The sequence below is a fragment of the Diceros bicornis genome, chromosome 7, assembly GCF_020826845.1.
Source record: "Diceros bicornis minor isolate mBicDic1 chromosome 7, mDicBic1.mat.cur, whole genome shotgun sequence".
Taxonomy (NCBI): domain Eukaryota; kingdom Metazoa; phylum Chordata; class Mammalia; order Perissodactyla; family Rhinocerotidae; genus Diceros; species Diceros bicornis.
In genome coordinates, this window is record NC_080746.1 from 42,998,089 (window position 1) to 43,142,267 (window position 144,179).

General features: G+C 36.3%; 2 protein-coding genes across 4 annotated transcripts; one reads left to right on the top strand and one right to left on the bottom strand.

The window, feature by feature from the left end:
- Window positions 1-10,084: 10,084 nt before the first annotated feature.
- On the bottom strand, window positions 10,085-72,254 carry NAALAD2 (N-acetylated alpha-linked acidic dipeptidase 2). 3 transcript variants are annotated; one of them, XM_058545423.1, is made up of 21 exons: window positions 72,145-72,254; window positions 71,448-71,581; window positions 70,612-70,723; window positions 66,131-66,187; window positions 60,802-60,988; window positions 59,155-59,256; window positions 58,345-58,470; window positions 56,240-56,426; window positions 52,670-52,763; window positions 51,225-51,323; window positions 47,538-47,623; window positions 47,142-47,261; window positions 46,955-47,037; window positions 44,446-44,509; window positions 43,601-43,668; window positions 39,242-39,333; window positions 37,599-37,689; window positions 35,733-35,997; window positions 32,951-33,032; window positions 31,377-31,469; window positions 10,085-11,056 (listed from the first exon to the last, which is right to left on the bottom strand). In XM_058545423.1, exons 2-21 carry the CDS (start codon window positions 71,527-71,529, stop codon window positions 10,867-10,869), a joined length of 2,280 nt encoding a protein of 759 aa, XP_058401406.1. In that variant the 5' UTR covers window positions 71,530-71,581; window positions 72,145-72,254; the 3' UTR covers window positions 10,085-10,866. The 3 variants fall into 3 exon arrangements, with proteins under 3 accessions (XP_058401406.1, XP_058401405.1, XP_058401407.1); XM_058545422.1 differs by lacking the exon at window positions 72,145-72,254 and having other exon boundaries at window positions 71,448-71,708; XM_058545424.1 differs by lacking the exons at window positions 66,131-66,187; window positions 72,145-72,254 and having other exon boundaries at window positions 71,448-71,708.
- Window positions 72,255-124,108: 51,854 nt separating this feature from the next.
- Window positions 124,109-131,753, top strand: LOC131408989 (tripartite motif-containing protein 43-like). The gene is made up of 6 exons (XM_058546210.1): window positions 124,109-124,510; window positions 125,209-125,292; window positions 128,427-128,657; window positions 129,145-129,167; window positions 130,033-130,130; window positions 131,173-131,753. Exons 1-6 carry the CDS (start codon window positions 124,109-124,111, stop codon window positions 131,664-131,666), a joined length of 1,332 nt encoding a protein of 443 aa, XP_058402193.1. The 3' UTR covers window positions 131,667-131,753.
- The last annotated feature ends 12,426 nt before the right edge of the window (window positions 131,754-144,179 follow it).

The window sequence follows — 144,179 nt, forward strand, 5'->3', positions numbered from 1 at the left end:
ACACTTGTGTGTAAAACTTGAAAAGGCTCTCGACTGAAAGCTGGGTTCCGGTAACAAACTGATCCCAGATTGTGGACTTCGTGTTAGAGGCCAACTTGCACTGGTTTTGATGCCTTAAGGATTCCTTCCAGTCCCACTCCCCCTTTGCCTGTAAAGCTGCATAAATTATCAGCAGGAAAAGACTGAGTTGGAGGCAGAGGAGGGGAACAATTTAAGGGAGTAGAAAGCCAATGTCAGGATAATGAAAATCAGAATTGGAAAATAGGTGGAATTCAAGTCCCCTTTTTCAGGCAGATAATTTAAAACCTTCAGGAAAAGTAGGTGTCCGATAACAGGACTTTATAATTCACCTGATTAGATTTAAATTGTGATTTAGGCTTAAGAATTTAGGTATTAGTTACAAGTAATTCAAAACTCTAGACATAATGATCGCTAATTTTTTGTTAAAAACTTGGCAGAGTGTGCCAAGCACTTGCCTAAGTGCTTTTGATAGCTTTTCATTTAATCTTCAGAACACTCCCATGATTATATACTGTTATCCCTATTTTACTGGTAGAGAAACAGGCAAAGGAAAGCTACATAACTTGCCTCTGGTCATATAAGTAGCAAATGATGAAATTAGATTTTAAAATTAAGGACTTAAGACTCCAAAGTCCTTAAACTCTTCACCATGACACTGAAGACATCTGAGTCGCCATGCAAAACCTAAAATTGGAACTGCCATTTGGTTATTAGTATTCAGTCTTTTCTTCCTTAGTATTAAATGACTGAATTATCGTGAAAAGATAATGTGCTTTCAATTTTTGCAGTAGTCAGTTGAGCCACTGACTCTTCTTGATAAGGACCCCTAAAGAGCTGATGTGCACTTGACAAGAATTAGGGAGTCTGCGGGACTGAATGAAAGTAAAAGGAACGTAGCAATGAATTTGTCCTGTGCTAGCAGTTTGTTCTAAAGTTTTGTGCATATAAATAACCTTGGCCTTATCATCTGGAATCTCAAACAGTGTTCTGCATCTCTGTATTCTTAGATGTGGATGGTTGGAAGGCCATGTACATTGGCGATAACATGTCACTGTAATGGAGTGAAAGAAGCGATGCATTAAAATTAAGTATTACTGCCTTAGGCAAATTCACTCTTACTTCAATTATGTAAAACTAGCTAGGTTCTCTTTTGTGAAAAGTTAGGGAAGATGTCCCATCAGTTGATGAGGGAAAGACTTTTTTAAACCTGAACCTTAGAATGTTTTAATGAATCAAGAATCACACGTAAAATTATGTTATAAATTATAGGACACTTCTTCCAAAGAGAGTTCCCTAGCATACATGGGTGATCTACTTGTCATATTATACTCTGCCAGATAATCTTGAGACTAGTTGAGGTTTAGGTTTCTAATAGTTTTTTCTCCCAAAGGAATTGTACTGAGTTGGAAGGTAAGAAATTTAGATATTATTAATGTTTTTAATAAGATATAAAAGTTTGTGAGCATCTTCAATATTGTAGACGTCCTTTTGTTTAATTATTTCATTCAACAAAACACTTTTCAATCAGTTTCTGTGTGCTGGGAATAATTGACCAAACACCAAAAACACTCTGCTTCCGAGGAAAGTTCCAGCAAGGAAAATAAGAGGTCATTAAATAGAAACTATGCTCAAGATAAACCTGTAAAAAGTTGCTGTTGGAGTATATTTGGTAGATTTTATGGATGAATTTCTGGATACCAGAGTCCTGAAAAAAATGGGTAGGAGTTAACAAGACAGATAGGAGAGTGGAGGGGTTGGGGGCGGGGCACGGAACAGGTGGGGCCGGTTCCGTGAAGAAGGACTAGGATGTGAAAATGCCTGGAGTTGAGAGATTGCAACGGCCTGTTCGGAAAACTCTTGTTAGTTTGCACAGCCTCCAAGCTTTCCATCTTGCCCTAGCCCCTAAGCAAATGTCTCAGCCTTGGTTTTAGGCTTGTCTAGATTCTAGTAATAGTGTTAGTTCATACAGTCAGCAGAAGCTCTGCTGATTTTTCCCCAGTAAAGTAAATGCCTTAGTCCATGCCAAGTCTGATCCTTAGCCCCCACCTAGAATTGGCAAATGCCATCTGGAAGTCAACAGTTGGTGCTCTCAGCTATCTAGAGATTTTTAGTATGTCAAGTCTTCATTGCTTCCACAGATTTTTGATATCTCTAAAAACATTTTGCATTTAATTCATTTTTTTTTTCTAGTTGTTGCACCTGTAATGATTGACTGCCAGTACCTGCTACATCCTTCCTGGGAGTGGAAGTCCCTATTGATGGGTTTTTAAATAGAGTGTAGCACGGTCACATTTAGGAAGATCTTTCTGGTTGAAGTTAGTATAATTGTGATATAACAGAGGAGAGGAAGTGGAGTGATTTGAAAGGAAGTTTTTGCATCGTTTAAGTGAAAGATATTGTTGGCCTGTATTTATAATAATCGCATTGGAGATTGGAAGAAATGGATGAATATAGGAGTTGTCAAAAAGATAGAGAGAAAAAAGAGCAACTGACTCACTAAAGTTAAAAAGCAATGACAAGACAAAGGCTAAAATCTATTACAGTATTGTAATTATTTCTAAGGTTACTGTTTTACGCCAAACTCATTATTTCTATACTTAAAAAGTCAAAGTTGGAGGAGAAGTGATTATTTTCTTGTCTCTCATCTCTGTGTATAAACTTGAAAGTTTGAGGGTCAATTACTATTTATGAAACTGTGAGCTAAATATGAAAAATATTAAAATAAGCTATGTATGCATATGTAAATGAGTGTTATTTATATCCTCAGAATAGAAAAATAGTAAATTACAAAGATACAAAAAGAGGTATCTATTTGTAAACTTGATTGCATTCCAGAACTTTGTGTACTTTTTTCTGTTCAAAATTAAAACATCCTTATTATAGTTTTTATTATAAAAGGAATATATTCTGAAGTAAGAAGTTCAAGCAATACAGAAAAATACAAAGAGTAAAAGTCCACCACCCCAGTGTAAGCACTGTTAACATTTTGTGTAATATTGTACATTCAATTTTATTACCAGTTTTTCCCAACTCAGCAATAACTCACAGGCAACTTACCATAAAAATGGAAAGTATTTATATCAGTTTTATGATTTTTGATTATATATTATACTGTAAGTTAATCAGTTCCCCAATGATGAAAATTTAGTTTGTTACTTTTTTTAACTATGGTGAAAAATGCTGCAATAAACACCCTTGTCACATATATTGGCATTCTTTCCAATTTTCTCTAGAATAAATTTTTAGAATTTCTGAATTAAAGATATATTGCATTTCACATGCTTTTCGTTTACTAGTTTCCTTTTGTATTAGACAAGTTATATTAAGCATCATGTTTAGATTTTTTTAATGACTAAATTATTGCATTATAATAGAAATTTATGGCTTATTTAAATTTGATTTTAAAAGTCAGTAATAAAACAGACAGTACACTGTGACTAGCAAAATATTTCTTTGCTATTTCCCAAGTAGCCTTATGAGAAATAATCTCACTCAGGTCGTGGACCAAGGAATGGGATGAAAGGGGAATAATGATTATCAGTTTAACAACTGATCTCTAATGCATAGGGGAAAAAAGTTTGGGTTTTTTTTGTTTGTTTTGAGAGATGATTTTTGGAGCTGGGTGATGGGTACATGGGAGTTTATTGTATGTTCTCTCTGCATTTGTGTATGTTTGAAACTTAAGGAGGTGCTGGGCTGGGTGTAAAGGACTCTAAGATAAAGCAGGCACCATCCCTCTTCTAGAGTGTCTTTTTTATTGAAACATATTTGACATATAACATTGTGTAAATTTAAGGTATACAACATGTTAATTAGATACATTTATATATTGTAATATGATTGCTATTATAGTGATAATTAGCACCTCTATCATTTTACATAATTTTCCTTTCTTTTGGTAGTAGGAGTACTTAAGTTCTAGTGTCTTAGCAAGTTTGATGATTATAATAGAATATTGTTCTCTGTATTCACTGTACTGTGCATTATATCTGTAGGGCTTAACTACTTGTTGTAAATTTGTACCCTTAAACAGCATATGTCTTGTCCCCCTCACACCCTATCCCGTTAACCACCATTTTATTCTCCGTATCCACAAGTTTGGCTTTTTTAAATTCCACATATAAGTGATATCATACAGTACTTGTCTTTCTCTATCTGACTTATCTCACTTAGCATAATGTGCTCAAGGTCCACCCATGTTGTCATAAATGGCAGGATGTCCTCCTTTCTCATGGCTGAATGATATTCCCTTGTATATATGTACCACATTGCTTTATCCATTTTTCTATTGATGGACACTTAGGTTGTTTCCATATTTTGGCTATTGTAAATAATGCTGAAATGAACGTGAGGGGTGCATATATCTTTTTGAGTTACTGTTTTTATTTTCTTCAGATTAAATACCCAGAAGTGGAATTGCTGGATCATACAGTAGTTCTATTTTTAATTTTTTGAGGAACCTCTATACTGTTTTCTATAGTGGCTGCACCAATTTACATTACCACGAACAAGCGTTCTCATTTCTGCATATCCTCACCAGTGTTTGTTAAATCTCTTGTCTTTTTGATGATAGCCATTCTAACAGGTGTGAGGTGATCTCTCATTGTGGTTTTAATTTGCACTCCCTGATGATTAGTGATGTTGAGCATCTTTTCATGTACCTGTTGGCCATTTGGATGTCTTTGGAAAAATGTCTGTTTAGTTCTTCTGTCCCATTTTTCAATCAAATTGTTTCTTTTTTTGTTACTGAGTTATATGAGTTCTTTATATATTTCATATGAGTTTTTTATCTATATATGGTTTGCAAAAATTTTCTCTCATTCTGTAGCTTGCCTTTTCGTTGTTGTTTCTTTTGCTATGAAAAGTTTTTACGTTTGATAATAGTCCCATTTGTTGTTTGTTTTTTTTTCTCCCCAAAGCCCCAGTACATAGTCGTATATCCTAGTTGTAGGTCCTTCTAGTTCTTCTATGTGGGACGCCGCCTCAGCATGGCTTGATGAGCGGTGAGTAGGTCTGTGCCCAGGATCCGACCAGCGAACCCTGGGCTGCTGAAGTGGAACGCGCGAACTTAACCACTACGCCACCACACCGGCACCTGATACAGTCCTATTTGTAGATTTTTGCTTTTGTTGTTTGTTCTTTGGTGTTATATCCAAAAAATGATTGCTGAGACCAATGTTAAGGAGCTTCATCCCTATGTTTTCTTCTAGGGGTTTTACAGTATCAGGTCTTATGTTTAAGTCTTTGATCCATTTCAAGTTAATTTTTGTGAGTGGTGTAAGATAGGGGTCCAATTTCATTGCTCTGCGTGTATTTATCCAGTTTTCCCAACACCATTTGTTGAAGCCTGTCCTTTCCCCATTGGGTGCTCTTGGCTCTCTTGCCAAGTATTAGCTGACCATATAAGCAGGGGTTTAATTCTGGGTTCTATATTCTGTTTCATTGTTCTCTGTGTCTATTTTTGTGCCAGTACCATACTGTTTTTATTACTGTAGCTTTGTAGTATAGTTTGAAATCAGGAAGTGTGATACCTCCAGCTTTCTTCTTTTTCCTCAGGATTGCTTTGGCTACTCAGTGTCTTTTGTGGTTCCATGCAAATTTTAGGGTTTTTTTTTCTATGTATGTGAAGAATGCCATTGGCATTTTGATGGAGATTGTCTTGAATCCATAGCTGGCTTTGGGTAGTATGGATGTTTTAACAATATTAATTCTTCTGATCCATGAACATGGGATATCTTTCTATTTGTTTGCATCTTTGATTTCTTTCAGCAAAGTCTTGTAGTTTTTGTTGTACAGATCTTACACTTCCATGGTTAAATTTATTTCTAAGTATTTTATTTTTTCATGCTATCATGAATGAGATAGTTCCCTTTATTTCTTTTTCAGATATTTCATCCTTAGTGTATAGAAATGTAACTGATTTCTGTATGTTGATTTTGTGTCCTGCAACTTGACTGAAATCATTCATTAGTTCTAACAGATTTTGACTGAGTCTTTGGGATTTTTTATATACAAAATCATATTATCTGCAAATAACGACAGTTTTACTTCTTCCTTCGCAATTGGATATATTTTCTTTCTTTCTTGCCTAATTGCTCTAGTTAGTACTTACAGTACTACATTGAATAAGAGTGGTGAGAGTGAGAATCCTTGTCTTGTTCCTGATCTTAAAGGAAAAGCTTTCAGTTTTTCTCCATTGAGTGTCATGGTTCACTGTGAGTATGTCAAAATGGCCTTTATTATATTGAGATATGTTCCTTCTATTCCCAGTCTGCTGAGGGTTTTTATCATGAAAGCATGCTGTATTTTACGTCCTTTTTCTACAGCTGTTGAGATGATCATGTGATTTTTATCTTTCATTTTATTAATGTGATGTATTACATTTATTGATTTACATATGTTGAACTATCCTTGCATCCCAGGGATAAATCCCACTTGGTCATGGTGTATAATCCTTTTTATTTGTTCTTGAATTTGGTTTGTTAATATTTTGTTGAGAATTTTTGTATCTGTATTCATGGGGGATTTTGGTCTCTAGTTTTCTTTTCTTGTGTCCTTACCTGACTTTGGTGTCAGGTTAATGGCTTTGTAGAATGAGTTTGGAAGTGTTCCCTCCTCCTTAATGTTTTGGAAGAGTTTGAGAAGGATTGGTGTTAATTCTTCTTTGGATGTTTGGTAGAATTCACCAGTGAAGTTGTCTGGTCCTGGGGTTTTCTGTTTTGGGAGGTTTTTGATGACTGACTCAATCTCTTTGTTTCTTATTGGTGTGTTCAGATTTTCTATTTCTTCTTCCTGATTCAACCTTGGTAGGTTGTGTTTCTAGAAATTTATCCATTTCTTCTAGGTTATCTAATTTGTTGGCATGTAATTGTTAATAGTCTCTTATGGTCATATGTATTTCTGTATTGTCAGTTATAATGTCTCTTTTTCATTTTATTTATTTGAGTCTTCTCTTTTTTTCTTAGTCTGACTACAGGTTTGTCAATTTTATCTTCTTGAAGAACCAACTTTTAATTTTGTTGGTTCTTTTTTTTTTTTCTGGTCTCTATTTCATTTATTTCTGCTCTGATCTTTATTATTTCCTTCTTTCTGCTAATTCTGCCTTAATCTGTTCTTCTTTTTCTAATTCCTTGAGGTGTAAAGTTAGGTTGTTTGAGATCTTTCTAATGTCTTAATATATGCATTTATCACTATAAACTTTCAGAACTGCTTTTGCTGCATCCCACAAGATATGAGGTGTTGTATAGTAGTCCCCCCTTATCTGTGGGGAATACATTTGAATACCCCAAGTGGATGGCTGAAACTGTGGATAGTACCAAACCCTATATATTGTTTTTTCCTATACATACCTGTGATACAGTTTAATTTATAAATTAGGCACAATACGAGGTTAATGGTGCTTTGGGGCCATTATTAAGTAAAATAAGTTACTTGAACACAAGCACTGTGATACCACAACAGCTGATCTGATAATTCAAACAGTTAAATGACTAACAGGCAGGTAGCGTATACAGGCTGGATATGCTGGACAAAGGGATGATTCACATCTTGGGTGGGGTGAAATGGGACAGCACAAGATTCCGTCATGCTACCCAGAATGGTGTGCAATTTAAAATGTATAAATTATTTCTGGAATTTTCCATTTAATATTTTTAGACCACAGTTGACCGTGGGTAACTGAAACTGTGGACAGTAAAACCAAGGATGAGAGGGGGACTACTGTATTTCCATTTTTATTTGTTTGAAGATAATTTTTTATTTCCTTTTGATTTTTTCTTTGACCCATTGATTGTTCAGAAGTGTGTGGTTTAGTTTCCACATATTTGTAGATTTTCCGCTTTCCTCTTGTTGATTTCTAATTTCATACCACTGTGACCAGAAAAGATAGTTGGTATGATTTCAGTCTTCTTAAATTTGCTGAGATTTGTTTTGTGCCATATCATATGATCTATCCTGGAAAATGTTCCATGTGCACTTGAGAAGAATGTGCATTCTGCTCTTGTTGGATGTAATGTTCTATATATGTCTGTTAAGTCCATTTGTTTAGAGTATGGTTCAATTCCAACATTTCCTATTGATTTTGTTTGGATAATCTATCCATTGCTGATAGTGGAATATTGAAGTCTCCTACTGTTATTGTATTGTCTATTTCGGCCTTAGATTCTGTTAGTATTTGCTTAATATATTTTGGTGCTCCAATGTTAGGTATGTATATATTTATGATTGTTACATCTTCTTGATGTATTGACCCTTTTATTACTATATAATGACCTTCTTTGTCTCTTATCATCATATCCTCTTCCTTCACTTTGAGCTTATGTGTTTCTTTAGAGCTGAAATGACTTTCCTATAGGCAGCATATAGTTAAGTCTTGTTTTTTAAAATCTGTTCAGCCACTCTGTGCCTTTTGATTGGTGAATTTAATCCATTTATATTTAAAGTGATTATTGATATGTAAGGACTTCCTACTGCCATCTTACCATTCGCCTTCTGATTGTTTTCTATCTCCTTTGTTTCTTTTTCCCTCTGTTTCTGTCTACCTTTTAAAGTGGTGCTTTTCCATGGTGATTTGCTCAGTCTCTCCCTTTCTTTGTTTTGTGATTCTAGATTTTTGCTTTATGGTTACCAGGTGGCTTACATAAAACATCTCATAGATAAAATAGTCCTAGGGGAAAAAGTTTTTAAAAAGCAGTTCAAACACATGTTCTGTGTGTTGAACATATGGTAGCAGATATCCTATATCTAATGTCCTAGACTGATTACAGTGCATGACATATAATCACTTGTTCTGTTCTAATGATCAGCTATTGATTAAAGGTGACAAAAACAAAATAACTTACCAATTAAAGGGAACAATAATTTGCAAGGGTTACTGTTTTCCTCCCAACTCATACTTCCAACCACACTTGCTGTTTTAGCAACCCATGTCTTTCTTCAGAAAAGCTACCAGCAGGAAGAACACAAAAGAGATTTATAAACTTTTGTGTTTTGTCCCCTTTAGAAATGATATAATGGAGTTGGAGAATGAGGAATTTCTGATGCCTAGAAATATGTAATAATTTACTCAGTTGGATAGTGGAAAAGTGTGACTTATGAGTCTTAACCTAATATCCTGTCTACAACACAATGCTTTAAGGTAAAAATTAAAATACAGTTACTCCTCTTTATACTCCAAAATAAACTGTCATACTAAGGTAATATAGTATGGTAGAGAAGTTAAATCCCTAGATTTGCTAAAACAAATTATTTTTACAAAAGTCCAATTTTATATGCTTTATAAATTTATACATTATAAATAACAAACTTTACTGTCTTGTTAAGCAGAATACTCATATTGCCTCTTTAACCAGAATGAATAGATCTTATTTAAAATTTATCACAATGACTTAGGGCATTTCTATGCATGCTGCTTATTTTATTGTGGAGAATCAGTGAGATACCTTCTGGTAATATTGAGATATATAGGAAAATTTTGTCCCTAAACTAAATACTCCACTGTTTTATTAAATTAAATTGTATTGTTTGTCAGCCAGCAAGTGTAGCAGGGGTAGTTTCTCCTTGCAGTCAGACTTTGAGCTATCACTCCTTATTGTAGTTAGTGTGCCTACCTATAAAGGGTCTTTTAATTGTTGATTCTCAACTCTTTTTAAAAGGCAAAGTAACTGAACAATCAAGCTTCTTGAAGGTTTCATCATAGCTTACGCATAATTCTGAGTCATTAGGCTTTGCATAAAACTTTGCCAATGCTGATATACTTTTTTTTTTAGGAGTCAGAGTATGAAGATTGGTGGCAAGTATTTTCTTTACCTATCAGATATATATTATATAGTAGAGTTGAAGTTATCAAAAGTATGGATATTATTCACTTTTTTCCTTACCATTTGGCATTCCACCATGATTTCACAAGAGAAAATGTTATTCTGGTTTCCTTGCCAGACTTTTTTTTTTGGTAATCAAATTTATTGAGGTATAATTTTCATACATTTTAAGTTTACGTTTGATGAGGTTTGACAAATGTATATGCCTGCATAACCATCACCCAGATCAAGATACAGCGTCATCCCAGAAAGTATCCTTCTGCCTCTTTGCAGCCCGTCTCCTCCCTGCTCCTTACTTGCCTCAGGCAATCACTGATCTAATTTCTAACACCATAGATTAGTTTTGCCTTTTCTTCATATAAATAGAATCATATACTAGGTATTCTCTTGTGTCTGGCTTCTTTCCCTCAACAATGTCTGCCAATAATATTACATGTATTGGCAGTTATTGCATTTTTATTGCTGAGTAGTATTCCATTGTGGGTATACCACAATTTTTCCATCCATCCATTGATGGACATTTGAGTTGTTCTCATTTTAAGCTTCTATGAACATGCATGGAAGAGTCGTCTGCTTATTATGTTTTTGCTTCTCTTTAGTAAATACTTACAAGTGGAATTTTGGAGTCATAAAGTAAATATATATGTTTAACATTATAAGAAACTACCAAACTGTTTTCCAAAGTGGGTTGTACCATTTTACGTTCCTACCAGAAATGTCTGAGAATTCAAGTTCCTTGCCATATTTTACTTTAGGGAATTTTCAGTTGCTTTATCTCTTTCTGCCACATGACTGGAGATTTTTGTTTTCTTTTATTAGATTAACACTTTGGTGATGAAGTTATGAATGTTTAAAGAGCCAAAAAACTCCTTGCAGATGAACAAGATGAAAGTCTAAAATCAAAACGTGACATGAACACCAAGATTTTAGAATACTCTGGCTTCAAGAGTTATCAGAAAGAAAGATGGATTTTATCCTCAGACTTTCAGTAACACTTTTAATGGCTAGTCACTTGGCTGAGACCTTATTATAACACTTCTTTCAGAGTTCCTGCTGCTGCTTGAATTGTGAAGGCTGCAATAGAAATGTGTTTCTTTACTTCTCTCCAGGCTGAACGAGGGTCTGCTTTATTTTCAATATCAAACATAGCATCGTATATCCCAGGAAATGATTCTCCAGCATATTTGTTGTGGCTACTTGGAGCAAAGATGATATGCCTAGAAGAAAAAACATAAATAAGGCAGGTTGAGCTAAAGAGTATACATATATGACATTTTATATGCTTTTTCTTTATTCACTCCTTTTTGATAGACTACGTTTTATTAAGCATTCTGTGTCTCCTCCTGGCATTCACGTTTGTTGCTCCTAAAGACATGTACAGTCATGCATCACTTAATGACAGGGATACATTCTGAGAAACGTGTTATTGGGTGATTTCAATGTGCAAACATCATAGAGTGTACTTATACAAACTTAGATGGTATAGCCTGCTACACATCTCTAGGCTATGAGGTACTAATCTTATGGGACCACCGTTGTATATTTGGTCTGTCCTTGACTGAAATGTCATTATGTGGCATGTGACTGTATAATTTATTTGCAATACTTATGTAATGGTATAATTTTAAGCAAAGAAAGGAGCTGGCAATATGCTTTTGCTAAGACGTATCCCATGAATCATATCATGTTGCTAACCCATATAGTTAGAAGAAAGTAGGTTCTTTCTTAAAAGTTGTGTGCATTAGTTGTCTGACTGCCTGGACATCCACAAACAGTGATAACATGTATGCTTTATGGACATAGTTAATGGGAGAGGAGATTGAAAAAAAATTTAGCTTTGTGTTGACGTTTTTTAGAGATTCAACAAGAATGACAGTTGTTCCCAATAATACTCTTCAGATATTAAAAAAGAAGTAAGTAAAGAATCTTGTATCTCCAAAATATCATAAATGGAAAGGATAATGAAGCCCATCCCACAAAGGTAAAATGGTTATATATGGGTTGCCAACAAAGACACACTTAATTTCTGATCTAGAGGGAAAGTTTTTCAGTTGACTTCCTACTTCATCTCATAAGTAGCTCAAGAGATCAGTCTACATCTCTTCTCAATAAGTGTGTGGAATTCTGCCTTCCAGAAGAGGACATATTTTATTAAACACTGTTTTTAGGAATTAGATCCAACAGTCAAACACTAGAGCTTCTTCAAGATGTAAATCCATTGTATGAGACAATATGGAATTCTATATAAGTCAATATTAATGATCAAAGAGAAATTTATAATGCTAATCATTTAGATTTCCCAAAGATCATTAAGAATTTTTGCTCTTGGCTTTTAAATCTTAATATGGCCTCAAATAAATCTTTTTATTAAAACAGGTATATGTGCTAAACTGTTTATAAGCGTTGATATTCTGACCTGTATACAAGTTGAGATATGAGAGATACAGGTCACAGATATTACTTGCCCTCTTCTGGAGAATTGTAAAGGGAGACTATAGTAAAAAGTTATTGATATAGGACTCAAACAAACCTTGTTTGAATCATTGACCCGGCATCTAATAACTCTGTGGCCTTTGGCAAATTTTGTAATTTCTCTAAACTTGTCCCATATGTGTGAAAGAACTGAAATAATTTAGGTTCTGCCTGGAGTAGTGACTAAGTGGGTTGTGGAATCAGACTGTCAGAAATGCTATCACATTTACCTTGTGACGTCACACTGGTTATTTAACCTCCCTGTGCCTATTTCTTCATCACTGAAATGGGAGTAGTAATAATACTGTCCTCAAAGGATTGTTGTGAGAATCCAGTGCTGGGTGGAAGCCACTCAGTATAGGTTGACATTTAGTAAATGCTCAATAAATATTGGCTATTATTCTGAGGATAAATCCTTCCCATAATTCTCTCAGATAAGAAGCAGGCAGTTAGCTAAAAGAGATGATCACACAATGGACAATGTTTAACCAATTCGAATACCATTTCATGAATGGCAGACCCAAAAAACTATTCTAGCCCCATAACAATCCAAACCCTGGACTGATTCTCAAGGTTTCAAGTATATCATGATAATCTGTCACCCTTCACGACGAGCATTTCTGAATTGTCAAGAAGTATCAAGAACTATAGCAGACTGTAGACTACAGTCTACATTTAGACTATTTATAGTCCTCTTTTTTCTCTCAACTTTTCTCTCAGTACATAGTAATTATTCAGTGATGAGTTACAATAATGCAAATGTTTTTATATTTTTATAATCAAATGCCTTTAAAGACTTTTGCATACCTTATTTCATTTGATGTTTGGAAGAAAAGTAAGCTTTCTTTAATACTCTACACACATTACCAAGTATGTTAGTTTTCTATTGCTCTTGTAACAAATTGCAACAAACTTAATGGCCTAAAACAACACGATTTTATTATCTTATAGTTCTGTAAGTTAGAAGTCTGACATAGGTCTCACTGGGCTAAAATCAAGTTATCAGCAGGGCCACATTCTTTTCTGGAGGCTCTAGGGGAGAATCCATTTACTTGCTGTTTTCTATCTTCTAGAGGCCTCCCTCATTCCTCCATCTGCAAAACCAGCAACAGCAGGTCAGAGTGAGTCCTCTTCACATGGCGTCACTCTAACTTTATGTCATGCCTCTCTCTTCCACTTTTAAGGACCCTTTTAATTACATCATTGGGCCTACTTGGATAATCCAGGAAAATTTCCTTATCATAAGGTCAGCTGATTAGCAACCTGAATTCTATCTGCTACCTTAATTTTTCTTTACCATGTAACCTGTCATATTCATAGGTTCTGGGTATTAGGAAATGGACATCTTTTGGAGACCATCATTTTGCCTGCTGCACAGAGCAATTAAGTTTACGGAAATTTCCTTAGAGAAAAAATGACAAAAGTATTAGAATGTGTAAAATATGCTCAATGAAAGATATTTGCCTTTCTTGTGACAGTTTCAATGTATTACCCATAACTCAATTAAGTTTGCAGAAATTAATGTCAATCATGCTTTTTATTCTGTGGTAAACATTTACACTTCTGAATTTTAAGATGTTTTAAATATATTCCACAGTAAAAATATTTAAAAATATGTACAATTTTTACTGATTCATTCATTACTAATCACAACATTATTTATGATTTTATAATACATACATAATATATATACCTAATAATACATGTATACGTACACATTGGGTTACTCTAATTTTTTAATCCAATATTTATCAATTGTAAGTGGTAGAAAAATTTTATTTCACTATAAATCTGGTAATCTACTATCCTTCCTTGAAGTTCATGAAATAACTTAAAAATGGCATTGAGGGCCGGCCCGATGGCTTAGTGGTTAAGTGCGCGCGCTCCGCTACTGGCGGCCTGGGTTCGGATCCCGGGCGTGCACCGATGCACCGCCTCTCCAGCCATGCTGGGGCCGCGTCCCACATACAGCAGCTAGAAGGATGTGCAGCTATGACATACAACTATCTACTGGGGCTTTGGGGGGAAGAAGGGAGGAAGATTGGCAATAGATGTTAGCTCCGAGCCGGTCTTCCTCAGCAAAAAAAGAAAAAAAAGAGGAGGATTAGCACGGATGTTAGCTCAGGGCTGATCTTCCTCACCAAAAAAAAAAAAAAAATGGCATTGATGCAGTACATATACTGAAAATTTTTAACCTCACTCAAGTTTTAAAAAATTTACAAAGGCACATGAAAAGATGTTCAACAGCAATAATTATTAGGGAAATGCAAATCAAAACTACAATGAGATATCACCTCACATGCGTCAGAATGGCTATAATTAACATGACAAGAAATAACAAGTATTGGAGAGGATGTGGAGAAAAGGAAACCCTCATACACTGCTGGTGGGAATGTACTGGTGCAGTGACTATGGAAAACAGTATGGAGATTCCTCAAAAAATTAAGAATAGAACTACCATACAATCCAGCTATTCTACTTCTGGGTATTCATCCAAAGATCATGAAAACACAAATGCATAAAGATATTTGCACCCCTATGTTCATTGCAGCATTACTCACAATAGCCAAGACTTGGAAACAACCTAAGTGCGATCAGTGGATGGATGATTAAAGAAGATGTGGTATATATACACAATGGAATACTACTCAGCTATAAAAGAGGATGGAATCTTACCATTTGTGACAATATGGATGGACCTTGAGGGTATTATGCTAAGTGAAATAAATCAAAGTCAAATACTGTTTGATTTCACTCATAAATAGAAGATAACAACAACAACAACAACAAATGAATACATAGACACAGACATTAGATTGGTGGTTACCACGGGTCGGGGGTGGGGAGGAGGACGAGAGAGGTGATAGGGCACATGTGTACAGTGATGAATAGTAATTAATCTTTGGGTGGTGAACATGCTGTAGTCTACACAGAATTCGAAATATGATGTACACCTGAAATTTATATAATATTATAAACCAATGTTACCTCAATAAAAAAAATTTACAAGCTTGTTTTTAACCTGATCTACCAGATGAGGAAAAAAAGTTTTGAAATAAATTATTTAAAAAATGAAAAATTCTGGGTAGCTGGTATTAATATTATAGCTACATTTCTTTTTGGAGTTACTGGAAAAAGTGGAAGTGGAAGGAATATATATTCAACTCATAAAGTAATCCTTACAATCAGGAAGGGAAAAATTATTTCCATACCACTGCAGACTGAAACATAGCAATATGATCTGGCTTTTTAAATTTTTTTATTTAGGTATAATTGACATATAACATTAGGTAAGTTTCAGGTGTACAACATAATGATTTGATATTTGTATATATTGCCAAGTGATCACCACAGTAAGTCTAGTTAACGTTCGTCACCTTATGTAACTACAAAAAAGTTTTTTTTTCTTGTGATGAGGACTATTAAGATTTACTCTCTTAGTAACTTTCAAATATAAGATACATTATTATTAACTATAGTCACCATGCTGTCCATTAAATCTCCATGACTTATTTTATAACTGGAAGTTTGTACCTTTTCACCCCCTTCACCCATTTCTCCCAACCCCACCTCTGGCAACCACTAATCTATTTTCTCTGTGAGCTTGTTTTTTTTCCTTTATCTTTCTTTATGTTGCACATATAACTGAAATTACACAGTATTTATTTTTCTCTCACTTATTTCACTGAGCATAACACCCTCAAATTCCATCCATGTAGTCACAAATGGCAAGATTTCATTCTTTTTTATTGCTGAATAATATTCCATTGCATATATATATGTATATATACATATACAATTTCTTTATCCATTCATCCAACAATGGACACTTTGGTTGTTTCTGTATTTTGGCTGTTATAAATAATGCTGCAGCGAACACAGGAGTGCAGATTATCTTTTTGAATTAGTGTTTCCATTTTCTTCAGATACATACCCAGAAGTGGAATTGCTAGATCATATCGTAGTTCTATTTTTAATTTTTTGAGGAACTTCCATATTGTTTTCCATAGTTGGCTGCACCAATTTACATTCCCACCAACAGTATGCAAGGGTTCCCTTTTTTCCATATCCTCACCAGCACTTGTTGTTTGTTATCTTATTGATAAATAGCCATTCTGATGGCTGTGAGGTGATATCTCATTGTGGTTTTGATTTGCATTTCCCTGATGATGAGTGATGTTGAGCATCGTTTCATGTACCTGTTGGCCATCTGTATGTATTCTTAGGAAAAATGTCTATTCAGATCTTCGGCCCATTTTTTTGACTGGATTTTTTTTTTTTTGCTATGGAGTTGGATAAGTTATTTACCTATTTTGGATATTAAACCCTTATCCAGATATATGATATGCAAAACTTTTCTCTTATTCTGTAGGTTGCATTTTCATTTCATTGATGAAACTTCTTTTAGTTTGATGTAGTCCCCCTTGTTTATTTTGGCTTTTGTTGCCTTTGCTTTTGGATTTAGGTCCAAAAAATCATTGCAAGACTGTTGTCAAGGAGCTTACCACCTATGTTTTCTTCTAGGACTTTTATGGTTTCAGGTCTTAATGTTCAAGCCTTTAATCCATTTCCAGTTAGTTTTTGTGTATAGTATGAGATAGTGGACCAGTTTTATTCTTTTACATGTGGCTGTCCAGTTTTCCCAGCACCATTTATTGAAGAGACGGTTCTTTCCCCATTATATATTCTTGGCTCCTTTGTCATAAATTAATTGAACATATATGTGGACATATCAAATACATGGATTTATTTCTGGACTTTCTGTTCTGCCCCATTGTCTTTTTTATGCCAATACCATACTGTTTGGATTACTATAGCTTTATAATATGGTTTGAAATCAGAGAGTGTGACGCCTCCAGCTTTGTTCTTCATTTACAAGATTGCTTTGGCTATTCGGGGTCTTTTGTGGTTCCATACAAATTTTAGGATTGTTTGTTCTAATTCTGTGAAAAATTCCATTGGAATTTTGATAGAGAGTGCATTGAATCTGTAGATGCTTTGGGTAGTATGGATTTTTTAACAATATTAACTTTTAACAATATTTTAACAATATTAATTAATGTTAATTAACTAATTAATATTAATTAACTTACTTAATCATCTCATATTAATGATAATTTTAACAATATTAATTTTTTAAATCCATGAGCATGGAATATCTTTCCATTTATTTGTGTCGTCTTCAGTTTTTTTCATCAGTGTCATACTTTTCAGTATACAGGTCTTTCACCTCCTTGGTTAAATTTATTCCTAGGTTTTTTATTCCTTTTGATGCAGTTGTAAATGGGATTGTTTTCTTAGTTTGTCTTTTTGATAGTTTGTTATTAGTGTATAGAAATGCAGCAGATTTCTGTATACTGATTTTGTATCCTGCAACTTGACTGAATTCATTTACTAGTTCTAACAGTTTTTTGGTGGAGTCCTTAGGCTTATCTATATATAATGTGCCATCTGCAACATTGACAGTTTTATTTCTTCTTTCCAATTTGGATGCCTTTTATCTCTTTTTCTTGCCTAATTGCTCTGGCTAGGACTTCCAATACTATGTTGAGTAAAAGTGGGGAGAGTGGGCATCCTTGTCTTTTCCCTAATCTTAGATGAAAAGCTTTCAGCTTTTCACTACTGAGGATGATATTAGCTGTGGTGGCTTGTCAGGTATGGCCTTTATTATTTTGAAGTACATTCCCTATATATCCACTTTGTTGACAATTTTTGTCATAAATGGATGTTGAATTTTGTCAAATGCTTTTTCTGCATCTACTGAGATATGATTTTTATCCTTCTTTGTTTTTAATAACTAAACACTTCTGTATTTCTTTCCACTTTGTGTAAATGACGGGAGTTTTTTTAAAAGCCTGTTACAACAACTAAATGCACTTTTTTTCTTCTTAAGGTAACATTGGTGTATAACATTATATTGTTTCAGGTGTACAATATTATAATTCAACATCTCTATATACTACAGTGTGCTCATGACCGAAAGCAATTCTACTTCCTGTCCCTCACCATCCAGTTGGCCCCCTTGATCCATTTTGCCCTCCGCCACCCTTCTTCCCCTCTGGTAACAACCAATCTATTGTATGCTTCTATGCGTTTCTTTTGGTTTTGTTTTGTTTTTGGATTCCACATGTAAGTGAAATCATATGGTATTTGTCTTTCTCTGAGGTATTTCACTTAACATAATACCCACAAGGAACATCTATGTTGTCAGAAATGGCAAGATTTCATCTATTTTATGGCTGAGTAGTATTCCACTGTGTATGTGTATATATGTATAATCTTCTTTATCCATTCATCCATCATTGGGCACTTAGGTTGTTTCTATACCTTGGCTATTGTAAATAATGCTGCAGTGAACATAGGGGTGCATATATCTTTTCAAATTAGTTTTTGTATTCTTTGGATAAATATCCAGAAGTAGAATAGCTGAATCATATGATAGTTTTCTTCTTAATTTTTCGAGGAATCTCCATACTGTTTTCTGTAATGGATGCTCCCATTTACATTCCCACCAATAGTGTATGAGGGTTCCTTTTTCTCCACATCCTCTCCAACTCTTGTTATTTCTTGTCTTTTTGATAATAGCCATTCTAATGGATGTGAAATGATATCTCCTTATGGTTTTGATTTGCATTTCCCTAATAATTATTGATGTTGACATCTTTTCATGTGCCTGTTGGCCATCTGTATGTCTTCTTAGGAAAAATGTCTTTTCAGATTCTCTGCCCAGTTTTTAATCAGGTTGTTCTGTTGTTGTTGAGTTGTATGAGTTCTTTATATATGTTCAATATTAACCCCGTATTGGATATATGATTTGCAAATATCTTCTCTCATTCAGTAGGTTGTCTTTTCATTTTATTGATGGTTTCCTTTGCTGGGCAGAAACTTTTTGGTTTGATGTAGTCCTATCTGTTTATTTTTGCTTTTGTTCTCCTTGCTTGAGAAGACATATCCAAGAAGATATTGCTAAGACATATGTCAAAGAGGATACTGCCTATGTTTTCTTCTAGCAGTTATGGTTTCAGGTCTTACATTTAAGTCTGTAATTCATTTTGAGTTCATTTTTGTGTATAGTGTTAAAATAGTGGTCCACTTTTATTCTTTTGCATGCGGCTGTCCACTTTTCCCAACACCATTTATTGAAGAGACTTTCCTTTCTCCATTGTATCTTCTTGGCTCCTTTGTCGTAAATTAGTTGTCTGTATATATGGGGGTTTATTTCTGGGCTCTTGTTCCGGTTGCATTTATCTATGTGTCTGGGTTTCTGCCAATGCCATACTATTTTGGTTACTATAGCTCTGTAGTGTAGTTTGAAATCAGGGAGTGTGATACCTTCTGCTTTGTTCTTTTTTATCAGGATTGCTTTGATTCTTTCAGGGTGTTTTGTGGTTCCACACAAATTTTAGGATTTTTTTTGTTCTATTTCTTTGAAAAATGCCATTGGGATGTTGATAGGGATTGTGCTGAATCTGTAGCTTGCTTTAGATAAATGGACATTTTAACAATGTTAATTCTTCCAATCCATGAGCATGGAATATCTTTCCATTTCTTTGTGTCTACTTCAATTTCTTTCAGCAATGTCTCATAGTTTTCAGCATACAAATCTTTCACCTCCTTGGTTTAATTTATTAGTAGGTATTTTATTCTTTTTTTAATTTATTCTTTTTTTAATAGTGGGATTGTTTTCTTAATTTCTCTCTCTGATGGTTTGTTGTTGGCATATAGAAATGCAATAGATTTTTGTATATTAATTTTGTACCCTGCAACTTTACTATATTCCTTTATTATTTCAAATAGTTTTTGGTGGAGTCTTTAGGGTTTTCTATATATGTAAAATCATGTAGTCTGCAAATAGTGACAGCTTTACTTCTTCCTTTTCAACTTGGATCCCTTTTATTTCTTTTTTTTTTTTTTTTGCCTAATTGCTATGGCTAGGACTTCCAGTATGTTGAATAAAAGTGGTGAGAGTGGACATTCTTGTATTGTTCCTGATTGTAGAGGAAAAGCTTCCAGTTTTTCACCATTGAGTATGATTTACCTGTGGGTTTGTCATATATGGCCTTTATTATGTTGAGGTACTTTCCTTCTATACCCATTTTATTAAGAGTTATCATAAATGGATGCTGAATTTTGTCAAATGCTTTTTCTGCATCCATTGAGATGATCATATGATTTTTATCCTTTAATTTCTTAATGCGGTGTATCATTGATTAATTTGCGGATGTTGAACTATCCTTGCATCCCTAGAATAAAGCCCACTTGATCATGGTGTTATGATCCTTTTTAATGTATGGTATTTGGTTTGCTAATATTTTGTTGAGGATTTTTGCATCTAAGTTGATCAGAGATATTGGCCTGTAATTTTCTTTTTTTGTATTATCCTTCTCTGCTTTTGGTATCAGGGTAATGTTGGCCTCATAGAATGAATTAGGAAGTGTTCCTTCCTTTTCAGTTTTTTGGAACAGTTTGAGAAGGATAAATATTAAATCTTCTTCGAAGTTTGGTAGAATTCACCATTGAAGCTGTCTGGTCACGGACTGTTGTTTGTTGGGAAGTTTTTGATTACTGTTTCAATCTCTATACTAGAGATTGATCTAAAAGATTTTCTATTTTTTCATGGTTTAGTCTTGGAAGGGTGTATGATTCTAAGAATTTATCCATTTTTTTCTAGATTTTCTAATTTCTTAGTGTATAGCTGTTTGTAGTAGTCTTCTGTGATCCTTTGTATTTCTGGGGTATCCATTGTAATTTCTTTTTCATTTCTGATATCTATTTGAGCCCTCTCTTTTTTCTTGGTGAGTTTAGCTAAAGGTTTTCAATTTTGTTTATTTTTTCAAGGAACCAGGTCTTAGTGTTTTTTTTTTTTTTTTTTGTGAGGAAGATCAGCCCTGAGCTAACATCCGTGCTAATCCTCCTCTTTTTGCTGAGGAAGACCGGCTCTGAGCTAACATCCATTGCCAATCCTCCTCCTTTTTTTCTTCCCCAAAGCCCCAGTAGACAGTTGTATGTCATAGTTGCACATCCTTCTCGTTGCTGTATGTGGGACGCAGCCTCAGCATGGCCGGAGAAGCGGTGCGTCAGTGCGCGCCCGGGATCCGAACCCGGGCCGCCAGTAGCGGAATGCACGCCATTAACCGCTAAGCCACTGGGCCGGCCCGGTCTTAGTTTTATTGATCTTTTCTATTGTCTTTAGTTTCTATTCCATTTAATCCCTCCCCAATTTCTATTATTTCCTTACTTCAACTGTCTTTGAGTTAATTTGTTCTTTTTCTGATTCCTTTAGGTATAAGGTTAGATTGTTTGAAATTTTTTTGTTTCTTGAGGTAGGCCTATATTGCTGTAAACTTCCCTCTTAGTACCACTTTTGCTGTATCCCAAAGATTTTGGTATGTCGTATTTTCATTTTTATTTATCTCTATGTATTTTTTGATTTCTCCTTTGATTTCTTCATTGACCCAAAAGCTTTTCAGTAGCATGTTGTTTAATCTCCACATATTTGTGATTTTTCCAGTCTTCTTGTAGTTGATTTCTAGTTTTGTACCATTTTCATTGGAAAATATGCTTGATGTTATTTCAGTCTTCTTAAATTGATTGAGACTTGTTTTGTTTCCCAATGTGTGGTCTATCCTTGAGAATGTTCCATGTGTAGTTGAGAAGAATGTGTATTCAGCTTTTGGATATAATGTTCTGTATATATCTATTAAGTCCATCTGGTTTAATGTGTCATTCAAGGCCAATTTTTCCTTGTTGACTTTCTCTCTGGATGATCTATCCATTGATGTAAGTGGGGTGTTAAAGTCCCCTACCTTTGTTGTATTGCTGTCAGTTTCTCCCTTTAGGTCTGTTAGCAGTTGCTTTATATATTTTGGTGCTCCCATGTTGGGTGCATATATATTTAATAAGTGTTATGTTGTCTTGATGAATTGTCACCTTTATCATTATATAATGTGCATCTTTGTCTCTTGTTGCCTTATTTGGCTTGAAGTCTAATTTGTCTGATATAAGTATGGCTACACCTGCTTTCTTTTGGTTGCCATTTGCTTGGAGCATCATCTTTCACCCCTTCACTTTGAGCCTATGTTTTTCTTTAGAGCTGAGATGAATCCCCTGAAGGCAGCATATTGTTTGGTCTTGTTTTTTAATCCATCTAACCACTCAGTGGCTTTTGATTAGTGAGTTCAATCCATTTACATTTAGGGTGTTTATTGATATATGAGGACTTACTACTGCCATTTTATCTTTTGTTTCCTGGTTGCTCTATCTCTCTATTGGTTCCCTTGTGTTTCTGCATGCCTTTTTTTTGGTGGTTTTCTATGATATTTTTCTCAGTTTTTTCATTTTTCACGTTTCATGTCTCTACTCTCAATTTTTGTTTTGTGGTTACAACAAAGTTTGTACACAACATCTCATAGATAAAATAGTCTTTTTTCTGCTGATAGTGTCTTATGTTCATTTGTCTATACAGGTTTCATCCTTTTCCTCCTTCCCTTTCATGTTTTTGTTGTCACACATTATCTCATTTTATGTTGTAAGTTCATTACCATATTGAAGTAGCTTTAGTTATTTTTAATGCTTTCTTTTCCCTTTAACTTTTATGTTACAATTAAATGTTTAACACTCTATTCTGTAATAGCTTTCCAATTTTCTGGTTCTGTTTATTTATTACCTTACTCAAAGTAGTGTGTACTTTTTCATTTTCGTTTCTGATAGAAGAGCTCCTTTCAACATTTCTTGTAATGCAAGTCTACTGGTGGTGAAATCCCTCAGCTTTTATCTGGGAAAGTCATTATTTCTTTTTCATATCTGAAGGATAACTTTGCTGAATAGAGTATTCTTGGCTGGCAGTCTTCTACCTTTCAGTATTTTGAATATGTCATTCTACTCTCCTGGCCTGTAGAGTTTCTGCTGAGAAATCTGCTGATAGCCTAATGAGGGTTCCTTTGACGGTTACTGTCTTTACTCCCTGGCTGCATTTCAAATTCTTTCTTTGTAATTGACTTCTGACAGTTTCAACAAAATGTATCTTGGAGAAGGTCTTTTTGTGTTGAGATAATTAGGTGTTCGATTAGCTTCATGGAATTGTGTATCCAGTTCCTTCCCCAAGATTGGGTAGTTCTCAGCTATTATTTTGTTAAATAAGCTCTCTGCTCCCTTCTCCCTGTCTTCTTCTTCTGGGGTACCCATTATCCTTATGTTGCTTTTTGTAATGGAGTCATATATTTTTCGTAGAGTTTCTTAACTTTTAAAAAATTTTAGTTCTCTCTCTTCCACCTGAATCATTTCTAGATTTCTATATTTGAGCTCACTAATTTTCTTTTCCATATGTTCTGCTCTATTTCCAATGCTTTCTACTGTATTCTTCATCTGATTTATGGAGTTCTGCAGCTCCAGAATTTCTTTTTTTTTTTTTTTTTTTTTTTTTGGTGAGGAAGATTATCCCTGAGCTAACATCTGTTGCCAATCCTCCTCTTTTTGCTGAGGCAGATTGGCCCTGGGCTAACATCTGTGCCCATCTTCCTCTACTTTTTTTATATGTGGGACACTGCCACAGCATGGCTTGATAAACGGTGCATAGGTCCGTGCCTGGGATCCGAACCTGCGAACCCTGGGCCTCCGAAGTGGAGTGTGTGAACTTAACCACTGTGCCACCGGGCCCACCCCTATTTGTTTCTTTTTTAGAGTTTCAATCTCTTCAGTAAAGTACTTCTTCCAATCATTAATTTTATTCTTGAGCTCATTGAACTTTCTGAGTTTTCTTATAGCTCGTTGATTTTCTTTATGACAGCTATCTTGAATTCTCTATCAGATTGCAATCTTCCATGACTTCAAGTTTGGTTTCTGGAGAACTGTCATCTTCTTTTTGTGATACTATGTAACCATAATTTTTCGTGGTGCTTGAGGAGTTTTCCTTTGCTGGTGCATTTGTAATAGTGAATACTTTTCTTATTTTGGTAAGGCTTTGTTTACTTTGATTCTGAGCTGCCTCTGGTTATATTTGAGAGACAGCTCTTTCCATTCTCTACTGCTTCTGCCAGAGGTGTTCTCAGTGCCCCTGTTGCTGCTGCTTGTGCCGCTGAGGTTGCTGGTGCCTTACTGCTTCTGGGGTTGTGGACTCCACCATCACAGTGGGGGAAGAGGGAGGGTGGGGCAGGAGCCAGGGTCATGGATGCCTCTGCCTCAGGGGTTGTCAGGTTTGTAGGTGCTGCCACCAAAAGTGGAGGGGCTGGGGTTGTAGGTGCCACTGTGGCTTAGGGGTCCAGGATTGTGGGTGCTGCCACTGGTGCTACAGGGTTTTCTGGGGGTGCTGGCACCATCACTGCTGAGGGCATTGGGTTTGCAGGTATTGCCACCGCTGCCAGGCAGACTGGGGTCATCAGCACCCCTGCTGGGCAGAGGGTCTTTGGATTGTGAGTGCTACTGCAGTTCCTGGAGCCCCTGGTTGCGGGTGCTGCTCCAGTTTCTGGAGCCTCGGTTCATGGCCACTGCTGCTGTGGGCACCAAGATCTAAAATGCAGCCTCCACTGCTGGGAGGGCCAGGGTCACAGGTGTTGCTGTTGCTACTGGGTAGGGGGTGCTGGTTTCATGAGTGCCACTGCAGTTCCTGAAGCCTCTGATCCTAGGTGCTACCTTGGTTGCTGTAACCTCAGGTTGAGGGTGCTGTCACTGCTGCCAGGGGTACCATGGTCTTGGATGCAACCACCACTGCCAGGGGAGGAGCTGTGTTGTGGGCACTGCTGCAGTTCCTGGAGCCTTCAGTTGTGTGCACCATAGGGGTTTCTGGAGCCTCCAGTCCCAGGAGAAGCTGCCACCACTCCCCTGGTTTTGCCGCCTCCACAAGGTGCATTCTGTTGTGGATCTCTCAGGCATTCTGTTGTGCTGTGCAGAGAATCTTTTGTTGGTCTATGGATGTTCTACTGGTTGTAACTTAGAGGGGATAGATAAAGGGAATGACTCATACCACCAAGATGCTGAGGTCACTTCTTCATTTTGTTAATGTAGTGTATCACACTGATTAATTTGTGGATGTTGAACCATCATTGCATCCCTGGAATGAATCTCTCTTGGTCATGGTGTACAATAGTTTTAATGTATCGTTGAATTTGGTTTGCTAATATTTTGTGGAGGATTTTTGCGTCTATGTTCATCAGGGATATTGTAATTTTCTTTTCTTTTCTTTTCCAGAAAAGAAAATTACAATATTCCTTGTCTGGTTTTGGTATCAGAGTAATGCAGGCCTCATAGAAAGTGTTTTGAAGTGTTCCCTCCTCATAAGTTTTCTGCATAAGTTTGAGAAGGATTTGTGTTAATTCTTCTTTGCATGTCTGTTAGAATTCACCAGTGAAGCCGTCTAGCCTTGGACTTTTGTTTGTTGGGATGTTTTTGATTACCGATTCAATCTCCTTACTAGTAATTTCTCTATTCAGATTTTCTATTCATGATCAATCCTCAAAGGTTGTATGTTTCTAGGAATTTATCCATATCTTCTAGGTTGTCCAATTTGTTGGCATATAATTATTCATAGTATTTTCTTATGGTCTTTGTATTTCTTTGGCTTTAGTTATAATGTCACCACTGTCACTTCTGGTTTTATTTATATGAGTCCTCTTTTTTCTTGGTAAGTGAGTTTAGCTAAAGATCTGTCAATTTTGTTTATTTTTTCAAAGAACCAGGTCTTGCTCTTTTCTATTGTCTTTTTAGTCTCTATTCATTTCCACTCTGATCTTTATTTGCTTCCTTCTACTATCTTTGGACTTCATTTCTTCTTATTTTTCTAGTTCCTGGGGGTGCAACATTAGGTTGTTTATCTGAAATTATTCCTGTTTCATGAGGCGTAGGCATTTATCACTATGAACTTTCCTCTTAGAACTGCTTTTGCTGCATCTCATAAATTTTGGCATGTTATATTTCCATTTTTGTTTCTGTCAAGATATTTTTTGATTTCTCTTTTGATTTCTTTGTTGACTTGTTGGTTGTTCAGTAGCATGTTGTTTAATCTCTACATATTTGTGAATTTTCCAGTTTTCTCTTTGTAATTGATTTCTAGTTTCATACCATTGTGGTCAGAAAAGATGTTTGACATGATTTCAGGCTTCTTAAATTTGTTAAGACTTTTTTTGTGACCTAACACATGATCTATCCTGGAGAATATTCCATGTGCACTTGAGAAGAATGTGTGTTCTACTGTTTTTGGATGGAATGTTCTGTATATATCTTTTAAGTCCGTCTGGTCTAACGTGTTGTTTAAAGCTGCTGTTTCCTTCTTGATTTTCTTTCTGAATGATCTATCCATTGTTATAAGTATGGTATTGTTACTATCTAGTTCTCCTATTAGGTCTGTTAATACTTGTTTTACATATTTACTTGCTGCTATGTTGTGTTCATAAATATTTACATATGTTATATCCTCTTGTTGGATTGACTCCTTTATCGTTATGTAATGCCTTCTTTGTCTCTTATTACAGTGTTTATTTTTAAAGTATTTATTTTTTTGATACAAGTATAGATACCCTCCCTTTCTTTTGGTTTCATTTGCATAGAATGTCTTTTTCCATCCCTTCATTTTTAGTTTGTGTCTGTCCTTACATCTGAAGTGAATCTCTTGTAGGCAGCATGTAGATGGGTCTTGTTTTTTAATCCATTCAGCCATTCTGTGTCTTCTGATTTGGAAACTTAGTCCATTTACATTTAAAGTAATTATCAATAGATAGTACTTATTGCCATTTTGTTCATGGTTTTCTGGCTGTTTTGTGGTTCCTCTTTGTTCCTTTCTTCTCTTGGTCTCTGCCTTTGTCATTTGATGACTTTCTTTAGTGGTACCTTAGATTCCTTTCTCATTATCCTCTGTGTATCTACTATAGGTTTTTGCTTTTTGGTTACTATGAGGCTAACATATAACAACATGTATCTATAACAGTCTATTTTAGTTTGATAACAACTTAAGTTTGAACACATCCTAAAGCTCTGCATTTTTACTCTCCCCATGTTTTATGTTTTTGATGTCACATTTTATTTCTTTTTATCTTGTGTGTTGCTTAATTATTGTAGTTATAGTTATTTGTACTACTTTTGTCTTTTAGCCTTCATACTAGCTTTATAAATGATTAATCCTCTACCTTTACTATATATTTACCTTTACCAGAGAGATTTATACTTTCATATATTTTCTTGTTACTAATTAGTGCCCTTTCTTTTCAGCGTAAAGAACTCCCTTTAACACTTCCTGTAAGGCCAGTTTAGTGGTGATGAACTCCTTTAGCTTTTGTTTGTCTGGAAAACTTTCCCCTTCAATTCTGGATGATAACATTGCTGGACAGAGTATTCTTGGTTGGAAGGTTTTTTTCTTTCAGCGCTTTGAACATATCATGCCACTCCCTTCTGGCCTGCAAAGTTTGTGCTGAAAAATCTGTTCATATTCTTATGGGGGCTCCCTTGTACATAACAATTTATTTTTCTCTTGCTGCTTTTAAGATTCTCTCCTTGTCTTTAACTTTTACCGTTTTAATTATAATGTGTCTTGGTGTGGGTCTCTTTGGGTTCATCTTATTTGGAACTGTCTGGGCTTCCTGGATCTGGATGTCCCTTTCCTTCCCCAGGTTAGGGAAGTTTTCAGCCCCTTTCTCTTTCTTTTCTCCTTCTGGGACCCCTGTAATATGAATGTTAGTAGGTTTGATGTTTTCCCATAAGTCCCTTAAGCTAACTTCACTTTTTTTTCCTTCTTTTTTCTTTTTGCTGCTCTGATTGGGTGAGTTCCATTGCCCTCTATTTGAATTCACTGATCCTTTCTTCCACTTCATCTAATCTGCTGTTGAACCCCTCTAGTGTATTTTTCAGTTCAATTATTGTATTCTTCAGCTCTGTGACTTTTATTTCGTACTTTTTAATATTTTCTCTTTGTTGATGTTTTCAGTGTGTTTAATTCACTTCTTTCTCCCAAGTTCAGTAAGCATCTTTATGACTGTTACTTTGAACTCTTTATCAGGTAGATTACCTATCTCCATTACATTAAGGTTTTTTTCTAAGGTTTTATCTTGTTCTTTCATTTGGAACATATTTCTGTGTTTCCTCATTTTGCTTTAAACTCTATGTTTGTTTCTATGCATTATATGAAAAGCCACCTCTGTTAGTCTTGAAGGAGTGGCTTCGTGTAGGAGATGAATCTGTTAACATTGTCCTAGCTCTAGCTGTCTCTCATACCTTTGTGATTGCCCAACCAGCCTATTTTACTTTTAATAGCTCCCGGTAGTTTAGGGTATGCCAAGACCTATCAGTGTACCAAAGGGGAACATCTCAATCAGCACTTAGATTCAGGTTGATTGGAAGCCAGACCCTCAGGCAGCAGCTTTTAAGGTATGGAAATATATACCATCCTGTGGGACCACAAGTGTAAGCCTTGGTGGCCACCAGAGCCAGGTGATATGGAGGTGTCCCCTGGGCAACATTTGTAAAACTGTATAAGCTCCTTTCTGGGATATACCAGTGACTTGTAGCAAAGCAGAGGGAGAGCACAAAGATGGCATTCCCCCAGGCTGTGTCCCCTGAGAACATCTCTGTGGTCTCTAGATTTGTGCCAAACCTCAAGCCTGCTCCTCAGGCTGAAGCTCCAGGACAAGCAAATAAGCCTCTTAAAGATTGGTGGTGTGTTTCAGCCTGTCTGTGCTATACCCTGGGGGTGGTAGCCTGCCAAGCACTGTCTCTCCTATTGTTAACAGTTCCATGGGACCCAGGAACACAAGCACCTCTGGCCGCCAGAGCCAGGCAATCAAGCACATCCCCTGGGTGGCAGCTGCAAAAACTGGGTCCAGATGTGGAAAAAAGTTCCCCTCCAGGACATACTGGCGCTTTGGAGCTCTGCAGAATGAGAGCGTGAAGATGGCGCCCACCAGCCTTGTCCCAGAGAGTATCCCTACAGGCCTCTGCCCCTCCAGCTGATGCTTTGAGATTAGCAGTTGAATCTCTCTCACATAAAATCTGGGTGCTTTTCAAAGGGCTGTTTCCTGAGGTAAGTCCATATGAGCCCATTAAGAGATGTTTCTCAGTTTGCTACAGCTCTTTGGGTCTCATGGACATGAACCCCATTGGTTTTCAAGGCCAGATGTTTTGGGGACTCCTCTCAGGTGCAATTCTTAAAAGTTAGGGTGCCCAAATTGGGGTATGAACCCTTTGCTCCTCAGTGAGAAGCTCCAGGTTTGTGAGTTCCCTCCTGATTGTGGGTCACCATGCCAGTGGTGGGGTTTATGGTGAGACTGGGTCTCAGCCTCTTCTACCTGCTTTGATGAACCTTTTTCTCCTTTGCCCAATGTGAAGGAGTTGCCCAGCTAGTTTTCAGGTCTTTTTCAGAGGAAATTGTTACATATGTAGCTGTAGATTCAATGTATTCATAGGATGAGGTGAGTTCAGGATCTTCCTACATTGACATCTTGAGCCACTGGCTTTAGAATATAGTCTTAATATTCAGTTGATAGTTCCCAATATAGTTTTAAAATATAGTACAGTATTTTTAGAGGATTGTTTGGCAGTTACTTAATCAAATTTCAAATATGTTTACCTTTTGACCGTGAAATCCTAGGTACTGATTATAGAGATACTAATACAAATGTTCCAGTAGGACATAGTGACATCCTATGGCAGTACTTTTTATAATAGTAAATAATTAGGGAAAAAACAAATCTAATTAAAAACTCAGGACTAAAAAAATTATACATGTAAGCCTTACAATTTATTCTATATGCTTCTATAGAGTTTGAATTTATTTTGACAAAATAGAGATGTTTTGCTTTAAATATAAATAAATAAATATATAACGATAGACTAAGATAGACTAGGCAAGAGAGGATTAACATATAGATTTGCTTTCAACTTATTTGATTTGTGTAAATACTTAACTGATGGCTGCTATTTCAGTTGTGTCAATAAACATTTATGTTCATATTATTTATGATTTTATAAAAATAGCATCATTTACTGAGTGCATCCATCTGAGCTAAATCTTCTGCATGCCTTAAATCTATAAACCTATGAGGTGAAAGCAATTATAATCTCCATTTACAGCTGAGGAACCTGAGGCTTGGAGAAGTAATTTGCCCAGGTCACACACTTAGTATGTGGCAGAGCTGCGCTCTAAAAGCCTGTGTTTATAGTTAGTTAAATGTTAATACTAATCACTAATATTTCTAAGAAAGGTAATATGTAGAACTATTTTTCACATAAACAGCCTTGTAAAATAGTTATTTTACAGCCATGTAAAATAGTTATCACCATCTTAATTCATATGAGAAGACCCTAGAAGTGACTTGCTCTAAATCACAAATGCGTTAAGTGAACTAGACCACAGATTTTCTGACTCTAAATGCTAGGAACTTTCTGATTTTTACCAAGGAACCATAGTTTAAGAGCTGCCTTGAAAAACTGGAGACTATCCAAAAGAATGCAGCTAAGACATTGAAAGAAAACATAACATAGAGCTATAGATACAAAAGAGGATATTTCTTTAGGGGAAACATGGCAGCCATGCTCAAAAACCTAAAATGTTATATGGAAATAAATCTAGACTTACTCTGTTTGACTCTGGAGAGCAGAACAGGATCAGAGGGAGAAAATTACAGGGAAATAGATCTTTATGAAGAAAACTTTCTATTAAGTAGAACTTTCCTGAAATGGAATGGACTTCCTCATGAGATAGTAAGCTTCCCATCACTGGAAGATTCAAACAGAGGCTGGATAACTACTTATCTGAGATCCTATAGAAAAGATTCATGTAGAAGTTTAAACAACATGAGCTCTAAGATCCCTTTTAAGATTCCACAGCTTTTAGATTTTCTTACAGAGTTCTTTTTCAACTATTATTTACCATTTACATCTGCAGCAAAGCAATAAACAATATGAAATTAATTTTTCTAATATTACAAATTATACTGTTATATTTAATCTTACCCATGTTTCTATTAGTATACATGTTCACCTTCCATTCATCTGATGGAAATAGTTTAAAGCCAACTTCGGGTATGCTGCTTCTGGTCATAGTGACGTATTTGGTGTCCTTTAGTGGAACACCTGTTGTTTCCTTACCTATAGAACCGCCTCCCTGGTAAACCAAGGGGATCAATGAACGCTCTTTCCAGGAGCATCAACTGGTCATTCATGATTCTCACTGCAATGGGACTTTGAGAATAAAAAATAATTATAACCCTTACCATGCAACATATTTTAAAATAATATTAAATAAAGATAAAGCACAGGAAGATAAAAATATATTGATTTTAGAAGGTTAAGAAAATGGATATTGACAGAGTATTGCTTTACATGGTAAGCTACATACAACAGCAGGGGCATCTTTCTAATATTTATAAGCAGACAGACCTATTGTATGGTTTGTTTTGTTTTTCAAGACCACAGATCTATCAGAAAGAACTGAAAGACATTTTTAATTCTTTCTAGGAGGATAGCCAGGCCTCCTGCAAAGGGAGACAAAGGTGTATTATCAAGTTCTTGGTAAGCCATTCAGTCCTACTGTGGAAGAAAGGAGCAGAATAAAGGCTGAGCAACAAAGAATGAAGGAAAGTTGCAGTAGTCTGCAAGAAGGGTGGAGAGAGCTGCACAGAGTGGGCAGAGAATCCCTTTTCACACTTGGAATCTGCCAACTCTCTTTTTGGGGTGCTGTGTAAGTTCTCTGGGCTCTCTCACAACCCAAGGGAGAGAGAGCACCCTCAAAATGACTGATAAAACTTTCTGCCAATATGGGAGGTGGGAAAGCTTATTCTGATTGAATCTGAAAAAACTAAAGAAATGTGACATGGACTATACCATGGAAAAATTTATGCTTGCTAAATAATGCTTTGAGTGTAACTTTTATTTTTCAACCTAAAAGTTAAAAAAGAATTTCTACACTGGTCATAAGAGTATTGGGACTGTAGTGAAATATACTACAAATGCATTTAAAGCCACAGAACGTGAATTACCAGCTATAGTCAGAATTCTTTTTTTTTTGTGTGTGTGTGTGTGTGTGTGTGTGTGTGTGTGTGTGTGTGAAGAAGATCAGCCCTGAGCTAACATCTGATGCCAATCCTTCTCTTTTTGCTGAGGAAGATTGGCCTGGGCTAACATCCATGCCCACCTTCCTCTACTTTATATGGGACGTCGCCACAGCATGGCTTGACAAGCGGTGCATCGGTGCGCACCCGGGATCCGAACCTGCGAACCCTTGGGCCACCAAAGCAGAGCACCTGCACTTAACCGCTATGCCACCAGGCCGGCGACCTCCCACTTTATTTTTTTTTCCTCTTTTTTTTTATAGTCAGAATTCTTATCATGTAAACTCCTAAAGACATGTCTCTTGCGGCCTTGTCTTGGGATGAGATTTTAGTCTACTATTTAGAGCAATGCTCCTCAAACTTTAATGTGAATACAAATCACCTGGAGAGTCTTTTTAAATTGCAGAATTCTAATTCAGTATTTCTTGGGTGAGGTCTGATATTCTGCCTTTCTGACAAGCTCCCAGGTGATGCTGATATTGCTGGTTTGCAGACCTCGACTTGAGTAGCAGTGATTTAGAGCTGACTGAATGCTTATGTGAGTGTACACAGTTCATTCAAGTAACCGGATTGCTTTTCAGAACGGTAGGGAGCTCTACATTTGAAACTTACTTGTTAAGATCAACTTGTGTAAGTCTTCTATGAAAATCTGAAGCAGCCTCTGAGAAATTTTTCACAGCAGAAAATAAGGAATCTTTTTTAAAAATAGAAAAGTAGAAGGGATATTTGTAAGCACAAGTGCTTCATATTTCAGAGATTCACTTTCCTTCCCTCCCCCTTCCAGGCTGATATGACTGAGAGATACTGAAACCATTTTTCTACCCAGGCTTCTTGCAGATCCATGGAAATTATTATAAAATATTGCAACAAAGAAATAACGTCGAAAATGGCTAAATTGGTTCTTAAGGAAATAACTTTCAAGAGTCTAGAATATAAATAATTATTTTAACTCATAATTTACCAAAAACCCAGCATTCATTTATTTATTCATTCAATGCATATTTATTGGGACAACTACCATACGCTAGATACTGGATACAGCTATAAATGAGTGATGTTCCTGTAATTATTATACAATAAAACAATGCTAATCCTTGTTTTTAAGTAGTGCATTTAAGATCTTGTTTAAAGGCAACTTGTGACAAGCTGATGTATCTAGACTCTGAGAAATAGGATCAGGTTTGGTCTGGTCAAGCTTTTTAGTTTACAAGGTTTCTAAGGAAAGGGATTAGGGTCTCAGTATATTATTTTTTATTACAACAACCTACTTATCATTTTCCATCTTTTCTAAACTAGACATTAATATACATTATTGATTTGCTTCTTGCATTAATCCTGTGATGCAGGGAGTACAATATTCATTTTACAGATAAAGCACTTACAGCCCCAGACACGAGATTTCTATTTGGTCACACAGCTAGTAAGGAGTACATTCAGTATAAGAAACAAGGTCTTTTTAGTCCTAGATATTCTTTAAGCTTTAATTATTGTTGCTGTTTTTTAAACCATATACAAATCAAATAATCTAATAATAGATACTATGGAAGCTAAGAGAAAAGAGTGTTGAAGAAGGAGTTTTAAATTTCAATGAGGCACAGAAGTCAAGATAGATAAGAACTGAAATGTGTCCCTGGGATTCAGTGACACAGGTGAGTGATGACTTCGGCAAGAGCAATTTCAGTAGAGTAGTAGGAACATAAGACAGTGCAGTGGATTGGTTAGTGAGAGGTAAAGAACAAGTCAGGGAGTGTAGATTATATATCGATCCATCCATCATCCCTGCCTTCATTAAAACATTTTCTGAGGGACTTTTTGCCTGGCACTAAATGAAGAATTTTGATTGTGAAGGAAGAGGGCACATCAGGTAGAAAAAGCGTTTTTAAGATAGAAAAAATATGAGAATGTTTAATGCTGATGGAGAGTCACCAATAGAGATGGAGAGTTTGAAAATATGGGAGAGAAAGGCATTAACAGATCAGACGAGGTCCGTAAGGAGGTAAATGGGTGGATCAATTAACCTTATATACATAAAGAATCCTTCCACTGTAACTGTGGTTTCTATCTCTCGATTGGACCCTGACTTCTACAAATTGATAAAAGATAATTCAGCAAAGGAAATCAGGGCATTCAGGAAGAGAACTGGATGCTGGATAGCCACAGAACTATGAAAATCCACCTTGTAGGGTCTGCCTATTTCTCCAGTTTCATCTCTCCATTTTCCCCATCATTACAGAGATTCTCCAATCATATCTAAGTAAACACAATTTCCTAAATTTTCTTTGTTTCATTTTATTTCTAGATCTTAGAAATAAAGATCTGCTGCTCTTCGTAAGTTTCTGAAGATTTACTAATTCTTGTGTAATGATATTCAAAAGCCAGTACTGACCACTTCACTCTCTGTGTGCCTGTAGTACTCTCTTTGTAGCCCTAAAATAACCTATCCCTTGCATTTTGTCTTCTCCTTCCCTGAGAGATTTTAAGCTCTTTGAGGACAATGACTATGTCTTAAACATCCTTATATCTCCCAGTAAATAACATAGTACTTGGTACCCAGTAGACACTCAGTACATATTTGATAATTTTGGTTTATACTAAGAATGTGTACTCCCAGAATAAAAAAGAAAATGGTTACAGTAAAACAGTAATAATAGGTAACTTTTATGAGCACTAAGTGTCAGTCACCAGTGTTTCTATAAATCAACCAACCGAATCTCCACAGCAATCTTGAAAACATGATATATTCTTTTTTGCCATTTCACTCATAAGAAAACTGACACATATAGGAGTTAAGTAACTTTCCCAAGGTCACACAGTGACTAAAACATTAGAGCCAGGATTTGAACGAGGAAACAGCTTTCACCCCCGATGCTCAATGCTACTACACTACACTATATTTCATCCCTGCTTTGCAGGAGATACATGATGTAGAGCGGCAACCACAAAGTGGCTAGATAGAAAAGGAAAGAATGCTTAAAACTATGTCAAAAATCCTCCAAGTAGACAGACACTAAAAAATATACGCAGTAATGATAATAATTATAATACATATATGTAGTGGAATTGGTGGTTTTCTCTACTTTCTGTGTATAATATTGTTGCCTTTTTATAGTATTGTTCCTATAACAGTAAAAATATTTTTAAAGGCAGCAATATAGGGAAAATATTTACCAATCCAATGTTTGCAGCACTAACTTAGCAAAATGGATTCATCCTAAAAACATCAGATTAAGTAACATTCTTTAATAGGTGTTTAAAGTTTTTTTCTAGAAGTCAGAATTAATAAATAAGGCAGGGATAAATTCTAGGATGAAATAGTATGCATCGATGATGATATGAGATGATATCTAAAGCACTAACTTAAAGATTATGAAATATCTGCCCACCCATTTCTTACCAAATGATACTCCATGGTCTCTCAATTGTTGGTCATGCTTCTTGGATAAATTGTAGATACTCGTTGCATAGTTTTTTAAAGCTTTTGCATAGTCTTGAATATTGAAAGGAATGATTTTGGAGTCTGCAAGCTCATAAACCAGTGCTCCTCGTAACTGAGCCACAGAAAGCTGTTTTTTAAATGATGGGTCATAAAACTTCTCTACCAATTCAAACGTCTCATAAATCGTGTGGTATACCGGGTAGCTGCTGTACTTATCTGTTTTCTAAAAAAATTTTTTTAAAAAGGGTGTAGGGAGGACCGAATATAGACAAACATTAAATATTCAAATTACAAGATTTTATGTAATCATAAAAATGATTGCAGGAAAAAAATACAACCTTCTGGAACCCAGAGTTTTATCACAACAAAGCAAAAATGTTAAAATCTTATTAACTAAGACACCACAACCAAATGTACACCAATTTAAAATTTTACCATTATTCATTTTATAAATCATGTAATCTTCATTCAAAGTACTGCTTCTTGAACATTTTCCTTACTGTATTTCTGATAACTAAAATTAAGAGTACATACTCAAATTGCTTATCAGCACAGTTTAAAATTATCAATTGATTGGGAATGAAAAGTTTGGGCAGCTAAGTATCTACTTAGCTGAAGGATTATATATTTAAGCACCTTCCCTGCCTTCCCAAACAGTATATAACCAAATGCCATTTAACCTTTATAACACAATTAAGGGCCACCATTATAAACATAAATTATTACATGGTGCTAATCTATATAAAGTGTTTTTGACTTCTTAGGTCTGCCCCTCCTAACTTGAGCTTTTACCTATCTGCTACTTTGCTATAAGGTTATCATTCTTATTGCTTTCAGTATTATTAAAAGGAATCCCTGTATCAGTCTCTCTCCTTCTAATATTCAGCTTTTAATCTGCATTGTCTTAGAAACTAGATAACTTCAGATTGATGACAGAGTATAAAAGTGAACAGGCCTTGAAAGAGGTAAAGCACATCTTTTATGTATTAAGTGTAATGAGTATTAGTAAACAGATTTATGCATTTATTTTGGGTTATTCTGAAGCTGTTTTTGCTTGTTACTTAGTTGTATTCTAAATAGTCAGATTTGCAAGGGTTATGTATAGTAGACAAGTAAGATGTTGGCAATTATGATTTGAAAATTATTAAGAATCTGACAAATCTCAGTTTACTGATGTAATCTTCAATTTGGTTTATGACATAATTTATAACATAAACAAGACCTCGTGTATGTTGGCATATCCAAGAACTTGCATATCATCAATGTGTTTGAGTGGCAATGTTGCAAACCAGTCAGTGCAGAATAGCAAAGAGGATCAGGTTAAAAATTAAGAGAAACTAGTTTTATTCTCTACCCAAGAGCCCTGGACTCAGATGACTGGCAGGGGTGGGAATCTGAAGAAGGGCTACTGACAATAATCTTAGCCTAGCCTTCCCTGTAACCAAAATATGTTCTCCAGGTGCACATTTTCTTCTGGAAAAGTACATCAGAGCCTACAAGACTGGAAGAATGAGATTATCCAACAAAGCCTGCATCAGGAAAAAGATATGATACTGGCTACTGATACTGATAACCAGCCAAGTACCTGGCATTACTCTGTCCACTACCACTTCATTGAACAACCTTGGCAGTAAAAATTCACAAAATACTCCAGATTACTTCCTAGTCCATCTACAAAGGGACATGCACTCTCTCTCTATCCCTGGAATTCTTCCCACACCACATGTCCACCCAGTGCCTGGTGCCAAACAACTAAATGACAGAATTCCTAACATAAAGAATGTGGATTAAGTGCTATGTATCCAAAATAATAAAATTACTTACCCTATTCTTAGTGTAACGGGCTCTGCCTGAAGCAATTCCAAGTCTCTGAAAATAAGCTTCAAAATCACTTCCAGATCCCAGCTTATTGATTCTATACGTAGAATATAAATAAATACACACAGGGAGAAATAAATGCATAAATAACTAAATAATGCTAAGTTAAATAGATGGGATAATGAACTCTGTCCCCAAAATAGCAAGGAACTGCTATGGCACATTTGTAAGAATTAGGAAAAGATATACCACCCCTAAGACACTTTCCTATCATCTGCTGGAAATTGGTGTGTTAAATCTATAAATCTGCATTGACTACAACCAGAATTGGGCAGTGCCACCAAAGACGATAGCCTAGTGACTATGCTGTCTTCCATATTTTCAGCATTTATAGTATTGTTTAGAGGGGAAACAACAAATAAGATATGGTCCCTGCACTCAGGGAACTACAGTCTAGTAAGAAAATTTCCATGAGAAAGTCTATATTTAAGATCATAGAGAATCTTAATGTGCCTTATTTTATTTCAGAAATTCATTTAATTATAATGTATTTCTTTGCACTTAATTATGAAACCATTATATATATACGTATATATACAGTCATGCATCACTTACGATGGGGATACATTCTGTGAAATGTGTCGTTAGGCAATTTTGTCATTGTGCGAACACCATAGAGTGTGCTTACACAAACCTAGATGGTATAGCCTGCTACACACCTAGGCCATATGGTACTAATCTTATGGGACCACCATCATATATGTGGTCCATCATTGACCAAAACATCATTATGTGGAGCATGACTGTATACACACACACACACACACACATACATACATACACACATGCATGCATATATATGTATATAATGTAATGACATGGAAAAATTCACAATATAATGGTAAGTCAGTAAAGCAGAATATAAAATGACATATGCATTAAGAACACAACTGTATACTTCCAAATTAATTATTAGATATGTTTTTGAGATTGAGACCTTGGATGTTTTTAAAATCTTTTTTCTACTCTTTTTTTCCAACAAGTATGTGAAACTTTTATAATGGAAACACATTTCAACTTTCACAAGACTTATTTGTAATATAGAATGAAGCTATAAACTATCATCTGCTAGTTTTAGAAATAGTATTTCAGTAGAAAACAAATATAAAATACAAGAAAGCTGCTATTGTATGAATAAGTAAAAAATAAATTAATACTTAGATAAAATCTAAATCGATTACAGGTAAAGACACAATTTGGTAGTTATTGATAATGCCCCTTAAATTCGAAAGCAAATAATCCATGGTTCTTTACTTCATCATTTGAAGTTATATTATTTATTAATGCATTTAATACATATCTGAATGAAATTTTATGCAAGAATGCAAAAGAATACCTAATAATATAGCAAAATAATTTTGACTAAAAATTTGCAAAACTACATCTATCTGCTCTATTACAGGTTAAAAAACTTGGCTGTTCTGGCTAATCGGAAGATTGAAGACTGCACAGAGGGATCCTTTGGGATTATCTTTTCTCTACTGAAATTGTGGATGAGACATCTGAGAATTGCACGTCTGGAGAAACAAGGGGCAAAGGGGAATTCATAATTTATCCTATGGTAGGAAATATACATACAAGTAATTTACCTAGGAAAATTTTTATTTTCAGATGAAGGGTCCTTTTCCAACCAGCTTTCATACAGAGATTTATTCTCAAAACCATCATCAGGGCTGGAGATCTGCAAAGATAAATCAAATACTGGGAATTAGAGGCAGAAGCAACTAAATTTACGCCAATAAAAAACCACGTTAGTCAACATCAACTTCTACTTCTATGTATATATACAGTAGTCCCCCTGACCGCGAGGGATACGTTCCAAGACCCCCAGCGGACACCTGAAACCTCGGATGGGAAAGAACCCTATAGACTATGTTTTTTCTATACATACATATTTGAGGTGAGACAGCAAAACTAGCATGAATTTCTTTTTCTTTCTTCACAATTTCACGGATAGAAGATTTATTCTTACCATAGGTCTTGGCAACTTCAGCATATAATTGTTGTCTTTCCTTAGTAAGTGGAGAAATTTCACCTTTTCATTTAAAGGAAGCACTTTACGGCTTCTCTTTGGCGTACCCAAGTTGTCAGCATCACTGCTCTTGCACTTTGGAGCCATTATTAAGTAAAATAAGGGTTACTTGAACACAAGCACTGTGATACCGCGACAGTCAACCTGATAATTGAGACAGCTACTAAGTGACTAACGGGTAGGTAGGGTGTACAGCGTGGATATGCTGGACAAATGGATGATTTACATCTCGGGAGGAATGGAGCAGGATGGCATATTTCATCACACTACTCAGAACAGTGCACAACTTAAAACTTATGAATTGTTTATTTCTGGAATTTTCCATTTAATATTGTCGGACTGCAGGTGACTGAAACCACGGAAAGTGAAAGCATGGATAAGGGGGGACTACTGTATGTACATTTGTGTATCATGTTCTTTTTAGAAAAATATGCTTTTGCTAATGGCAAGAAAAAAATCCCACGCAAATTCTTCTTCATTTATGATGCCTGCCTATTGGTAATTTTGCCACGAACCTAGGATAAAATTTACTGCTTATTTTGGTAAACTTTAATAGTGGTTCAGATTTTTAACAAATATCATCACTTTAATGTTTGGCAGCTTAGATTTCTTTTAATGAGAAGTCATTGGGGGAAAACTTTAGATATAATATTTACTTTACTAAATTGCTTTTGTCCAAGAAGACCTACGAAGAGGCCTCAGGGCAGCAGATATCAGCTAAGAGGCTGGGCTTAAAATAGTCAGTATAAGTCCCGATTTCATAGGGCAGGTGGGGCGAGGGGGAACTGTTATTTTAGAAAGTCTAATTATATTTAAACAAAGTTGGAATTTGGTTCAAAAAACTCTAAATAACCTCAGATTTCTATTTGGGAATTTTAAGACCTTCTGTATATACACAAACATTTTTTATTATCCTTGAAAGTACACTTAGAAACTTATACTTTCCTTTTCGTTCTCCAGTCTAGGAAAAGCCAGGGCCATGTGGTGCAAAAATTGTGGACCATGGAGTCTAACATGTCTATTTTATATCCATATTATCACACACATTGGTTGAATTTTATTTGTTTGTTTGTTTATAGCTCTGCTTTGTTCAAAAGCGGACCCAAGGCAGACCCTACTTAAGCAGCTCTGAAAGCATTATAACCTGTGGTGTATTGTTTCCCCTCTTTAAATCCTAGTTTTCTCACCTGTGGAAATTGGGATAATGGTTCCCATCTTAACCCATCATCTGCTCTGATATCTTCTCTGGCCTTTATACAGAGTTGGTTATTCCCTCATCATCGCATCGAGCTCCTTGGCTTATAAACAGTCTTGGCACTCCACAGAGGCATCCCCTTCGCTGCCACCATGTTGCAGTAGCAGGGACATGCTGCTCATTTCCAGCCAGTTGACTGGGTTCTACTCCCTACCCTGCTCCTGCCAATTTGCAATAGCTAAGATCCTGCTCCAATTCCTGCACCCTGCTTGGATTGAATTCCCTGCAAATCTTCTTCATTTTCTGGAATCACACCATCTCGGTCTAGCGCTAACCAGAACTGTGTCCCTTTGGCCTGTAAACCCTAGAGCAGAGTCTTCTGTCTCAGCTGTATGCATTGTCATAATTGCTGGCCATCCTCCATTATATCTATACCTTGTCCCATTTCTTGCTTCTATTAGGCAGCTGCCCTACTCTCTAAGTTCAGTCTTCTCCACCACCTACACCATACTCTCATGTCACCAATATGGTTTGCCTGTTTGTGCCAACACACACTAGGGGTTGATAAAATTGTAATAATCAGTTTACAGGAGGAAAAAAAAAGTCTCCTCTTTCTACTGGGTTTTGGTATGGCCATAGATAAGCATCTGCCTTTGTACGATGGGGAGGAGACCTAAACTTCTCCCTCCCTTATTGGCCTGATATCAAAGGCAGAAGTCATCTCTGTAGGACAGCACAAGCATAAACGCATATCTTGAGAAGGGTTCTCCTAATAAAGATTTTCTTTACAGCTTGCTTTTAGCTAAGACGTTTTTATGGGACATTCTAATGAAAGGATCAAGGACATAAGCTACCCATATGGTGAGAGAGTTGTGATGGGAATAACGAGAGGACTGTCACTGGAAGAACTAGTTTTTTGTTTGTTTTGTTTTTTTGTGTGTGTGTGAGAAAGATTAGGCCCAAGCTAACATCCATGCCCATCTTCCTCTACTTTATATGGGACACTGCCACAGCATGGCTTGATAAGGGGTGCATCGGTCCGTGCCTGGGATCCGAACCTGCGAACCCTGGGCCACCAAAGTGGAGCACGCAAACTTAACCACTGCGCCACCAGGCCAGCTACTGGGAGAACTGGTTTTTACAGACACTAACAGTAAAAAGGAAAGGGCAAAATTAAGGGAGATTCAGAAACAGTACCTACAATTATGCAAAGTGAAATAAGTCAGAGGGAGAAGGTCAAATACCATATGATTTCCCTCATTAAGTAGTAGATAATAACAACAACAAACAACCACATAGAGACAGCGATTGGATTGGTGGTTACCAGAGGGGAAGGGGGGAGGGAGGAGGGTGAAAGGGATAATTCGGCACATGTGTGTGGTGATGGGTTGTAATTAGTATTTGGGTGGTGAACATGATATAATCTATGCAGAAATAGAAGTATAATGATGTACACCTGAAATTTATACAAAGTTATAAACCAATGTTATTGCAATGCACAAAAAATTAAAAAAAAACAAACAAAAAATAATTAGAGCGAACAACTTAAAAAAAGAAACAGTACCTACAGAAAACTGATACCTACTTCTCATTGTCATCCAAGTGATACCTACTTGAAAGAAACATTTCTATAATTAAATTCTATAACAGGGAACTATTTAAATGAAGTACACAGATATTAGATGAATAGATTATATAATTGTTAGAGATTCAGAGTGCCTTAGTTTTCAGAGAACTTTTTATATCAATAACTAATATTTATAAAATTCCTGTGTGATAAGTAAGCATGTGGTATTAATTCCATTTTGCTTTTAGACTTGCTACAGCTCAATCTATTCACTACACTGATACAGAGTGATCTTGCTAATGAACAAATATGATAATACACAACCTCATTAAAGATTATTTAATTTCTCCATCACCAGATTTCTGAACTCATTGGCCTATTTGACATACCCCATTTCTTACCATCTTTCCACTAATACTTATGCTTAGGTCATACTGACTATCTGCAGGTCAGGAAATATGTTCTTTCAAACCTCCACATCTTTTTTAGGTACTGTGTCTTTTGCTGAGAATGCCTTCTCCCTTACTTTCACAGCCATTTTACAGCCCAAGCATTAAATATTCTGCAAACGTCCTCTGATGATTCCCAACTTCCCCTGCTACCCCAGGATTTTAGGTTCTCCATTCCATAATTGTTCTCCACAGTATATGGTATCCAATCTTCTAGTGAACTATAATTCCTCATTTACAGGTCTGTATCCTCTCTAGATTACAAATATTTGGATTCAGTAACTTGTCGTTTTATCATTGTTGCTGCTAGAATTCATTTTATAGGGCCTGATACATAGTTACCACTCAATAAATATTTGTTGAATGAATGAATAGTCAAGGCAATCTTTGAACCCAAGGCTTTTCTATTCCAGCTCAGTGTTCTTTCTGTTATATCAAAATACCTCTTCCAGATGAAATTATATGCCCTATACATTACAACAATGTACACAATTATTAATAAGAACTATTATTAGAACTGAGAGACTAGAAATACTATCTTCATACTTACTCATACATAAGTAGTATATTAAAGATTTTGTTCTGACTTTATACAAATCAGCTATGCCTGTCACTAGTTTAAAAAGAAGTACCACTAATCAAGAAAACAAGTGTTATTCACTTATCCATTCATCAGAAAACATTAAGACAGATCTACTTACATACCTCTTTTGTCAGTTGATACACCAATTGGTAAAGAAGGGGTGTACAGTCAACTCTGAGAGTATAATTGCCTGAAAAATAAATAAAACAGTATTTTAATACTTCCAAATGAAATTCCAATCTATGTTTAATTCTAACTTTATTTTCTAATTATAAACAAGATATAAGAGACTTCAAATCAAAGGCATCATTCCCAGAGAATTGAAAGAGGGTGGAAATAGTTCTTCAGAGGGGGAGAAAGAGAGACTGCGGTACACACTTCAGACAGAAGAAGGTATGGGGGACTTTGGTGGCTAAGGCAGCAGCTCCCACAGTAATTGTAAGGGTCATTCTTAAGGCATTATCTCCTGGGGGGGACTTTGGCAAGGAAGTGGTAAGGCTACAACATTCATTTCTTATTCATTCAATTCAACAGTATATATCAAGACATATGCTCTTACATTTATCTAGAAATAATCATAATATAATGAAAGTCTAGAGACACAAATGTCACATGTCAGGTTCAAAAGAAGTCTGTAGTTTGTGCTTACTTCAAATTTGTTCCAATACATACAGGAAGTATTTCTGTATGAAAAATTCTAAAATATTTCAGCCAAATTCTTTTAATATCTCCACAGGAAGAATGTGGTTAATACTAGAGTTTTAAGTAGTAATCCAAGGTAAATATACTAAAAGAACTGAAATCAACAGCTTAGTTATGAATCATATTGATTTTCTCTGTGGTAAAATGGAAAATGAAGGTATTATTGAGGTATCTGATAGGAAGAGGATAATCTTAGTTTATAAGTTGGAATTTACAGACTTTAAAAATGGTATACTGTTTAATAACAATCTGAAATAAAATTTACCTTCTATAGATGAATCTGAGTTGATATAAGCAATGCTTCTCTCCTGAAGTGTTTTTGCATTCTCCTATAGTTGAAGCAAAGTTTTTATTTAATTCACAGTATTTACAATTGTGGAAATGCAAACAAAATAAGCAAATTAATTTATGATAAAGGTGGTCTTCAAATAATTTTATGAATCAAACACCTATGCCTTTCACTATAACTTTTGAGAAAATGCTGATAACTGGTTGGTTGACAACAACATTCATGCAATTAAAACAATATTATGATGTTGTAGCTACTGTTTATAGCAAAGGCAGGGAGCCCCAGAGCAAAAGTATTCAAAGTGTGGTTCCTTGATTCCCTGCACCAGAATATGAAGGATTGAGGCTCTCAGATTCTGGGCCCCACCCTATATCTACTGAATAAGAATTGCTGAAAGTAAGGCCTGGTAGTCTGTATTTTCTCAAAGCTATCCCTGGAAATCCTTACATACATTAAAGTTTGAGATCCACTGGGATTGGATACCCAAATAATTTTATCATTTGAAAAGTGAGAAATAGAAAATTTCCATTTACCTATATATTTTTTTAAATAGAAGATATGATGAAGAAAAAGAACAGGAGGATAGAGACAAAACTAGAGGGAGAGAAGGAAGGACATTAGGACAAAGATAAGATTCTCTGTCTCTCACACACACACACACACACACACCCCCCCCCCCAAGAAAAAACAGAGAAAGACTAATGTCATCACACACAGCTGGGAATATGCTGAGAGAGCGCTTTACTTCTCTCCCTCTCTCTAGCTTGCTACCTTATAAGAACATGTTGTAATAAAAACATTTAAAGCTGTGCGTGGTTATGACACAAATGAGGACTGTTGCCTGTCTGCACTTGCCTACACAGGCCAGATGATAGTTGCCTCTGCTATAGATGAATATAGTTTCCATTATAAGAGATTTACAGTAGAAATAAAGAAGATTCCTTAACTATATTTAAAGAAGGTAAGTTTGCTACTTAATATGATCAAGAACCTAGTAGAAAACTGGAAACAATGTTGAAATTCTTTTTTAACCCAGATGTATTTAAATTAATGCAAAGCATATTCATTATTTTATATGTTAGATTTCTTTGATCTTTATTTTAAGCTGCTGAAATTATAGAAAGAGACATGTATTCATATATCCATGTGTCCATAAGAAGTTACATATTTCTTGAAGTAAATGACTTTAATGAAATTTGGTTCATTTAAATTAACAGTCTACTTCCAAAATGCATTTTCATCACACCAGTGTAATAATAAAATTTTGCAATGTAAATGGAATCAAAGAATAAGTGATATTAGACAAGTAACTGTGTGTGGGATTTTGCCCCATATTTATTTGATTCATATTATTATTCTACAGTAAAGAGGAAACAAGTCATGAGGAAAGCATTTTTTTTCTTTTTGTGTGAGGAAGACTGGCCCTGGGCTAACATCCGTGCCCATCTTCCTCCGCTTTATATGGGAGGCCGCCACAGCATGGCTTGCCAAGCGGTGGGTCAGTGCACGCCCGGGATCCAAACCGGCGAACCCCGGGCCGCCACAGCGGAGCGCACGCACTTAACCGCTTGCGCCACTGGGCCGGCCCTGAGGAAAGCATTTTAAAAACTAGACACAATGGCAAGAAATGTGTGACATGCTTTAAAACTTCTATCAAATCTGGACTTATAAAAGATAAATAGAGGATAGTCGAGGGAAAGTAAGTGCTATATAGTGCACCTGCCTTTATAAAAACGTATGAGCTTACCTGTACATTTAAGAACTTAGAGTTACTCGACAGAGAGGCTAAGGGAAGAAGATGAAAGAAAGGGGCCTAGGAGAGACACTTAAAGATAAAGCATTAAGAGCCAGTGACAAATGAAAATTGATCATATCTGAAGAATAAATAAATCTCTGAAATTGTAAAGTACAGCAATTTACTAAAGTAATTCAATTTACAAAATTATCATCTTATACTCAACAATCAGCTACTTATCTTTTGTGAATGGTAAAATATACCTAGGGTTGCAATTTTAAATGGAATCTGTAAATATGAAATTATAATCAGAGTATAGTAACCTTAACAGAACATCTGATGTTTTCTTAGATAGAAGAACTCCAAGGAAACTTGAAAAAAACTTGAAAATTAACTCCAAGGATCTGTATCAGTTTTCAGACAAGTTAATTCACTTGTCAGAAACAGCTGGCTAGTTTTGACTATTTTCTGAGCTTACAGATTTTACTTATTTTTCACAAAACAAATACAAATAGAAACTAAAATATTTTGACAATAATGAGTAACTGTTTTTAGTCCAGTAATTAAGAGGTTATTCTGTTTTGCCAAACTGATACGAAAGTAAAAACAAACTCTATTTCTTAAATTCTCTTGAGTGTTTCTCCAAGTTAAAACCATATTAGATAATGGAATCTATTTGTGATCATCCTAAGGTACATATATTTGTTCCCTGTTGACCAAGAAAATAAGAACCTTCTCTGTTTAATTTACCTCGGCCCATTCTGTGGAACCCAGAAGTCCAAATTCTTCTGCATCCCAGCTGGCAAAAATGATAGTTCTTCTAGGTCTCCAGCCTGTAATGATTGTTAACACACATAGTTAGATACACCTGCTTACAAATAAAGGAAAATTAAATGAGTCACTTTTTGTCATCACCTACCAAAGAAACATTATTTACCTCTACTTATCAGTTTTCCAAAGCTCTGGACAATTTCTTGCAAAACAGCAGTCCCACTGGTTGGGTCAATAGCTCCAAACACCCAGGAGTCCCGATGACCTCCCAGAATAACATACCTGTCTGGAAAAGAATGTGCTCAAAAGAACTACAACTCTGAATGCATTATAAATAGTTGTAATTTATGTCTTTAAATTAAACTTCCGCTTACTTGAGTTTCCTCCATAGGAAAAAATCAACACTATAAAAAAGTAGAGTTTTCTTTTAGAGTTGTATAATTTTTTTTCAAATTTTGTTTCACATCGGCCAGAAGAAAAATCATCTGTGGACTAAAATTTGTCTTCTCTTACTCTTTTAATCTTTGTAAAAACAAATGTTTAACAAAATTCACTGACTCACCAGGTTCCACAGATCCTCTGATAGTTCCGATTACATTGTAAATCCTTGTAATTTTATTGGTGTTATGAACATGCATTCTAACCTTCCTAGAATTTCAAAGGGAATAAATTACTTCACATAAAGCATTATGTCTAATAGCTTTCTTCCAACATTTTATTATGAAAAATCTCAAAAGTACAGAAAACTGTATAATACGACAGGGAATTTCCATATATCAACTGCTTAAATTCAATAATTGTTAATATCATTGAACCACTTGCAAGTAATTTGCAGACATCATGAAATTTTACTCCTAAATACTTAAGCACGCACCTTAAAGTCAAATTTAAAAAACTGAAGGTCAATATTTTATATTCCTCCTCCCTCATAGCTATATCATTGATATTTATTTAAAATTCAAAATGTTCTACTATTCAACATGTCTTGGGTATTCATTCCAAAATTGTTAAACACACCCTACTTAATTACAAAAATAAAGAAAGCCCATAATGTATTAAAGGACAAATAAGCCTATTTTTTAATGTGTCTTTGTGTTTACATTAATTACTGCTAATCAATAACTTTCTTCGAGATTATTGAAGTAGTATATTAGTCCATTGTTAAACAGCTGCTGAGTGCTGTCTATAAGAAACATGATAAACTCTATGTTTAAATGGGAATTTGGGAGGTGCCTGCTAAAATGTACAAAACAACTATATAACAAAACGTTTCCAGGCCATCACTGTTGATTCTGATTCATGCCGGCCTTTTAAATATTCATTCATGAATTACTACTAACCAAGTTAGAATTCACAGGAAAATACGATTAAGCTCAGACCAATAGAAAAAAAAATGCCATTCACATTTTATGAATCCAAAATGACATGGGAAAATGTTGAGAATCTTTTTCACAAGGGAACAGTATAAGTCTTTATGTGCATTGGGGGCAGGAATCCCAACAGTTTCTAATTTGTGGTTCATTTTTGAATAGAAGAACTAACAAGCTGTCAAAACCTGTGGTATATTGTTAAATGGAGATTCTGGTTTTCCCCTTCACAAGTATACTGTGCTCCTGAATGCATATTTAACTCATGTTCAATATTCAACTAAAAGTGCCTTTGCAGGAAAACTAATCAGTAAGTGTTTTTCTCACTTTAAGATATTGAGGATTTATTTTTCCTCCTGAGAGATAAAAATTAATAACAAAAAAGCAGAAATATTGTTTAGCATGTGTTTCTGAAAATAAGAGCCTAATATTTATTAGTAAGAAACCCAAATTCATTGATATTATGTCATTAAATGAAGAAAATTAAGAATAATTTAACCATAAGGAATGAGAAAAAAAATCTGTTTTAATCTAAACATGAAAATAAATGTAGGTTATCTGCTCAGATTCTCAAAGAAGCTCATTCACATCTTTAATCCTACATCTTTCTAGTTTTTAGTATCTTTGACTCCAGAAGTGCCTACAAGATCTATTTGTTTGTCCTCTTATCACTTCGAACTCATCATGTTCCAGATAAACAGCACTCTGGAACGTAGGCTCCACAGGGCAGGGATTTTTGCCTGTTTTGTTCACTCCTGAATCCCTAGTACCCAGAATGGTGCCTGGGGTATAGTAAATGTTCCATAAATATTTGTGAATGAATGAATATACCCCTGGAAGGAAGAACTGAGGAAGACCTTAGCTCATCTATCAGAGTTACTGCTGCCTCTCCTTGTCTTTGACCTGACTATTTTACAACTCTGTGGAGACGGAAATTCACCTGTGATAGTAACACACATAATTCACGTCTGCTGAAACTCACAATGTGTCTTGTGAACATGCAAATGACTTCCCTCCCCTCATGTGGACGAATCAGTTTTTCTGCTATAAAGTGCACCCATTTCAGCATTCCTGATAAGCTGATTTTTTGTATCATCTTTGAATTCTCCTTTGAACCAGTTTTAACTCCTTTCTGGTTCCCTTATTAATTAATGAATTAAATAAAATTGTTGACACATTCGTTTTATATTTGTTCGAGAATTATGGTTTTACTTTAAAAAAAAGTCATCCTTTATCATTCATCTTGCAGAATCAAGTATGGTCAGCTTAAACCCACACGTCTTCTTTTGGCTCTCAGAAGTAAATCCCAAGCAGCAATAGAATTTTAACTTTGCTGACTCTATCTCTAATTTTATTTTTTTCTACTGATTTTGTGTTTTGTTTATGTTTCTAGTTGACTTGTGGCAGATAAGCTATTCCCCATGGATGACAGAAATGGTTAGGAATTTGGATTCATATCTTGTCATGTGGCAATCTCTAAATGGATTAACAGATTATGAAGATCTCTTTTGAGTGAGAAATGACAGAAAATTTGGTTTTCAGCAATTTTTAAAATTTGTGAATTTGTTCATTTTGAGCTCAAATTAATTAACGGTTTGTGCCCATGGCAAAGAAGAACAGCTTTTCGATATCTTGATCAGGGAATTTTTATGTTTCTGAGTTTACTCTTGAGCTGTGACTGAAATTGTAGACGTGAAGCTGTATGTTTTCCGTTTTCTCTGTGTCCATACGTTTCTGTTTGTAAATCAGAAAGGCCTTTATCTTTCATTTGTGTGTTATGTTTTCCTACTTCTGCAGGGTAATAAATTAGATGATAAATTCTCTTATAGTAAAGGAACTCTGTTCTAATTGAGTTAGAGAGATAAATAAGCACTATATTAAAAAAAATTTCTAAAATTCATATAAAATAAGAAAATTGAACTCCTAATACTTTAAAAGTTCTGAAATAAAAAAAATTCTTACACAAACTAAAAAGCACTCTAAGAATCCAAGTTTACATTGTTAAGGTAAATTATTTACTAATTTTTTAGTAATAATACTAATTATTTACTAATAATTTACCTTATTATAAGTAATAAGTTAAATAAGTAATAAATAAGTAAATTATAAATAATTTACCTTATTATTATAAGACTGATTTAATAATTTTGGTTTAATAAAAACAGCCGTATCCTCTCTCATTTATCAGTGTTAAATTTCCCTTAGCCTTTACATTTCAGGCAAATCAAACTACTTAAAGTTCTGATCCTGCCATACTGTTTGACAGCTCCGTACAGCTGATCTCTTTAGCTGGTATTTCCTGGCTGCCTTGATCCAATGGAAAACTTACTCTTTCGGTAAAATTAAGCTCAATGAACACATATTCTGTGACCATTCCTCCTCCACAGCAGTGCTATAATGTGTTAATAACAATAATGATTAAAATGATAAGTGTACTGACTTACAATAGTTATGTCCTTATCCATTTTAACTCATTTAACCCACCCACATAGTAAGTGATCAATAAAAGTTGGCTCCTTTCTCTCTTCTCTTTGACTCCTTCCCTTAAGTTAACCTAGTGTTTCACATGCATAGCATTTTGAAAGTTATCTGAAAAACTGTTCTAAAACTTTAGGAGAAAAGGAAAGTTAAAATGTTAAACCTATAACTCAAAAATGGTAATTTTTGAGACTTAATGAAACAAATGTTGTGATGTCTCTATTGGAAGAAGAATTCGATACATCATTCTATAAGTACTTCTTCAGTGATATAAAATTATTGATTGTTCACTATGAAAAATGAGAAAAAGAAGATGCAAAATATACCTAGCAAACCTATTATCTTGACATTTTTCCATGAAACGCATAAAACTTTTCCAGGCTATCAAAGTAATGTAAAATTACCTGAAAGAATCATGCCCTGTAAAGCCAGGCCCGATATTGTAAGCCACATTAAGACTTCCCTTCCAGCTCTCATCTGGTGGAGCAGTTCCTCCCATATGGCTGTCAAGAGAAAATGAAAGCGACAGAAAAAGGCTGAGCATCACAATTTCTTAGAAGAAATCATGAAGTCAGGTGATAAGCTATTTCATTCACATATTTAACAAATATTTGTTGAGCATTTACTAAGTTCCAGGTACTGTCAAAATTCCCTTCCCTTGTGGAGCTTACATTTTAGTGAAAGAACCATAACTGAGATAAATAAGTAAAATATTTAATGTTACTGATAAGAGCTAAAGAGAAAACAACCAAAATAGTGAGGGGAGATGGGAAGCATCAGCCTCCTTACTTTTGACTTTAATTATTTATGTAGGGAAGCATTAGGTCCAAGAAATCCTGAAAACAGGAAATTCATGACTTAAGGGGAAGAAATTTCTGAAGAAGCTGCTGACTACACAGTAGGCACTCATAAAGCAATTATTAAATTTTATTGTTACAGACATTTAAAAAAATAGAAGTTTGGAGATTTGTAAAGAAACATCAGTTACAGAATGCAATAATGACAAGCATTAATTGAATGTTTACTATATTCTAGATACCTTATATACTTACATAGATCTCATTACTTCTCATAATAATCCTATCAGGGAGAAACTGTCCTCATTTTATAGATAAAGAAACTGAATCACAGAAAGATTAAGTAACTGGTCCAAGTCACACATCTAGTAAGTGGTGGGCGTTATCATATTTCTAAAATGCAGGTCAAGTACAAATATCAAATGAATATTTAAAAAAATCCAACTACAGTCATGTACCACATAACATTTCAGTCAACAATGGACCGCATATACAACGGTGGTCCCATAAGATTAGTACCAGACGGCCTAGATGTGTAGTAGGCTATACCATCTAGGTATGTGTAAGTACACTCTGTGATGTTCACACAACAATGAAATTGCCTAATGAAACCTTGCTCAGCACGTATCCCCATCATTAAGCGACTCATTACTGTATTTGAAAAACCTGAAATCAGTTTTTTATCTTTGGACATAGTTTTGCATCTGAGACTTTCATTTGTAGCAAACGGAGTAATGTTTTCTTACTATTTCTTAGTCACTAAACTGACTGTTTTTCTCTTATGGAATAAAAAGAAGTTGTGCTCTGTTATTCCTACTTCGGGAGCTCTTTTCATAAAAGACTTTTTTTTTAACTCTCATTTTCCTATTTTGTTTCTTTTTTATTTTTTAGTTGTTTTTTATTGAGGTATAATTGACATGTAACATTATATTAGTTTCAGGTATACAACAAGACTTTACTTTTAACATAATTAGGTTACAATGGTTTTAGATAAGAAAATGGACACATTAGTGCAAAGTATCTTAATTTCATATCCAACTAGAAAACTATACCGTAATAATATTTCTGCATCATTATATCCAATGGGATGTACAGGGATTTTGGGCATTCCCACTCCTTCTTCAACATCAAGTCTAAAGGTGTACTCTGCAAAAATCAATTGCATAAAATGAAAACAATTGAAGAATCTGAGAAAGGGGTTTAAAGGAATTTCTTTACTATTGCAGAGTTGCTGTACATTTGAAATTATATCAAATTTTAAAGTTCCCCAAAAGGCAATGATTGTCTTACCTAATATAGTCTATTTAATTCAACAGTAAGAAATTAAATCATTTACATTTTAATGTAAAATCAATTATAGTGGTTACAGATTTCCAAATTGGTTTTGACATTTCACATAATTCTCTTGAATTTTACAAGAATATTTTATTTCCTCAAGGATATCTTGAATCTTTCTTAGAGAAGCTTCAATTAACCAATTGCATGAAAAATTTGTCCCAGATTCTGAAACTGGAAATAACTAGAAAAAAATTACCGGGAATTTATGAGATCTTGGGAATAAATGATATAGATCTCATTCAAACAGTAACATGATATTCTTTTGAAAAGATTAAAAAGTATTGTCAGGCTTATAACCTTATTGAGACTTTGGCTTGGAGCCAAAATAGTTTTATTGCCCTGAAACACCCATCTTAGAAAAAAGGAATGTTTCAAATAAATGTCGTCAGATTCCACTTTAAGAAACAAGAAAAAGAAGAGAAAATGAGGCAAAAATAAGCAGGAGAAAGGATATAATAAATATCAGAGCAGAAATCTAAGAAATAGAAACAGAAAAATGATAGAGATCATCAATGAAATCCAAAGCTGGTTCTTTAAGAAGATCAACAAGACTGATAAATCTCTAGCAAGATAGATCAGGAAAAAAAAAGAAAAAAAAAAAAAAGACACAAATTGCCAATGTCAAGAATAAAGAAGGGAACATACTGTAGTACCTGCAGACCAAAAACAGGAAAAAGAATATTAGAATATTATGAACAACTCTATGCCCATACATTCGACAACTTAGATGCAATGGCCAAAATCCTTGAAAGACACAAACTACCAAAGCTCACTCAAGAATAACTAGATAACGTAAACATCCATGTATTTATCAAAGAAATTGAATTTGTAGTTGAAAACATTCCTACAAACAAAACTTCAGGCCCAGATGGATTTTCTGGGGAATTCTACCAAACATTTATAGACAAAAATCAAACCCATTCCATGTAAACTCTTGCAGAAAAATGAAGATGATGAAATAGTTCCCAACTCATTCCTTGAGGCCAATATTACTCTAATATCAAAATGAGACAGAGATAGTACAAGAAAATGTCTATAGGCCAGTATTGCTTATGACTATAGACAAAAATATTCTTAACAAATTTTAGCACAGATCCAACAACACACCAACAATATATAAAAGGATAATACATTGTGACCCAGTGGAGTTTATCCCAGGATGGCAGGGTTGGTTTAACATTAAAAAATCAATCAGTATAATTTAACAAAAGTAAATAATAACAACATATGATCATCTCAATAGATGCAGTAAAAGCATTTGGCAAAATCCAATATACGTTCCTAGATAAATGTGCTAAGATAAAAACTCTTAGCATATTAGGATAGAAGTGAACTTCCTCAATCTGGCAAAAATAATTAAAAAAAAAAAATCCTATAGCTAATAGGCAGGATGTTTTTCTCCTTGGGACCAGAATGAGGCAAGGATATCCGCTCTAACAACTTTTCTCAAAAATGTACTACAGGTACTAACCAGTACAATAAGGCAAGAAAAAGAAATAAAAGTCATCCAGATTGGAAACAAAGAACTAAAATTCCCTTTATCTGCAGATGACATGATCATCTATGTAAAAACTCTGATGGAATCTACAAAAACCTAGTAGAACTATTTAGTGAATTTAAAAAGTTTGCAGGATACAAGATCAATGTATTTCTTCTAGAAATACAATAGTATTTCTATTTACTAGCAATGAACAATTGGAAATTGAAATTTAAAAGGTAATTTAAAATAGCACAAAACTATGAAATGCTTATGGATAAATGTGAAAAAAAGATGTGTATGATCTCTACAGTGGAACTACAAACATGCTGAGAGAAATTAAAGAATACCTAAATAAATGGAGAATTGTACTATGTTCATGGATCAGAAGATTCAATATTTTTTAAGATGTCAGTTCTCCCCAAACTGATCTATAGATTTAATTCAATCTCAATCAAACTCCCAGAAGGCTTTTTGGTGGAAATTGATAAGCTGGTTCTAAAACTCACATAGAAAGGACCTAGAATAGCCACCAAAATTTTGAAAAAGAATTGTAACTTGGAAGACTTACATATCTATTAGAATGTAAAGTTAAAAAGATTGACCATACTAAGTGTTGGCAAGGATGTAGCTAGTGGAACAGTCATACACTGCTGCTAGAATGTAAAGTGGTACAACCACTTTGGAAAACAATTTGAAAATTTCTTAAAAAGTTAAAACAGGGGCCAGCCCGGTGGCGCAAGCAGTTAAGTGTGCGCGCTCTACTGCAGTGGGCTGGGGTTTGCCAGTTCAGATCCCGGCGCACACTGATGCACTGCTTGGCAGGCCATGCTGTGGCGGCGTCCCATATAAAGTGGAGGAAGATGGGCATGGATGTTAGCCCAGGGCCAGTCTTCCTCAGCAAAAAAAGGGGAGAATTGGCAGATGTTAGCACAGAGCTGATCTTCCTCACCAAAAAAAAAAAGAGTTAAAACATACATCATATTATCCAGTCATTCCATTTCTATGTATTTACCCAAGAGAAATAAAAGCACACATACATACAAAGACTTGTGTATAACTATTCATAGTAGCTTTATGTGTAATAGCCCCCAAACTGAAAACAATTCAAATGTCCATCAACAAGTAAATTAATAAACAAACTAGTATATCCATCAGTGGACTACTACTCCACAAATAAGGAGTGAGTTATTGACACAGACGTCAACATGAATGGATCTCAAAATAAGTATGCTGATGGAAAGCAGGTGAGTGGTTGCCTAGGGATTGGCAGGGAAGGGGCAGGAAGGGTTGGGAGGAAAGAGTTACAAAGGGATGAGAGGAAACTTTTTAGGGTAATGGATATGTTCATTATCTTGATTGTAGAAATGGTTACATAAATGTCAAAACTTTTCACATTTTACATATTAACTAACACAAAAAAATCATTGGTATTTTTAAAAATACAAATGTATATGAGCTAGAGAAGGATAAAATCACTAGGCAATTCAAAAAACCCAAGTTCTATTTTGGTAAGAGCAATATTACTTTGGGTATAGGGACCTGTGTTTCTGAACCTGTACTCTACTAAAGGTAGAGAGAGAATTCAACTGACTCCTCCCTCTCCACATCCACACCTCGCAAAAATTTAAAACTAAAATAATACAAGGGAAATGTTTTTGAATTCCTAGCAATAGTAATCCAAAATACTATAACTGCACACAATTTTAGTTTTAATGTTATTCTGTAGATGTTTGCTTCTATATCTTCTATAAGGGCAGTAGTATTTTTGCAAAAATAGGTGCACCATGATGGGCTCATCCATTACCTTTAGCTGGATAGCCTGGAGTGAGTGGGTCACCAGCACCATTCAAATTTAACACATTCCCTCTCTGGGCTGCAGTTCCAGGAAGATTCCACCCTTTAGGATATGGCTGTACCCCAGGGGCAAAGTAGTCAGCTGGATCTGAGTACAAGATGATTCCCATGGCCCCTGCTAACATGGCATTTTTAACCTGCAGGGACAATGTAAAATCCATAACGTAGAAGTGACAAATGATTGACATTCATTTGAGAAAATCAATTTAATAATGTAAGAAAATTTAGACACTGTTTTTTATCTTACTGTTACACATTCTGTTCTCTGCTTTGAATACAATCTCTCTTGGTAGAACTAACAACTATAATTTATTCTATACAACTCTAAACAAGTGGATCGTCTGTGAAACATTACTATTGTCCCCAAAACTGCAAAATTAATGTCTCCCTTCTTTGTACTTCTATATTTTGTATATATTTCTATTAGAGGATGGGTCATAGTGTTTTAAAGTATCTTTTAAATGTCTTTCTCCCCTACTAGACCGGGGGTGTTTTTGAGAACAAGAACCCTGTCTTATCTACTTTTAACTATCTACCCTTCAAAATCTGGCACATCATAGAGTAAGCACTCTATAAATATTTGTGTAACTAAACTAATCTAAAATCCTATGCAGAAGAGTCATAGTGTGTGAAATATCGGCCACAGTGTTATTGTAAACATTTTTCTGTCAATCCAAACTGACCACGAATAGGAAAATCTACCCTGTAAGATACTGAATTTTTCATTACCAGAAGTATTGTAGCAAAAGATAGATAACCATCAGTCTTGATTAACTAAAACAAATTCCAATACTCAGAAAGCACTCTCTTATAATAGTAGTGGGAGTACAATCTGACACAACATTTTTGAAGGGCAATTTGATGATGCCTATCAAATTTCTGAGATAATATACACTATGATTCAGCCATTCAACTACTAGGAATCTGTACTACAAAAATCTTCACACAAATGTTCAAGTCATATGGACAAAGATGTTCACAATGGAATTATTCGTAACAGTAACAAATTTAAGACAAGACAAGCATCTGTCAAGAGGAATTGTTAAATAAGTTGCTTATCAATACTGTGAAATGTTATACAGCCATCTAAAATAATGAAGTATTACTTAATAAGCAGTTATATAGAAATTACTAAGTACCAGTTACTATCCTAAGTGCTCTCAAACATAAAGTCATTTAACCCTAATAAGGATTCTATGAGATTTATGCTAATATTAGCATTCCCATTTTATATATGAGGAAATATTGGCACCAACAAGTTAAATAACTTGCTCGCAGTAAAAGATCTGAAGAATAGGGAGCCCAGACTAAACAAGAACCCAGGTTGAATGGATCTAGAGTCCTATATTCTTAACCACTACATTTATACAACTCTCAATGTGTTGTTATGGAAGAATACCCATGAGTTACTGCTGAGTGAAAAAACAAAGTTATACAACATACTCTGTATGATGCCCTCTTTGCAAAAAAAATAAAATATGTAAAATGAGTATACAGAAACAAATATGTTTATATTCGTATTTCACAGAATTAGGTCTGGCTAGAGCTGTTAAAATTGATTATGTCTGGGCAATGAGTTGGATAATGCAGGGGAGCTTTTCATTTTTTAATTTAAATTTCCTTCAATTAAATTTTAAAAAGCAAATTTTGCTTTTGTAATAAAAATAATTTCCCTTTCTAGATATGTAACTTTTATGTATGTTTTTATACAGGATTTTCTGTACAACTATGGCAAATAGCAAAACAATATATACAGTCATACATCTCAATGACGGGGATACATTCTGAGAAATGCATCGTTAAGTGATTGCGTGAACATCATAGAGTGTACTTACACAAACCTAGATGGTAGAGCCTACTACACACCTAGGCCATATGGTACTAATCTTATGAGACCACCATTGTATATGTGGCCTATCATTGACTGAAAAACATTGTTATGCAGTGCATGACTATATATATTGAAAGCAATTTTGGAAACCGTGATGCAAGCTGATCATTTACAATTATAGGGTACATCCTATCTTCTCTCTAGAAAAGCAAATAACACAATACTTTATTTCCTCTGAAGATTTTCCCATATCTTGCAATAACAATCTTTCCAGTGCAGTTAATGTTCATCTCTCGTTCTAGTTTGAAAAAATCTTCAGTTCGAGCATAGTTCACATATATAAGATCTCCCTGTAGGGAAAAAAAAGAAAAAAAAAGCATAATACTGCTATAATTAAAGAGAAAACCAAAGAATAAGTTTACTCCACAATACTGCATCATCAAAAGTTATCCTTCCTGGTTTGGCCTTAATAAACAGATCCATGCTAATTCTGTAGAAGTCTTTTGAAATATTTCAAAATCCTGAAAAGTTAAATGACAATATATAAAACATATTTTAAATAGTATGTTCTGTTTTGAGGAAATTATCAGTGTATGCTGAGCCACAGGAAATAGAAAACATAAAAGTCATTTTAAAAATCCCAACTCTGTTTAATTTCCAATAATAGCATTTTTTTTAATAACTACTGTAGTGTAATCTATAAAATCAGATCTTAAATCTACAACAGAGTCAGACTATGAAGAAAGGAAAAAAGCTTGTAAAAACCTCTATTGCCCTTACTGAATTAAATCATGTTCAGCACTTATTTCAAAGAGTGGCATCTGCTTCATTAGAATCTGATTTTTATTTATTTTCTTTTTTCCTTTTCTGTTTTTTTTTTTTATTATTTTTAGTGAGGGTGTTCATAGCACGGAACCTCAAAGTGTAGATCAGCATGTATGATCCACCTAATCTCCTTTGTTTTAGTTCTCTACATAGGTTTTATATAACAAAGAAACATTTAAAGAATTAAATAAAAATGTCTTTTATTTTACCTCTGGCGTGCCTTGGGCTGAGAAAGCATTATATGGTGGTACAATATTTGTGACATTCTCATATCCATCTGGTGGAGGCTCACGGTATGACGTTTTGAAAATCTAGCAAGAATTGAACACACGAAGTTGGAGAGAAATATTCCAGATTGTTATTAAAGAATGCATTTTGCCTCCAAGTATACACTTCGGATGAAGCATTCTGAATCTCTGGTTCTATAATTAAATAGGTAAGTTCCACTGGCAACAATAAGAGAGAGCTTTACAATTATTATTACCTTCAAAATAGTGGAAACTTCTATAAATGCATGTAATCTCAGGTAACTACAAGTTCCCATATGAAGTATGAAAACAGGGCTTTGAAGGTGGCACTCTCATGATTCTCCCCCTTCTTTTCCAGTTATTCCCTTTCAGCTTTCTTTGTGGGCCCCTTTTGTTCCAACTGCACTTAAATAATGTTTCCTGTGTTTTATTCCCAGTCCAAGGCTTGCCTCATTTTATACTCCCTTCCTGCAAGATTTCCTTGACTCTTTAAATTTTATCCACAGGTAAGAGGCTTATGAAACCCAGCTTTCAATCTTAGATATCTAATGGCCTGATGGTGATTTCAGCTTGGATGTCCAAACTCAACATGTCAAAATTTGAATTTATCTTCTCTCACCCCAGGCCTGCTTCTGGTTCTGCATTCCCCACCACTATTAATAGCATCACTAGCTAGCCACCCACACCAGACACCTAGGAGTCATCCTGAATTCTGTCTTCACCTCTTTCCTCCAGTCAATCACTAATCAAGTCCTGCTAATACTGCTTCCCAACTATTTCTTAAATCCATCCCTCTTCCTCATTCCTGCTAACATCCTAAATCAGGGCTTCATCATCTTTTACCTGGAATATCGTCTTAAGACTCCAACTTTAACTCTTTGCCTAGTCTGGGTCTAATCTGAACACTGCCCAAACCATCTAAAATGTCTCTCTAGGCACATCTTTCCACTGTTTAGGACTTGTCAATGGTTTCTGATGACTGAAGTTGAATTCTGAGCTCTTTAGGACAGTGTATAAGCCCTTCTATGACCTGTCCCCGAAACATACATACTAGTTTATCTCTTATCATGACCCTCTTTGTATTTTGCACTCTTGAAATACAGAAAATCTTTAAGTTCCTCCAATACTAAGCTAGTATATGTCTCCAAACCTTTGCTAGTATTTTCTCTTCTGCCTAGAATTCTCTTACCTTGCTTTTTCATGTAGTTAACCCCTCAGGATCTTTCATGACTCACATATCAACTCTTTTAGGAAGCCTCTCTAACTCCCAGGCTGGGCTGAGTGACCCTGCTCTGTGTAAATAAAGAACTCTAACCATGCTTTTCATAGCACTTACCATACTGATTTGAAACGATGTGTTCCAATATCTGCTTCCCCTTACCTAAGCAAAAGAACCATGTCCTAGTCTTCATTCTGACCTCAGGACCTAACACTGTGCCTAACACATAGTAGACACTAATTAATTAATTTGCAACTTATTAACTTTTCTAAAAAACATGAGTTCCATTGCACTATTAACAAATTTCTACTTTGACTTGACCCTAAATTCCAATTCACACAAAAAAGTGGAGTTATAAAGTACGAAAAGTATCAACAATTCTACATCACCTCGATTCCATATTCATCCATGATTGATATATAGTTGGCATTTGTCTCATTAGGGTAAGACAGGAGAACATCATAATGAACCAATTTGGCTGAATCCAGTCCAAATTTCATCCACTGGGTTTGGATTTTCTTGGCGAGAAGTAAATTCTGTTCTGTTCCTGCCAGATGAGGGAGCTTTGTAAAAGAACTAAAATGAAAACAAAATACAAGTGGAGTTAAAGTTAGAGCCTACATTCAGATGATGTGCCCAAGAACCATTCTAGATGCATTATTCATCCTTTAGGCATTAAGTTACAGTTTCTGTATCAAAGATATAAAAAACCCAGCTAGAGATACCAATTTCTAGATATGCCAGTTTTTAAATATCTGTGTGCAACTGCAGTTTTCACATTTTGCTCCCCCCAAAAAGAACACATTCCATGGTAAACACATACAATCAGCAGAGGCCCAGGTATGAGAAAACACCTGGAAAAATGTCTTGCCTCTATACCAATGGTGCTCCTTCTTGCTGCTTATCAGTAAATGAAGGCATTTTGAAAAAAAAGATCACAGTGTTTGTCAGAGACCAGGTGGGCAGTCTGTTTAACATATACTTCTGTTGTTTTTATCATATTGTATGCTGTTGTTTACTATCTCATTGAAGTTCAAGGCCATGCACTTTTATTTTTATATTCCCCAGTGCTTAGTTCCCCAGTGCTTATCCAGGAGTTCCACAATACAAGTTCGTTGAACTGAATTTGGACAATGTTCTCTTGATTCTGCGTGTAAAGGATTTGGAGTATTTAAGTGAACTCACAGACATAGTTCTTAATTAGATTCACTTTGCTTGAGGTAAATAATATTTTAAAACAGTTTCCCAAACCCCCTTCCCTCATCAGAAGAGCAATAATACTTTCGTAAATTGGTTTTTTAGTCAACCACAGGACAACCAAAAAAGGTCGACAGTAAAGGAAAATTAATGTTTATTGAAAACTTACTATATGCCAGGAACTTGACCAGGTTCTTTGACATGGGTTACCTCATTTAATTCTCACAACCTTTCTTCCATTGTCTCCATTTTGCAAATGAGGAAATAGAGAGTAGTTAAATAACTTGCTCCTAATTTCATAACTATTAAATGCTGGGGCTAGAATCTGAAAGTCACAATTGTCTGGCCTTGAGAAGTAACCATATTTTAAAATCTTTGATCTTATTTTTCAACTGCTTAAAATCCTTCTATGGCTCCCTACACCCTGCATTATAAAGTTCACACTCCAACCTGGCATATAGAGCCCTTTTCATCTGATCCACCCTTCCACCTTCATTTCCCACCACTCTCCTTAAACACTTCTCCACTCTACATCATTCAGTGTACTCATTTTTCTCCTGAAATGACCACCTCATAGCCTTTGCACAAGGTCTTCTCTCAGACATAAATAAATTTCTATTTACCTGAATCACCCTCTATCACCACTTCTATTCATTCCCCTTTCCCACCCTGCAAGCTCTTAATCATCCATTAGGACTCCTCAAGCATCTTCTCCTTTGTGAAGCTTTCCCTTTCTATATCATTAAATGAAAACTGCAGGTTACAGATATTTAATATCTTACAATATTTGTAAAAGAAAGTATTAATATGTTTCTACACAGAAGTTATTTTACATGCATAGAGAAAACAGTGAGGCTAGGAATATTTAATTTCTACTTTATATAATTTGTTATTGTTTTATTTTCTACAGTGAACAAATAATATTCTTAAAATTCGGAAAAAATAAATATATTTCCTTAAATTAAGATAGAAGATTTACCACGAAATTTTGCCTCCCATGTTTTAGGCAACCCACTGAAATGAAACACAGAAGTGCAAAAAAAGAGCAGCAGGGTGTGAGATCCTTTACTTTACATCTGAATTTCTCCACAAGGTTCCAAGTTGGTCATTACAGCTCCAGGCGTCATATATTCACACTGTAATGTTCAGGAGAAACAAGTACAAACAAGAACAGCTAGTGCCTCTTTTATGTTTCCTTTAACAGGGGAAAACTTTCTGTAGAAGATTCAGCTAAATTTTCCTACCATTCATTAGGCATAATAGGATCATATACCCCTTCTCAAACTAATCATTGCCAGAGGGAAGAGAGTTATATGTATTGGATTATGGCCTAATCAAGAGATTCCTGGGCTGGAAAGAAGATAATTCTCACTGAACACTGGCCCTCCTGAAGGAGGGCAAACACTCAACAGTGGCAGCTCTGCCAACAAGAAAGGGGCTGGGGAGAAATCAAATCGTTCCCACTACACTAATCCCGTTAACCTAGTCTTGAACCCCTCCTTTCCCTCCTAGAATCTTTCATTGCTCATAAACCCTCTAGATCCACGATCAAGAATTCCATATCCTCAGCCCCTTCTCTGAACGTTTACTTGACCTCCTTGCCTTGACCGGTTTCCTCAGAGGACCCTGCTCACCTGCAGGCTGTTTTATTTCCCAGGCCCCACATATCTCAGGGCTAGAAGACCAGCTAGGAGACCTTTGTACTCCCCATTGGCTCTTTCAAATATTTTTCCTTTTTCTTTCAAAAATAACAACTCTTTTAAAGCTCATACCAAAAGTCACCACCTACTACACCTTCTAGGTGCTGTCAAAACTGTGAGTCACTCCTCTTCACTCGTTAAAAAGTCTTCAGTTCCTAATTCAATGTATTTTACTCTACCTCTGTTCTTATGATTCTCGGTGTGCAATCTCTGTATTCAGTTAGATGTAAAGGAAAGAAAAGCCAACTTCAACAGGATAATCGTCACTCAAACTATTCATACATAACTTAACACCTCATGTTATATTACACATTAAAGCAAAATAGAGATAAAATAGACATGAATTTTAATGTTTTGTCAAGAGCATCACCTCATGTAATTTTCTAGGTGATTTCTTTTGGATACTTCATGATATGCTGCAGACAGAGTCCAATAGTGTTACCATATATCTGGTCTCCTAACACACAAATTTAAATATAAGCATTCTGTCTCTCTTGGTAAGACACTCTGCCATTTTACCATACTGCATGAGAAATATGAACTGAGCCTCTTTTCAAGTGACATCCATCCTACTGCCTGCTGACTCTTTTATCTCCAAACAAGCACCTCAAAACAGACATTTTGAATTAGCTTTGATATCTGATGTGCCTCAGTCATAAATTAGCTCAGATTTCATAAGAACAGTATAGCTGTTTTCATTCCTTATTACCATAGCTTGTTCTAGTTCATCCACAGAAACTAAGATGGAACTTGGTGATCTCATCAAGTCACAGGACAGATGGGGAGGAAATACACCATACTGCATGCACTTCACTTTGCTTTTTTGATTCTAGAGTTTAATTGGAGTCTCAGAAGGGGAGACGAGAAAGAATGCTGCAGAAAAATTGTAAGAAATAATGAATAAAACCTTCCTAAATTAGGGAGAAACAGAAATTTACAAAGTCAAGAATTTCAGAGAGCTGTAAACAGAATAAATTTGAAGAAAACTATGCCTAGGCACATAGTAAAAATGCTGAAAATTAAAGACAAAAATGACATATGTTATATAACTTAAATGACTGTGGCCTTCTCATCGGATGTCACCACCAGCCAGAAGACAGTGAAAAAACATTTAAAGTTCTGAAAGAAGAAGAAAACAAAGTCACCTTAGAATTCTATATCCAGGAAAAATATGCTTCAAGAATTCAGGTGAAATAAAGATTTTGTAGATGAAGAAAAACTAGGAGAATTTGTCACCACCAGACCCCACATTACAGGAAAGGCTTAAGAAAGTTGTTCAGACTAAATAGAAATACCATAGGATAACCTAAATTTTCAGAAACAACTGAAGATCATTGAAAATATCTGAGAAATACAAAATACTATTTTTTAACTCTTAATTGGCTTTCAATAAATATAACTGTTCAAAGAAAAAATTACAACATTGTTTTGTGAGGTTTATATTGTATGTATATATGATACTTTTGACAGCTACAGTATAAAGGACAGTAGAAGAGAGGGTAAATGGACATAGAAATGTGAGTTTTCTGCTTTTATATTAAGTGGTACAATAGTAACTTTAAGAATACAGTGAAGAGTTATAGATGCATAACACAATCCCTAGAGTGTCTACTAAAAAGCCAATGCAAAGAGGTATAGGCAAAAGATAAATTGAAATGAAATAAAATTTCACTCTCCTCACTACCAAATAAGGGCAGAAAATGAGAAGTAAATGAACAAAAATAAAGGCAGCAAACAGGAAACAATAAAGTGGTAGAATTATGTGTTAACAGACTAAATACTCAAATTAAAAGGCACAGTTTACCAGAATGTATAAAATAGCAAGTTGCTACTATCTGCTGCCTACAGGGGACACACTTTAATAAAGATTACCAAAATGCATAAAATAGCAAGTGGCAATTATATGCTCTCTATAGAAGGTACACTTTAATTGTAAAGAAAATGCTAGGTTAAAAGTAAGTGGATGGAAGAAGACATGTCATGCAAATCTAAGTATAAGAAGGCTGATGTGGCTATATTTATACCAAATAAAATAAACAGAGATTATTACCAAAGATAAAGAAGGACATCTCATAAATATAAAAGTGTAGTTCTGTCTTGAAGACATAACAACATTAATGTGCATATGCCTAATAAATAAACCTCATAATATGTAAAGCAAAAATTTAACTTAAAGCATGGAAAAAATAGACAATTTCACATTCCTGGAGGAGACTGTAATACCCTTCATGACAGAATTTGATCCCCCCTAAAAATCAAAAAGGAAATAAAAGAATCACTATACTAACCAATAAAGAAGAATAATCATATGATCATATAAATTGATGCAGAAAAACCATCTGACAAAATTTAATACTCATTCATGATGAAAAAAAAAAAAACCTCTTAGCAACCTTAGAATAGAGGAGAGTTTCCTTAACTTGATAAACAGCATCTACCAAAAATCCGCAGATAACATCACATTTAATGGTGACATTCTGAATGCTTTCCCCCTAAGATCAGAAACAAGGAAAAGATGTTTGCTCTCATCACTGTTATTCAGCATAGTACTGGAATTCAAGCCAATGCAGTAAGGACCAGAAAAAAAAAAAGTAAATGGCATACAAGTTTGGAAAGCAAAAAATAAAATTGTCCCTATTTGAAGATGGCATATGGAAACAAATTAAACACGATATGATTTAAATTTGTTCCAAAGAAAATGAAATACTTAGATATAAATATGTTAGATATAAAACAATACATACACAGGATCTGCACCCTAAAAGTTATAAAATGTTGATAAAAGAAATCAAAGAAGACCTAAATAATTGGAGAGACTTACCTCTTCGTGGATTGGAAGACTGGACATAGTAAAAATGTCACATATTCCCAGATTGCTCTATAAGATTAACGCAATTCCTATCAAAATCCCAGCAAGGATTTTTCTAGACATAAATATGTTTATTCTATATTTTGTATGAAAAGGCAAAGGATATAGAATAGCTGAAACAATTGTTTAAAAGAATAAAGTGGGAAGAATCATTCTACGCATTGTTAAGTCTTACAATATAACTTCAATAATCAAGACAGCGTGGTACTGGCAGAGAGTAGACACTAGATCAATAGAGCAGAATACAGAACCCAGAAATAGACTCATCCAAATATGCCCAACTGATTTTCGACAAAGGTGCAAAAGCAATTAAACGGAAAAGGATAGTCTTTCAACAAATGGTGCTAGGGCAACTGGACATCCATAGGCAAAAGAATGAACTTCAACCAAACCTTACACCTTATGCAACAATTAACTCTAAAAGAATCAAAAACTTTAATGTAAAATATAAACTATAAAGTTTGGAAGGAGAAGAGAGATCTAGGGCTAGTCAAAGAGTTCTTAGACATGAACACAAAAGCATGATCCATAAAAAGAAAAACTGATAAATTGGACCTCATTAAAATTAAAACTGATCTCCAAAAGACCTTGTAAAGACGTGAAAAGACAAATACAGACTGGGAAAAATATTTGTATACCACAAAGCCAACAAAAGACGTATATCTAGAAAATACAAAGAACGCTCAAAGCTCAATAGAAAAAAAAATTATCCAAATCTAAAATAGGTCAAAGATATGAACAAATATTTCACTGAAGAGGGTATACAGATGGTGAATGAGCACAGCGAAAGATGTTCAACATAATTAGCCATTAGGGGAATGCAAATTAAAACCATAACGAGGTATCACTATGAACCTGTCAGAATGGGTAAAATTAAAAATAGTTATAATACCAATGGAACATGTAAAATGATACAGTTATACTAGAAAGTAGTTTGAAGGGGCCGGCCCCGTGGCTTGGTGGTTGGGTGCGTGCGCTCTGCTGCTGGCGGCCCGGGTTCGGATCCTGGGCGCGCACCGACGCACCGCTTCTCTGGCCACGCTGGGGCCGTGTCCCACATACAGCATCTGGAGGGATGTGCAGCTATGACATACAACTGTGGGCTTTGGGGGGAAAAATAAATAAATAAATAAAAATTAAAAAAAATGTCTAAGAGAACTTGTTTAAAAAAAAAAAAGAAAGTAGTTTGGAAGATTCTTCAAAAACTAAAAACGTGCTTACCATACAACTTAGCAATTTTCACTTTTGGGCACTTATCCCACAGAAAAGAAAACCTATGATCACATAAAAGCTGTATGCAAATATTAATAGCAGCTTTATTCATAATAGCCAAAAACTTGGAACAATGCAAATGTCCCTCAGTGGGTGAAAAGTTAAACTAAGATACATCCCTATGATGAATGAATAAAGAGATTGAAAAACTTGATATTTTAAAGATGTCACTTCTCTTCCAAATTCATCTATAGATTCAATGCACTTTTAATCAAAATTACAGCATGCTTTTTTTTTGTTTTTTATAGGAATTGAGAAGTTGATTGTAAATTTATTTGGGAAAAAAAAAGATGATAATATCGAAACATAGGTAAGATATTTGGAAGAGGAAATGGTAAGATCCAAAACAGTATGTAAAGGATGAAGGTAAATAAAAGTATATGTATATAAAATAAATAAATAAAATTTACTTGGAAATGCAAAATGACTTAGTCAAAGCAATTTTTTTTTTTTTTTGTCAGGAAGATCATCCCTGAGCTAACATCTGCCAATCCTCCTCTTTTTGCTGAGGAAGACTGGCCCTGGGCTAACATCCGTGCCCATCTTCCTTCACTTTATATGGGATGCCACCACAGCATGGCTTGCCAAGCAGTGCGTCGGTGCACGCCCGGGATCCGATCCAGCGAACCCCAGGCCACCGAAGTGGAGTGCGCTCACTTAACCACTTGCGCCACTGGGCAGGCCCTCAAAGCAATTTTTAAAAAGAAAATTTGTAAGATTAACTATCTGATTTTCAGACTTACTATTAAACTACACTAAACAAGATACTATGGCTTGTTGCATAGCGTGGATTTCTATATTTCAAATGATATATAGATATATAGATCAACAGATCAATAGAAGAAAATATAAAATCCAAAAACAGGCAAGACATTTATGATCAAGTGATTTTGGACAAAGATGTCAAGGCAATTCAATGGGGAAAGAAAAGTTTTTTCAATAAATGTGGCAGGGATAAGTGAATATTCGTATTTAAAAAATCAACTCTTACATCATACCATACGTAAAAATTAACTTGAAGTGGATCATTGACCTAAATGTGCAAGTTAAAAATTATAAAACTTCTAAAAGAAAACATAAAAGAAAATCTTCATAACATCTCCCGGGCCAAGGTAGATACGACACAGAGTATGAAACATAAAACAAAAAATTGATCAACTGGACTTTACCAAAATTAAAAATTTCTGCTCTTCAAAAACTCCACTAAGAAAACAAAAAAGGCCAGCCATAAAACAGAAGAAAATATTCACAGTACATGTCTGGCAAAGGAATTGTATCCAGAATATATAAAGAACTACAACTCAGTTATAAGAAAACAAAGCAATTTAGAAATAAGAAAATATTTGAACAGAGACTTTATAGAAAAAGATATACAAATGTCCAATAAGCACTTGAGAGGATGCTTAACATCACTAGTCATCAGGAAAATGCAAATTAGAAGCGCAATGAGATACCACTACATACCCATTGGAATTGTTAAAATTTAAACAACTGACAATACTAAGCCTTGACCAGGATGTGGAGTAACTGGTACACTTCACACATGAAAGGTAGGAATGTAAAATGGTACAACCACTTTTGAAATCTATTTGGCATTTTCTTAAAAAGTTAAACATATACTTGTCATCCAACACAGCCATTCCAAGAGAAAGGAAAACATATGTCCACACAAAAACTTGTAAACATACATTCACTGCAGCTTTATTCACAATAATCAAAAACTAGAAACAACCCAAATGTCCATCAACTACACATTGTAGTCTATCCATACAATGGAATACTACTCAGCAATAACCTGATACATGGAACAACCTGGAAGAATTCCAAAATCATACTGAGTGAAAGAAGACATACACAAAAGAGCATGTCAACTACAAAAACAGAAACCAGTTTAAGAGGCACAGTGTTTCCTAGGGATCAAAGAATTGCAATTTGGGGACCACAGATTCAAGTAGAAACCTAAATAGTGTCCCACTAGGGAGTAAAAGTCAGGGGCTTTTCAAGGCAAAGAAGGGAGGTTGTATTACAAAGAATTTTAATTGGAGTTGGAGGCAGAGAGCTAGTCTTGGCTAAACATTGATTAACAGTTGATTCTATCTTCAGAAAGCCCACAATCCTCAGTCTTTGTGATCAGGATGTCTGTTTTCCTGCTAACTTCTCAAACAATTGCTTGTAAAACAACTACCATTTTGGCCCAGTCCAAAGGTGTGGCCCAGAACAAGACAGCAAAGCAGTTTCTCTGGAAAGGCAGCTCTGAGTGCATTTTAAAATGGCTCCACTAAAGTCAGTTTTGACAAGCACATATTGTATGATTCCATTTATACAAAATTTTAGAAAATGCAAAGAAATCCATAGCGACATAAAACTGATCAGTTGATTGCCTAGGGCCAGGGGTGAAGGGAGGAATAAATTGTAAATTTTCTGTATCTTAATTAAGGAAGTGGTTTGTTGAGTATATTATGCATCTGTCCATACTCTCAAATTGTAGCCTGTATATGGATGCAGTTTATTTTATGTAAATTATACTTTAATAAAGATGGTTTTTTTTTTTTTATGACAGACACTCCTTTGAAAGAGTAAGTTGAGAAGTAAATGTCATGGTGATTAACTTCAAGGAGCTCATACTCACTCTCCTGAACATCACTGTATTTCATGCTGGTGGATTTGCACTGATCCTTTTGCTTTCATTTTGTCTTATCTGTGTTACTCATATTTGCAACATGGGATAAAGGTTTGTGGCAGACACAATCTGAAACTCTAATCTCCTTTCCTCTAAATCAGAGTTTACAACCATCTAAGTCTTCCTGACAGAATATGGACATTTAAATAAAATGGCTGATTAAAGCCAGGCATGAGGAACAAAGAACAACCTTCAGTTGCAGTCCAAAGTTACATGAAGTTGAAACATCTAATAAAGCAACCAGATACTTTTTCTGTAGATGAAGTTAGGGAAAAAAGACTTAACTCCTACAACATTCAAATGGATTTTATCCTAAGAGTGGTTTAAAGGGACATTTTAAACTACTAGAAATTAATGTGATATCATATAATTTCATACAAAGAAGATTACCCACATGAATATAACCAGTTTTAATACACTTCTCGCTCTGCAATATTTTAAGCACTTTATTTTTAAGATCAAATATGCAAAACAAACTTACCGAAGAAATGATTTAATATTTTCAGCTTTCATCTCGGATACCAGTTTCCACCGTATACTTTGATGAGAGCGCAGTGAAGTGGCTGTTTCTTTGACTGGCTTAATAAACCAGCCTGGGGGGAGAATACATAAACGTATACATACCACAGACACATAATTAATTGTTTTTGATTTTTATAAAAACTAGACCCAAAAAATAGCCCTTCCCTAAAAAATAGATCATGGTGATATTTACAAAAATATTCACATTAAATGCAGAAAATTCCAATTCCGATGTATAATGTAATTTTGAGTTGCTTAAAAGGGGTTTTATATGAAGGATGTTATACATTAAGACATGGACCTCTCTGTCTGTCTTGTTCTGGGAGGGGGTGTCTAGTTCTTGGCACAGTGCCTGACACACAGGGCGCATTCCACAAATACTTATTTAATAAATGATGAGGGAAGGGCAGTTTTTGCTGCCCATATTAGTGGCAAGTTTTCACTCATTAATAGTGCTATGAATGAAACCATCTTATTTCATCCCTTCGGATAGTGACAATTCTAAATTGTCTGTCTACAGCCCTTAACAGTACCCTAAACTCAGTGAGTATTTAACAAATCTGAATTTCAGTCACACTTGATTAGGAAAGCCAAAATGCATTCCATTCGGTTTCCACTTTTGCTGAAATTACCAGGTTCGCCATGCCGAGGGAGCTCAGCTGGCCGGGCGAGCTCAGCTGGCCCGGCGAGCCCAGCACACAGCCCCAGCCCTCCAGCTCCAGGCTTTCTCCGCTGAGGGGAGGCTGCAGCGAGGAGCACCAGCAACGGGCTAGGGGAAGGGGTCCGTGCACTTACCCACCATAAATCCCACCAGGAAAGATGCTATCGCTGCAGCCAAGCACATCCAAAGGTACAGACGGCCCCTGGACTTCGCCATGGCTTCTTCGGGACTGAGCTTGGGGCGCCGCCTGCCGTAGGGAGCCTCGGGGCTGCGGAAGAACAGAGAGCGCGCGCTCGCGGACCCAGTGGCCCGGAGAGCCTGGCAGCGTGCCTCAGCTGCTGACCATCCGCAAAGCCCCGCCTCTGCCCTCCAGGTCCGTCCAGAGGCAGCGCCAAACAACTCCTGGCTGCTTAGGTCCCTGGGGACCTCTAGGGGAGAGGGGGAGAGAGGGAGAGAGGAAGCCCTGCAAGGGGAGGAGACATATTCTTCCTGTTGGCTGTCAGCTTCCATTGTGTTGATCCAGCAGTAACGCGGACGAAGTCCGTGGTGGGGGGCTACTGAAAACGGCCCTAATTGTCTCCTGAAGAACTGTACTTACTGGCTTCTTTGCTGCCCTTATCCAGAAATTGCTGAATTTCAACTGCGAAGTGCATTGAAGTGCTGCTTTTCTTCCTTGTTGATTACCCTGCTGTCAGATTCTCTGTCCTAATTCCTAACTGGTCACGCTTGGGAAGCATTTCTAGTCCTGACAGCTCCACCAAAACATGTTAGTTCCTTAACCCTACGTCAACATAGAAACTGATGAAACTGAATTCTTTTGTTCCCCCTTACCTGAACAAGTCTCCAAATTTCTGTAATTATCAGTTTCTTCTTCTGTAACTGGCGTTTTTCCCTACCTCACTAGAATGTTGCAGGTTCAAATTGTCGAAACGGACTATAGCGGAGCCATTTTAAAATGGCCTTAGGGCTGCCTTTCCAGAGAAACTGCTTTGCTGTCTTGAACTTTGGGCTGGGCTAAAACAGCAGTTGTTTTACAAGCAATTGTTTGAGAAGTCAGCAGGAGAATGGACATCCTGATCACAAAGACTGAGGATTGTGGACTTCTAAAGATAGAAGCAGTAGTCAATGTTTCTCTACCTCCTACTCCAATTAAAATTCTTTGTAATACAACCTCCTTTCTTTGCTTTTAAAAGCCCCTGACTTTTACTCCCTAGTGGGACTCTATTTGGGTTTCTATCTGAATCTGTGGTCCTGGAATTGCAATTCTTTGATCCCAGATAAATGCTTTGCTTCTTAAACTGGTTTCTGTTTTTGCAGGATGACAAAAGTAGTAAGATTAACCATTGAAAGTGCCTTTTACTGTAACTGACAGTAGATTGTCAACAAATGCCATCCTCCCTGTCCTCTTCAGCATATTATAGAGCATTTCTCTTTAAAAGTATTTAGAAGGTTTGCAAATGGTGGTCCTTGTATATAGGATGCCTGCATGCATCCATTTTATCCTAGAGGCAATCTTTAGCAATTCATAACTGGATTCTTCATAACCAGCCGAAAGCAGATTTGCAGCCAAAGCAAAGATGCGTCCTGAGTGGATTATGAAGGAGCTAATCCATCTATGGTTGTACCCCCAATCTCCACTGCATTGTCTGAAGCCCTGATGATCTTAGGTAAGGCATTTTTCTTGGCTCCTAACAAGTTGCCAGAGAGTCTACTTTCTTTTTCTTACACTATAATTGTTGATGGATGTATCTGGTAGTTTTTCCCTTGGAACTTTTGTGGAATCCCTGATAGTTACCTTTGAACCAAACATCTTTAGTGAACTAATTGATTTCAAAATATTTGTGTGTAGTTAAACCCCTAACTAACTTCAGCTCTTTCAGCTACTAGGCCCTTTGTCATTCCTCAACTGATGCCTCCAGTGTTTTCTATTTTAGAGAAGAACACCTTTAAAAAGATATTATCATACAAAATAAGGCCCCCACACGCACACACAGCAGCATATACAGCAAATTAGAATGAAATTACTCAGACAGACGCAATAGCCAATGAAGTTAACTATACTCCTCAAACATAGTTTAAGAAATACTTCCTTAGCTCATCCAGAATTGTTTCTATATGTTTTGTTACTAAAGAATATTGGGATTTTAATAAATATTCAGTTTCTACTTTTAACAGTTGGGTGATGAGGGTCTCCTCTATGCCCACAAACAATATCAAATGGTATTTGTGTCAGTATACACAAAAATGGGTTACACATATACCTTTTGAGGATTGACTATATAATTTATTAATTTCTAGGCCCTTGGCTTTTTCTATCTGCTACTCATGGGACGACTGGCTATTTATTACATATCTCTCAAAAGGCAGATCAAAATCATATCTAGAAAAGGTTTGTTGGAGAAAGGGAAGATAGAAACTAACAATTACAATGACTAACGTATTTGTGAAATTTGTTCTTTGCTTACTCCTATCTCAATTTTTTATAGCTAATTAAAGTTTGACTAATAGAAGAAATCACTGTATTAATTAGCAGTTTCCCAACTTGATTAATCGTCCCAAATTAAAGTTAGATTATTCAATCAATATTTATTGATTCAAAAATATTTATTTAATGCCAGACATTGTGAAAATTTCTGAGGATATGATCCTTGCCTTTAAGAAGCCTACAATACAATGAGAAGGCAATATTGAATACATAATTAGATGTAAAGAGGTCTAAGAAGGAGCAGTATTACCTTAAATGTGAAGGTTGTCGCTGCCTCAATAGGTGGCATCTGCAAGCTTTATCTTGCCAATCCATTGTCATACGTCCAGTTAGCTTGTTCAGCAAGTCTTTGGCCTTTTGTTAATACAGATACAGATTCATTACTCCATCTTAGTTAAACTTATAACAGAAGGCTGCTATCATAGTTTCTAATTATTAGCGTCTTGGAAGACATTTGCATTTTGCAAAGCATACTTAACAAAGTAACATTGTTGACTTATGCCAACCACTTGCAATCTTTCCTTCAAAGCTAAAAAGTGTATAAGAAGCTCTTAGTATTGGAGAGCCAATCTCTCAGTAGAAGTATTTAACATATATGATCTGCTCATTATTCAGTGAGCCTCTAACATGACAAAACTATCTTCTCAATTCATAAAGTTAAATTACTTTTATATAATCCTTTCTTCCCCCTCTTCTCACATCCTAGAAGAGGCAATCTTGTAACTTCAAAGTTCATCAAATGGGTCATAGCAAGGTTTCAAAACAAAGTGTGATGTAAGTACTAATAAAGCAGCATATGTAAATTTGTTAATAAACATACCAATGTTTAAGATTTAACAGAGAAGGAATAATGTTTAGCTGTCACAAATTTCATGTTTAGTTTGAAGAAATTGCCTTATCTTTCATATGAAAGGGACCACCTAGATGCTTGCTGTACAGATATGGAGATGATGCCATTAATGATGTCACAAGGTGACATGATGATCTGATCATCCAGACAACAATGTTCACTTTCAAAAAAGTGAAAGGTTGATGTCAGATGGCTGAGATTCATGACGAGAAATACGTTCCAGCTGAGTATTTCTAAAATCCTGGGCCCAAAAACTGTGAAAAATCAGTTTCAGGCTTAAAATGAGATGTTAGAATGTTAGTACATTGTACAATATACCGTAACGTATAGATCAGGTGAGAAGTGAGACAGAAGAATAAGTGTAGATATGAGAAAAGGATAAAAGACTAATAAAATGAGTGAGAAGAAATTTTAAAAGAAAAGCAGAAGACCATGATTGGATGATTTCCTTCTGATGTCACAATTACTCTACTCAACAGTAAATGTAGAAATTAGAAAAGACTCACCAAGTTAAAGTGCAAACAGAGAGAGGAACCCCACCCATGCCTTCCTATCAACACAGGGTGTGTGTACCATGATGCTAACATTCCAACTTACTTGGCACGGGTAAGTTATAATTTGGCCTTTAAACCAAATATTCCTGCTCAGCATTTCTCATCCCTTATCATTAACATGTGCCTTCATCTATTTTCCATGGTAACTTTTACCTAATAGTGCTGGGATCAGAGGACCCCTCATGCTTTTTCTGCTAACACTCTCATCCTCTAGCCTCATTTACATCCTCAGTCCCTGTGTACCTTCAGTATCATTAGATTATGAATAAATCTCTCTGGATTCTTGATCTTCCTTCTAAAAGCCCTGTCTATATTCCGTCTCACCTGACACCTATTTTCACTTGATGATACCACTTGCCCTAAAACCAGATAAATTTCCACTGCATGGGGAAGAACAAATGAGTCCATGCGGACTCATGGGGTCAGAGAGGAAGGACGGACCTTTGCTCTGCCACCGTTATTCCACTGTGTTTTCTCTTTTGAAGTTGCTGCCCTCGGATTATATCATTTGGTTCCTAGTCTCATTGTTATATCCAGTTGAGCACCAAGATATTCTCCGACCTTCAGCAGTATTTTTAATGGCTGCCTTGCAGATTTGGGGTGCACCTCTGGTCCTTCACTCGTTGTTTTCTTTCACACCTTGCATCCAATCCACCAGTAAGTTTTATTAGCTCTGCAATCAAGATATATCTTGAATCCAGCTGCTTCACCAGTATTCCTCTAATCTTAGCCACAGCGAACTCTCCTCTAGGCTTCTGCAACATTCCCGTAAGTGGTGTCTGCCTCCACTGATGCTCCTGTACAGACCATCTTTGACTCTGTAGTTTTCTTCCTAAAGTGGAAATCAGATCATGTTATTATTAATATCTGTCCAAGCTTCCTCGTTAAACTTAAAAACAAAATTCACACTCCTTAGAGTAGCAACCAAACCCACTTGATCTAGCTTTTGAATCTCACCACCTTCAAGAGAAAACAACACTAAGGAAACACATGCAAACATGAGACCAGGAAACCACCACATCAGCAGAGATCACCAGCATCACAAAGAACCAGACAATCCCAAAGGGAGGCCTGTGTGCTGTGCTCTCCTAGTGATAGTGTAGTTCGTCTATATATCTACAGATGAACGAGGCATTGGTAAATGGCAAATGGCCAAAGAAGTTCCTGACCCTCTTCCACAGTATTGTCCAAAGGTCCCTAACAAGGCAAGACAGAAAGAAAGGGATATTCAACAATTTTATAATTGGAGGCAGTTATTAGAAAAACTAAAATTATTTCATGCTTTTACTCCAGTGAGCTGAGACTCCTTAATTAACCAGTAACTCTTTTTGACCGTCTAGACTGACCAAGGAGAGTATAATTCATAAAAGCAATATAAAACCTATTCTGCAAGCCCTATTTATAATGAAGTTTAACCCTATGATTCCCTGAGCTGTATTGCCAGTATTTGGGATTCAGTGCTATCCTCTGTTCTCTCAATCTCAGACCACCCTGAGAAAGGCTGCCAAACATTTGCCAGGCTTCTCACTACCCCAGCTTTCATGCAGAATGCCTTCTTTTTCTTAGACCCAGACAAGCAAGGCTATTAGTAAGTGAAACAGGTTTTAAGATGATCAAGTGGTGAAGTTAGTGCAGACTCCGGTTTGTACCTAAAAAGAGGGTGAAAATATCCAGGAAAGAAGAGACAAAAGATAAGAGAACTGTGGTGTGGTCCAAGGGGATGTGAAATAACCAGTTCAATGAATGCTCTCTGGCCGTCACACAGAATAAAATTTTAACAACCTGTCGATCCTAATTCCTAAAACACTGGTCATCCTTCCACAACAAAACTAAATGTCTAACCAACATGGATGTTTTATTTACTCCTCCTTAAACTCTCTTTTCATAAATAAGAATGTTATTAGAATATTTCATAAAAATTCCTGTAGGTTGGAACAAAATATCTGAGTGTAGCTTGTATATTGAAGAATAGAATAAAATACCCTAGAACTAAATAAATAAAGCTGGACTTTAAACATGTAAAAAAAAATCAAAAGGTGATTGTAGCCATCTGTAGACATTGTCACAAGTTTTTCTTCAAAACGATTTAAAAAACACTTAACTCCAATCAACTTGGAAAGATAGTTAGACCCTAGGACCATTATCCTGGCCATTATTTTTGTTATCTTTGTGAGGAAAAAGGGTGTGGTGAGCAGACACACTCTAAAGCTGGCATCTTAATATCAAAACTATGTGTTTTCTGTATTGCTTAGAGAAGAAAGATTCTGTCCTTACTGTTTATTAGCCTGAAGAGACCTCTTCACCCCAGCAAAATACAGCCGAAGAGAAAGACTCTGCCCTCGTGGACAATCAGCTTTCCTGAATTTTACACCTTATTTGATTGGTTTTGGTGAAACCAAATTTAAAATTGATCTATAAATATAGAATTTAGAGTGAGGCAATTCCTGTGTACCTTCTGCTTTAAAAATTGCTCTGGATGCTTGCTCTGTAGGCGTTGAGAAATGGCATCTCACCCAAGAGAAAGGGTGTTTTTGCCTGTAATGAAAACAACTCCTCCAAATTAAAAATAAAATTACCATATGATCCAGCAATTCCACTTATGAGTTTTTATCTGAAGAAAATGAAAACACTAATTGGAAAAGATATATGCACCCTCATGTTCACTGCAGCATTGTTTACAATAGCCAAGACATGGAAATAACCTAAATGTCAGTCAATGGGTGAATGGATAAATAAAATGTGATATATATATGTATATATATATTTATATATATAAACTAACAAAAATTTACAAATTTAGTGCAAAGATCATTTCTTTTTCTGGAACCACTGAAGATTAAGTTTTTTCCTAAACCCCATTACCTTTGAATACTTAAGTGTGTGTTTCCTACAAATGAGGGCGTTCTCCTACATAACCACAATATACCACAATATAACCATCAAAATCATGAAATTTGTTTGTACATATAGTGGAATACTATTCAGCCATAAAAAGAATAAAATCTTGCCATTTGCAACAACATGAATAGTCCTCGAGGGCATTATGCTAAGTGAAATAAATCAGAAAGAGAAAAACACTGTGTTATCTTACTTATATATGGAACCTAAAAAAAACAAAAACAAAAACTTATGCATATATTTATTTTCTAGCTTTGTTTGCTGAGAAGACCAGGAAACAGTACATCTTAATAGCAGTGAACATGTTTATGTCCCAGATCTTGGCTTCTAAATATCATTCTCCACTAAGTGGACCAAGGATCTTTGGAGAAATGGCTTATTCCAGTGCTGTGGCAAAGGAAATATAAGATATGTCTGGAACATCTTGTTTACCAGAAATCAAGGAAATGCTCAAAGAATGATGGAGACATGTCAAAAGGACAGGGAGGGCAGCTTGAAGGGGCCGCTATTGATCAAGTCTGAAACAATTTGAGATCAAAATAAATCATGCTTGTAACTAATTATAACTCATTGAGTAAAATTGGAAACCATGAGTCCAAACGGTTATAAATGAATGAATTGAAATGATATAAATGAATAAATTTAAAGTTTTAGTGAAGATGAACTATTTACATAGCTTCAAAGTAACTAGCCACAAAAATACTTAAGTAAAAAGGGAAAAAGTAACTTTAAAGTGGGGAAACCTGGCAGACACCACCTTAAGCTGGGGATCTAAATGAATGTCATCAATAGTGGGCCCATCAAAATCATGCACCCTTTCATACGATGCAAAAAAACACAGCATCACTTCCGTGATTTTCTTGTCAAAAAAGCATAATTTATTTCTAGTCATGAGGAAACATCAGACAAAATCACTGAGATATTCTACAAAATATCCAACCTTTCATCTTCAAGATGAAAGACGATGAAAGTTAAGACTGAGGAATTGTTCCAGAATATAGAAACGGAAGAGACATGACAAATAAATGCAACACAAGATTCTGAGTTGAATCCTTTTATTATAAAGGACATTATTGAGATAACTGGCAAATCTTGAATGGAGTCTGAGGATTAAACGGCAGTAATGCATTGGTTTAATTTTCTGATTTTGATGGTTATGGTGTGGTTATGTAGGCGAATGTCCTTATTTGTAAGAAATACACACTGAAGTATTCAAAGGTAATGGGGCTTAGAAAAATAACTTACTCTACAAGGGTTCTGGAAAAACAAATGATCTTTGCACTATATTTTCAACTTTTTGTAAGTTTGTGAGACTTTCAAAATTCAATAAAATATTCTAAAGTGAAGCTTCTATTATAATTAGTATATCAGCTCTGGCACAAGGTTATCGCCCGCTTAGGATGTGCATATCATAGGCTACAGAAGCAGATCAGAGTAGGAGGATGAATAAAGCAAAGAAAAGAAGAGAGGCTAAACCAGAATCCCAACAGAGACTGCTCAGGACGTTTTGAATCAAGCAGTTTTCTACAAATACTCTAATGGATAGGGATTTATAGTTACTGGTATTTGTCCCATAAGAGTATAGTTAAATAAACTGTTCAAAATTTATTTAATAGTGAGGGTTCATTCTTCTCAACTTATTCCTTATGTTGAATTTTTAAAGTCCTGTATTTAGAAGACGTCAAATTACAGGGATTCAGTGGTTTTTGTTCCTCTGGTGAGCAACAGATAGCACACCTTCACAGAATGATCTCCAAGTAGGAAAAATTATTGTCAGGGGCTCAAGTCATTGAATTTGATGGGATCCAAGTCTGTCTTATTCACAAAGCCTGTGTGGCAAACTCTAGATAGGAGTTTAAGTGAAGTTCAATTCCATTCCTTTTGGAGAGAAAAAGCAATTCAATTCCAACTCAGTCTACTTTTAATCAATGAAAAGAGCACAATACACACGTTCATATATACACACTCTCATATATGCACACTATATATATTTAGGAAAAAAAAGAGTTATGAGACTCTGGAGTTATCCAAATCTGTCCAATTTAAGTAAAAAATGTTAATCAACAATTTTTCACATTTCTCAATTTTCAATTTGCAAATATTTACAAATTTAAAGTAATAATAATTTTCCATAATTTTATTTCTAATGCAGAAAAGTTCAGATGTCTTAGAAATTTATTATCCTATAGTCCATATTTCTAAACCACTGTCCTTTAAAGTTGATTTGCCTTCATTTATTTTTCATTTTCAAATTCCTTGTCTATAAAAATAGGGTTCTCTTGATGTTTCTCTTTTTTTTTTTTTTTGGTGAGGAGGCTTAGCCCCGAGCTAACATCTTTTTGCTGAGGAAGATTGGCCCTGGTCTAACATTCATGTCCATCTTCCTCTACTTTATATGTGGGATGCCACCACAGCATGGCTTGATGAACCGTGAGTAGATCCGTGCCTGGGATCTGAACCTGTGAACCCTGGGCCACCAAAGCAGAGCACGTGAACTTAACCACTACACCACCGGGCCAGCCCCTTGGTGTTTCTCTTTAAAGGGATAAATATTGATAAGAATTTTCAGAAATATGATAACTAAAAGTGTAGCTCTGTGAAATCGCTGACATCCGTACTCACAGTTTGACTTACTGTTTTTAATACCAAACGAAAAAAATGAGATCCAATGTAATTTAATCTGCAATGTAGAGTATAATGAAATACTTATTGTATTTAAAAAAAAAACAAACTCATTGTGAACCTTATCATCTGTAATGTGCATCATTATTGGCCTGTGCTTTTGGTATCTATCAGGTTCTGTTTTGCAAGCAACATGCACTGACTCGAACTTGAGCAGAAAAGCAATAGTAGCTCATTGAATCTCTGGAGAGATTAGAAAATCAAAATTTTTTTAAAAGTGTGCAGAAATCAAGGTAGCCAGGCACCCATAACTGTGGCACAATTATGTCACAGGAATAAATTGGTGAGATGGTGTGGCTGCAGGAGCAGGACACTGGATGGCACTAACCCTGCTGCTATGTAGCACTTGCTCTAGAGACAATCCCACCACCTCCACAGGGACACTTAGATCGTGTGCCTGTGCTCTAGCTTCCAGGGGCAGGGAAAAGAAACGTCTAGACTTTATAGCTTCCCTAGTGGGAAAGAGTTCTGAGACTATGAAGACTCACAGAGTGGAATATTCCACAAAGAGAGGGATTTCAAATGCTAATCAAGCAAAATCCTGCCAGCAAATGATCCTTAGTCCATCCTTTGCCTGCCCAACATCCACACACATTATTCTTCCTTCAGTTACTTTTCCAAAAAAACATCCCCAGGGATGGTTTTATAATTTTCACACTTAACAAACTAAACACTCACCCTTTCTCAAACAGACAGAAAAATGCGTTATTGTCTAGAGAAGTGGTTCTCAAAGTGAGGTTCCCAGACTAACAGCGTCAATATTATTTGACAACTTGTTAGAAGTGCAAATCCTTGGGCCCAACCTAGAACTACTGAATTGGAAACTAACCAACCTGTGTTTAACAAGGCCTCCAGGTGCATTCTGATCATGCTAAAATTTGAGAACCACTGGTCTAGAGTGATTGATCTTGACAGCCAAAGAGAAATACAGCTGCTTTTACACAACGAGAGAAGTCAACTCAAAGTCACAGTTACTGCAACCAGATGCAAGTCTAGCATTTCTATTTGATGCCCATTCTTCATCTAGTTCTGTCATGGTTCCATCTCAATGGTCTCATCCTGTGAACAAAACTGAAAAGCTAACCATCAACCTCATCCCCTATTTACATTTTGAATGTAATAGGGAGAGAGGAAATATAAAATAAAGTATAAAATATGTACATGATACAGTAAGATCGAAACAGATGAGATTAGAGTACTTGTTTCAGCAATTGATGGTTTTTCGTATTCAAATCTCTTTAAAAGATATTTGGCTGTTTAAACAAAAATAATACCAGTGTAGGATGAGATTTATAATATATGTAAAAATAAATTGTACACAAACAATAATAACAAGTCTACCCTATATGTGTCCTATAAAAAATGAGCTTTAAATATAAGGCAAATTAGTTAAAGAGTAAAAGGATGAAAAAAAGAAGCAACTATAAAACTAGTCAAAAAAAATAGTAAGATTGGCTTTCACTATATCAGAGAACATATATTTAAGAGCAAAGAGTACTAACAGAAATAGGTAGGTCATTTTATTTTATTTTATTAGTATATATAATGTTTTGGTTTATTTAATAAAGTTATTGAAATTTATTATTTTTTTTTTATTTCATTTTCTGCCATTTCAATAAAAATTCTTTTTTTTCCGGTTCTTTTACTGTGGTAAGTAGGTTATTTTAGCATGACAAAACGATCAATTCATCAAGAGAACACAATGATCTAAACGTTTATACACCTACTTAACAGATCTTGAAAATACATGAGGCAAACACAGATAGAACCGCAAGATGAGATAAACACATCCACAGTTAAAGTAGGAGATTTTGATATTCCTCTGTCAACGATTGGTAGAACAAATAGACACGAAATCAATAAAGATAGAGAAGATGGAGCAACACTATCAACCAACTTGAGATAATTAACATTTCTAGAACACATTGCACAACAACAGCAGATTATGCATTATTTTCAATCGTACACAGAACATTTAACGAGATGATTCATATTCTAGGTGATACAACTAATCCAAACAACTTTGAAATGATGAAAATTGCACAAAGTGTATTTTCTAACCATAATGGAATTAAATTAGAAATCAATAACAGAAAGATCGGGAAAATCCCCAAATATTTAGAAACTAAATAACATACTTCTAAATGACCTATTATTCAAAGAGGAAATATAAAGGGAAATTAGAAAGTATTTTAAACTTAATTAAAATGAAAATCCAACATCAAAATCTGTGGGATGCCAGGAAAGCAGCACTTAAGGGGGAAATTTATAGCACTAAAAGCCTCCATGTTAGAAAAGAAGAAAAGTCTCATGTCAATGACTTCAGATTTCACCCTAAGAATCCAGAAAAAGATTAGAAATTAAACCCAAAGTAAGCAGAAGCACAAAAATAATAATCTGAGAAGGAATCAATGATACAGAAAACAAAAGCAATTGAGAAAATCGACAAAACTAAAATCTATTGATCTTTGAGAAGGTCAAACCTTTGATAAACCTCTAGCCAGACTGATCAGGGAAAAAAGGAAAGATGACACAAATTGCCAATATCAGGAAACAGAAGGGTGATATCACTATAGATTCACAGATGTTAAGTGAATAGTAAGAAAATATGATGAACAACTTTATGCCAATAGAAAAAATATCCTAGAAAGAAACTTCAGCTAAAGACCACCAGGAACACACCTGTAATTAAACAAGTTGGGTTTATGACTCCTTTCAATGAGGGAAAACAGATACCAAGGGGAGCAATGAAATGTCTCAGTAATAAGGTATTAGAAAGAAGCTACTACAGGATTTGAGCTTGGTTAGGGAATTTGAGTGAAGGTCTAAGGAAACGGGGGTTTGCTCTAATTGAATGCGGTCAGAAAGTAGAGGCATGTGGTTCAGCCATTTCACTCCTAAGTGTCACTCAAGAGAAATCAAAGCGTATGTCCACACAAAGACTTGGACACGTGTATTCACAGCAGCCTTTTTTGTTATATCCCCAAACTGAAAACAACCAAGATTTCCATTAACAAGTAAATGGTTAAACTGTGTTATATCCATTCAACTGAATATTATTCTGCAATAAATTTCATGCACATAACAAGTATGAATCTCAAAATAAATGCTGAATGAAAGAAGTTAGGCAAAAACATGTATATGCTATATGATTCATTTATATATAATTCTAGAAAATGTAAACTAATCTCTAATTACATTTACAGAGAGCAGATCAGTGGTTGCCTAGAATGGAGCAACATGGAGAGTCAAGGGGATGAGATTCCAAAGTGGCAGCTGGAAGCTTTTAGGTGATGGATGTTCATTATCTTGATTGTGGTGGTGGTTTTACATGTAAACATATGTCAAAACTTACCAAAATGTGCAGTTTATTGTATGTCAATTATACCTCAACAATGCTGTTAAAAAAGAAAGGAAAGGACATAGTTGCTTTCCTAACTTTGTCACAGTCACTTGAACCGGAAACAATGGACTCAACCAAGATCCTCCTTCTTCCTCTATAGACATTAGAAGTTATATCTCAGTTAGCATACACAAATATTTTAATGGAATGGATTAAAGTAAGTAACCTGAAATTTTAATTGAAAGTTGAAGTTTATATATGAGCCTCTATATCCCCATATGTGTCATAGGTAAAAGAGAATTTTCTCCCTTTCACATATTGGCAATATTATGACTCACTACTATGTTAACATTTAGTATAATTACAATAAATAATTGTATTTTATAATAAACTACAGGTTTGAGTTCACAGAGTCCAAGTGGGAAAATTCAGAGAACTTTTTTGTTCTTGGACTGACACTGATTTTTTTCCTGCTTCTCTACTCAGAAATCTTGATTCCTACTCAGTACAAGGTGTCCAGAAAATTCTTACCTGCCCTACACACAAGTTCTTCATCAATCACATGGTCCCAGAGCATGGTGTTTAAGGGCTCCATCCAGATTGGCTGAGAAACCTTTACTTTGCTTTGCTTTATTTAAAAGGTAGACTTTATTACTATTTTTTTTTTACATAAAGACATTTTTATATAACTCAACCAGAAAAATACATCGTGTTTAAGAATTGGTTAGCACAAACCTTTGAGTTTTTAAAAGATTTCAAAATGTGTTTATATAACTTCCCATACTTTGCTGGTTTTTGTCCATTTCATTGAGATACACTTGACATACATTATTGTATAAGTTTAAGGTGTACAGCACAATGGTTTGACTTACATATTTTGAAGTGATTACCACAATAAATTTAGTTGGCATCCGTCATCTCATATAGATACAATAAAAAAAAAGCAAAAACATTTTCCTTGTGATGAGAACTCTTAGGATTTACTCTCAACAACTTTCAAATATATCATAGAGCAGTGTTAACTATAGTCATCATGCTGTACATTACCTTCCTAGTACTTATTTATCTTATAACTGGAAGTTTGTACCTTTTGACCACCTTCCTCTAATCCCACCTCCTCCCACACACCCTCCCTTCTGGTAACAACACATCTGATCTCTTTTTCTATGAGTTTGGCTTTTAGATTCCACATCTAAGTGAGATCATGCAGTATTTGTCTTTCTCTGTGTGACTTATTTGACTCAGCATAATGTCCTCAAGGTCTATCCATGTTGTCAAAAATGGCAGGATTTCCTCATTTTTTACGGCTAATATTCCATTATATAAATATACCATAACTTCTTTATCCATTCATCTTTCCATGGATACTTAGGTTGTTTCCATGTCTTGGCTATTATAAATAATGCTGCTATGAACACAGGGGTGCAGATATCTTTTTAGTTAGTGTTTTCATTTCCTTTCTATATATTCCTAGAAGTGGAATTTCTGGATCATGTGGTAGTTCCATTTTTAATTTTTTGAAGATCCTCCACATTGTTTTCCACCAACAGTGCAGAAGGATTCCGTTTTATCCACATCCTTGCCACCACTTGTTATCTCATCTTTTTGATGATGGTCATTCTGACAGGAGTGAGATGATATCTCATTGTGGTTTTGATTTGCATTTTCCTAATGACAGTGAGGTTGAGCATCTTTTCGTGTACTTGTTGACATATGTATATCTTTTTTGGAAAAATGTCTATTCAGGTCTTTTGCCCATTTTTAATTGGATAATTTGTTTTTTACTATTGAGTTGTATGAGTTCTTTATATTTTGGATATTAACCACCTATCAGATATACGGTTTGCAAATATTTTTTTCCCCATTCCATTGGTTGTCTTTGTACTTTGTTGATGGCTTCTTGCTGGGCAAAAGTGTTTTAGTTTGATGTAGCCCTACTTGTTTATTTTTGACTTTGTTGCTTGCACTTGAGGTGTCATATCTAAAAAATTGCCAAGACTCATGTCAAGGAGATTTTTTTCCTATGTTTTCTTTAGGAGTTTCATGGTTTTAGGTCTTACATTTAAGAGTTTAGTCCATTTACAGTTAGTTTTTGTGAGCGATGTAAGATCAGCATCTAGTTGCATTCTTTTACATGTAAATATCCAATTTCCCCAGCAACATTTATTGAAGAGACTGTCTTTTCTCCATTGAGTATTATTGGCTCCTTTGTCAAATATTAGTTGAGTGTATATGCTTGGGTTTATTTCCGGGCTCTTGATTCTGTTCCACAGATCTATTTGTCTGTTTCTATGCCAATATGTACTATTTTGATTACTAGAGCTTTATAGCATAGCTTGAAATCAGGAAGTGTGATGCCACCTGCTTCGTTCTTCTTTCTCAGGATTGCTTTGGTTATTTGGGGTCTTTTGTGGTTCAATATAAATTTTAGGATTGTTTTTCCTACTTCTGCAAAAAATGCCATTGGAATCTTCATAAGGATTGCATTGAATCTGTAGAAGGATTTTGAAAGTATTGATATTTTTAACAATATTAATTCTTCCAATCCATGAACATAGGATACCTTTCCATTTATTTGTTACTTTATTTTTAATAATGGTCTGAGGTAACTGACCTTATGCCATATGGGTCAGGTTGTATGCAAATGTCTAACCATGTCCTTTAGTGTTGGGTGTTTTCAGGATCATATTTGTGTGGTGTCTACCTCTGTCCCAACTTTGACATTCATTTGAATTTCAAGAGGAGGATAGAGACAATGCTACTCCTTGTAGTTTTTAACTTACAGATGTCTGCTTCTCCCTACACAATGGATCTCAAGTTTAGAACATAATGACTGCACGTTAGAATCAACTGGGAGCTTTCAGCTTGCCAATGATTGGAGCCCAGTCCTAGAGAGTCCAATCTAACTGGCCTGGCCCCATGTATTGGTATAATTAAGAGCTCCCCCAGTGAATATGCAGTTAAGTCTGCAAACCACTAGTCTATAACCTTGTTACTCAAAATTTTATCAAAGATCAGCAGCCTCAGTATCACCTGGGAGCAGTCTCAGGCTTCATTTTACTCAATAAGGATCTGCATTTTGACAAGATACCCATGTCATCTAAAGGTACTTTAGTTTGGAGAAGCGCTGGTCTAGAAAACATACAAACTCCAATGGGACTCAAGTTCTTAAAATAAATTTGTATCTTGAGTACAAGTCCTTCAAAATATGTTCTTCAAGATTAATTGGAATATTTTTAGCACTTTGAATTTTTATAACTTTTTGAATCATCTTTCGTTTTTCACAGGAAACAAAAAAAAAACCCTGCTTGGTTTGTAGTTTTAATTTTGATCAGAATTACTGTTATCTGACATACATTTAACCAATAAAACTTTCTATTAAAATATATTACCACAAATGCTTTTCCTTGGGGCAAATATCTACAACTGTTTATAAGAAGGGGAAAAAGGCCTCTCTAAAGTTGCCTCATATCTAAGAAACTGAGGAAGCAGAAGATGGCTCTTGCAAGGATTACACACCCTCATTGCTTTTTATAATAGCCTCTAATGGGAGAATATTTCCTCGAGGTGACAATAGTGCATCCATTCCAGCCTCTGAAATTAAAGAACTAAACTTTTGCTTATTCAAGGATACAATGGGCCTTTCTGAACTCATTCTAATGTATAAAATAAAACCATTTGACTAAATAATAAGTTTTTTTACTTATAGTATTAGATGATAATTTTAGTTGCTCAAATTATTTTTCATTTTAATTTTTAAAGGAAGTATACTTTGTATTTTGACTGATTTGACCTGAGAAGGTGTTTTATTCTGTTTTCAGAAGTATACCTTCTAAAAAACTGTTAAACTTCCATAACTAGTGAATATTAAGTTTTTATTTTATTAAAAAGTAATAAATCCACAAAAATATACCAAATTGATTTTTTTAATTGATGTTTTAATGGTTTCTAACATTGTGAAATTTTTGGGTTGTACATTTTTGTTTGTCCATCACCATATATATGACTCCCTTCACCCCTTGTGCCCACCCCCCACCCCCACTGCCGCTGGTAACCACAGTCCAGTTTTCTCTGTCCATGTGTTGGTTTATATTCCACATATGAGTGAGATCATACAATGTTTGTCTTTCTCTTTCTGGCTTATTTCACTTAACATAATACGCTCCAGGCCCATCCATGTTGTTGCAAATGGGACGATTTTGTCTTTTTTTATGGCTGAGTAGTATTCCATTGTATATATATACCACATTTTCCTAATCCAATCGTCAGTCGAGGGACACTTAGGTTGCTTCCACTTCTTGGCTATGGTGAATAATGCTGCAATGAACATAGGGGTGCATAAGCCTCTTTGGATTGTTGATTTCAGGTTCGTTGGATAGATTCCCAGTAGTGGGATGGCTGGATCATAGGGCATCTCTATTTTTTATTCTTTGAGGAATCTCCATACCGTTTGCCACAGAGGCTGCACCAACCAATTGATTTTTTAAAACGGTGCATAAACAATTCAAAGGAGGAAGTATAGCCTTTTCAACAAATGGTGCTGGAGCAATTGGATGTCCATAGGCACAAAAGTGAACCTTGACCTGAATTGACACCTTATACAAAAATTAGCTGAAATGAATCACAGACTTAAATAGAAAATGTAAAACTATAAGAGTTTCAGAAGAAAACATAAGAGAAAAATCCTTGGGACCTGGGGCTAGGCAAAGCATTTTTAGGCTTGATAACAAAAGCACAGTCCACAAAAAGAAAAAAATTATAAAATTGGACTTCATCAAAATTAAAAACTTTGCCCTGGAAAAGACCCTGTAGATGATGAAAAGACAAATTACAGACTGGGAGAGATCATTCGCACATATCTGACAAAGGACTTGTATCTAGAATATATAAAGAATTCTCAGAACTCAACAGTAAAAAAACAAGCTATCCAATTAGAAAACAGTCAAAAGATATGAATAGACATGTCACTGAAAATGATATAATGATGGTAAATAAGCACATGAAAATATTCTCAATATCATTAGCCATTAGAGAAATGCACATTGAAACCACAATGAAATATCACTGCACATCTATCAGAATGGCTATAATAAAAATTAGTGACAACACCGAATGCTGGCAAAGATGCAAAGGAACTAGATCACTCATACATTGCTGGCAGGAATGTAAAATGGTACAGTAAATCTGGAAAAGAGTATGGCAGTTTCTTACAAAACAAAATATGTGCTAACCATATGACCTATCAATGGAACTCTTGGGCATTTATCCTAAAGATATGAAATAGGCTTACGTTCACACAAAAACATGTACATGAATGTATATAGGTTGTATTCATAACAGCCCTACACTGGTAGCAATCCAAATGTCCTTCAGTGGGTGAATGGTCAAACAAACCATGGTACATTTATACCATGAAATACTACTCAGGAATAAAAAGGAACAAACTATAAAGACAGGCAAAACTTGGCTGGATCCCAAGGGAATTATGCTAAGTTTAAGAAGTCAATCTCAAAAAGTTTCATGCTATACGATCCCATTTACGAAAAATTCTTGAAATGACAATATCATGGAGATGGATAACAGATTAGTAGTTGCCAGGGGTTACTGACAGGAAGAATCAGAAAGTTGGCTGTGGCTATAAAGGATAGGACAAAGGATCCTTGTGATGGAATGTTCTCTATCTTGCTTGCATTGGTGGTTACATGAATCTGCACGTGTAATAAAAGCACACACCCAAATAACTACATGTAAAACTTGTGAAATCTGAATAAGATTTGTGAATTGTATCAATGTCAGTTTCCAGGTTGTGAGAATGTACCATAGCTATACAAGATGCTACCCTTGGGGGAAGATGGGTGAAGGCCATAAGGAAACTCTCTGTGTCATAGCTTACAACTGAGACAGATGATCAGCAAAAAGTATCTTAATATTTTCTTGGGAAAATAGGTACTAAAAGAGTTTTCTCAAATTCCTGCCTCTGGGTCAAAACATCGATTTCAAACATCACCAGTTCTTGATTCTGCTCAGCTTTTTATTGAGGGCAGGGCTTTCCTCCTCCCTTGAAAAGCTATAAACTTATCTGTTCATAATTCACCATCCTGTCCTGCTAGCTTAGAGATGGTGCTTAGTGTAACATCCCTACCAGTTCAGAATAAACATGTTCACTCTCATTCCCTCTCGTTTGTCCTCTCTTGCCCTTCTATTCCATCAGCATATACATTTTTTTGTTTTCTCCAGTATTTTAAAAAACAAAAAAGCTTTCTTCCTCCAGTGTGGTGGTAGTAAGCATGAAATATATTTAACTTCAAACCAAGGATGTAAGCAAAAGCAGGGTAAAACTGACAGAAGGAATGTAATGTACATCTGATAATGTAGAAATGATACAACTAAGGAAAATGCGAGAAAAGAAGGAAGACAAGGCATTCCATAGAATAAGCTTACTGACTGCCTCACCTGTAATCCCTAGGAGTTAAAGGATTTGGTCTGGCAGGTTTACTACTGCCAAGGGAAACACTTAATGTTAGTATCCTATCAAATTGGAGGATAAGGGAGAACATGTGGAGGGGAAGGAGGAGACTACAAGCTGATGTTGTTTTAGTTTGGAGACAGTAACTACTGTCTAAAGAGAGAGATGACCTTAGGGAATCAGGTAGCCATCAGAACAAACATCCAACCTTCCAAAATATCTCAGCATTAAAACAAAAGCAGCAAATAGAAACAAGATAATGAAAGACAAATACGTGTATATAACACAGCGTATAAAACACTGTAACCAAAATAAAACCAAACACAATTCTTATATTATTAAAAGTAAAGGCATTTAAGTCTCTTATTAAAAGAAAAAATATTGTCAAGTTAAATCACAAAGTGAAACTCAATTCTATGCTGAATGTAAGACACATGACATCTCAGAAAGGTTAAAAATCAAAAGGTAGGCAATAGGGGGCCAGCCCCGTGGCTTAGCGGTTAAGTGCGCGTGCTCTGCTGCTGGCGGCCCGGGTTCGGATCCCGGGTGCGCACCAACGCACGGCTTCTCTGGCCGTGCTGAGGCCGCGTCCCACATACAGCAACTAGAAGGATGTGCAGCTATGACATATAACTATCTACTGGGGCTTTGGGGAGAAAAAGGGGAAAAAGAGGAGGAGGATTGGCAATAGATGTTAGCTCAGAGCCGGTCTTCCTCAGCAAAAAGAGGAGGATTGGCATGGATGTTAGCTCAGGGCGGATCCTCCTCAAAATAAATAAATAAATAAATAAATAAATAAATAAATAAATAAATAAATAAAAATGTCAAAAGGTGGGCAACAAATACAACAACAGGATATCTTCTCTTTATACATATGGAGTAATGGAGCAGTGGGTAAACACACGACACATTTTCTCCTGTTTTCACACTTACACAGCTGGAGGTTTTACACCACTAGTGTGAATTTATTTAAACATGTGAAGAAGACATTTTCATATAATTAGACATAGACATATAATAGTGAGTGAAAGAAGAAAATCACAGTATCTACACTGAGGGCTGTGAGGAAAGATACATTGGTGTGTACTTAGTGATCACGTTCCCATAAGGCGAGCTGTTTACAATTAAAAAGTTCTTGCCCTTCTACTGAAATCATGTGTGATCCCGGAAAAGTAGTGTTTCCTTCTCACAACTCTGCCATCAGCTGTGCTGTTGTTGTCCACCCAGTATGAAGCATCAGACTTAGGTTTAGCTGTTGTATCATTGATGGTCATATTTTGCTCTTTAGAGAGGCTGTGATATTGATTATACTTTGGATAATTTGTCTAGTCCCAGAAAAATAATCTTGCCAGAATGTCGATGAGAGATACACCTTGATTCAGATGGAATGACCCTTTGGTAGAGATCCAGGCATTGTACTTATCTGAAATTACTGCAGCATCCTGGTCAGGTTGAGAAACAGGATACCTTTGTATTTCCCTGGGCTGTGAGCCTGGTTAGTTTTAATGGGAGAAAGCCTGAAAAGTTTATGATTTTTCAAAGACGATTTATTTTGTGGCTTTTCTATCAATATAAAACTAATGCTGCACAACTGTATTAAATAAATTAATTTAGGATGATTTTTCCTCTTTCTCCTAATGAGCGGAAGATCCACAGATATGTGAGGAGCTTGCTTCATCTAGTAATGTTTTGAGGACTACAGGTTCCCTAGTAATGTTTAGGGATACCTCCCCAAGTTGTTGACCTGGGTGGATAAATGTTAGATAGCATCAGGGTTATGGAGACCAGATGAGAATATTATATTTCTCCAGAAACACAACTTATACCTAGGGGAACTATTCTTAATATCGATGTCTTAAGCCTTGTAAGACTGACTAAACACCAAGAAGATAATTATGCAATTTTTATAAAATTTAGAACAGAAATATTTGAAATGTGTGTGCATTGCTTTTTAAATTTTCCAGTTACACTATACTAATTTACTGTATTAGCTATTGAATAGAAACAGCAGAATATTGATGAAATAGTTGTAATGTATGTAGGATAACCACATAATGAACTCCTGTGTCTCCAGCCACCTGATACAAGAACTTTATGCCACCTGTAAAACCACTTTTAATCCACCTGTATGAGCTTTGCTGATCACATCTCTTTCTTTCACACCCTTAATGATGACCACTGAGTTCCATGTGTTTTATTATTGTTTTACTATATTTATGCTTTATATTTAATATTTTAATATAGTAAGTTCACTCGTTTTGCATGCTATACAAATAGAATCCAACTTTTTAAATTTCCTTTTTTAATAAAATTATTCTGAGATTCTTCTGTTTGTATTTTATTCACGTTGTCTAGCTGTATACTATTGTGTCTCATGAGCATAATAAATTATATATCAGTGATACTTTTGATTATCATTTCATTGTTTCTGATTGTTTTCTTATATTAGACATTGCTGACAAAAATTCTGCTGTATTTTTATAGGGCACACGTGCAAGATTTTCTCTAAGGTTGTATAGTTTTCTATTTCTGCCATAACAATTTACCACAAACTTAAAAGAAGCACAGATTTGTTATCTTAGAGGTATTTGTGTCAGAATTCTGGTATGGCTCTCACCGGCCTAAAATCAAGGTTTTGGCATGTTGTGTTCTCTTGTGGAGGTTCTAGGAGAGAATCTGTTTCCTGCTCATTTGTCATCAATCAGTTCCTTGTGAGCATAAGACTGGGGTTCTTGTTTTCTTCCTATAAGCTTCTCGTAAGCTGAGGGTCAGTCCCAGCTTATAGAGACCACTAGAAGACCACCTGGCTTGTGACACCCTTCCTTCACTTTCAAAGCCAGCAATGGCAGACAAAGTCTTTCTCGTGCTGCCATCTCTCTGTTTCTCTGCTTTCAAGCACTCCTGTGATTAGGTGGGGTCTGCCAAGGTAATTCAGGATAATTTCCCCATCCCAAGATCCTTAAGCATAATCACATCTGCAATCATAATCATATCACCTTTTACTATTTAAGAGAACATGTTCAGAGGTTCTGAGAATCAGAGTGTGGACATCTTTGGGGCAGCATTATTCTGCCTAACACAAAGATATACAACTTGCAGATATATACAACTAGTTCATGGGTCTTGAACAATTTCATTTTTACCATATAATATCTTCCAAAGTGAACCTTCTGTATTATACTTTTCATCAGTCCTGTTGAAACCAAGAACGAAGGAGTTAAAAGCTTCCCTAGAGCAAAAAAACTTGAGATAAGCGTTGCTAACTGCAGCTGTGCATACTCAGCACAACCAACTGTGGTTTAAAACTAACCAGGTCTTTCTGTCCCTCCTTAGTATGTGAGTGAGCTGTTTCTCCCAGGAAGTCAAGGTCCAGACATCAAGAAGAAAGGAGATTCAGCCTCACAAGGCCAAATGCAGGCTGAGGATGAAAATTAACAGACAAGTCCAGAAGGTCAAGGAAAAAAGAGATTCAGTCTTCAAGACCAAATGCAGGCTGCAGACACAAGCCAGCAAGGCCACATGATCCCCCTCTGCTGCCTTAAAATTCAGCACATAGTCCTCCTCCCTTACCTAAAACTCCAGATAAAAACCCCTACCTTTTTCCCATTGAGGAGTGGATTTGAGTTTTAACTCCCATCTCCTTGTCTGGCTGCTTTCAATAATAAACCTCTTTGCTTGGTACAAGCCTGACGTTTTCGTCATTGGCTTTCCTGTGCACCAGGTAATGAACCTGTGTTTGTGTTCAGTAACACTGTTCAAGAATTATACTTACTTCACAACTTTGTCAGTACTTGATATCAGATCATTTCGTTTTCTTGCCAGTCTGGGATGATGTGACACTTCATATTATATATTCATTCTTTCATTCATTCAACAAGAAATTTTTACTAGGTACCACCTATAAGCTGGTCACTATTACAGGTCCTAAATATATAACTTTTAAAAAATAAAAACAAACAAAATCTCTTCTCTGATGAAGCTTTTGTTCTTTGGGACAAACACACAGATATTAATCCATATAAATAAATCCCAGAGCAAACGGTGGAAAGAAATCTTTGAATTGGAGGGCTTGGTACCACACCTTAGAGAAAGATCTGAGGGATCAGTGACCCGGTTCACCATCTCAGCACATCCACACCCAGTGATTCCACGTAGCACTATGCTTGGCAGGGGTGAGGAGACAGTTCAGGGGCTTGTGCTGGTGCCAGAGAAGACAGCCATGTGAACCCCAAGCTTATCTCTATCCTGCCTAAGTTTCTGGCTTGATTTCTTCCTGTCAGCAGAGGAGAGAATCAGGGAGCACACCCTGAGGGGCAGGGACAGCAGGTTCCCAGGGACCCGGCATGGGGGTCCCGGATGAAACCCCATGTGAGTCCCCAGCTGACCGTGCAGCCCAGTACTGTCCAAGGCTTGTGACCGCAGCCCAAGATTCTGCACTCCTATAGTATCTATCCCAGAGATGGAAGGAATACCTGCAGGGAAGATGAGAAGATTTAGGTGGTTGGCACTGGGTGAGACCCAGGAGAATCTTTAAGACTGGGTGTCCTTTGTTTGCTTGTTTATTTGTATTTTGGTGTCATTTTGATGTCAAAATATTTTCATAAGGAACAGCATATTAATACAGAACATATCTTTTTTTTTTTTTTTTTTTTTTTTTGTGAGGGAGGTCAGCCCTGAGCTAACATCCGTGCTAATCCTCCTCTTTCTCTGAGGAAGACCGGCTTTGAGCTAACATCTATTGCCAATCCTCCTCTTTTTTTTCCCCAAAGCCCCAGTGGATAGCTGTATGTCATAGTTGCACATCCTTCTAGTTGCTGTATGTGGGACACGGCCTCAGCGTGGCCGGAGAAGTGGTGCGTTGGTGTGCACCCGGGATCCGAACCCGGGCTGCCAGTAGCGGAGCTCGCGCACTTAACCGCTAAGCCACCAGGCCAGCCCCGGAAGATATCTTTGATAAGCGCTAATTGTGAACATATTTGCCAAGAAATTAGACCTGTCTTTTTTTTATTTTTACCGTTTAGATTTTAAAAACCAGTTTTATTGAGGGATAATTGACATACAGTAAACTGCAACTATTTAGAGAGTATAATTTCAAAAGTTTTCATATACGTGCACAGCCATGGAAACATCATAATAAGTTTCTCCTGCCCTTTTATAATCTTTCTCATCCAACTTTCCCCACATCCTCCAGTCCCATTCCCAGGCAATCACTGATCTGCATTCTGTCATTATAGATTAGATGCATTTTTTGGATAATTATATAAATTGAATTATACACTATGTACTCTTTTCATCTGGCTTTCTATTTCTCATTCAGACTAGTTATTTTAGATTCATTTTTGTTTTAGTGCATATCAATAGGTCATTTCATTTATTGCTAAGTAGCATTTCATTTTATAGATATACTACAATTAGTGTATCTATTTACCTGTTAGACATTTGGGTTATTTCCAGTTTTCTGCTATTTCGAGTAAAGCTGCCATGAACCTTTATGTACAAGTATTTGTATGGATATATGCTTTCCTTTCTCTTGGGTGAATGCCTAGGACTTGAATGACGAGATCGTATGGTAAGTATATGTTTAACTTTTTAAGAAACTGACTGGGGCTACACCATTTCATATTTCTAGTAGCAGCTTATGAGCATTTCAGTTCCTCCATAGTCTCACCAATATTTAATACGGCCAGTTTTTAAAATTTTAATAGTGGTATCACATTGTCATTTTAATTTCTATTTCCCTAATGATTAATGACATTGAATATCATTCAATGTGCTTATTTACCATCTATATATCTTCTCTGGTGAAATGTCTCTTCAAATCTCATACCCTTGTATTAGTGAATTGTTTGTTTTTTTCATTATTTAGTTTTGAGGCTTCTTTATATACAAGTTCTCCACCTGATATATGATCCCTGAATATTTTCCTCTGCTTTTTCTTCTTTTTAAAAATGTAGTTTTTCTTTATTGTGAAATTTTTATTGTACATTGTTGTTTGTCAGTCACCATGTAAATGCATCCCTTCACCCCCTGTGCCCCCCCAGCCCCCTTGCCCCTGGTAATCACCAAACAGTTCTCTCTGTCCATGTATTGGTTTATCTTCCACTTATGGGTGAAATCATACTGTGTTTGTGGCTTGTTTTGCTTAACATAATACCCTCCAGGTCCATCCATGTTGTTCCAAATGGGAGGATTTTTTTTTATGGCTGCGTAGTAGTCCATTAAAAGTGTCTTTTGAGGGTAGATGTTTTTTAATTGTGATTAAAGTCCAATTTATCAATTTGCTATTTTATTGGTCATGCTTTTGGTGTTGTATCCTCCCCTACCCCTCTAAAAAGATTTTGCTTAACCCAATATTACAGAGATTTTCTTGTAGAAGTTTTATGGCTTTAGGTTTTATATTTAGGTCTATAATCCACTTGAGTTAATTTTTGTGGATGATATGCAGTATAAATTGAAGTTAATTTTTTTTTGCAGTTGGATATCCAGGTGTTCCAGTACCATTTGTTGAAAAGATTATCTTTTCTCTACTGAACAGCCTTTGTATCTTTGTAAAAAACAGTCCATTTTCCATGTACATGTAGGTCTATGTCTGAACTCTCTATTCTGTGCTGTTTATATACTTTTCTATCTGAACACCAATACCATACTATTGTGACTACTGTGGCTTTTAAATAACTCCTCAAATTAGGTAGTATTAGTCCTCCAACTTTGTTCATCGTAGTAATATGCTGTTGTTGGGAGTCATGTTCTATAAATGTCTATTAGGTCAAGTTGGCTAACAATGTTGTCCTGTTTTCTACATCCTTTATGATTTTCTATTTGATCAAAGAGATATTGAAATCTCTGACTATAATTGTAGACTTTTCTATTTCTCTTTGCACTTCTATCAGTTTTTGTGAGGAGCAGGTCACAAGAAAAGTTGATCTTTGTAATGTATTGAGCCGTAGTTGAAAGAACCCACATACTAAGTAGACACCTCTCAGTCTGACTCATCAGTTTTGAACGGTTTGTTTTTCATAGTTATAGGAGATTTAGACAATGCTTCAGAGAAGTTCATTAGCCCACTACAAACTTTTGATCTATAAATTCATTGTGCTTGGTGATTTGGGAATTTTTCTAAGTCACTATAATTAATTTATGCTTCAGAATACTGATCCAACAATACACAGCATTTTTACAGTTTCATACCTATAACTCAGTCCTCATTCAAACTTTTTGTTTTGTGAAATATTTTTAACTTTAAAAAAGTTCACAAAACAGGAAAAACAGTTCTTTATAATAAAACATATATGTTCCAAGTGTTTATAAACCTCTCCAACCTAAAGGACAATTTTCTGACAGAACTCAGTTTTTTATTTATATCAGAGAATGTTTATTTTTAATTGCCTTATTAAAAAAGTCCACCAACTAAAAAAAAAAAAGATTCGTGATCAGCACAGAGTATTTAGGTGGAGCACAGAGGATTTTTAGGGCGGTGAAACTACTCTGTATGATTACAGTGGTGAATACATTTCATTATAAATTTGTTCAAACACACAGAATGTACAACATCAACAGTAAACCCTAAGGTACACCATGGACTCTGGATGATAATGATGTGTCATTGTAGGTTCAACAATTATAACTAATACACCACTCTGGTGGGGGACATTGATAATGGGGGAGGCTATGCACCAATGGGGGCAGAGGTATATGGGGAATCTCTGTACCTTCCCCTCAATTTTGCTGTGAACCTAAAACTGCTCTGAAAGGTAAAGTGTATTTAAAAAAAGATTCATGTGGGGGCTGGCCGGGTGGTGCAAGCGGTTAAGTTCACAGCTCCGCCGTGGCGGCCCAAGGTTCACCGGTTCGGATCCCGGGGTGTGCACCAATGCACCACTTGGCAAGCGATGCTGTGCTGGCGTCCCATATAGAGTGGAGGAAGATGGGCATGGACGTTAGCTCAGGGCCAGTCTTCCTCAGCAAAAAAAGAGGAGGATTGGCAGATGTTAGCACAGGGCTGATCTCCTCACAATAAATAAATAAATAAATAAAAGATTCATGCAAAATTTCCTATTGCAGTTAATATATTTAAAGTTTAGAATGAAGGGTCACTGAAAGGCATAAGTGAAGTCATCTTATGTAGCTTAAAAATGTAACATCAAATAATGGTGTTAGACAAACTGATGTAATTATCTCCCACCAGCAGGTATTTGTAGGTGGTTCCTTAAACAGATTAAGCGATTATGTAAATCCAACCTAAAGGATTTGAACTCCTGTTTACAGCTGTGATAACCTAATCTTCTGTTAAGAGTGTAGCACAGTATCTTAAGAAAAGTGTCTAGTCTTTAGAAATTCTGCAAAAGAGCTAAAGAATAAAATTCAGTCCTCCACATTATCCAGAAAATAAAGACCCTCACTGGTGGTCATTAGGATGCCAAGTTACAGCCGCCAGTGAGTCCTGTCTCATAAAGTAAGCAGTCTGGCTAACTTTGACAGCTTTTCCTCTAAAACTATCATCATGAGACCATTCATAATGCTCATGTGTTGGTATGGAATTTAGAGAAAGTGTGTTCCAATCCACCCTCTCTTCCTAAGACTACTTGACATTGTTCTGCCAGCTAAGGGTTTGAAAACAAGGTGTCTCTCACGTAGATGGGTGGTTTGTCTGATTACACATTGTCTATAGGGTAGCCACATGTAGATACTGAGCACTTGAAATGTGGCTAGTCTGATTTGAGCTGTGTGCTAAGTGTATAATGTATAGTGGACGTCAAAAACTTAGTATTCTAATAAAGAATGTAAAATATTTCATTCATATTTTTAAAATTAATTACATGTTGAAATGATAATGTTTTGGATATATTGGGTTAAATATGAATACATTTCAACTGTATTAAATTTTTTTACTTTTTATTTTTTTTGCTGAGAAAGATTCACCCTGAGCTAACATCTGTTGCCAGTCTTCCTCTTTTTTTTTTTTTTTTTTTTTTTAACGTGAGCTACCACCACAGCATGGCCACGGACAGGCAGGTGGTGTGGTTCTGTGCCTGGAAACTGAACCCCAGCCACCGAAGTGGAGCATGCTGAACTTTAACCACTAGGCCGTCGGAGCTGGCCCTATTTAAATATTTTTGCATTAAGCATTTAAGTTACATTTTATTAAATCTTGTGATTAATTTAGGCATGTCTCTAAAATTGTTTTGTTTGTCCTATCTTTCTAATTATATAATAGGCTTTCTGGGACAGAGGGCTCAATTATCCTGTTTTGATTCACCCAAGTCACCTGAAACTGTGCTAAGGTGAAAGTAAGTGTTTCGTATAAATTAGATGATTCTGTTGAATCAATTGGGAAACAGAGAGTGGAATGCAATACTTTATATTTCTTTAAAACTTTTAGTTTATAGATGTAGCTTTAAAAAATACTCTATTTCAAACTTGTTGATTAACAGCTCATAGTTATGTATAAATCAAAAGCTCCAAAAATAAAAAGAGGAAAAAGATTATGCTCTCCTCTTGGAAACACAAATAGGGTACTCTCAGTCCACTTTAGAACAGACTACTGCATTTATTTCATTTTTAAAAGGATAATTTGTTATCTGATGCTGATTCTCATTATAACTTGTGGTCTCGAGGCTTTAGAAATATGAAGGGGAGCTGGATCAGGAAGACTCTAAACAAGAAAACTGAAATCACTCAGGGCACTTAAAACAGAGGGAATGTAATGCAAGGAAGTAGTTATACTGGTGAAGGAGGAGCTGAGAAGCCAGACAAGAGACAGTGAAACAATGCAGAGATTAGCATCAATATGGAGCCACTGCCACCCTACGTTATGGAGATGGGGAGGTTGTGATATTGCTGCTCCTCAGAGCCAGAACCATGGATGGAGGCTGGAACCGTGAAGGAGATGGTGCCTGAGGTAGAGAGGGGGAGGAGAAATATAGTGACTTCTCTCTTCCTCTCACCCTCTAATTTTCTTCCAGTGCCTGCTAGAAGACAGTTTGTGCAAAAGCTTGGGAGTCTCAGCCTGCAGGTCAGGCTACTTGTGATAGAGAGCAAAGCAGGGAGAAGGTGAGGGAAGATTCTGAGCACGGACAAGTCCCAGCCTGGCACAGTCCATCCTTTTTGGTACTCAGCATTTATTCTCCTCCTTCTGCGTAGTTCTTATGCAACTGCGTGGATTAAAGTAAAAACAATGACAGAAATATTTTTAATTGAATAATATTAAGGATGCATTAAAACAAAACTTTTGGGATGTAATTAAAGCAACACTTAGAGGGAAATTTGTAGCATTAAATGCACACATTATAACAGAAGAAAAGCCTTTCTCAAAGAGGTAAACAAAGAAAAGCTAATCCATGCCAAATAAACTAGGAATGAAATTATAATAACAATTGCAGAAAATACTGACTTTAAAAAAGTATACAATTGGTGAAATCAGGAATGTCAAAAGTTGGCTTTTTGATTAGCTCAATTAAAGTGATAAACCAATTTGCAAACCATATATCTGATAAGGGGTTAATCTCCAAAATATATAAAGAACTCAAACATCTCAACAACAAAAAAACTAACAACCCAATTAAAAAATGGGCAAAAGACCTGAACAGACATTCCTCCAAAGAAGATATACAGATGGCCAACAGACACAGGAAAAGATGTTCAACATCATTAACTATCAGGCAAATGCAAATCAAAACTACAATGAGATCGTAGTTCTCACTCTCGTCAGAATGGCTGTAATTAGTAAGACAGGAAACAAGTGTTGGAGAGAATGTGGAGAGAAGGGAACTCTCATACACTGCTGGTGGGAGTGCAAATTGGTGCAGCCACTATGGAAAACAGTATGGAGATTCCTCAAAAAATTAAGGATAGAACTACCATACAATCCAGCTATTCCACTGCTGGGTGTTTATCCAAAGATCATGAAAACACCAATGTATAAAGATACTTGCACCTTTGTATTCATTGCAGGATTATTCACAATAGCCAAGACTTGGAAGCAACCTAAGTGCCCAATCAAGGGACGAATGTATGAAGAAGATGTGGTATATATACACAATGGAATACTACTCAGCCATAAGAAACAATGAAATCCAGCCATTTGTGAAAACATGGATGGACATTGAGGGTATTATGCTAAGCGAAATAAGTCAGAGGGAAAAGGTCAAATATCATATTATCTCACTCATTAGTAGAAGATAAAAACAACAACAAACAGACACATAGAGACAAAGATTGGATTGGTGGTTACTAGAGGGGAAAGGGGAGTGAGGAGGGTGAAAGGGATGATTACGCACATGTGTGAGGTGATAGATTGTAATTAGTATTTGGGTGGTGAACATGATGTAATCTATGCAGAAATAGAAGTATAATGATGTACACCTGAAATTTATATAATGTTATAAACCAATGTGACCGCAATAAAAAATAAGATAAAGTGATAAACCATTAGCAAGACATTCAAAAAAGGGGGGAAGTTCACATCAAAAATATAAAAAATACATTATTAAAACAAACGAGAATACTAGAGAAAATGCAAAAGGTCAGAACTGTCATGATTAACACTATCTTTTTTTTTTTTTCTTGCAGGACTTGGGAAATGTACTGGAAAGGTGAGTTTACACCAACAATTTCTGATTTCTGAGAAAATCATTCTCTTGTTGATGAAGTGAATGTATGTGTTTTGAGCTATTAACATCATCCTCTGTGGCTCTTTTCTATTTTGTTTCAAAAGAGGCCCCAAGGCCTTCTGATCCTTGGTCTCTTATGTGGTTGAATTCAAATACACCTAAAAACCATCTCATGTTCTTGACTTTGTTTCACTCACTCCCCTGCCTCCCACCCCCCATCTTCTCTAGCCTCACATAAATAAACCTCACTGAAAGGACTTTTCTAAGGTATCACAGAGGAGGCACCTACCCTAGGGAGCTGTAAGGTGAAAAAGACAGGAAAGAGAGAGATTCCCTAAAAATGGGAAGGGGAGGACATGCCTTTGTTCCCAGGAGCAGCAATGACCCAGCCTATTCCGTCACAGCATGCCCCTGCTGTAGGCAGGACCTCAGAGGGAATGGCTTCCGGGTGCCCAATAGGAAGTCAGGCCCTCAGCAGCAGGCTGCCAGGATGAATTGGATTCCCTTGCTTGGCAGAAAAGAGCAAAGCTGTCTGGCTCAGTGGAGTCTTCCCTATTACATACTGAGTGTATCATCAGTGACTACTTGGGGACTGAAGTCCCAAAGGCTTTGCCCGAATTATCTGCACTCTATGAGATACCCAGGATCTTTGTATTACCTGAAGTGGAGTAGAGGGAGGGAATGATCCTCAGTAATTTTAAAAATGGAAATTCACCTGAGAAGAATGGGAAGTTGGAATTTGATAAAATTTAAATTTAGAAAAAAAGTAAGGTAACATTTCTTATATCTCCAAGATTGTAGAATATAATGTACACCCAATTATCCAAAAATATGAGAATTCTGATCAAATACCTCGGATTAAAAGTTGCTTCTTTTGTAATGTTGTGTGAATACTCCTTGGCCTGGAAGTGTAACTGACGTCATTCTTTGCAGGACTGAATTGGTGCAGAAGCAAAAGCCTCAGCTGGTGAACCCAGAGCTCGCTTCACGGAGCATCACTGGAATCCTAGACATGCCGAACAGCTTCAGAGGCGAGAGTCAGCCCTTTGCAATCAGGCTTCAACTTCTTTAGTGGTTCTTGGGAATGAGATTTTTTCTATTTTAATTTTTTTTTTTTGATGTGAAGGTAGTACATGACTTTCCAATTTTGTTACATTTTTTCTCCCTGTAGAGTCATATTACAATGATCAAAACTGAACTTTTGAACTTACAGTTTTCTGAAAATGCAAAGTAAGATACATAATTTTAGTTACATCTGACAGGCAGAGCGAGAGAAGAGCAGTCAGGCTGGTCATGTGGTTATGAAAAGATAGAGTATTTAATTCTCAGAGCAGCAATCAATACTATATGTTTATTCAGTTTACTCTACTTTTGAAAATTTAACATGGCATTAATGGTTTTTTTTTTTTTTTTTTTTTGGTGAGTAAGATCAGCCCTGAGCTAACATCTGCCAATCCTCCTCTTTTTTTTGCTGAGAAGACTGGCCCTGGGCTAACATCCATGCCTATCTTCCTCCACTTCATATGGGACGCCACCACAGCATGGCCCGACAAGTGGTATGTCGGTGCACGCCCGGGATCCAAACCGGTGAACACTGGGGCCGCCACAGTGGAGTGCGCACTTAACCGCTTGCGCCACCGGGCCGCCCCAGCATTGGTGGTTTTTAATTTGTTCTATGTTACATTTGCCATGCATTGTACAAAGAATATTTATTATTTATAAAATCAGAATGTTTTGACAAAAGAGACTAAAATTGACATAAGCAGAATAATTTTCAGGCTATTAGATAAACCTCAAAACAACTGAAAGGCAAGGGATTTGTGAATGTGGCCCAACCATATTAGGCCCATCGTAGAGAGCATGTCTAGACAACAGAGGGCTGAAATTGAGATTAGACTGAATCCGGGGTCTGAACAGATAATGTAAAGCCAGCACAGTCTTTTCAGAAGCTTCTCAACTACGCATATGTGGATTTCCATCAAATTATTTTTTTTTAATTTTTTGTTTATTGCAGTAACATTGGTTTATAACATTGTATAAATTTCAGGTGTACATCATTATACTTCTATTTCTGCATAGATTACATCAAGTTCACCACCCAAATACTAATTATAACCCATCACCACACACATGTGCCGAATTATCCCTTTTGCTCTCCTCCCTCCCCCCTTCCCCTCTGGTAACCATCAAACCAATATCTGTCTCTATGTCTTTGTTTATTGTTGTTATGATCTACTACTTAATAAAGGAAATCATATGGTATTTGACCTTCTCCCTCTGACTTATTTCGCTTTGCATAATACCCTCAATGTCCATCCATGTTGTCACAAATGGCTGGATTTCATTGTTTCTTATGGCTGAGTAGTATTCCATTGTGGATATATACCACATCTTCTTTATCCATTCGTTCCTTGATGGGCACTTAGGTTGCTTCCAAGTCTTGGCTATTGTGAATAACGCTGCAATGAACACAGGGGTGCATGTATCTTTATGCATTGGTGTTTTCAAGTTCTTTGGATAAATACCCAGCAGTGGAATAGCTGGATCATATGGTAGTTCTATCCTTGATTTTTTGAGGAATCTCCATACTGTTTTCCATAGTGGCTGCACCAGTTTACACCCCCACCAGCAGTGTATGAGAGTTCCCTTCTCTCCACATCCTCTCCAACACATGTTGTTTCCTGTCTTGTTAATTATAGCCATTCTGACGGGCGTGAGGTGATATCTCATGGTAGTTTTGATTTGCATTTCCCTGATAGTTAATGATTTTGAACATCTTTTCCTGTGTCTGTTGGCCATCTGTATATCTTCTTTGGAGAAATGTCTGTTCAGGTCTTTTGCCCATTTTTTAATTGGGTTGGTAGTTTTTGTTGTTGAGATGTTTGAGTTCTTTATATATTTTGGAGATTAAGCCCTTATCAGATGTATGGTTTGCAAATATCTTCTCCCAATTGTCAGGTTGTCTTTTCGTTTGGTTGATGGTTTCCTTTGCTGTGCAGAAGCTTTTTAGTTTGATGTAGTCCCATTTGTTTATTTTTTCTATTGTTTCTCTTGCCCGGTCAGACACGGTGCTTGAAAATATGTTGCTAAGACTGATGTTGAAGAGCGTACTGCCTATGTTTTCTTCTAGAAGTTTCATAGTTTCAGGTCTTACATTCAAGTCTTTAATCCATTTGGAGTTAATTTTTGAGTATGATGTAATGTAAGGATCTACTTTCATTTTTTTGCATGTGGCTATCCAGTTTTCCCAACACCATTTGTTGAAGAGACTTTCTTTTCTCCATTATATGTTCTTGGCTCCTTTGTCAAAGATTAGCTGTCCATAGATGTGTGGGTTTATTTCTGGGCTTTCGATTCTATTCTATTGATCTGTGTGTCTGTTTTTGTGGCAGTACCATGCTGTTTTGGTTACTATAGCTTTGTAGTATATTTTGAAATCAGGGAGTGTGATACCTCCAGCTTTGTTCTTTTTTCTCAGGATTCCTTTAGCTATTCGGGGTCTTTTGTTGTTCCATATAAATTTTAGGATTCTTTGTTCTACTTCTGTGAAAAATGTTGTTGGAACTTTGATAGGGATTGCATTGAATCTATAGATGGCTTTAGGAAGTATGGACATCTTAACTATGTTAATTCTTCCAATCAAAGAGCACGGAATATCTTTCCATTTCTTTGTGTCTTCTTCAATTTCTTTCAGCAATGTTTTATAGTTTTCAGTGTGCAGCTCTTTCACCTCTTTGGTTAAGTTTATTCCTAGATATTTTATTCTTTTTGTTGCCATTGTAAATGTGATTGTATTCTTAATTTCTCTTTCTGCTACTTCGTCGTTAGTGTATAGAAATGCAACTGATTTTTGTATGTTGACTTTGTATCCTGCAACTTTACCGTATTCGTTTATTACTTCTAAAAGTTTTCTGGTGGATTCTTTAGGGTTTTCTATATATAAAATCATGTCATCTGCAAATAGTGACAGTTTCACTTCTTCCTTTCCAATTTGGATTCCTTTTATTTCTTTCTCTTGCCTGATTGCTCTGGCTAGGACTTCCAGTACTATGTTAAATAGGAGTGGTGAGAGTGGGCATCCTTGTCTGGTTCCTGTTCTTAGAGGGATAGCTTTCACTTTTTCACCATTGAGGATGATATTAACTTGGGGGTTCTCATATATGGCCTTCATTATGTTGAGGTTTCCTTCTATACCCATTTTATTCAGAGTTTTTATCATAAATGGATGCTGTATCTTGTCAAATGCTTTCTCTGCATCTATTGAGATGATCAAGTGATTTTTATTCTTCATTTTATTAATGTGGTGTATCACGTTGATTGATTTGCGAATGTTAAACCATCCTTGCATACCCGGAATAAATCCCACTTGATCCTGTTGTATAATCTTTTTAATGTATTGTTGTTTGCGATTTGCTAGTATTTTGTTGAGGATTTTTGCATCAATGTTCATCAGTGATATTGGCCTGTAATTTTCTTTTTTTTTGTCTTGTCCTTGTCTGGTTTTGGTATCAGGGTAATGTCGGCTTTGTAGAATGAGTTAGGGAGCTTCCCCTCCTCCTCAATTTTTTGGAAGAGTTTGAGAAGGATAGGTATTAAGTCGTCTTTGCACGTTTGGTAGAATTCACCAGGGAAGCCGTCTGGTCCTGGACTTTTATTTTTAGGCAGGTTTTGGATTACTGTTTCGATCTCCTTACTGGTGATTGGTCTATTCAAATTCTCTACCTCTTCTTGATCCAGTTTTGGAAGGTTGTATTATTCTAAGAATTTATCCATTTCTTCCAGATTGTCAAATTGGTTGGCATATAGCTTTTCATAGTATTCTCTTATAATCTTTTGTATCTCTGAGGTGTCTGTTGTAATTTCTCCTCTTTCATTTCTGATTTTACTTATTTGTGCCTTCTCTCTTTTTTTCTTGGTGAGTCTAGCTAAAGGTTTGTCGATTTTGTTTATCTTTTCAAAGAACCAGCTCTTGGTTTTATTAATTTTTTCTATTGTTTTTTTTGGTCTCTATTTCATTTATTTCTGCTCTGATTTTTATGATTTCCCTTCTTCTACTGATTTGGGGCTTTGTTTGTTCTTCTTTTTCCAGTTCCTTTAGGTGCATTGTTAGATAGTTTATTTGAGATTTTTCTTGTTTGTTGAGATAGGCCTGTATTGCTATAAACTTCCCTGTTAGAACCGCTTTTGCTGTATCCCATAAACTCTGGCATGTTGTATTTTCATTTTCATTTGTTTTCAGGTATTTTTTAATTTCTTCTTTGATTTCTTCCTTGACCCAGTTGTTGTTCTGTAGCATATTGTTTAATCTCCACGTATTTGTGGCTTTTCTGATTTTCTTCCTATAGTTGGTTTCTAGTTTCATACCATTGTGGTCTGAAAAGATGCTTGGTATTATTTCAATCTTCTTAAATTTATGGAGACTTGTGTTGTGGCCTAACATGTGATCAATCCTGGAGAATGTTCCATGTGCATTTGAAAAGAACGTGTATTCTTCGGTTTTTGGATGGAATGCTCTGTATATATCTACTAGATCCATCTGTTCTAGTGTGTCATTTAAGGCCAATGTTTCCTTATTGATCTTCTGTTTGGATGATCTATCCGTTGGTGTAAGTGGAGTGTTAAAGTCCCCTACTATTATTGTGTTACTGTCTATTTCTGTTTTTATGTCTGTTAATAATTGCTTTATATATTTAGGTGCACCTACATTGGGTGCATAGATATTTATAAGTGTTATATCCTCTTGTTGGATTGTTCCCTTGATCATTATGTAATGCCCTTCTTTGTAGCTTTTTACAGTTTTTGTTTTAAAGTCTATTTTGTCTGATATGAGTACTGCTACCCCAGCTTTCTTTTCATTGTCATTTGCATGGAGTATCTTTTTCCATCCCTTCACTTTCATTTTGTGAGTGTCTTTAGGTCTGAAGTGTGTCTCTTGTATGCAGCATATATATGGATCTTGTTTTTTTATCCAATCAGCCACCCTATGCCTTTTAATTGGAGCATTTAGTCCATTGACATTTAAAGTAGCTATTGATAAGTCTGTACTTACTCCCATTTTTTAACTTTTTTTTTCTCAGTGTTTTAGTAGTCCTTCTCTGTTCCTTTCTTCTTCTATACAGAATGGATGGTCTCTTTAGTTTGACCTCTGTCTGAAAGCTCTACTCTTTAACTCCCCTCCTCCCTCATTTTATGTTTTTGATATCATATCTAACCTCTTTTTTGTGCATTTGTATCCATTACCCTCTTATCATGGAAATAGATAATTTTTCCTATTTGTGGTCTTCTCTTTTCCCCTTAAATCAGTCCCTTTAACATTTCTTGTAGCACTGGTTTCTTGGTGACAAACTCCTTTAATTTTTGCTTGTCTGGGAAATTTTTGATCTCTCCTTCCATTTTGAATGATAACCTTGCTGGGTAGAGTATTCTTGGCTGTAAGTTTTGTCCTTTTAGCACTTTAAATATATCATGCCATTCTCTTCTAACCTGTAAGGTTTCTGCTGAGAAGTCAGCTGATAGCCTTATGGGGTTTCCTTTGTATGTAACTTGACTTTCTCTTGCAGCTTTTAGGATTCTCTCTTTATCTTTAATTCTGGACATTTTGATTATGATGTGTCTTGGTGTGGGCCTCTTTGGGTTTATCTTGTTTGGGGCTCTCTGTGCTTCCTGTACCTGGATGTCTGTTTCCTTCCTTAGGTTAGGGAAGTTTTCATCTATTATTTCCTGAAATAGATTCTCTGCCCCTTTGTCTCGCTCTTCTCCTTCCAGGACACCTATAACATGGATGTTAGTGCACTTGATGTTGTCCCAGAGGTCCCTTAGACGGTCCTCACTCTTTTTAATTCTTTTCTCTTTTACCTGTTCAGCTTGGGTAATTTCTTCTAGTCTTTCGTCCAGCTCACAGATCCGTTCTTCTATATCCTCTACTCTGCTTTTGAGTCCATCTAGTGATTTTTTCATTTCCAGTATTGTATTCTTCATTTCTGATTGGTTCTTTTTTATATCTTCCATTTCTTTGTTGACATTCTCACTGAGTTCATCTATTCTCCCCAGATCAGTGAGTATCCTTAACACTCTTTGTTTGAACTCTCTGTCTGGCAGGTTGCTCATTTCTGTTTCACTTAATTCCTTTTCTGGGATTTTGTCTTGTTCCCTTACTTGGAATGTATTCCTTTGCCTCCTCATTTTGCCTCTTTCCCTGTGCTTGTGTCTACGTATTAGGTAGGTCAGCTACGTCTTCTGCTCTTGGATAGGTTACCTTATGTAAGTGATGACTTAGGAGGCCTGCCATGTGCTTCCCTCAGTTCTCAATGTTCCAGTGGTGAGCCCTATGTGGGCTACGTGTGTCCTTCTGTTGTGGCCTGTTTGCTCTCCCTGTAGGCGCCCAGGGAGGCTGAGTTATGCTCCTGGCCAACTGTTGTAATGCTCAGCTGCTTGTAGTTGTTGTGGGCCCTTCAGTCTCTTTATCAGGTGTGGGGAGCCCCAGCACCGTTGGCTGCAAGTTCTAATAGCACATTTGTGTTGCAGTATTTCTTTTAAGTGAGTAGGCCCCCAGCGTGGCAGGTTGTTAGGCTCAGGGCCTTACAATTGCTGTAAGCCTCTAGCCTATTAGGTCTCTTGTCAGCTCTCTGAGGATTACAGCTGGGTGGGGCTGGCCTCAGGCACAGGAGCACCCAATTGTTTCAGGCTTTGGAAGGTGGGGCAAACCCCCTGTGTGGGTCTTTGAGAAGTGCAAGTCTTTTGCAGCTGACAAGCCCTGCCGCCCACAGGTCTACACACACAGTCAACACAGTCCTGCCCCGTGTGCGTGCCCTGACCTCCCGAAGCGGACCCAGTCTCTCCACGGTGGGAGCCCCACACACTCCACCACTGCCCCACACTCTCCACCCGCTCCTTGTGCACACCTTGCCCCACTGAAGTTGGCTCAGTTGCCAGGCTGCAGAGAATCCAGTCACCAATCTATGTAGGCCCACAAGTTGCCTTAGGGCTTGTTGTGGGTTGGGCCAGTCTCTAAGGTGGGCTGCCTGCCCTGGCTGAGCTGGATTAAATCGGTGCTCTAGTGGGTGGGGCAGACCTGGGCTAGCAGGCCTCAGGGAGAACTCCAATGGCGTCTGTGTCAGCACCCCCACACCAGGCCATAACAATGGCCGCCTCCAATGTCCCAGTCCCTGGAGAGGTCTCACCTCTCACCGAGATGCACACAGAGTCTATTAGGTGTGTCTCTTTTCACCAAAGTGCTATGCACCTTTCTTTCTGGTGATTTTAGGTGGCTTTCTGAAATGGGTGAGTTTGTGTGTGGGCCCTTTAAGAGCTGGTTTTAATGTCTTTGTGAACCAGCTTTTCTGGGGGTATTCTCCAATGTTTTAGTAGCAGGCAAAGTCAGATATTATGCCACTCATCTCGATTGTGCTGGGTCCACAAAATGCCCACAGCGGGGGTGCTCCCAGCTCAGGGCCCCGCTCCTCCAGGAAGGCTGCGTACCTGTGGGCGGCCCCCCGGGTGGCCGTGAGGCGCTGAGGCTCCTGAAGGCAGCGTTTTCCTCTCCAGAAGGGAGTTTCTGCCTCTTCTACCTCAGTTAGGATTGTCCTTTCTTGCAGGAGTTCCTCTTATCCAGTTTTCAGTTCTGTCTCAGGGGTAATTTTTCCATGAGTAGTTGTAAATTGGCTGTGTCCGCGGGAGGAGGTGAGTTCAGAGTCTGCCTATGCTGCCATCCTGACTTCCTCTCCCCCTCCATCACATTTTTTGACATTTGAAAATGTAACAGGTATAGCTCATATCCCAATAAATACACACATAATAGCAAAAGTGCTGTCTATTTGTTAAATAGTATTAAAGACAAACAACATGAGAAAAGTTTTCTAAAGTAAAGAAGAGTTTTAGGTGTCCTGAAATAAATGATCCAGAGATTGACATGAAATCACTGCTTCAAACAGTCCGTGATATGTCTGGATTTTTTTTTTTTTCTTTCACTGTATGATTTGAAGGATTTCTGTGTACTGTAGAGGTAGTGATAACTCTTGCTCTTCATAGATGAGCCAATCTGAACTCTCTTTATTTTTAATTTTCTTGAGAGAGTGGCAGATAAGGACTCATTTGGAAGAGAGCCTCTGCCCCTCAGCACACTGAAATCGCATTTGGTGACTTGATTTGCCTTGTTCTGCAACCTGAAATATTATTCTAAGCTGTGGGAGTGTATAACGGGACAACTCTGTTGAAAACCAACCTCTAGTAAAACTGAAGTTGGGCACAATATCGCTCCTGGATGAACAGTCTAGCCAAGAGCAAGTCTTGTGTGTATCAGGTACAAAAGTGATCATAACATTATTTAAAATCACAAAAATGATAATTAAAAAAAACTCTAGAATCAATCTCCATTGCATCAACGGTGGAATGGATAAATTGAAGCATATTCCTAGGAAAGAACATATAATAGCATGAAAATGTATAAAGTACAGCTACATGTAACAAACTGGAGAAATTTCCGAAATTCATTGTTAAAGTAAAAAAGAAAACCACAGAAAAATACATACTATATAATATTTCTGTATATTTCAAAACCTGCAAAACCGTATAATATATTACTGAGAGTTATGGACACATAAACTGTAAAGTTTAAGCAAGCATGAGAAACAAAAACTTCTACACAGTTGTTCCTCTGAGAACCAGGGGAAACTGGGACGTGAGCAGGGGCACACCCTGGGCTTTGGAGGTAAGGATGAGACAGGTTTTCATTTCCTCAACGTGGAAGCAGTCAGATGTTTGTTAATTTGTTTCTCTCTAGTTTATACATATCCATAGGTGTTTTTGTATCTATTAACCACTAAATAAGAATCAGTAATACTGTAATGTAACCATAATAAACCTGACAAACCCACAGCTGAGGCCCAGATGCCCTAGATAGCAAGAGGATCTAGTGCTCCTGGGTGCTGCAGACTGGAGGAGTGCGGTCTCACTCTCCTGGCGGAGCAGAGAGAGGTTTGGGGGGAAGGGTGGAGTGGGACTGGGGAGCTGGTGGGTCCAGGCAAGGTTTGAGTGCTCTGGGCAGAATCTTCCCCCCAAATTCACTTAGAGGTAGAAGAGTGAGCCGGAGGCCAGAGGGTGGTTACACCAGAGCCAAGAGACCCAGGACGCCGCGTGTGCCAGTGTGTGTGTGCCATTGGGAGACACACGAGGCCACACAGGGCATCAAGGATGTTGCGGTGACCAGAACATGCCCGCACGTGGCAGCTCTACTCTGCCAAGGAGCAGAGCGACCTCAATTAACATCTGTGTAAACAAATGAAACTTGTGAATTGGCTCCCAGCCCTGTCCTGTGCGAGCTGCTGGGGCAGAGTGAAGCAAGAGGCAGAGAAAAAGGAAAACCTGGAGAGTTCTCATGATAAGCATCAGCCGTGGCGTCCTGTCTCCAGTGGATTAGGCTGACTTTTAAATATTAAATACTAGCTGACAGTATGCCTCTAACGTGCAAAGAGAAGGCCAATGCAAAAAGGAAGAATCAACAATTTTTCCCCAGGAATTAGAGATTATCACAGAAAGAAAATATACTTCTAGGAAGGATAAAACAGAAGCTGTCCACAAAAATTTCCAGTTACAAGTCATTCCTTTACTTTCTTGTTAACAGTTTACATTTCACAAAAAATTCCTATTGAAGAAAGTTTCAGGAAAAAATATCTGGATTTGTAGGAGTGTAGATAACAAAAGTGGGAAAATGAAAGATAAGAAAATTGAAAGATACTGAAAAAATATAGTCTGGGATATTCAGAGACCAGAAGACATAATAGAATTTATTATATAAGAGACGAATTTTGATGCACACAGAAAGGAAATTGTGCAGTGTCTCTCCTTGTGGGCAAATAAAACAAGCAACTAAAATTTCAAAGAAACTTTAAATATTGGCTTTAGAAAGGTATTCATCACAGAACTTTTTTGTCATAACATATTTTCAATTTCTTAGGAATTAATCAAAGCCAGTTTTCTAGAAATATCAAGGAAGCAGAGAGAGTTCACTAACCCAGAAACACTAAGCTTTTATGCCATCCATCAATTAATGCAACATTTCCTGAACACCCAGGCATTGTACAAGGGCCTCGTCTGCAAAGAGCAGGAGACCCCAGACCGGGGATGAACCGGGTGATCAGATACAGGACTACAGTTGGAAGAGGAGCTTAGAGCTAGGCTGAGAGGCACTGGAACGGAAAGAGGAATCTCAAATCTGGAAAACCAGTCTTTCTTCTTGAAAACAGAAGCAGTGAGGGATGAGGAAAGGTTCAAAATTCCACGTGGTTACAGGGGTTCTTTACCTACGAAATGCGTTGTCCTGGCCCATATCCACCTTTACTCTGTCCTCAGGGCTTGATTAAGACTTGGTGACTCTAAAGTATGCCACCTCTAAAGGGACTCATTTACTTCATAATTTGAGACCTGAATGGGAGAGTGGGTCATCCCATTACAGAGAAAGGGGGTGGCAGAAGCAGGACCGGAATTCAGATCCCCTGACTTGTGAGGCCCCAGACTCCATCTGCCTATAGTGAGGGAATGACGGGGCAGGGGGTGACTGAAATGAGACTAGAGCCACCTCCTTGTCCTTTCCTCGCTGCCGTCAAGTCCTTTCCTAACCCGCACATTCACCAGGTCCTTAAGATGGAAGAATCAATTTCATCATTCGCCACTGGGTTCCGGGCTCGCAGTGGAATCTTCAGACAGTAAGGACAGCAGCTCCCTCATGTTCACTAAATATTCTCTACTCAAATTAGAGGAGTGTGCCACAATGCTGCTCAAAGCTCCCCGTTCTGCAAGCACTATCTGAGAATCCACGTGGATCCCCGAAAGGCCCAGCAGCATATCTCCTACCAGGAGGTATTAGGGAGGGTTAGCAGCCACACGCAGGGGAAGCTGCCCAGTCCCCGGTGCAGTGGCACCTGGCAGGAGAGGAAATGTGTGCTAACACATGGTGTGTTCTCAATCTCACACCACTGAGAAATAAATAATAACAGAAGAAGAGAAGGACAGAAAGATAAATCAAGTCTGGGGGACGTAGGAGCCATGGCAAGAAAGAAAACAATGAGTGTGCATTGACTAGATCAAAGCTGTCCAACAAGGGGAGCCACATATGTAATTCAAACTTTTCCAGTAGCCCCATTAAGAACATTAAAATAAACAAGTGGAATTAATTTTACCATAGATTATTTAAACAAATATATCCAAAGAATTATAAATTCCCTGTGTAATTATTATAAAATTATTAGTGAGATTTTTACTTTCTTTTTTCCGACTAAACCTTAGAAATCCGATGTGTATTTTATACTAGTTGCACATCTTAATTCAGACTCGCCACGTTTGAAGTGCTCAGCAATCACTTGTGGTTGGAATCTACAGTATTGGAGAGTGCAAGATTAGAAAATTATTTTTTTTCTTTTAAATAGTCCTGTGCTCTTTGAGGGAAAATGAGAGAGGACAGAAGAGTAAGGGGAAAAAGTGAAGAGAGAAAGAAAGAAGAGAGACAGGAGTATAGAATGGGGGCGGGAGGGTTTCAGACTCTGGTGTCAGGGCCACAGTGCTCAAGTGCATCTCCCTGGGCCTCAGCCCCGACCCTGTCCCATTAATCCTTCTATCTTAATCAGCTCTGGCTGCTATAACAAAACACCATAGACTGAGTGGCTTAGACAACACATTTATTTCTCACAGATCTGGCGGCAGGGAAGTCCAAGATCAAGGTGCGGGCAGGTTTGGATCTTGGTGAGGGCTCTCTTCCTGGCTTGCAGACTCTGCCCTCTCAGCTGTGTGCCCACAAGGAGGAAGCGCTGGTGTCTCTTCCTCTCCTTAAAGGGCGGTAATCCCATCATGGGGGCTCTTTCCTCATGACGTCATCTAAGCCTAATTACCTCCCAAGGCTCCACCTCCTAATACCATCCCATTGCGGGTTAGAGGTTCAACAAATGAATTTTGAGGGGACACAAACATTCAGTCCCTGACATCTTTCTTGGTCTCCCTCCCTGCCATCCACAGGCGCAGGTTCGGGTTCCTCTCCATCGCTGAGACCCCGGGAGCTCCCGCTGAATGAAACCTGGAGCCGCCCCTCTGGACCTGGGAGAAGGAGGAGCCCGCTCAGAGACCGCTTAGCAGCTAGAGCCCCCGCGTGGGGGGCGTGCCTGAGCACGGAGGTCAGGACGCCAGGTCCACCTGACACTGCACCAGGGGCAGCCACCAGGCTCCTAGCCCTGCGGGCCCTGTCCACGCAGCACGGGCCGGGTCCGTGTCCCTTCTTGCTCAACCACCCCGGGAACTCGCCCAAGTCTGAATGCTGCGTGCAGGTCCAGCGCCTCCCGACAGAATATCAGCCCTGCCTGCCTCACAGACCATTTAATACCTCAGCAGCCGCCCGGATTCCTGAGTTCTCCTGGCTACCGCGCGGTGTAAAGGAGCCGGGAAGCATTTCCCTAGACTCTTCTGAGATGGGGTACATTGAGGAGGGTTGCCATGCACCCCAAATTTCCATACCCGCAAGTTTGGTGAACAACATTCCCTGCTGGTTCCAGGAGCCTCACAGGAAGCGCAAGAGTTAATTCTGGGAAGAGAGTTTAAGGCGTCTCCACCTGGCTTTCAAGGACCCTCTGACCTGCACCTGGAGCCCAGTGAGCTGGTGTGTAGGGATCCGGTCTCTGAAACGCCAGCGTGGACCAGACCCAACCCCGCGAGTCCCCTGAGCGGCGCTTAAGCTCCAGCCCCACTGCGCTGGGTGTGCAGCGCGGGGACCCCGTCCCCCTGCCTCCGGGGCAGCGCTGACCTCGCGGCCACACGTCCGTGTTCGCCTTCCTGTTTCCGCTCTACCCACAACCAGCTGTACTTTATATATTTATACACAGCATAAACATATTTATTTATTTATAACATAAATAAAAGCGCACTAATCATAGCACAACTCAAAGAATTTGTAAAAGTGAGAATGCCTCTGTAATCACCACCAAGAACATGAACTAGAACCTCGCCTACATTTGGGGAAGCCTCATTTTTGTGCCCCTTCCCAGTAATTCCTCTTCAAATGTAACCACTATCCTCACTTCTCTCATCGTGTACATGCTTATGAACTTAATATAAATGGAATAATTATGCTACCTTTTAAATTAATTAATAAGCTATTTTTTGAGCAGATTTAGGATTACAGAATAATTGAGCAGAAAGTATAGACAGGTCCATACGCCTTCTGACCCCCACCCTCACACCCCACCATGGTTTCCCTGATTATTAACATCTTGAATTACTGTCCTACTTTTGTTATAGCTAATGAACCGTTATTGCTACGTTATTTTTTTGTTGAGATAATATTGGTTCATAACATTATAAGTTTCAGGTGTACAACAGTATCATTCATCCTCTGCACTACAGTACAGAATGAACCCTAAAGTGGACGTTAGTCAGAAACACTGATACATTATTCTTAACTGAAGTCCACTTTAGGTTCATTCTTTGTGTTGTACGTTCTATGGGTTTTGGCAAATGTTGACAAACGTGGTGAAGAGGACACCTCCTTACCTTGTTGCTGAACTTAGCAGAAAACCGTTTAGTTTTTCACTATTGAGTATGTTGCTAGCTGTAGGATTTTTGTAGATGTTTTGTATCAAGTAGAGGAAGCTCTACTCTATTCCTAGTCTACTGAGAGGTTTTTTTTTTTTTTTTTTTTTTAATATGAAAGTATGTTGGATTTTGTCAAATGCCCTTTGTAACTATTGGTGTGATCATATGATTTTTTTTTCTTTAGCTTGTTGATGTGATGATTACATTAATTGATTTTCATTATTCAATCTTTTGAATTTGTAACTTCTTTCACTCAAATTCATATTTGGGAGATTCATTTATAATGTGGCATGTAGCTATAGTTGTTCATCATCATTGCTGTATTTGATTACGTAAATATATCACACTTTAAATATTTATAGATATTATTGTCTGTATTTTGTTAATATATATATTAAATAAATATATTTAAATATACCACACATTCTACTATTGATGGACATTTGTCTTGCTCCATTTTCTGACTATTACTTAGAATACTGCTAGGAACATTCTTGTACATGCTTTTTTGTGCACACATGTTCACATTTCTGTTGGCTATACACCTAGCTGTGTCATAAGATGGGCATATGTTCAGCTGAAGAAGATACTACTGAACCACATTTCAAAGTGGTTGTAGCAATGTACATTGTTACCAGAAGTGTACTAGATTCCAAAGTTTTCCATACCCTCATCACCAATGAGTATTTTTAGGTTTTTAAATTATTATTTAAAATTTTTTTTAACCTTTCAATTGGATTATTGTTATTTTTAAATTTTAACCTTTCTATTAGTGGACAGGATGAGAGAAAGACCTGTCACATAGAAGAATACCATTGAACCTAATGCTTCCTGTGATATCTGGCATGGAATTTTTTTATATCCAGAAGGAGATTCTCGCCCTAGCAGGGTCAGTAGCCAGGGCAGGGAATAGAATGGAATCCCACAGGTCCTACTGGGCCAAGTTAAGTGTCTCTTCCCATTTCAGGATGGCCTTCAACTACCCACTCGATGGGAGACAGTGACATTATTGATGCTGTAGGTGTTGCTGTTGCACCACTTGAGTTGATGACAATTTATAAAAAGAGGAAATCCTCTTATACAAAATGTCACCTTGACTCATGGTCATCAGAGGCTTCTGGAGATGGGAAGGCTCAGGCTGTCAGTTAAAGCACGTGAGGGCCTGCACGGTGGCGTAGCAGTTAAGTGAACGTGCTCCACTCCCGCCACCCGGAGTTCACGGCCCGCATCCCGGGCGCGCACTGACGCACCGCTTGTCAAGCCATGCGGCAGCGGCGTCCCATATAAAGGAGAGGAAGATGGGCACAGATGTTAGCCAGGGCCAATCTTCCTCAGCAAAAAGAGGAGGACTGGCATCGGATGTTAACTCAGGGCTGATCTTCTTAACACCTCCCCTAAAAAGAAAAAAAACACATGAATAAACTTCTCATATATATACATATAATTTACATATATATAAATTAAGGTTGACTCAAATAATCTCTTACGATTGTTTTTCTCTTTATCACTGATTTTGAGCAATTTGATTGTGATGTGCCGGTTACTCCATCTTGGATGTAAACAGAAATCCAAGGGAATTTTCTCTCCTAATTTTCTCACTTTTGAATAAGTTTAAGTGTTTGAGGAATTCAGAGTAATAGCATCTGAAGTGGAAAGAAATCTCTCATGAAAAAATATATAGACTTCAATCCTGAGTTATGTTTTAGTTTTCCTGGGAATTCCACTTACATATGATTCTTTCCAGGAAATTCGGTACGTTGAGAGCAGGCATAGACTTGCCTTCAACCATTTGGCTCCTACTTTAATTAAATCACAGAGGAGGTTTGCTCTCTGTCTCTGTTTCCCCCCGTCTCTTTGTCTCTCTCTCTCACAGACACACACCTAGATGGAAAGGATATAAAATAGTCATAAATTCCAGACCTTGATTTTGTTATTTTGGTGTTTGTTGGGGGACGGAATAGGGGAGAAGAATCTGGTGTCCTTTTCATTCTTTTCCTTGGTGTCTTCAAGGTAATTTATTGATAACAACACATTTCCAGATCTTATTCTTACTCTATCTAAGTGTGAAACTCTTAACCACGTAGGTGAATAAACTCTAAAATCCAATACAAGATTTTTATACTGACAGTTTATTCAAACTTCACTGTGTGTTCAAATTTTCCTGTTTCTGTCTCTCGTCTGACCTTGTCCACACCGTCCTTTCAGATCCCATAGGTAATTTGTTGGTGCCAAAGTCCAGGGTGAGTGTATTTGCTACTCTCCTCTTGTCTATCAATTTCCTACTGCATATCATGGTTGATTCTTATTTGTGAACTGAAACGAGAAGAGAGGGAAGTAAAGTAACAGGCAGTGAGGATGGCTGAAGCCCTGGGAGTGGTCAAGTGAAACGGTGCTGCGAGGTCAGTAGTCCCTTCTATCAGGCTATTTCTCAAAATAAGTTTTTTTGGAGGAGGGCAGGAAACAGAGTTTCACATTCCACTATGGACCTGAGGATATTTTAGGCAATAGACTTGCAAACGTTGTTAATATATGATCTTTTCCTCAAGAAACTCACATCTAAGTAGAAATTTTAAATATATTATTGTATGTGTAGAGGCTTATAAGATAATAAAGAGATGTCAAGGATAATCTTGTTTTTTTTCAATCTGTAATTTCCAAGAGAAGATGATATTAAAGATTAAAATTTTGAAATGTTAAGAATATATTTCACTTTTTTAGCCATGGCTTTATATGAGAAGAGATTTGTTATGACTGATCATTTGATGTAGTGGAAATAAGAGTGTTTTAAATATTCCTTTCTAGTATCCTTCTTTGGGTGAAGCACCATGATCCATCATTGGTTAAATATCAAAATGTTTTTAAGAGAGTGGATAGGATGCAAACCCGGCCAAGATAAAAGAAAACTTTGATAGTTGCCCTAACCTTAACATAAAACGTTAAAACCTCACAAAAATGTCTATGATTCCTTCTAGTAGTCATTCATATAGTATACACATGATTTGTGATCATTAAATCCACAAAATATCATAAGTCTTTCAATTATGCATATGTATTGAATAATAACATGAGAGAGTATAAAAGAATATGCAGGGTAATAAGAAAAGGGGCAGAGCCTTAGAGAATAACCAGCAAAAGTTATTGTGTGTACAGTTTTAGATCAAAAGATAAAAGCAGTAGTGTGTTACCTAAAAGAACAGGGGAAAAAAAATAACTAAGAGGGAAGAATTTCATGGAGGACTCAATGAAAAGTATAAAATTTCAGAGAATTTTAGTTGAGATGACATTGTCAACATCCATAAAAGAGTAGAAGGCTATCTCTGCCAGAGCAGTAAGTGGTATTATGGGGCAAGAGCTTGACTGCACTGGGTTAATAAATGGAATGTGAATGACTTCTCTTTCTGAAGAAGAATCAAGAAAGAAATGCATGTAGATTCCGACAGATAACCAAAGTAATGGGTTGATACAACTAGGATTAAAACACAGTTTCTTAAAAGAAGATATGAAGTTCATTTGGGGGGTTCATTTATCTTAAAAACAGCAAATCTATGGATTACATAGGTTAACTCACGACATGACTTCTTCCTAGAGATTAGAATTGGCCGTTTGATTAAGTAGATTTAAAAAGGTTTCAATTCAATCATTGGCATCAGGGTGTGTTTTCCACTCTGCAAAAATCTAATCATGAGCACCAATACCTTTTCAAAGGTTTGGTAACCTAATCCCTTTGAGGAAATGGGTGTGGTCTTGAGAATCTATAAAACATCTTGCGAAGAGCCAAGTTCATTCTTCTCCAGAACCATTGTGCTTGGAGTTGGCTGATCTGTGGAGACCACTGAAATTTGCTGCTACCAGAAGGTGAATACCTAATCCTTGAACTGAATTTGAGAGAATACTTACTGAACAAGAACAGAAAAATCTGTTAACAGTACTCACAAGTGAGTACTCCATACATAAGAGCCATTTCTGATATTTTCTCTTAAACTGGGAACTTTAATCCATATATCTGTTTGTTTAGGTGGTTGCCAAAGAATTTAGTAGTAGAAATGTTTTCATTATTTTATTTTGAGGTTTTTTTTTGTGAGGAAGATCGGCCCTGAGCTAACATCCATGCCAGTCCTCCTCTTTTTTTTTTTTTTTTTTTTTTTTGCTGAGGAAGACTGGCCCTGGGCTAACATCCGTGCCCATCTTCCTCCACTTTATATGGACCGCCGCTACAACTTGGCCTGGCAAGGGGTGCATCTGTGCCAGGATCTGAACCTGGACTGCTAGCAGCGGAGCAGGAGCACTTAACTGCTAGCCACGGGGCCAGCCCTGATTTCATTGCTTTAAACTTACTCCATTATGTAGTGGCAATCTCTCCTCTTTCTATATATTTTATGACTTAATATGATTATTTATTTTTCCTCTTATTTTTTGTGTCACTTGACTGTTCATGTACAATTGTGCGGGTACAGAAGATAATTGGCAACAGGTAGCTTGCAGTTTTTTAGGTGGTGCAATAAATATATGCTAATTGCATTATGTTGCCATAGATAGTAGTTCATCTATCTGTGTCTATCAAGCTATTCATATTATCCTACCTGTATGTATGTATTTATGTACATGTTTGCATAACAGGTCTATACAGAAGTCTGGTCTATTACATGTGCTGAATTACTCAACAAACACTCATTGTTAGGTTGAGTGTTTAAAATGATGTGATATGTCTTCAGTTTTCACTTTCAGCCTTGGATTTCATTTTTCAGAGTTAGATTTTAAAGTGTTTGGGAACTGGAGAGATCTACAGGAAACTGATATTATTTTATATGAGGAAATTGTAGATATGAGAGGTCTCTCTGAATTCACCTAGTATGAAAATAAGAACTCTGTAGTATAACCAAATCCATTTATTTTAAAACATAATTGTCATTTGCTACTGATAATCATTTTGAATTGAGGTATACATCATTTCACAGAGAATGAGAATTCCAGATAGTGAGTCTGATTGGCTTACGAGTATATTGCTAATCTCTTTTTATCATTAATTTTGTGAATGTATCAGGGTTGATATAGGAGATAAGTTCAACTGCTTTGAAATTTTCAAAATGAAGGTAGTAGGTAAGATCTGAAGAAACTATACAACATTTAGTTTAAATTTAATCAACTTTCTCTATTAAAAATAAGGTAGAATGTGAGGAGAGGATGTTCTTAATGAAATATGCCAGGCCACCAAGACGAGTAAATTTCATTATATGAATTGAGTGCCTGTATGTCTAGCATGGCTAACCAAATGTAACGAAAGGTAAACATTAGGTGGTTCTCTCTTCTCTGGGTCCACAGCACGTTACATATTTCTCCATTATAACAATTTCCTTTTTTTTATATCTTCTGTCAAACTCTGAGCGAATGAGTACCAGAATATTGTCTTATTTACCGTGACATCTTATGATAGATTACTGTTTAGAGATCAGTAAATTGGCTTGCTTTAATGTAATCTTGGACACTAAAGCTTAGTTTTTTTTTTCTATCAGTAAGATATATATTTGAGTACTGAATCAATCATTTATTCAATGTGTGATTTTTAGACAAGTAACTTATTTTACTCAAACTATGTCAAGTTTCCTCATCAGAAAGTTTTGGTAAAAATAGAAAATGAGTTAATCATATTTTTCAGGAGATTAAAGTAGGTAACCCAGATAAGAGGAGTTAATCCAATGCCTAGAATTCGTAAAGGGTACATATTAGTTTCTACTATTATCATTTTAATATTATCATCATTAATGTTATCAATCTAGAAATGATTATATTCATAATGAATTCGTGGCCAGTTTCTAACCCATTCTACATGGGGCTAATCTAAACTTTCTCCCTGTACCTCAAGCTATCTCCTCATTCTAGGCATGTTTGAGTGAATGGCTTTATGTTCTATATCATTGGAAATTTTGTGGTCATCATTGGAAGTCCATAAATCCCCCTCACGAACTTTTATTTATAAATATATCTGTAGGCATCATCACCTCATTGCTACCTATTTTTCAAAGAGGTACCTTGAAGCTGATTTTATAATTGTTCAATAAAGCAATTGTTGACTTGATTTATTTTGGACCAAAAATAAGTTTTCAGCCTTGAAAATATTCAACCCCTCTCGTTCAAGTTCTCATAGACAGGGAAGATAACAGCAACCATATAATTATACAAAATATTTAGTCATAATCTATGGTTACTGAAAGTACATATTTTTAAATTAAATACATAATTTAACATGTTACTTGATGATAATAAAGTGAAGAACTTATTAAAAAGTAATCTTTGGGCTGATACTGTTTTACCAAGTGGTTTTCACATCCACTGACGATTCTTGCCTGAATATGTTGCTAATTATGATGATGGTAATGTGATTTTTCTATTTTCTAAATTCCTCTTACATTTATTGTTTGTCAGTCGCAGAGTTGGTTAATGCCTTGTTGACGTCATCAAAGACCCAGGTCTTCCATTTCTCTGTCATCCTCAGGGTGTCTCCTTGTTCTCTAGGCAAGTGCACATTGTGGTGACAAAATGATAACCTTGAGGCCAGCCCAATAGGTGCAGTGTTTAAGTTTGCCCACTAGGCTTCAGCAGCCCTCGGTTCACAGGTTCAGATCCTGGGCGTGGAATAAGCACTGCTCAGCAAGCCATGCTGTGGCGGTGTCCCATATAAAGTAAAGGAAAATGGGCACCGATGTTAGTCCAAGGCCAATCTTCCTCAGCAAAAAAAAGAGGAGGATTGGCAACAGATGTTAGCTCAGGGTTGACCTTCTTCACCAAAAAACAACAAAAAAAAGACACTTTCATGCATCAGGTTCAAACACTGTCCAGAGGAGCATAAAACGGTTGACTCTTCCTTATGTTTCTTTTCAGGAGCAAATATACCTTTTAAAGATCCTCCTAATAATATTTCCTTAAACCTCACTGGCCAAATAGGGTCAAAGGGCCATATAACCAATCACTGGCAAAGGGATAAGGATGATGGCTTTAGGTGAGATATGACCCACTCTCTGTGGCTGGGCATTGGATCTGAACTACTGATTCCTAAGTCCATTTAGAAGAGAGGGCATAAAAGAACAAATTGGAATTGTACTAGGGAGCTGGAACCCTGATGGGAAGGCTATATTTGACAAATCAATATGCTGGTGTATGAGGACTCTCTGTTCGTCCGCATCCTCTGTCTGTGATAAGCAATGCATAGTCTGTCCTGCCATACACACTAGTGTATTTGTACAAACAGGAATAATTCTCATGCCCCTTAGTATTTTCAATGGTTTTGAAGGTGCACTTCTTTGAAGGCCCATGACAAAATAATTTTCTTTTCTCTCCTTAGCAACATGGCTTCCAACGTCTTCCAGAATGAGTTGACCTGCTCCGTGTGCATGAATTATTTCATAGACCCAGTCACCACAGGCTGTGGGCACAGCTTTTGTATGCCTTGTCTCTGTGTCTGCTGGGAGCAAGCCCCACGTCCTCCTCGCTGCCCTGTGTGCAGGGAAACATCACATCAAACGACCTTTAAAACCAACATTGTCTTGAAGACACGGGTCTTCCTTGCCAGACGGGCAAGACCCTACCAATTCCCACGCTCTGCAGAACAGATGTGTGAGATACACCTGAAAACAAAGAACTTTTTCTGTGAGGTTATCAAGGATGCGCTCTGTTTGCTCTGCTGTAAGGCTGAGGAGCACGTGGCTCACAGACATTGTTCCGTTGACTGGATCGCTGAGGAATACCGGGTAAGCGATGGCTGTGAGAGAAGTTTGAACCTGGGGGATCCGCTATCTGAGAGATTATGAAAAAGAAAGTGAATATAAATATTATTCCTGCATGTGACATATAAAGCAGATATTGACTAGTGTTATGAGCCAAGCACTACAATAAACTTTTGAAGAAAGAACGTTCTCAATCTTACAGCACTTACATATTTACGGTTTAAAATCTTACAACTCGAGTTGATGGTGGTGATGATGTCAATCATGGTTGAAATTGTGATAATTCAGTGTAAGACCAAGGTGGACAAATCTGTTAATTTCAGTGATGATTATTGCCCACTATAACCATGATTACGAAATCACTAATCTAATGGAATCTATTTATAAACACTGTCTTTTAGCTAAAATATAGGATAGTAGGAGATAAGAAGTAGCATCACAACAACTAAAATCTGAGACAGGGTTCACTTAATGAAAATTGGTTAGGTGACAAAGCTTGAGGGCCAGTTTCCTTCATGGTTAAACCCGCTTTACAACTATAGGTTTATCCTATGGTTAAAAAAGTCTCCCCTATTTGACAATTGAGCTTAACAATGAAAATGCATTGGCTCTTTGCCCTCTTTAGTGATTATTTATCTTACATTCCCCCCCGCTACATCTGTTAGGATCTGATATTTTTAATATCAGCTTCTCTGATGCTCGTATTTATGGTTCTTTTGCAGCAAAAGCTCCTGAAGCAAATGAGGTCTGTGTGGGAAAATCAGAGAAATCTCAACAGAGAAACCAGCAAAATCAGAACATGGGAGGTGAGCAAGGGATTCTGTTTCTTTCAGCACAATCTTGGGACACGTAGTGATTGTACAATAGGAACTTGAGCTAAAATCATAATGTTTATGGTTTTCTACGAGTGACTGACCGACAGCAAAAAGAGTTCCACCTAATCACGTACAGAGAAGACTGTCCCTTTGTTAGGATATAGACTGAAATCATAATATTCAACTAAAAGGCTTTATTTCCTGAAGAACACTGCAACACTCCAAAATGTAGAGAAAAATCACTGTCATCACGGGATATAATAATTAGTGGATGAGATAAACACAGGGTTTCTCAGAACAAAAAAAAATTTTTGAATATTCAGGAAGATATTCACTGATTATTTGCATGGTAAAGGACAATTTGAAATTGGATATTCATGGGGATATCCAGTAGGTAAATAAGTGAGAACTGAAGACTAGAAACTAGAGGAATCATGGAGAAGTTGGGATTTTACAAAACTCATATTGGCTAACTCACGTATTATACGAGGGACAGTGCCGAGAGATGCAACTGGAAGTGTAACACAGGTTGGTTCAAAATGTGAACTAAATGCATGGCTGAGGAATCTGAATCTATCCTTTGTTGATTCAAAAATATGGGTGAACACCATTAATAGGAGAGGTGAAATAAAAGTAAATCTATATGCTCATTAGAGAAGTAAAATTTTCTGATGGAAATATATAAACAAACAATATTAAAGACACTTCTCACCATTGATAAAGGAATCAAAATGGGGCTGTGTGAATGACAAGGAACTATAACAAAGTTCTCTTGATTATTTAAAGTGATATCCTTAAAGATATAACTTAATATTTTTTCTTTGACATAGCCAGTGCCTACTGTGTCTTACTAATTTGTTCTAAGCCAATACAGAAGTAGACAAAAGGAACAGATTTTCTCGCATTCAAGGAGCTTGTGATGTAGTGGCGGGAGACAATTAACAGTCAAAATATAAAATTTATAGTATGATCCATTGTGATAGTTGCTTTTGAGAAAAATACAACGGGAAAGGTAAATAAATAAAGTAGCTTTGACAAAATTAAATTTTAAATATGGTGATCAGAAAAGCCTTACTATGGAAGATCACATTTGGGCAGGTACCTGCCTGAGGTCAGAAATTGAGGCACATGGCTGTTTGGGGAAATAGTTTTTCAGGAAGAGATAACTTAATATATCTCAAACTAATTATTTTCCCATACCGCACTTGTCTTTTGTTCTCCATTGTGAAGCTCCTGATATGAAGCAGAATGAGTGAGAGTAGAGAAATTTGAAGTCAGACCTAAAAGTTGAGTGTGACATTTATGAGAAGTAGCCTTGTGTGAAGCATGTTAAGTGCTGGACCTGCATGTAAGATGAACCAGAACTTTATTTGGGCACTGACATTTCCTATGACAGGTGTAATGAAGAGAAGCATCTGAGTGGAGAGTAGAGTAAGGGGACAGGTAATTTGGTGTCTTTTTACTGAAGGTTCATCTAATATATTCTAAGTAATTGAACTATATTGAATACAAATGGAAGCCTCTAAAGGAGCTTAAGCAAAGAAGAAATATGATCACAATACTTTTTCGGAAAGTTTATTCAGATTGTAGTTTAGAGAGAACATTGAGTGGAAGACTTCAAAATGAAAGTCAAGAAAGCAAGTAGGAGATAAGTGAGGAATCTTTAAAGGAAAGATTAGGAGTGCATTATCACAGAGAACAGGAAGTGAAAGGACTCAAGGGATATTCCTTATGGTAGAAAATGTGATTTGTTTGATGTGGAATATTACAAAGGTAAAATAAAAAAGTGATATGGGTTCTGCTTTCAAATTGGAGCATCACTAAGGTTAGAAACAGAGGAAGTATAGCTGGTTTGCGTTAAGATAAATTTAGTTTGAGAAATGCCGCACTTTAAGTTCCTGTGAGATATCCTAGCAGAAATACACAGTAGGAAATTGGATGAATGAGGCTGAACTTTTGTGGACGATTTGGCCTGGACAGGGGCATTTCACAGTTGTCAGCATATTCTAGGCATTGTAATAGACGGATACCGCATGAGAGTTTTTAGAAAGAAAAGAATCAAGTTTTCACATGGAAAGATAACTTGAGGAGTCCCTGTATTAATGGGTCCACTTGGGAGACAGGAGCTGGTGAATGTAAATTGATGGAGGGAAAACTAAGAGAGAGAGATTTGTTTGAAGCCCGTGGTATGTGGGTTTTATAGAAAGGAGAGTTGGTGAAATACGAAGAACTTCTTAGTAACATGCATATAAAAAATATGTGGCTTTAGCAAAGGAGGTTCTTGGTGAAATGAAGAGTGTGGTTTCATTAAAATGTTGGGAATGGAAGAGAGATTTCATTGATTTGAAGAACGATTGAAAGTTTCATAAATGAGTACAGTGAATGTACACCTGGGATCAAGAAATCTGCTTTGTTGGAGGTAAAAACGACAGCACAAAAGCCAAATAAAGACATTGGATCAATAGTGGATATTTTATTTTGTTTTCAATACAATGTGAGAAAATAACCCATGTTTAAAAGTTGAGAGAAAAGAAGGGAAAGAGAAAATGAAAAAAGAGTGCAGAGCAGGGAATTACTACTGGGAGGTGGCTGTCTATTCACCAACGTCTCTAAGGATAGTGCAGAAGTCAGCTAAGGCGTGGAGTGCATAGTCTTGGACAGGAAGCGTCAAGCCACACTCATACACCCAAGGCTCTGGTTTGCGTGCAGTTTACTGCCCTGGAAGTAAAAATTTTAGAGATGTCTTATCTTATTCTACCAAGTGATATTTGCTATTATTTCCTGAAAACAAAGAGTCATTCTGTAGCTAAAATATCTGAGGATAAAAGAGACCAAATGGATTGAGTAGTACTATATAAGACAATCATTAAATCACAAGTACCTGTTTTTAAGAAAATGTGGATATTTGAGGGAAAGTAGTTATTTGAGTCAAGATTTTGGCTTCTAGTGCAATCAAATAAACAATCAAATGAGTGGGGAAAAAAAAGAAAAAAGAAAGGAGTCCCTAAATTTCTGTTTTCAATAAATGTACCAAATTGCTAAATGTCAGAAGACAAACGGTAGATAATGAGACATGGATAAAATCAGCCTGAATATATGATCTAATTAATCCATTGTCACTTCAGGGTTATGTGACTCTACGGAGGAAGATGATCCGTGCTGAATATCAGAAGGTGTGTCCATTGCTCTACAAGGAGGAGAAAGATCATTTGGAGAGACTAGAAAAGGAAAGGAAAGAGATTTTGCAACAACTCAAGCAAAGTGAAGACAGCATGGACCTAAAGGGGAAACTCCTAAGAGGAATGTATGAGGAGCTCAAGGAAATGTGCCGTAAACCAGACATGGAGCTGCTCCAGGTAAGGACTGAGGAGTGAGAGTCCCGGTGCTACTTGATACTGCCCAGGTTCTCTTTGTCTTCCATCACATGTTTGGAATGAGGCTTTCTGATGCTGTGATAAGGGTTTGACATGTCTGGGTAATGCTAACGACCAAGGGTCATTCTTGCCATACACAAGAACAACAAAGGTTTGTGAAAGAGTAGGTAAAAAAAATTCCTAGAGAATAATTTCTTCTACAATTCTCCAAACACACATTCAACTACTGAACTACTGCAACAGAGAAGTTTGTCTGAAGATATATGGATATGTATCTGGACCTGGCAACAATTTGGGAATTTGGGAGAAACGTTGCAATCTACGATTCGTTTTCCCTTTCTGTTTCCATGTACATGATACGATTTGCTGAAACTTGGGTTCTCCCACGCTTGGGAATAAGAATTAAGTCTCCACTATGAATCTTGTGATGTATGCTAAGTCTTTATCTTGTGTGTTTTTCTCTTTACAGCATTTTGAAAACATGTTGAAAAGGTAAGTTTGCCCCTATATTAAAGGTTTGAGAATTGTAACAGTGATCAGACTGTTGATGCTGAAATGGCAGTGTAATTTATTATGATAATATAACCTCTTTCATAATATATTTCTTTTTCCTTTCTCGTAAAGGTAGAAACATTTTGTTGTTTTGTTGAAGGCGAAGTTGGGCAGGCATTTTATTTGCAAGGTTCTGGGCAAAAGTTGCATGAAGACAGCTACCATTCCTGACTTTAATTTTTAGAAATGTAAAAACACATTAAGGATATGCCCCAAAGTCATGACAAGATTATGGGAGATTAAGTATTTCAGAGAAGTTTACAGTGGGAGCAGGGAGAGAACAGGCATAGGGAGGATCATCAAGGGTTCGGGGTTTCCATGTGTAGCACATGGCGGCCTCCAGCTTCAAATGGAAAGTCTGTTTGATGCACTAAGTGAAGCTGGGTCCTCGGAAGCAGAATCCCTGCCCAAGCTGAGCTCCTCACCCTCTAGCTGTGGTTAGATAGATGCTGAGCATTTCAGTGGTGACTGGTGTGGATTAAAAATCAAAGTGCCCTTCCTGACTGTCCTCAATTTGGGGCCCTTGTGCATAGCTCTCTGATTGGCTGAGAGGAACCAGGTACAGTCATGATTGCTTTGAATTGTGTGCTAGGATTGAAGTGTTAGGAGGTGGGATTGGATTTAGTTTAATTAATTCACAAAATTAATCAATAGTTGCTTCATTCCCTAGTTCGTGGAGTTACAGTCATAACCCCTGATCCTAATTATGAGGATTTTAATGAAACATCTTCCTTAGGATGTAGATATAATCATTGTGATGAAATCTTTGATCTCAGCAAGAATAACTAAGTGTCCTTCTTTGCAGGAGTGAGTCGGTGCAGCTGCACGTGCCCCAACCTGTGGACCCACAGCTCAGTTCATGGCCCGTCACTGGGCTGATAGGCAGGCTCACCCGATTCCAAGGTAACAGGCAGCCTTTTGGTGATACAGCTGCACGTTCCCTTCTGTTAGTAATCTTTCCGCAGTGCTCAATCTATGGTTTCTTTTCTGAGAACTTTTACTACCAAATCTGCCTTTATAGAAAAGTAATATATGTGGGAAAAAACTAACTGATATATAGAGAAAAGCCAAATATCATAGATTGTAATAACATATCTGGAAATAAACAGTAAGACAAGATATTTGATGGCCTGTGGCATGCTGAGGCATAGTGTTACCCGTTCATGTGAAACATGTAAATCTGCATGTACAGTCCATGTTTTAGGTAATTGTGGTTATCGTTGGTAATGAGATAGAGAGTTTTAACTTTTGTTTTTAAAACTTTTTGTAATAAATGCACTTTATAAAGAGCATAATTTATTCATATTAATATAAAAATATTTGGTATAATCAATGTATTAAATACGTGAAATGAATGCTTATACACAACATCCACAAAGTAAGCTGAAAATGTATTATTTCAATAAATTTGTGCTTTTTCTTCTCAAAAGAAAATTCTCACAAAGAAACCACTTCTTAAAAAAATATGATTTTTTCTTTCTTTTTATTTTAGATTTGCATGCTTTAGTGAAAAATCCTTAAATCTGAGGCAAAGTGATCACTCTTTAGGAGTAATAATAATATTTATTATTATTTTCTTATTAATTAGTATTATTGTATATTTTCTGAGGAGATGGGCAGGCTACTTTTGTAACTGACTGTGAATTATTAGTGAGCTCCTAATTTCAAATGTTTCAGAGAAAATAACAGAGAGAGCTTAGCAATCTCTCTCTTCTTTATATATTTCCAGAAAATTCAATAATTTCTCTCATTATGTCTAGTTAAAGACTTTCCTGTTATGAAACCAGACCTACAGACCTTGGGCTACAGTAGATTTCTAAATCTCTCTCACTGTCCTGGCCCATTTCCAGTGATAAGCTAGGAAACCTAGACGCTAGGTAAAGCCCATGTCCATCAGGAGTTTATAACACCATTTGTTAAGGTGACTGTTTCCTTCTTCCTGCAGTGTATGTTTCCTTGGATAATGAAGTAGTCACTGGTCACATCCCACTGTTTGAAGATCTGAGACGTTTTCTCTTTGGTACTGATCATCTTGAAGTTGCCAGTAATTCAGCAAGATCTAAATATTTTCTTGCCTGGGGAGCCCAGTCATTCACTTCTGGCCAACATTACTGGGAGGTGTATGTGGGGGACTGTTGGAACTGGGTCATTGGATTTTGTAATGATTCTTGGACAATGAGGAATGACATGGTCCTTGACTCAGAGGGAATCTTTCTCCTTTTTTGTGTCAAAGAGGACAATCGGTGCAGTCTCTTTACCTCTTCCCCAGTGTTGCCTCAGTACGTAGAAAGGCCTGTAGGCTGCGTGGGGGTGTTCCTGGATTACGAATGTGGTACAGTGAGCTTTGTTAATGTGGCCGATAGTTCCCTCATTTGTAGTTTCCTCTCGTGCTCCTTCTCTTCTCCTCTCAAACCTTTTCTTTGCTCTGGACTCCCATAATGAGGGACAGGGCAGAAACCTGACCACATTTGTCAAGAATACCAAGACCCACGATAGCTAAGTTAGTGCCTACTTGATTTTGTTTAACTGCATCTTCCTTTATAAAACATATTGACTAATTTCAAAAGGGCTGATAATGTTAAGTCTATGAATTTGTTGGTTTTCTTTAAATAAAAATAATCTCAGAATACTATGCAATCTTTATTCTGTGTCTTGTCTTTTCACTTGATTTCTAAGGTGGCTGGAGGTGAAAGGATAGCTGGGTGTGTTTACTCAGCTTATTGGGTTAATGCAAGAGCACAGGTTTCTTCTTAAAGACTTGGAATTAACTTCTTCCTGCTCTGCATCTGCTAAATCCAGTGTCTGCATCAAGTCCCAGTTTTAAAATCTCTTCTACATGGAATTATTTTTAAGCTCTGGAACAAATGAGGTCACCTTGTTTTGTGTACTCAGAACACCTTGTACTTTTCTTTGTAAAACTCACAACCTAATATTGGCCTCCCTCTAGTTTACCTATTATAAGCGAAGGTTATGTCTCCCCTACATACAGATATATTTCAAGTAGGTAACAAAACTTAAGATATGATTGACATTCAATAAGAGTTTGAGTAAATTAATAGATACAGAAGGTAGTAAATAAAAACATGCCAAACCAGTGTTAAAAAGCCTACTAAATGTAACCAAAATAAAATTAGAATACTGTGGAATACTATCTAATAAAAATGTGAATTAGGCTGCCTTTACAATTCATAGGCTCAGCAAATTATAATAGAGACACAAAAGATTGATGGATACATATCTTAACAGAATGACATTCATAGAGATAATAAGACTACGTATCTGGGAGATTTCAGTAATTTTAATAAAGATACCTATAGTGACAGTTACCTTGAATTTATACTTACCAGATCATACAGGAAAACTTTTTGCTATGGAAAATAAATAATACTCAAGAGACAAATCACATTTAAAATGTCCTAAATTTAAACAAATCCTAAACGTTTCAAAGTAATGGTACATTAAACTATTTTAACTATGTATTTATTATATTTATTTTGTATGAAGAATCATATACACAATGCTGAATATTCCTGTATTTAATTCACTTACTGTAAGATGTGGCAAAGAAAATATACAACCAGAGTTTCAGATCTGTGGTTCAGGGTTTATTTCAAACAGTCTGGTAATGTCTCCTTTGGTGAGAAGATTCCTGGGAACAGAGTCTGAGAATGACTGAGTCCAGGGATGAGTGGTAAATCTCATCCAGGGGTCTAATGACAGAGGAGATGCATGATGGATTATTTGATGACAGAAGCAATATGAACACATAATTCTATAGCACTATATATTTTAATAGCATCATAATCTTCTAATAATCTTTGTATTTTATTTAATTTTATTATATATTAGAATAAAAATATTAAGATGAACAAATAAATCAGTAAGGGAGAACAGCAAACATTCATTGTGGAGAGATAAACAAAGCCAGGTAAACTGAAATAAAGTTTAAATAATTTGTGTTTCATTCTCTTCCATTGTAAGAATAATCGATATCTGAGAACATGTTCTTGAACACGAATTTCTTTATGACAGGACCCTTATAAGAAGAATTGACATTAATTCTTAATATTCAAGAATAATTCAAGAAAATATTTATAAGAATACATCATAAAAAGTGACTAGCATTTATGGAAAGAGTCCTAGATGTAGGCAGTAGATGGTGGGAATTTAAATAAATTACCTCTTTCAGTACTCACAACAATTATAAGTAGAATAGAAATAAAAACAATAATTTCTATTTTTCAGAGGAGAGTAATGAGGCAAAAGAGTTAAGAAATCAGCTCAATTCACTGGAATGAAGAATTATATGGCAACAAATTTGACAACCTATAAGAAATAGATAAATTATTATTAGAATTATAATAGAATATTAAATAGAAACATACAACCTACCAAGACTGAATTATGAAGAAATAGAAAATCTGAACACTAGATTACAGATTACTAGAGTAATCTTTACTAGATTACACGTAAAGAGATTAAATCAATGATCCAAAACCTTTCAACAAACAAAAGTCCAGGACTAAGTGGCTTCATTGGTGAATTCTACCAAACATTTAAAGTGGAATTATTAACAATCCTCCTCAAACTCTTCCAAAAATAGAAAGAAGCGAACTCATCCAAACTCATTTTACGAGGCAAGCATCACCCTGATACCAAAACCAGACAAGGATACCAAAAGAAAAAAAAATTACAGGTCAATATCCCTGATGAACATAGATGTAAACGTCCTTAACAAACTTTAGCAAATTAAATTCAACAATACATTAAAAGAGTCATAGGCCATGATCAGGAGGGATTTTTTTCAGAGATGCAAGGACGGTTCAACATCTGCAAATCCGTTAATGTGATACACCTCGTTAATATAATAAAAGATAAAAATCAACGATCATCTCAATAGATGCAGAAAAAGCATTTGACAAAATTCAACACCCTTTTGATATAAAGTCTCAAAAAAGTGGGTATAGAGGGAACGTACCTCAACATAATAAAGGCCATATATGACAGGCCAACAACTAACATCATATTCAATAGTGAAAAGCTGAAAGCTTTTCCTCTAAGATCAGTAACAAGACAAAGATGCCCACTCTCCCCACTTTTATTCAACATAGTATTGGAAATCCTAGCCAGAGCAATTAGGCAAGAAAAAAAAACAAAGGCATCCAAATAGGAAAGGAAGAAGTAAAAGTCACTATTTACAGGTTACATGATATTATACCTAGAAAACTCTCAAGACTCCACCAAAAAAACTGTTAGAATAAACAAATTCAGGAAAGTTGCAGGATACAGTCAATATACAAAAATCTGTTTCGTTTCTATACACTAATAAGAAACTATCAGAAAGAGAAACTAAAAAAGCAATTCCATTTACAGCTGCATCCAAAAGAATAAAATACATTGGAATATATTTAATCAAGAAGATAAAAGACTTGCACACTGAAAACTACAAGATATTGATGAAAGAAATTGAAGATGACACAAATGAATAGAAAGATATTCCATGCTCGTGGATTGGAAGAATATTTTTAAAATTTCCATAGAACCCAAAGCAATCTACAGATTCAATGCAATCTCTATCAAAATTCCAATGACTTTTTTTCACAGAAATAAAACAAACAATCCTAAAATTTGTATGGAACCACAAATTGAATCACCAAAGCAATCTTGAAAATGAAGAACAAAACTAGATGCATCAAGTTGCCTGATTTCAAACTATACTGCAAACCATAGTAATCAAAACAATATGGTATTGGCATAAAAGCAGACACCTAGGTCAATGAAACAGAATAAAGAACCCAGAAATAAATCCACATACACATGGTCAATTAATTTATGACAAAGATGCCAAGAATATACAAAATGGAAAGGACAGTTTCTTCAATAAGTGGTGTTGGGAAAACTGGACAGCCACATACAAAATAATGAAACTGGACCACTATCTTACACAATATACAAAAATTAGTTCAAAATGGATTAAAGACTTGCATGTAAGACCTGTAACCACAAAACTTGAAGAAAACATAGGTGGTAAGCTCCTTGAAATGAGACTTGGCAAAGAAAACCATCAACAAAATGAAAAGGCAACTTACTTGAATGGAAGAAAGTATTTGCAATTCATATATCTGATAAGGGGTTAATATCCAAAATATATAAAGAACTCATGCAACTCGATAGCAAAAAAAAAAAAAAAATTGGATTAAAAAATGGACAAATGATCTGAATAGACATTTTTCCAAACAAGACATACAGATGGCCAATAGGTACATGAAAAGATGCTCAACATCACTAATCACCAGGGTTATGCAAATCAAAGCCACAATGAGATAACACCTCACACATGTCCGAATGGTAATCATCAAAAACACAAGAAATAATAAGTGTTGCTGAGGATGTGGAGAAAAGGGAACTCTTGTACACTTTTGGTGGGAATGTAAATTGGCACAGTCATTATGGAAAACAGTATGGCAGTTCCCCAAAATATTGAAAATTGAGCTACCATATGGTCCAGCAATCCCAATCCTGGGTATATCCAAAGGAACTAAAATCAGTACCTCAAAGAGATATCTGCACCCCCTTGTTCATTGCAGCATTATTCACAGAAGCCCAGACATGCAAACAACCTAAGTGTCCACTGACAGATAAATGGATAAAGAGATGTGGTATATATGTATTCAATGGATTATTATTGAGCCACAAAGAAGAAAGAAATCCTGCCATTTGCGACAACATGGATGGACCTTGAGGGCATTATGCTAAGTGAAATAAGCTAGACATAGAAAGACAATGATCATATAGTATAATTTATACATGGAATTAAAAAAAAAAGTAAAACTCATAGAAATGGTGAATAGAATGGTGGTTTCTAGGGGATGGGGGAAATAGGAAGTCATTGGTTAAACGGTACAAACTTTCAGTTATAAGACGAATAAATTCTGAGGATCTGAGGTGCAGCATGGTGATTATAGTTAGTAATATGGATAATGTACTTGAAATTTGCTAAGAGAGTTAATCTTAGGTGCTCTCACCACACACACATACATAAAAGGTAACTGTGAGGTGATGGACATGTTAATTAACTTGACTGTAGTAATCATTTCACAATGCATACATATAGTAGATCATCACATTGTAAACTTTATATATAATTTTGTCAATTATACCTCAATAAAACTAGAAAAAAGGAAAAAGCATAGTAAAAAGAAAAAAGAATATACAGTGTAATGAAAGTTAATAAATTTTAGCTACATGCTACAAATTGGACAAATCTCAGAAACACAATGTTGAGATAAAAAAAGGAAATCACAGAAGAATACACAGAGTATACTATTTCTATAAATTCCAAAACCTGCAAAACTGTACAATGTATAATTGAGGATTAGAAACACAGATGGTAAATGATAAAGGTAAGCAAGTAGGTGATACAGACCAAATTGCCTGAACAGTTGTTGCGCTTAGCAGGAGAATGGGAAAGGCAAGGGGCACACACTGGGTTTGAGGGTTAAGGACGATATTTATTTTTCAGAACACAGGTGTTTGTTAACTTGTTTTTAGTTCTAATTTACACATATTCCATACGTATTTTTGTATCTGTTAAATATTTAATAAAAGTCAGCAACACTGTAAATATAACCACAATAAACCAAATGAAGCAACGCTGCAGCTCAGGTGCCCTGGTGTTCCCAGTTTGCTCCTGGGCCCTGCAGATGCTGGGAACTAGATGTTGGTCTCCTGGCTGAGCAGAGCAGACCATGAGGGTTGTTGTGAGTAGGGGCAGGGTTTGGATGCGCTGGGCAGATGCTTTCTCCAAGTTCACCCAGCGGGGGAAGAGTGGGTGGAAGGTGGAGAGCCCTGGAGTCCCAGAGCCTGGAGACAGGGCGATGCTGCTGGTGCCAATGCAACTTCTGCTGGGAGCCAAGCAGCCTCATGGTCTGTAAGAGTTCTAGTTCCTCTACAGCCTCACCAACACTTAGTATTGTCAACTTTTATTACTTAAACCATTCCACTTTTTAGTGTGTAGTGGTATCTCATTGTAGTTTTAATTTGCATATATATTAGCAACGACTAATGATATTGAGCATCTTTTCATGGATGCTAGACTGAATGTTTGTGTCTCCCTAAAATTCATATGTTGAAACCTAATCTCCAGTGGGATGGTATTTGGAGGTCGGGCATTTGGGGTGATTCGGTTATGAGGGTGGAACCCTCAGGAATGGGATTAGTGCCCTTAATCCTATTAATGAAGAGACTCCAGAGAGCTCCCTCTGCCCTTTCTCACATGGGAGGACACAGGAGAAGACGGCTCTGTAGGAACCAGGAAGAAGTCCTTCACCAGACACCGAATCTGCCAGCATCTTGACTTTGGACTTTCCAGCCTCCAGAGCTGTGAGAAATAAATTTCTGTTGTTTATAAGCCATCCAGTCTATGGTATTTTTGTTATAGAAGCCAAATAGACTAAGACAATGACTTTATTTGCCAACCAGGTACATTCTTTAGTGAAGTGCCTATTCAAGTCTTTTAGACTGTACAATGGTTTCATTGGATTGTCTTATCATTGAATTGTGAGAGTTCTTTTGGATACAAATCCTTTATCATATATGTGTTTTGCAAATATTTTCTCCCAGTCTGTGGCTTATCTTCTTAATTTTATTAATTGTCTTTTTTGAAGAATAAAGCTTTTAGTATTGATGAATCCGTCAATTTTTTCTTTTATATATCATGTTTGGTGCCATATGCGAGAAATATTTAGCACAAGATCACTAAATTTCTTTTTTTTGACATTCTATAGAAGTTTTTAAACCTTTGGCTCTTACATTTGGGTCCACAAATCCATTTTGAGTTAATTTTTTGTATGGTGTAATGTGTGGATGAGGTTCATTTTTTCATATGAGTTCCAAATATTTAAGCACCACTTGTGGAAAAGTTTACCCTTTCCCCCTTGCAACATTATCGTGGCATCTTTGTTGAAAGCCAATTGACCATATGTGTGCTGTCTCTTTCTGGACTCCAGCTCTGTTTCATTGTTGTACATATTTCTATGTCTTGCTTTACACTAATATTTCACTGTCTTGATTACTGTAGCTTTAGAATACATTTTGAATTCAGGTAGTATAAATCCTCCAACTTTGTTCTTTTTGAAGAATATTTAGGCTACGTTAGGACTTTTGTGTCCCCCAGTAGTTTTAACAACTTTATCGACATACAATTTGTATACCATAAAATTAACCCATGTCAAGTGTAAAATTCAACGATTTCTGATAAATTTACTGAGTTATGTAGTTATCACTATAATGCAGTTTTGGAACATTTTCATTACCCCAAAAGTCTCAGGGAATCCCTATTTGTGTCTAGAGATGTGCTTTTGCTGAACCTTCCGTATATAAATGGAACCATGTGATATATGATGCTTTGTGTGTCTTTTTAAACTTTGTGTAATGTTTCAGAGTTTCATCCATATTGTAGTGTATGTCAGTACATTATTATTATTATTATTTTTTTGCTGAATAGTATTTTATTGTATGGATATACTACATTTTGCTTATCCTTTCTATAGTTGTGGGCATTTGAATTGTTTTTACTATTTAGCTATTATAAATAATGTTATTATGAATATTTGAGTTCAAGTCTTTGTACAGACATGTTTGCATTTCTCTTGGGTATATACCTAGGAATGGAAATTCTGGGTTTTCTTCTAAATTTATCTTTAACATTTTTAGAAAATGTAGAACAGTTTTTCCAAGTACCTGTACTGTCTCACATTCCTACCAGCAATGTATGAGGGTTCCCATTTCTCTACATCCTTAACAACATATGTTATTATCTGCAGTTTTCATTACAGCTATTCTATTGGGTTTGTAGTGGCATATATAACTGTGGTTTTAATTTGAATTTCCTTAATGACTATGAGGTTGAGCATCATTTTGTGTGCTTATTAGCCAGAGTGGCAACCCACATACCATTCATAAAATAAATGTAAAATAAGTAAATGTGAAAGGCCTTAACTTACCTATTAAAATAAAAAGTATTTCTATAGGCTCAAAATATAAGTCCCAACTATGTCTGTTATACAAGTAGCACACCTAAAGCAGAATGATTCAGAAAGGCTACAAGTAAGTTATACAAGGAAGATGGAAAGACCAAGAAAGCAGGGTCTGTGATCCTGGTAAAAACAACTAAGTAGAATTCAAACCAACAACATTGAATGTGACGAAGAAGCACACTTGAGTGCTGTCAAAACTCACAATGAAAAACTAAAAATTCTGAATACTGTGTACCAAATATACGGCAACCATTGTTATAAAGCAAAAAGTTGACAGAGGTGGTAGGAAACCTAGCTAGAAACACACTCAAAAGAGAAGATTTTATACAGCACTTTTAGTGCAAGACAGATGAAGAGGCCAGACAGGTAAGTAAGGATACAGAAAACCTCAAAAACATAATCAATACTGTGGATGTTGTCTGTATTTCTACACTGTTGTTTATTAATATTTCTCTGTGATGTAATTTATAATTGTTTAGGGAATATTTCATGTGCTTTGAGAAAAATGTGTATTTGCTATCATCAGGGCAAATAATCACACAGACACACACACACACACACGCACAGACACAGACACATAAGCACACACACACAGGGCAGTTCTGACTCAGCTTCAGTCCCTGGCAGACGCTGTGTCTCTGAGACTTGTGGGTGGGGCCTTCTCAGAGCTCCTGCCCTGCCCCAGCTCTAAGTCTGGATTCACTACAGGTTTGTGTCCTTTCCTGTGTCTTAATTTTTTTCCTCTTCCCTTCTCTGAGCTGAAGTAAGTTTTCACCAGTGCCCAAGGGCGATAGTGTTTCTTGAACTTCCCGCAGTGGTTTAAACTTTTCTTATGTTGGAGAAACAGAGAAGAATGATCCAGAGACCTTTGTATATGACGTGATCTTTAGATTCAATAGAGCTTGTCAAAAGAATGTAAAGTCTTCCCTTCATTAAATAAAGCAAACTTCCTCCCTCTGATTGCAATGTTTCCTGAATTCCATCCTCAGAAATATATAAGCTTCCCAAACATTGCCTCCCCTCGACGTCCCACAAACACCCAATTTCCTAACTTCTAATACTAATTCTCCATGTTTGCAATTTATACATATAAAGTCCTATAATATTATTTTTGTGTCTAGATTCCTGTGCTTAAACTTATGTTTGTGAGATTATCCATTTTGTTGCATGCAGTGAGAGCTTGTTCATTCTTTCTGTTGCATAGAATTCCTTAGTGTGAATATACCACAACTTATTTAGCCATTCTACTGCAGATAAATATCTTTGACTTTAATTTTGGGTTCCTATAAGCAGTGATGGTGGGAACAACATTGTGCATATCCCTTATCAAGTGTGTGTATGTATGCATTTTTATTGGGTATATATTTAGGAGTGGAGTAGCTGAGCCATATGAATATTTTATGTGATTTTGCAAAAAATTTTTTATAAAGCAGTTGTATGAATTTATTCTCCCTTCAGACATCAGTGGAAATTCCATTTGTTCTGCATCTTTGTCAAGAGATAGTAATATATTTATTAATAAATTTTGGTCATTCTTATAGGTGTTTAGTGGTTCAACTTGTGGTTTTAATTTGCATTAATTTAATGATTAATAAAGGTAAGGACCTTTTCACCCATCAAGTCATTTAGTTATCTTTTTTTTTGTGAGATGCCTTTTCAAATATTTTACCCAACTTTATATTAGATTTAGCAACATTTTCTTATTGAATTTTAAGCATTCTTTGTACGTATTATGTTCTATTTTGTTGGGATTATGTATGGCAAATATCTTCTCCAACTCTAGACTTGCATTTTTGCCATTGTAATGGTGTTTTTTAGTGCATAAAAATCATTATTTTTAATATAGGCCAGTTAATATTTTCCTTAATGGTTACTATTTTTAAGACTTGTTTAGAAACCTTTCTATTTGAAAATTTTATCCTATTGTTTTTCCTTTCATATTTAGAACTTAAATCCATCTAGAAATGATTGTGTATGGTGTCAGGTAGGGGCCAATATTCATTTCTGTCCATTAATATATCCAATTGTTCCAGCAATGGTCTTGTCTTCTTACAATTTCAGTCTAGTGGGGAACAATGATAATTCACAAGTTTTCACGTAAGTGACGAGAATTAGAAAGGAAAGCACAGTGTAGGAATAATGCCTGCTCTCTTATATTGAATTTTAACTTTATTCAGTCACCACGGCATCTATCATCTTACTTCCTGAGAGTTCAGAAATAAGGCAAAAAAGAGACTATATTCTGTGCTATGCATCACGGGTGGTGATTTTTATGAAATGAATAAATAAACAATGTATACATACAGATTTTTTTAATTGTCACCATGTTCAATGATAGTATAGTAAATGTGTTTTCATTACATTAGAAGGAACCTAAAGACAATCAGATATAACACATACGTCTTATTTGAGAAGACCCAAAGAAAAGGGTTCCCTCAGATACTGGAGTTCCCCCAACATCTGGACAGATTCCTGACTTGTCCATGGTCAAAAGTGAGCACAGCAAATGATAAGCCTGAGACAGGAGAGAAGGAGCAAGACGGGATACTATATGTCAGGAAACTGAGCAATATTAACAAAGCTCACAGTTCCGTTTTCATAATCTAGGAACACTCCTACCTGACCAAAAGATGTTGGCACACACTGAAACAAAGGTGAAGAAGTGGTAAGTAGATTGTAGTGAACATCCTTAACACATCCCAGAAGAGAATCTCTCCCATTCCAGTAACAGCCACAGACCCTCAAAGCCCATTTCTAAGAATCCTCCACATCTACCTCCAAGTAACATCTTCCAGAGGTGAGGGTCTCAGTACCCCATTCAAGAAAACACCCAGATCCTGAAGCTGTACACAGCACATCTTGAGGTCACATCCAACCTTCATGCTTCTCAAATCTCCATGTAGGATGACATGAGTATTGGGTCTTTTAGGATCCAGCATAATATTCACTACAAAAAGAAAAAAAGAAACATATATATACACATATAAATAATGAGATCTTTAAGGTCTCAGGGAAATGCAGTTTGACCTAAAATGTTACATTACGGAGCTATATGAGGTCAAGAAAGCAAGGACAATTCTGTTTGTAATGTTTAGTCAAGTAGAGGATTATTAATATCAGCAGAGCAAACAAATTTTTAACCACAGACAATGGAAACTTTCTGAAACTCCAAACAGTAAAAGTCTGATTTAAGACTAATTTCTTTGAATTGAATTTTCATAACAAAGTGGCTCATAAATTATCTGCCCTTAACCCTTTTCAGCTATCAGAAACCAGTAACAGAAAAACATTTCTTAGTTCTAAATAAGGAAAATGTTGTCATTTGCCAGAAGTGTGAGGGTTTGCCATTTATTCAAACACTTTTCTAGAAAACTGAAGGAAAATCCATATACATCTTTTTCTGAATTGGACATATTGGGCATTTTAGAAGCGTTACTTGTGAAGATTTTTCTCAAAACTCTGCTGTAGTCCCTCTGGTCCTCACACTCGGCTGCCCTGAATTTTCAGATGTAACATTAGCACGTCATGATGTGAGTTAGCTAAAATTATTGTTTTTGTTAATTTGGCTAGATTTTCTTTCCTAAAAGTGATTCTGTTTACAATTTTTACATACGTATTCACATTTTACATTATATTAATAATACATGCCCTTTGTAAAAACTAATAATTAATATAAAGAACAAAAAAGCACTAGTAAATATACACTCCCTAAAATCTATTCCTAGCATTAAAACTTAAATACATTGTATAAATGTGCAATTTTATTTGTAACACTGAATAATTTTCCTTAAATTTGAGCATTTCTCCACATATTCAATTTTCCCTTTCCTATGTCATTCTTTTTGCATATTATATAACTCACTAATTGTGAGCCTGGGTCTTATTTAAATTTTCCACCAGATTCCACTCTTCATCTTGCAAATGTGATGAAAAGGATATACTCAGCTATGAAAAATTTGCATGGTCAAGTGATGCACTTATTTCTGAAAAAAAAATACAATAATTAATAAATGGGGAAAAAGTACCCACATGATCCCAACAAAATAGTACATCCTGGGCACACTGCTAGTGGGCTGCCCCTCACCTAGGAAGTGGCTGAGCCTGACCAGAGGACTGCCTGGCTCTTATTCCCAAATATGCCTGACTCAAAGATGATAGGGATACAAGCCTAGTGGTACAAATTAAAGAGAAAATAGAGGTCATATTACTGTGACCAAAAAAATTAACCTAAATATCCTTTTGTAGATTTTCAAAAAGCCAAAATAGATTATTATTGACTTTTGCATGGACAATTATTCTTTTGGCTTTTACATTCATCATTTCACAAAGTTTGTTTGCTCACTGATAAGGTACGAATAAAAAATAAAAATTCTGGAGAATTCTCTAGAGGGAAAATACTCTCCCAGTACAGCAGCTGGAGTGATGGAAATATGTTTTTGGAAAGAAATGATGAAAGTTTAAGGGAGGGTAGATTTCAGCTGAGAGAAAAATTTCCAAGTAGGTGAATGTTTGCACCCTGACACACCATTCCCCAGTTTTTACCTGGAACAGCTCCATATCTGGCTTATGGTACATTTTCTTCTTAAGATCTCCCTCATATGAGCCATTCTGGCTGTATTTTCCTGGAGTTACTGAAAAATATCCTTGCCTCCCTTTCAAGTATTGTAAATGATGCTGTTCTTCATGGAGGAATGGAGGCATCTTCTAATACTCAATGCTGATTGCTTCTCTCCTTAAATTCATATCGTCCTGCAGTGACATTGGGTGAGTCAGAATATAAACCCATTTATCCGCCTTCTCTTGAATCTTGTTGATTCTTCTTTGTTTCATGACACATCACTGTTAATACTTAAGACTTAGCCTTGCCAATTCTCAGAACCCACAAAACTTTGTTTCTTTCCTTTTTTTCCCCACA

Coding starts and splice junctions, on each gene's coding strand:
- NAALAD2 (XM_058545423.1), bottom strand. CDS start 71,529: ATGGCGAAGTCCAGGGGCCGTCTGTACCTTTGGATGTGCTTGGCTGCA. Junction 70,724..71,447: donor CCTGGTGGGATTTATGGTGG/GTAAGTGCACGG, acceptor TTCTCCCCCCAG/GCTGGTTTATTAAGCCAGTC. Junction 31,470..32,950: donor ACACAAGTTGATCTTAACAA/GTAAGTTTCAAA, acceptor TTATTCTCAAAG/TCCCATTGCAGTGAGAATCA.
- LOC131408989 (XM_058546210.1), top strand. CDS start 124,109: ATGGCTTCCAACGTCTTCCAGAATGAGTTGACCTGCTCCGTGTGCATG. Junction 128,658..129,144: donor CAGACATGGAGCTGCTCCAG/GTAAGGACTGAG, acceptor TTCTCTTTACAG/CATTTTGAAAACATGTTGAA. Junction 129,168..130,032: donor TTTGAAAACATGTTGAAAAG/GTAAGTTTGCCC, acceptor CCTTCTTTGCAG/GAGTGAGTCGGTGCAGCTGC.